At 32.1% G+C, this 144,179-nt stretch overlaps 8 protein-coding genes across 13 annotated transcripts; 4 read left to right on the plus strand and 4 right to left on the minus strand.

Moving 5' to 3' along the window:
* Nucleotides 1–3,638: 3,638 nt before the first annotated feature.
* LOC134712250 (atypical kinase COQ8B, mitochondrial-like) lies at nucleotides 3,639–31,620 on the minus strand. Of its 2 annotated transcripts, none has more exons than XM_063573614.1 (14): nucleotides 31,453–31,620; nucleotides 28,694–28,886; nucleotides 27,653–28,228; nucleotides 26,894–26,960; nucleotides 26,473–26,547; nucleotides 25,762–25,893; nucleotides 25,295–25,380; nucleotides 24,175–24,315; nucleotides 23,618–23,699; nucleotides 22,728–22,821; nucleotides 22,018–22,159; nucleotides 6,107–6,214; nucleotides 4,640–4,792; nucleotides 3,639–4,177 (listed from the first exon to the last, which is right to left on the minus strand). In XM_063573614.1, exons 2-14 carry the CDS (start codon nucleotides 28,883–28,885, stop codon nucleotides 3,887–3,889), a joined length of 2,139 nt encoding a protein of 712 aa, XP_063429684.1. In that variant the 5' UTR covers nucleotide 28,886; nucleotides 31,453–31,620; the 3' UTR covers nucleotides 3,639–3,886. The 2 variants fall into 2 exon arrangements, with proteins under 2 accessions (XP_063429684.1, XP_063429683.1); XM_063573613.1 differs by having other exon boundaries at nucleotides 31,396–31,620.
* Nucleotides 9,226–10,906, minus strand: LOC134709670 (octopamine receptor Oamb-like). Its single transcript, XM_063569818.1, has one exon. The coding sequence runs from the start codon at nucleotides 10,668–10,670 to the stop codon at nucleotides 9,366–9,368; it is 1,305 nt and encodes a 434-aa protein (XP_063425888.1). The 5' UTR covers nucleotides 10,671–10,906; the 3' UTR covers nucleotides 9,226–9,365.
* Nucleotides 31,621–40,995: 9,375 nt separating the features above from the next.
* Nucleotides 40,996–56,909, plus strand: LOC134710992 (uncharacterized). The gene is made up of 16 exons (XM_063571415.1): nucleotides 40,996–41,157; nucleotides 41,502–41,536; nucleotides 41,900–42,034; nucleotides 42,408–42,588; nucleotides 43,397–43,487; nucleotides 44,016–44,121; nucleotides 46,743–46,877; nucleotides 47,274–47,454; nucleotides 48,333–48,420; nucleotides 48,808–48,913; nucleotides 52,401–52,458; nucleotides 52,841–52,875; nucleotides 53,599–53,733; nucleotides 55,022–55,202; nucleotides 55,891–55,978; nucleotides 56,789–56,909. The coding sequence occupies exons 1-16, from the start codon at nucleotides 41,091–41,093 to the stop codon at nucleotides 56,892–56,894; spliced, it is 1,728 nt and encodes a 575-aa protein (XP_063427485.1). The 5' UTR covers nucleotides 40,996–41,090; the 3' UTR covers nucleotides 56,895–56,909.
* LOC134712251 (mammalian ependymin-related protein 1-like) lies at nucleotides 45,685–49,080 on the plus strand. Its single transcript, XM_063573615.1, has 6 exons — nucleotides 45,685–45,848; nucleotides 46,025–46,059; nucleotides 46,743–46,877; nucleotides 47,274–47,454; nucleotides 48,333–48,420; nucleotides 48,808–49,080. Exons 1-6 carry the CDS (start codon nucleotides 45,785–45,787, stop codon nucleotides 48,917–48,919), a joined length of 615 nt encoding a protein of 204 aa, XP_063429685.1. The 5' UTR covers nucleotides 45,685–45,784; the 3' UTR covers nucleotides 48,920–49,080.
* Nucleotides 56,910–58,089: 1,180 nt separating the features above from the next.
* On the minus strand, nucleotides 58,090–89,110 carry LOC134712252 (WD repeat-containing protein 81-like). Of its 3 annotated transcripts, XR_010106272.1 has the most exons (27): nucleotides 88,937–89,110; nucleotides 86,561–86,739; nucleotides 85,837–85,993; nucleotides 84,023–85,330; nucleotides 83,466–83,648; nucleotides 82,446–82,486; nucleotides 81,646–81,802; nucleotides 80,713–80,894; nucleotides 79,101–80,136; nucleotides 77,935–78,289; nucleotides 77,047–77,183; nucleotides 76,149–76,268; nucleotides 75,538–75,808; nucleotides 74,594–74,761; nucleotides 71,227–71,338; nucleotides 69,433–69,527; nucleotides 68,633–68,801; nucleotides 67,833–67,903; nucleotides 67,265–67,445; nucleotides 66,704–66,806; nucleotides 66,004–66,134; nucleotides 65,519–65,580; nucleotides 64,905–65,044; nucleotides 63,764–63,863; nucleotides 63,280–63,380; nucleotides 59,478–62,804; nucleotides 58,090–59,338 (listed from the first exon to the last, which is right to left on the minus strand). XR_010106272.1 is itself a non-coding variant. In XM_063573618.1 (26 exons), exons 1-26 carry the CDS (start codon nucleotides 89,021–89,023, stop codon nucleotides 62,676–62,678), a joined length of 5,760 nt encoding a protein of 1,919 aa, XP_063429688.1. In that variant the 5' UTR covers nucleotides 89,024–89,110; the 3' UTR covers nucleotides 58,090–62,675. The 3 variants fall into 3 exon arrangements, 2 of the variants coding, with proteins under 2 accessions (XP_063429688.1, XP_063429687.1); XM_063573618.1 differs by having other exon boundaries at nucleotides 58,090–62,804; nucleotides 75,538–75,793; XM_063573617.1 differs by having other exon boundaries at nucleotides 58,090–62,804.
* A 2,740-nt stretch (nucleotides 89,111–91,850) lies between these two features.
* LOC134712253 (dynein light chain roadblock-type 2-like) lies at nucleotides 91,851–98,088 on the plus strand. Its single transcript, XM_063573619.1, has 4 exons — nucleotides 91,851–92,054; nucleotides 95,005–95,083; nucleotides 95,975–96,142; nucleotides 97,850–98,088. The coding sequence occupies exons 1-4, from the start codon at nucleotides 92,052–92,054 to the stop codon at nucleotides 97,888–97,890; spliced, it is 291 nt and encodes a 96-aa protein (XP_063429689.1). The 5' UTR covers nucleotides 91,851–92,051; the 3' UTR covers nucleotides 97,891–98,088.
* Nucleotides 98,089–110,913: 12,825 nt separating this feature from the next.
* Nucleotides 110,914–116,967, plus strand: LOC134712254 (uncharacterized). 3 transcript variants are annotated; one of them, XM_063573621.1, is made up of 3 exons: nucleotides 110,914–111,179; nucleotides 114,468–114,614; nucleotides 116,033–116,967. In XM_063573621.1, the coding sequence occupies exons 2-3, from the start codon at nucleotides 114,531–114,533 to the stop codon at nucleotides 116,873–116,875; spliced, it is 927 nt and encodes a 308-aa protein (XP_063429691.1). In that variant the 5' UTR covers nucleotides 110,914–111,179; nucleotides 114,468–114,530; the 3' UTR covers nucleotides 116,876–116,967. The 3 variants fall into 3 exon arrangements, with proteins under 3 accessions (XP_063429691.1, XP_063429690.1, XP_063429692.1); XM_063573620.1 differs by having other exon boundaries at nucleotides 110,915–111,190; XM_063573622.1 differs by lacking the exon at nucleotides 110,914–111,179 and adding an exon at nucleotides 112,810–112,997.
* Nucleotides 116,968–131,991: 15,024 nt separating this feature from the next.
* On the minus strand, nucleotides 131,992–142,017 carry LOC134709671 (somatostatin receptor type 2-like). The gene is made up of 2 exons (XM_063569819.1): nucleotides 141,917–142,017; nucleotides 131,992–133,520 (listed from the first exon to the last, which is right to left on the minus strand). Exon 2 carries the CDS (start codon nucleotides 133,515–133,517, stop codon nucleotides 132,399–132,401), a length of 1,119 nt encoding a protein of 372 aa, XP_063425889.1. The 5' UTR covers nucleotides 133,518–133,520; nucleotides 141,917–142,017; the 3' UTR covers nucleotides 131,992–132,398.
* Between the last annotated feature and the right edge of the window lie 2,162 nt (nucleotides 142,018–144,179).

The following is a 144,179-nucleotide window of genomic DNA, read 5'->3' on the forward strand; positions in this document are numbered from 1 at the left end:
TAATGATGTGTACCACATAGTTATTCACCAATACCACCATCTTGCCTTAATCTAACAACAGCAAACTCAAGAGGACACGACTCAAAGATTTCTCGTTCAATTTGCAAGAAAGCCGCTATACCAGCACTAGTTCTTCCCAGACACATTCAGATTATGGAACAGCCTGTCATCAACTGTTGTAGCCTGCAACTCAATTGACACAATCAAGTGCGAGTTGCAAATGACATAGTTGTGTTAAGCTCTGTGTGTGATTGTAACTGTACATACTATTTTTAACTGCACTGTAAATATTGGTTTGACTGCATCAAGCATCAGGTCTCAATTGATAGAGTTCCTGTTGCTGGGTCTTTAGTTTTCTATGTTATTTAAACTGTTGTCAGTTCGTTTTCGACTTGTCAGTTTTGTTATCCTTTTGTATTGTTCACCTCTCTTTTGGTCATAAGAAGGTATAGTGTGCTTTTATTTCTAGTTGGCTTTGGTACCTTACAAGCATTCCATACACCCAATATGGTTGATATATTTTTTATAGTTTCTGATAACCTAGCAAAACAACAAAAACGTAACATTGACCAATGAACCATGAAAATGTGAATGTCAAATGAACCTACCAGAAATATATATGCACACCATGCAATGTTTCGGATAACATGGCTAAAACACAATGAAATAACCTTAACCTATGAACCATGTTAATGAGGTCAAGGTCATGAACGCTGCCCAACAGACATAAACACTTAAATTTAAAAGTACCCAACCTACTGGAATAGAACCATGGTGTCCTGTCTAGTACTATCTACAACTGTTCTTCCAGAGACTACAATGTTTTTATACAGCCAAGTATAACTTGTTTATATGCTATGTGAAAGGATGTATAAATGTAAGCTTTGACCTTTATCTATTTCCCATCTACTACCCTGCTATCTATTTCTCATTGATAATTCAAGAAGATTAATAAAATACTTGAAATTGAAATAAATATATTAATGAAATTACACAGGGAAGAAACACTATCAAATGACAAACATGAATGAAATAATGTCCAATAGATTCCAGATGAACCCTAGAGTTACAGCTCTGAAACTATTAGAATATTGTGTACTTAATAATTGATCAGATGTCATACATGGTGATAATGGAATCATAAATGTATATTTTAAATTTTACTTTTTTAAAAGAAACTTTAAGAAAATCTTAGCAGTCTTCCTTACAACAACAATGCGTCCAAAGTAGACGGATGCCCCACTCGCATAATCATTTTCCATGTTCAATGGACCGTGAGATTGGATAAAAAATCTTATTTGGCTGTAAAATTAGAAAGATCATATCATATGGAAGTTTCAAGTGGATTGGACTTCAGCTTCATCAAAAACTACCTTGACCAAAAACTTTAACCTGAAACTCGCGATTCCATTTTCTTAGTTCAGTGGACCATGAAGTTTGGGGTAAAAAATCTAGTTTGGTTTTAAAATTAGAAAGATCATATCATAAGGAATATTTGTACCAAGTTTCAAGTTGATTGGACTTCAGCTTCATTAAAAACTACCTTGACCAGAAACTTTAACCTGAAAATTGCACTATCATTTTTCAATGGACCATGAAATTGGGGTCGAAGTCTAATTTGGCTTTCAAAGTTAGAAAGCTTATATCATAAGGAACATGTGTACTAAGTTTCATGTTGATTGGACTTCAGATTCATCAAAAACTATTTTGACCAAAAACTTTAACCTGAAAATCACAATTTCATTTTCTTTATTCAGTGGACTGTGAAATTAGGGTCAAAAGTCTAGTTTGGCTTTACAATTAGAAAGATCATATCATAAGGAACATGTGTACCAAGTTTCTTCAAGTTGATTGGACTTCAGCTTCATCAAAAACTACATTGACCAAAAATTTTAACCTGAAGCAGGACGAAAGGAAGAACAGACAGACAAACGGATGGAAGAACGAACAGAGGGACGGATCACAGACCAGAAAACATAATAGCCCTCTACTATCATAGGTGGGGCATAAAAATAAGGATCTGTGGTATGCTTACCAATGTGACAATTATCCACCAAAGATCAAATGAATTGCATGTAAGCTTAGGCAACTGTACTTCAACAATGAGTCTATTAAAAATTAAGACATAATGCATTATCCTCTTCCCAGGTTAAACATTTTTGACCAAAAGGATTTGTCAACTTACTAACGAAAATGTCTGCCCAACTTATGTAAATTAAAAATAATATGCAATTTATAAATGCTCTTAAGTATTAAGTATTATTCAGTTAAATCTGTTTAACAGAGATACCCAATAACTCTATTTGACTTGTTCTTATCCAACATGTATTTGACCTCTAATGGTTTACTTTTATATATGTTACTTGGATTGAGAGGTGTCTCATTTGCACTCATACCACATCTTCTTATATCAATAATTTAAACCTCATGTGATCTGAAGAATCTTACAGAAAATCATATTTTCATGTTCTCAATGTTCGCATGTTCATTAACATTTTAATCAAGTGTTAAACATAGTACAACAAATTGCAATTGAGACATTTTAAAAGAACAAAACGTAAAACAAAACATCTTTTAAATTTATTTATACAACAATAGAATTATTTGCAAAGTAACACTCTTAATTCTGTCATAAATGGACCAACAGAACTAAAAGTCAATCTATCACTTACTATATACAAGTCTACATCAAAACTCATTCATATATCAGGAGCAAGTGGAGGCAGGGTGAAATGGTCAAAAAGGGAAATAACTCTGTCAATAGAAAGGGAAGCCAGAACAAATTTGATATCAAACTTTCCATTTTTAGTTCATGATAATAGAAATCATACCAAAAATCTAGATAAGAATACTGTAAATTCAGAAATGATTGCGAGGTTTTTATTATTGCGAAAAATGCGACAGAGTTGTAAACGCATTAATTTAAACTCGCATTTTGAAATATTTTATATGAATGAAACAGGATTTTTCTCAAAATCCAAAAAAATAAAATCGCATTCAAGTTTAAAATTACAAAATCGCAATAATAAATGCACACAATAATTTCTGAATTTACAGTATTTAAAATCCACAGGCTATGATGTGTAAAATCATGATCTAGCTGCAGAAAAAGACCAGCTTAATATCTGCAACTTTCATTAATTTATTTTAAAACTTTAATATAATTTAAAAAGGAGATTGTAGAAGGCATCATGGCTAAATCATAAGCTTTTTAACTGAATCATTTTAACGATTTATGATTTATATTGCACATAATGCAATTTTTTCTATCTCACACTACTTAAGTGATGAGGGTTTTGCTCAGGCAAGTAGAGGAGTAGAAAAATATATTATCAATTGTCAAAAATGTTTATAATTTACATGCCAACTCAAGGCTTATTAATGAGATTGCAGCAGAAAAATTCCTTGATTGAAGAACCACACATGCACACCCTGAACTCCAACATAGTAACACTGTGCCAAAACATAAATCCCTACAGTTTCTAACTGTTGTTCATCAAACAAATAGTGACAACAGCAACTAACACTGGACTTTTGATCTAGGTATGATGTGGGTATATCTCATTGGGGTCTAAGTGTGACACGGGATTGTCAACTTTTTGTAAGCGTGACAAATGAAAATCAAATTATTGTGCTTTCTTTAAAATAAATATAAAGTTTAACTTATAATTGACATACAAAATAAAGACTCACTGTCAATATATAATAACTACATAATTTCCATTGCTTAATGCAGCTTATTAAATAACATGCAAGTATACTTCTTTACGAATTCTAAGTCTTTATAGAAACATAAGACAAGAAGTTATACTATCCCTCTTTTATCCTGGATGGGGCATAACAATCTTACTCATTATATAAATTAATGTTCTAAATTTGATAATCATCATAATTCTGTTTCAATTGTCCCAAATTGATAGTTGTCCCATATTTGATCAAATAATGTTGCACAGTCAACCTGACTTTCTAATTTGGCACATAACAGAAAAGATCCAGCCATTTTTCTGTGTAAGGAATAAGTTTCCTCTGGTGGTGGTGTGAGTCTATGTTTAGCCATGACGGGTATCTGGTCTTGAATCTGACTAGCTGTAGACTGTTTACCAAAGTCAAATGGTTCTTTGCTTGCAAATGCTCTGCCTAAAATCATCACTGATTCTATATGGGCTTTCTCCATAATCTGAAATTATTAAGGTGAGAAAAAGTTTTAACAAAACCCATGTTAACTGGACTATAATAGAGGGAGGGTAGGAGGGGTCCTGATCCCGAAATCCCGGGCTTAAAAACATGAAATCCCAAGGTCCCTAAATTCGAAAAAAAGAATTCCCGGATCCTGGAAGGGTCAATCCCGAAATCCCGAGCTTAAAAATACCCAATCCCGGAGTCCCGATAAAGGTCCTATCCCCCCTCATAATACAGCTGCTGTCATTTAGTCTCTGGTTGAGTGTTGTCACATTGGCAATCATACCACATCATCTTATTTTAATAATACTATGATATTTGTTCCAATGGCATAAATTCTTTAGCAATTTTTAAATAGACTTGATCCCTACAAAATTTTAATTGAAGATAACAAATGACAGATTATATTCAACCAATGCTCCTTATTGTAGGCATTAAAACTATAAAGATTTTTCATTACCTTAGTTTCATATCCTGTAAGGAAGCCTGTGGCCTGAGACCATTTCAGTATTCCATCCCTGTCTTGATCTCTGGCTGATTTTATAATCCTGATGTAATCATCAACAAACTTTTTATGGAATTCTCTAGTGGCACCAAAATCTAACAGAATCACCTATAAAGTAGAAACTTTGTATACTTGCTAGCTTTTATCAATTTTACAATGAAAGGCTGAAAATTATTTAGAGGCTGTAAGAGGCAGAGGAGGTAACTGCATCCTCAATCTTATTCATATTGGCCAAAAAAAATCATAAAATAAAAGAAGAATTTGCCTATGGGACATAGATTCTCCTGCTTGAAAGTATGCATGAGTCAATGAACTAATTTGTACCTATTGACGTTCTGTTTTCTTTGACATTTCCTTCAGTATGTTGTCTTTAGAGATTGTTTTGATGTTTGACGTCACTCAAGTTGAACTGTGTTTGGTAGTTCATTGTGTAAAAAGCATTGGGTATACACGTAAGTTTTATAACATTTGTTAGAGGCATAGTAAAGTTACAGTGTTGAAACACTTAATTCACCATTTTTTTCTTTATTGGCTCTTTCTTTCTTTTCAAAAACTGTATTTTACTTTTTTTTTATTTTTACTTAAAAATGTGAATCCAAATCTTTTTTTTATAGATTCTATATAACAGTGCAATTTACCTTTTCCTTCCAAATGCTGCTTTTACTCTTTCTCTCTAAACACTGTGTATTTTACTCTTTCATACTTTAAAAGACTGTATTTTACTCCTTCTTACTTAAGACTGTGTATTTTACTACTTCTCTCTAAACACTGTGTATTTTACTCTTTCTTTCTTAAAACTGTGTATTTTACTTCTTCTTTCTAAACACTGTGTATTTTACTCTTTCTTTCTTAAAACTGTGTATTTTACTCTTTCTCTCTAAACACTGTATTCAACTCTTTCTTTGTAAACTCTGTGTTTTAATCTTTCTTTTTAAACACTTTTTTACATATTCTTTATATTACTTTTTTTTCTCTTGAACACTTGTTTATTTTACTCTTTTTCTCTAAACACTGTGTATTTTACTCTTTCTTTCTTAAAACTGTGTATTTTACTCCTTCTTTCTAAACACTATGTATTTTACTCTTTCTTTCTAAACACTGTGTATTTTACTCTTTCTCTTTAAACACTGAGTTTTTTACTCTTTTTTTCTAAACACTGAGTATTTTACTTTTTCTCTCTAAACACTGTATTTTACTTCTACATTCTAACAAATGTGCAGTTTACCCTTTCTCTCTAAACACTGAGTATTTTACTCTTTCTTTCTAAACACTGAGTATTTTACTCTTTCTTTCTAAACACTGAGTATTTTACTCTTTCTTTCTAAATGCTATTTTTGTCTTTCTTTCTGAACACTATATTTTACTCCTACTTCTAACCAATGTGTATTTTATCTTTCTTTCTGAACACTATATTTGACCTACCTTATCTGTTTTAGGATCGTAGAAGAAATTTGACCAGTTAGGATCTGTCTGCATAAATCTCCATTCAAATAATTCTGTTAAAGTTAGATATAGTAAATTTTGACCAATCTGAAATGAGAAGGACTTAAAATTAATGATATGAAGCAAAAAAACTGATCTGACTACTGACTACCTTTTTAAAATTAACAATTTCATATCTTTGACTGAAGGATTCAGTTTGATTTGTAGTTAAGGCAGTATTTTATTTTTGACTTTCAAGTGTGTATTTGAAGAAATATATGTTTTCTCTTCATTTCAATCTAAGCAACAATTAAAAGCAGTAACTTCAAAAGTTCTGCAATTTCCAAGAAAACAATAATGATAATGACTCATCATTTTTTAAGGGAAAATGGTGATTTTATTACCAAAAATCTAATCATACTTTAGAAAAGAAGGTCCTTTCAGATTGTCTTCTTTGAGTACTTTTCTCAAAATTAAAATGATTTATTTGTCCTGTATACATTGTTTGTTATGTATCTTCAATCTAAGTGACTGAATAAACTTGTAGTTAAACTACTGTATCAGTCAACACCGAGGTTTAGAGTTTGACTCCCAAACATGGCAGGTACTCTTGACTAGAAGAGTTGGGATCCCACTAACATGTTTAACCCTTTTTTTGTACATAAATAAGGCTGTTAGTTTTCTCTTTTGAATTGTTTTTCATTTGTGATTTCAGGATTTATAGATTACTTTGCAGTATGGGCTTGCTCATTGTTGAACGCCATACAGTGACCTGTAGGTGTAATTTTTGTGTCATATGGTCTCTTGTGGAAAGTTGTCTCATTGGCAATCATACCAAATCTTCTTTTTTTATACAATCTTAATTGATTACAGGTAGGATAGTCAGTTTTCCTATGGCTTCTCTCTGGCTTCCTCCACCAATAAAAACTGACCACCATGAAATCACACAATAGTATTGTAAGTGGCATTAAACACCAATCAATAAATCAAGTAACCTGCTTGTTATTATATAGCAAAGATGCATATTATACAGTAAATACTTCCTTAGGTATGACTGTAGGGTGTCAACAATGGAGGTATAATACAGGTGCAAGTTAAGTAAATGGACACAGTAATGTGTGCAATACAAGAGCAACAGTAACCACTTATATATATCTTTGAATAGGTACAATTCATTCTTCAAATAAACATGCTCCCACAGTTTATTCCTAAGGAATTCAATTAAAAATGCACTCAATACATTTAAAATTTAGGGTAACATCAAAATGTTTCTAAAATGCACATCATTCACTAACTGTAAGAGCTAAATTGTATTTTAATTTCATAATTTCATTCGGTGTCTAGAGAAACTTGAGGTTCCTAGGTTTGAATTCAAAAACATGATAGTGATGATCATTGCCGTCTTCTTTAAATAATGTTTGTTTGTTTGTAAAAAAATATATTCTTAAATACACACTTCAAGGACTATGCTCAACTGAAATAAAGACCTACAATTTATTCTCTTACTTCAATGCCAGTATAATATTATATATTTCATAAAAATCAGGTTCCTTAGCAGTCATTTTAATCACTCTATTAATGACCAATACAATGAAATTAATATCTCAATTTTCTTGTTTATCAATTTTGCTATATATACTGTTTTTTTTGTATCCATTTTATTTTCAAGAAAACATCCAAAAACCTTAATCTTGAAAATGAAAAACATGATATCTATAAGATTGGTTCTTTGTGTTTTATTCATTGTTAGTTGTTTTTTTGTGCTGTGTGCCTGGCAGATGAGCAAAGCCCTTTTCTAATGATTTTTTTATAGAGATTAGTTTATTGTTATATTGTGTTACACCAAATATATCAAACCAAGCCTGTGCCAAGTCAGGAGTCTGTAATAAAGTGATGTCTTTGGTTGCTTTCCATTATATTTGTTTTTTGTTAATTGTTCTGTCATTAATCAGCTCTTTTTTTTTGAGTCCATATGACAGTCTGTCAGATATCATAGCTTTCAAGAATCCAAATTTAAATATCTGTGGACTGGTGAATGATAATCAACGAGAAACACAGCTCGACAAAACTCTTAACCATTACATGACAGCTTGAAAAAGAGGTCAAACCAAGGAAGGTACATAATCATGATGAGCAAGGTCTAACCCTAAATTAATTCCATGGAAATTTTGGTTGACCTAGGAGGTAAAGAGAACAAGTCATTTGCAACAATTTACGTATAAGTAATATTAATGATTCTTCATTTTGGCAAGAGATTTTCCATAAAATTCAGGGAACAAACTTTTTTGGAAAGTGCAATAAAGTATGGTACAAGTAGTTGACGTGTCTGTCAAATGTTTATGATGTTGGGTTAGTACTATACATCCAGGGGAGATATCACATACTTAGAGTATAAGTTTATGTGATACAAATATGAACCCTGCTTTTTACTAGACCAACAAGCTACTTGTCAAAGGAACAGTCACACTATTCTAACCCTGAGCCATCCGGTCTTTGCTCTTACTACTACTTACTTAACTGCAGCTTGCTAAGAAGTAGCTTTTACTTATTTTCAAAACAAACCAGCCAATCTGAACTAAAGACCTCACGCTTTGAAGGTTAGGACAGGAGACAGGAATTACATAAAATACTATACAGTACAAATGGACATAAACCTTCTATCAGCTCCTTTAAGAAGGACTTTAAAAACAGACGTTCAAAACAAAACAACAAACAAATGGTTTAAATAGTCTGCCTTGTAATCGACACAAAATGATATGGAATTTTTAAATGCACCTCTCATTCAAATTGTCAAAAGTGATTTTTTTTAAATTATTTTTTCTTGTATATTTTTTGTTAGATCCAATCAAACCTGTGATCAATGCATTTTTTCAGCATACTTGACTTTATCAAATAGCTTGCAGCAGAAAGTATAAAAATCTTTTCCAAACATTATAACCTATGGGAGATAACTCCAAATATTTAGCTAGAAGTTCATCTGGTAAAAAAGGTTTAAAAAAATGTTTTGATTAATGAAGTTTTGAAATTAAAATAAGCAAATGATCTCCAATTAAATTCAGTAAAATCTAACCAATTCAAACAGTTTTATTTTTATTCTAAAAGCCATAAATATAATTGGATAGGAAAGTAAATTAGTTGTTAATATCATATCTAAGAAAAATATGTTTAGAAGCACAATACAAATACCCGATATATCTAACAAAATATAAAAGTTTAGAAGAAATATTATATACACATGTTGTTTTAAATTTATAGGAAACTAAAGTCTGGTAGTCATTGAACTGTTCATAGAACTAGCCGTGTCACTTTTACTGAATGAGAATGTTCCGTCACTGAAAACACTATGTGGAGTATCAGCATCGCTAGCGACACTTTGTGGTGTCTCACAATCAGATACATCTCCGTAAGATGATGTGATGCTATCACTTAAGTTAGATTGGAGAGGCTTAAGCACCTTTTCAATTGTAAACAATGAACTTTTTCTGTTTTGAGATTTGGTGAAGTTGTATGTCCCTTTTATTCCATAATTTTGTTTCACGGAAGTCATTTGCCTAATACTAGATGTTTTTCTACAACAAACTATCATAAGAAAGGCAGTTCGGAAATCTTCTCTAAGCCAACAATATATGAAGGGATTTACAGCAGAATTACTCATAGCAAGAGTCAAAAAAATATTTTTGATCATCTCTGATGAGTCCTTATTGTTAGAAATGTACTTTATAATGCAGCCAATCATAAAGGGGATCCAGAATAGGTAGAACAGTATAGAAATCAGTCCCATCATCTTAGCTGATTTTGTATCCCTCTTAAACTGCCTTCGTCCAAACACCTTATTGGAGGAGGTGGACCTTCTCTCTAATTGACGTTTACTATAGCTAACTGTTTCTTGATAGATTTTGAAATACAAGTAGGTTGTAATTATAATAGCTAGCATAATAACAACTGGTGTGGTAAGAATTGTATATGGCACCGGTAATACCGTGAAAAAGTTACAGATGTGAGTTACGTTATTATTTAATTCATTGTAATGATTCCATCCAATCAATGGTAAGAAAGCCACAATCACATGATACATCCATATACCAACTATTAAAAACATAGCTCTTCTTTTGGTCATTGTTACACGATAAATTAACGGTCTTGTAATAGCAATGAATCGGTCAAATGCAATGGCAACAAGGCTTATCAAGGATGCACTTAACGTTCCCAGTGCAAAGCTATACTTTATTAGACAGAGATATTTTATTCTACTTAAAGCATCACCATGGAAATAAAAGCACACATACAATGGTAAAGTCACCACACCTAGCAGAAGATCAGCCATAGCCAGACTTCCTATCAATAAATTGGTTGTGGTTCTAAATTTCGGAAATCTGTACAAAGTTATAATAACAAGAGAGTTTCCAATAAATATAAAAGGAATCATGATTGCAACAACACATCCAAATATATCATCCGTTGAAATCGAGTAAACAGTGTCATCAAAACTTAAATTCCTTCTTTCAGGAAAACAATCCTGAGTATTCCAAAATGGATCTTCCTCCTTGCTTAGTAGATCCTCCATCTCAGTTCTTGCTCTTTCAATAAAATATGCTGGAGACTATAAACATTCTATATAATATCAACAGCCAGTAAATGAACTTTTAACAAATGCAAAACAATTAATCTTCCTCTTTCTACTTAATATATTATGATGTGGTATTTGTTTTTAACTGATAAATTAACAGAATGAAAGATTAACTTTCAAAATGAATCAACACTTATACTATAGATCTCGACTGACATTTAGAGTAAGGGAATTTCCCTTAAATACAGTGAGTTCATTTAAGCTAAATTGTATTCATTTACATTTATAAGCAAAAAAAAATTTAACTAATTAAATTTAGTTAAATTCCATTATAAGATTTTTTTACTTTAAAAGTTCTTATTATTTAAAAACATAATTTCTTGACTTTTTTATGTGTATTCCATTTTAGATATTAAAATCTTACATTAAATTTATTTTGTGTATTAAAAAGTTCAAAAATTTATTCTTAAAAATTTGATCTACAGTATCTTACAGTTTTGAAAGTTTGAAGACTTATGTAGGACATATAATACTGAAGATCTTGTCAAATTTCTAACATGTCTAATAACACATGTGTTTTATCTCTCTGAAACTCACTGACTTTTTGTTTCCATTTAAAAACAAGACAATTATGTACTTTTAAAATTACATAACTAGATCAGTCATTGGATATCAAGATAGAAACATACTTTGAAAACAGTTTAACCTATCATCACAAGTAAGATTTGTTAAAGCAGTCACTGCATAGTAACATAGTATATTTAACACCTGTACAAAGTGCACCTTTTATAAATCAAATATGTACTTTTATATGGAACATAACTTAGAGTATTAGAATTCCATTTCAAACAACTAAAAGGAAAACCAAAACACAGATGATTTTTTTATTATGAAAATCTGTCTCTAGCAAAAAACAGGTAAAATGGTCTTATGTAGTCTCTAAGAGCAGTAATACAATAATAAGTGAATCCACACGAAACACTCGCAGTGACACAGTGACACTTAGTCTGTAAGACATCATCATAACAATCAGCACAATATATGTTAACATCTCAGGTGCTGAAGATCCTGTACTCACCTGCAAATTTTATATCGACCTCATTAGAGCACTAGAAGTGTAAAGTAGAGGCTGTTAGGTCTAAAGTGTACCTCTCTTCATAGACATAGGTATCTATGCCTGAATATCAACAAAAGATTTGGTATGATTGCCAAAGAGACAACTTCCACAAGAGAACAAATGGCAATGAAATTATAAACTATAGGTCACTGTACAATCTACAATCAACAATGAACAAAGCTCATACCGTATAGTCAGCTATAAAAGGCTAAGAAATGAAAATGTAAAATGATTCAAAGGAGAAAACTAACAGCCTGATTCATAGACCCACTGACTGCCTAAAAGGGGGCTCCACTTCAGTCATGTTTGGAGGCAGTGTTGTAAGGTAAATATTATTGCACCAAAGTCTGAGAACAACCATAATAAATCACATCAGTCAAAGGTAAGCATTTACAGCATGTGTACAAAGTCAAGTCTACAGAAATATTGTGGTAAGACAAGCCATTTATTAACATAAATTTAGGAAAATTTTCAGGTGAAGACATACTTTTATACATTGACTAGGAATTAAAGAGGATTTTTATCTACATTAATGATACACCTATACAAATAAGTATGATCAGCAATAATCATTAAAAGATAAATATTAAATTATCAAATAATTTTATCTAAACACTTTATAGATTTAATTTTGATAAAGACGTGATCTCAAGTAATCAAGTCATAATAAATTTATATAAATATGGCAACATCTTTACCACAAGAACAATGTCCATCCTTATGCCAGTTGTGTAATAGAGATCCAAAAATAAAATGGAAATGTGTGGACTGTGACCTACTGATGTGCATACAATGTAAAAACAATATACATAATAAAATCAAAACAGAGCGACAGCATAGAATCATTGACATTAAGGAAGTAAGCAATGTAGAACTGCAAGCACCTGCTACTGAGGTTCATATAACTAGTGACAAGAAATATTCAACTAGAATGGATTACATCAGGTGTTTAGCTGTATCCCTGGATGGTTCTCTGTGGATTGGTGATGGAAAGGTTGTATTTCACCCATTCACTTATGTCACTCATGCTACAGCACTGCAGAAAGTCATTGTTGAAGATGATAAACTCAAGGTAATATCTAGTTTTAATGTAGCAGTGCTAGATGTTGCAGTAACTCCGACAAATGATCTCCTTCTAGCTACAGGGGAATCCAGACTGAAACAGATCAGTTCAGGCTCAAGTAAAATTATAGACTCTACATACTGTGCAGATTTTGCCAAGTTAGAGAGAGTGCATGTTGATGCAGGTGGTCGAGTAGTAGTTGCCGGAGAAGCTCCCTTTCCATACAAAGTTGTAGTTATCATTATGAATATGGACGGCAGTGTTGCAAATGTGTTTGACAATGATAAAAACAATAAACCTATAATCGACAGCTATCCACAGTCGATTACAAGTACAACCAATGGCAACATTTTTGTAGTGGATGGTAGTAAAAGAGTCATGGTGTTTGGAAAGACTAATATCAATTTCTATAAAGGACAACATGGCATTAACTCACAGGAATATTCATTTGACCCCCAGTCTGTGGTGACTACCATGTCAGACAATGTTGTAGTAGCCGACTTTGTCAATAGTGTATTACACATTATAAACAATACTGGATATCTCTTGACCACCTGTGATACAAAGGATATAGGGATATTACATCCCATTTCTTTAGCTATTTGCTTGGCTGGAAAAAGTAGTGAGCTGTTTATAGGATGTTGGACATCAAAAGACACCTCTGACAAAGCAAACTTGTGCAAGATAAATATATCAGGGAATTATTTGTGATTAAATTATGTGATGACACTTTTCCTTGCTGTGTGATTTTAAGCAAAATTCAAATGGTTCTAATAAAAATTGGTGTCCATTTTTTTGTGTATCACAAACAAAAAAATGGTCCCTGAAGGACATAATGAAAACTTATTATAAAAAACAACCTATGTGCCTTGACAACACACCCATACCATTACACAACAACAAAATATGCAGTCATATAAAAAATGATTTGAGCTTGGCTATAAGCTCTGAAAAATAATCAAAGTTGATTAGTTGTCTGTTCTAAGTAAAGACCATACTTAGTAAATAATTAGAGATTCTAAGGAGTTATAAGCTGCTTCCTGTACATTTTTTTGGTTTTTCATTTAACTTTGATTGCTTGGGGACCTGTATGGTTAACCATTGATTTTAGACAAGAACAGGTAATAACAGGTTATAACAGGTGTATAACACTGACATGAAAGTCTTCCTTAGTGATGATGGGATGGATATATAAACTATCTATACCCTACACTGAAAAGGTGCCACACAAATTTAGGATGTAACAGGTCATAGTCTTGAAAGTGCAAACAATGGCCTTTTCCTTCAGACAAGATGAATTTTGTATTGACCTGTACTGTGACCTGTACACTTTGTGTTATTTTTATTTCAGTACAAATGTATAACTATTACCATGATTACAAGACTATCAAACCCATAACTTGTTCATTATCTTTTGTTTTTTATTTTTTTTCTGTTAAGAACCGTTAGTGTATGTACTTTGTGTAACACTTTTGTAAGTTCGTATCTTCTTTTTTAATATATATGATCAGCTAAAGGCTGGTCGACTTTGAGTCAGAATAATGTATCAAGGTAGGGTGCCACATCTTCCTTAGGCCTAAAATAAAATATTGTTTGTTTCTCCAATCCCAACCAACCCTGCAAAATTGGTGCTACTCATAAAATTTTATTGTCAAAACTAAGTCAAATATTATTTTATTCATTTTGGATTTTCAATCTTGCAGGATCGTGCAATAATGTTCAAGCTTTTTGGAAAAAATAAAATCATTTCCCTACCTTCCTACACACACCTGGCTTGGCAGGGTTGGGATTGGGGAAACAAACAATATTTTAATTTGGGCCTTATAACAATGTAAACTAGCATGTTAAAATTCTGATCAGCGTGTTAGTGTAGTAAAAAGCAGTGTTCATAACTTCATATTCATCAGATTTACTTATTCTTGTCCTAAATATGCATTTAATTTGCATATAAAATTCAAGCAGTTAGTGAAAGTTAACATCATTTGTTTTTAAAGCAACAATCAAGTAATCTCAATCTCAACCTGGTGAAATTAATAATTAAGAGGTGCACAAATAAATGTAGCATAAAATACTTCTTCTTTTCATATATTCCTATGCACATTGTAGATCCTTCTGTCTTGATTTTTTAAGTATTTTCAAACCCAACATGTTTTGAAATGATATACCCTAATAATATACTAATAAGATGGGGGCGGTGGTAATTTCATAAGATAACCTTTTCATTTCACACAACAAACTAGTAAATAGACATTTGAACCTGATTTTGGTCATCTATACTATTAAACGAGAATACCTCATTTTTGGTGTCGCTTCTCTTCTTTCCACAATAAAATAATCAACACGCCTGTGTGTCCTATAGGTACAGTGCATAGTCGCATTTGTCATCCATTCATATGATTATTCAGATTGAGTTATTTTGGGAGAAAAACGAGAAAAAAGGCATCCGGATATTGTCCCGTCATTGGACGAAATTTTAAGTCTGATTAAACTTCCGGTTTGTGTTTTCCTGTATACTGTATTTTAAAAATTCTATCTGCTATCATTTTCAAGTTTACTATCCACGGCGGTCACATAGTTTATTAAATAGAGAGGGTCTGTATACTTTATCAATGACCACCATGGATCGATTAGTAAACTTAAAATTGAAAGTAAATACACTATATTTATATACTGTATATATATACTGTATTTTAAAAATTCTATCTGCTATCATTTTCAAGTTTACTATCCAAGGCGGTCACATAGTTTATTAAATAGAAAGGGTCTGTATAATATATCAATGACCACCATGGATCGATTAGTAAACTTAAAATTGAAAGTAAATACACTATATTTATATAGTAAGTAATGAATGATAATAATATACAGATAAGCGCTAAAATTATTCATGTGAACTTTTGATACCTTTTCTGAAATTCTCCAGTTATTAAATCTTTTATCTTTTACAAAATTCATACAAGATTACAAAAAAAGAAGATGTGGTATGATGGCCATGTTGAGACAACTCTCCACAAGAGACAAAAATAACACAGAAATTAACAACTATAGTTCACAGTACGACCTTCAACAACGAGAAAAGTCCATACCGCATAATCAGCTTTAAAAGGCCTGAACTGACAAGGTAACACAATTCAAACCAGAAAACTAGCGGCCTTATTGATGTACAAAAAATGAACAAAAAACAAATATGTAACACATAAACAAACGACAACCACTGAATTACAGGCTCCTTAATTAAATGTTCATAACATACTCAATGTATTATGTTCATATTGAAATTGATCGAAAACCAAAAATTGGGAATTTTGGAAATAAAGGAGGAGGGATATAAAAAAACATTTTCCTGTCCCCAATAACCTATGACTTACGATACTTTTGCTGAAATTCCCCACTAAATGTATTATGTTCATATTGAAATTGATAGAAAACCAAAATTGGGAATTTTGGAAATAAAGGAGGAGGAATAAAAAAAATCACATTTTCCTGTCCCCAATAACCTTTGACTTATGATACTTTTGCTGAAATTCTCCAGTCATTCAATATTTTACATAATTCTTCCAACAACACTTTACATACTTTCAACTACGCTCTGAATGCCCGCGATAAATCGCGGGTGTGTTCTAGTGGGAATAAATCTCTCAAAGTGTAATGTGCTCCAAATATCTATCATTGACATAGTAACTTTATACATAATGGAAAATAAAAAATTGATAAAAAATCTTTGTAAAAATATTCTTATCTATTATGCCAAATTTATGATTCTTACAAACAGATTTTTAACACAAACATTATACATTGAGAGAAGGGAGATAACTCTAATTAGAATCATTCAAATACTTCATGAGAGTGTTCACAGTTGTTTTAAAGGCTTAGATTCTCATGAAAGTTTCTTAAACTATATGATAGATACAAGTGATATTAGGACTGGAACAACAGAAATACATTGGTAATCTCTATGTTAGAAAATAGTGGGCTGACATGATCACAACACTTTAACATGTAAACTATGCAAAATACTCTCAAAGTCAATGGACACAACAGAGTGGAGGAGTCAATAGGATCTCATTGGAAATGAGTTATACCAATCATTATACAACTGTATTTAAAAAATATTGACTCATGCATAATCAGAATAATTTAATTACTAACTTTAACAGTTAACTTAGCAGAAGTTTCCATATCAAAGAACTCTGACTGAGGGATTCTACCTTCCTAATATCATTGACCTAAACTGAAGCTTTAACAAACGTTGATGACAGCAATGCCACTAGGAAGAACACTTTTAATCGAAATAAAAGAAGAATATGTCCATGGGACACATATGTTCCAGCTTGTTAATATGTGAGAGTCAATGCTAAAGTAACTCAAACCAATTCTTGATGTGTTAATGTATTCATACTGTTAATGTTTTTGGACACTTGTCAGTTCTAACCAATCAAATCAATTCAAATTCACTAATTAACACAAAGAAGTCATTCATTTCCATCATAAAACAAGCACTTTGAATCTTCTAAATTAAATTTCATGATATTTCAATTCATAAAGTTTGGTCTTGTAGGTGTCAGGACTTCCTTGTTCACAGGTACCTCCTATATATAAATGACCTGACAGAGACATAGCTAGAGAATATGGATTGTTGATTCCTATGTCCAAGAGATTGTGGAAGGTAATGAACTGTCCATTACTATCTAAAATATGTAATGTTTGGGTTTTAATATCTGTAACAATGGTACCACCTGATAAAATTGTTGATATATCTCCAGGAATAAATGGTCTGTCAACATTGTTGATTTGAGGATGACCAGAGTATATATGTATGACATCTCCTCCACGTGCTAGAACTACTATTCTACCTCTTTCATCAGTATGACATAACATAGTGTCTAAAACACATATATTACCATCTTTAGTACAAGTTATGTTTGCAGGGTGTGTAAATAATGGTATATTGTTATTATCATGTTCATATTCCATTAGGCAACTCCCTTTTTGATCCATGACTATCACAACACATCTTACTGTGGCACCCATGTCTTCTTCTGAAGATCTACCTCCTACTATGACTCTCTGATCTTGAGTTACATGTATGGAACATGACTTTAAAGGATGAACACTGTATACTGAATCTGTCATCTCTCCTGTCTTTATATCAAATAATTTCAGCCTTGTGTCACCAGTTGATATAAGTATGTCACCCGAAGGACTGACTGCCATGCCAAATATCTTGATGGTGAAGTTAGCTATCACTTTGGCACTGGTTTCCTCTAACTTCACATGTTGCAGTACTTCTGATTGATTGCTCGGTATCAACAGTGTTTTGTCAGATAACTCAGTTAGGAAATGAATACTTCTAATATCTGTAGTATAGGTTTTAACTACTTTGGTTGTTTCTGAATCTGAATCTGAAGTTTCTGAATCAGAATTTGATGTTTCTGAATCAGAATTTGATGTTTCTGAATCTGAATCTGTTTTTTCTGAATCTGAAGCTGCTGTATTTAGTTGATCAAACTCACTGACTATAAGATGCTCTTTAATAAATTCAGATATTGATCCAAAATTTTCTTTAAGTGGTTCAATATCACAATTCAATGATGAAATTAATTCATCAAATTTCTCAAAGAACTGACTGAAATCTTTTGAACTCGTTATCATGTCAACAATATCTATGAACTCCTTAATCTTTCCTTTTTCTCTATCAAGGTTTGTCAATTCTGTATCAATTGTCTGATTCACTGATTTAATTTTCTCGTCCAATTTAAAAAGTATGTCCTCTCTTGCTTTTTCATGGACATCTTCTATTGCTTTACTATACATCTCATCCTCCAATTGTTTAATATTATTCAGTTTCCGTTCGTCCTTACAGAGTTGATCTATTTTTTTCACTGCACTTGTTTTTCCTTCCCATATTTGTTTTTTCTTACAAAGAAAATCTTCTTCACTTACAAACTTATGTCCATTATGTACTGTCATTAAACATTTTACACAGACAACTGTATTACAAGAACTACAGTACGAACAGCAGACCTCATCAACATGTTTCTTACAATGCACATCACTAAAGTTCAAACTTTCTCCTGAATCTAGCTCCCCTATATCACAAATACTAATAATTTTGTGGACTTTAGCAATTCTAAGATGTATGTTGTCTTTACAACTGGTGCACATTAAAAGCGGACAATTTGTACATTTCCACTGAATTGTATTTTTACCCTGACAGAGCTGACATCCAATGGGAACCTGGCCTCTCTGGACCGAACTTGCAGTCCCCATTTTAAAAGAAGATCTTTAAAACTGTTATTATAACTAAGTCCACTATCAGATGTTTAAACAGTTTTATATTAAAGTTAGTAAGATTGGTAAATACCAAGCTGTCAATGGAATTTACAAAATCATTGTACCGGTAGCTGTTTTAAAACTTATCTCATTTATTTGATAAATTCAATATCAAAGTACATACAATGTGTATCATACCAAATGAAATCAATATAAGATCAATAATTCGGTAATTTTTTGTTGTTCAGTAATATACTGAACAAATAAATGGGGAATTTGTCCATGGGACACAGATGATGCCCCCACTTGCATATCATATAAGGTTATAAAGGCACATAATTGAAGAACGGTAAAAGTGAAGCTATCCAAATTTGTACTACATCTGAGTTTTGTGGAAATAATAATTGTGTATATGTCTCATAAGAATTGGTTGAGGCTATTTTATCACAGCTCTTCAAGAAATCTCAAGTATTGGCACTTTCTTAGTTCTCACTACTACTGTACTATTTTCCACTATCATACATCTGTTTTCTCAATCACTATACCATTTGTTTTTTTCAGAAGTTTATTACAAAATTTTAAATACTTTAAAATACATATCCATTTTTAAAGATTGAATATCTGTTAAGATGTATGCATGTTGTTATGTCTGCATTGAATAACAGAAGATGCCCGCTAGTATATAAAGCTACAAAAAGACATAGCTTAAGAACTGTAAAAGTGACACTTCCAAAAATTGAATTAAAACTCCAGTTAAAGAACGAAAACGTAAAGTCTATCATTTTTTTTCATTTGTAAAGGGGCATTACACTAGAAGAGTAATAAAAGTGCTTGTAAGCACTGAACTGTAAAGATTGCTTTAATTTATCAGTAGGAACTGCATTACAAGTATAAAGCATTGGTTGTAGTTGATTCAACCATCATTCTGGACAAAGAAAGATAACTCCAATTTTCAGAGAATACTTTTAAAAATTTTTACAAAAAAATGGAATTTAGCAATTTTTCCGTTTGTAAAGGGCATAACTTTAGAATAATAAAAGTGACACCACCAAAATTCAAACTTGCTCTGTGTTTTGTGGATATAAGCATTGTTTATAAGTTTCGTAATATTTGATTGAGGCAAACTACATTTAGAGAACAGAAACCAATTTGGGAGGTAAGGACGTACATACAAAGGTTAGAATTAATGTGTCCTCCGCTACGGCTTGGGCATAAAAAGCAAATGCATCTATCATGGGATTTAAGGAAAAGTTGGTTTAATGAGCTTTATGGGAATCTATAATCTAACGATACTTTTTTTTCACAAAATATTATATGGAATATGTATGTGGATAAAAATGTAATTATGTTCATGATTAACATAGACATTTTTTTTTTTTTTTTAATGACCAACAATAAATATATTTTTTTTATTTGCGTTTTAAAGTTTACATACTCAGCATATATCAAAGGCTCAGCATATATCAGGTAAATCTAGACATGTTGTAAACAATCAATGTGCTTGTTGAATTTTACCTAAAATTTTATTATGACAAGTAAGATAAAAAAAATCACAAGCATAAGGTATTAAAATTATATCACCGTCCTCATTGGCTAGGAATATAGATATTGCTCTACGACTGATGGGGCCTGGAGAGAACACTGGGCAAAATGAGTCAATGCAAGTTCTAAAGTACAAAAGTTATGTTCAAGATATCAATCAATGAAAGATTGACCTGCCTTTGGTAAATGTATATGTATGTGAAACTTTTAATGTAGAAAAGTTATAAGCTGGACATGAAGGATATACTTCAACATGTTTGATAGGGGTAAAACTTCAGTCAGGGTGACCTTACTTTTGTATATGGCATAACCCTAGCCCAAAATAAGTCTGCTAATCATGTTCAGAGGTACTTCAGTAGAATCAATATCTAAAAAATGTTTAAAATCGATTATAATTAATTTCAACAAGCAACATACACTGAGTTTATATTAAGAAGCCAAGGTTTTATGCAAACTATGACATAGCCCATTTACTGTTCCTTGGTCATAAGAAGGTTTTAGAATATAAAATCAGTCGTTACTTATAATCAAATTTCCAGCTTAAAAAACTCACATTTTCTACCTTGCACATATGGAGTTATCTCCCTTTGAGCACAACTTTGCCAAGAATAAGCTACTGTGGATTCTTTATTATTTGTTGGACACAAATTTAGTGGATTTCTTGTGTACAAATGAACTACCAATTGAACTTATCAACAAATTGCAAATCTGCTATCAGGTTGTATGTCAACTTTTGCAAAACCACAAAATCAAATATCCACTTAAAAGACAGTTTTTTTCAATTCACGAAAATTAGTACCCATGAAAAATATTCAGTATCACAATTGCGTGTCTGGCAAATATGGGTCAATAATAAATCGAAAAGAAGAACCAAATTTAAATTCTCCATGGGATGCAGCTTGATAAGACAGCAAAGATGGAACCATGAACAGTTGGGGCAATTATGGTCACTACATTCTAGCTTGATATATCTCAGAATTTGGATTTTGTAAAGATATTTGACATAGCATAGGTTTCTGACACAGATTGAATGTTGTCTAAGAACTCAAGTTATTGTCTGGAAACCAAATATCTTCTGAAAAGAATGATAAAGTAATGAATTTTGTGCCAATCAATATCAAAATTTTTGTGCTCATATACCGTAAAGCGTAAATTGAACATGTTGAGGTAAAAGTGAACATGTGTTTGTTAAAGTGTGACTTGAAGTGAAACCTCATAACATAAAGGCACAACATGAAGATTATATTGAAATCAGATTGGAGACAGCTAGTATGAGCTCTATATAATCCTATATGCCCTATTAGTCACTCTATTACTTATACTATACAATGATATGAACAACAACTCACTTTATTTCTGGTTTCTTGGTCCAAGTCTACACACTGATCCAATGGTAAACCTTCTACATACTCTGTTGTTAATATCTCTTTGGTGCTTAATTCATTTATCACTTCAGGTACATAGAAATTATCATTGTCGGCTAAAAAGTTCCTGAAAAATAAAATACTTAACAATGTACTAAGTATAATATGAAGTTTATTTCCCAAAAGCAAAAACGACAAGATTTTCCAAATCAAACATAAAACAAATTTTAATCATTGGGGATCCATTTCAAATTCAACAATTCAACAAATTTATATATAGACATTGCAATATTCAAGTTCATTCAAGTTCTCAAACACTTTAAATAAATGGGTTTTCAATAAAACATTATATTAGAGTAAAGTAAGTAAATTCAATTCACCAACATACATATAACTTGAAAAAAATCTTTAATCATCTTAAAAGTGAAATAAACGAACAATTTGGCACGCCCATTAGTATTCAGTAAATAGAAATTTTATCAGCCATGGATGTGAAATGAATCACATGGTGACATAACCTCACATGAAGCTTGGTACACAAATTTAAGGAATCTCTGATTTATAGTTCCTCATATAAATCAAACACTGTTCCCTCTACTATTGAATTAAGGATATACACAATTTCAATGAAACAATTAAAAGCTTTGATTTTTTATTTGCATGTCTATTAAAGAATACATTTTAGTTACACCTACTTGAATTTTCTTCCACATTCAGCTTCCCTCACATAGTCAACTTCCCATGCTAATTCTATTTTGGCTACCTCCATCACATTTTCTACATACAGGCCTAAAAGTCAAAATGTTAATATGAATTTTTGAAACATATTGCCTTTTCTATGCAAGAAAGTCATTAATTTTTTTGGTATAAAAAATTCATAGAGAAATAATGTTAGCTTTGTTATCTAACAAATGCAAATCAAAATACCAATCATGTTTCAAACTTTTTAATCTTTAGTGTCACTTACTAGAAGTCCTAGGAATGTCTGACATGTAAGCTTAATATTGCCTTATTTTCTATAAATAGCATCTTAGAAATTATCAAATGACCTCATGATATAAGACAACACAGAGGTTAATCAAACTCAATGCATATTTTTTTTATAAACAGACAAGTTATTGTAAAACTACCCTATTATTTTGGAGAATACATGATTCAAACCATTATCTTAAAAAAAAAAAAAAAAAAATCCCACGCCCTATATTTGTATTTTGAATAAAACTCAAGTGTGTTGATCAAGGTTATTTTCATAGAAGGGCAATTTTTCAGCTAATTCATTTAAAAAAAAATTAAATGTAAAATCCACATTAAATGACCTATATTTCATACTCCAGAGTTAGGAATGACATCAATAGTTCAATGTACGATAAAAAATTTAATTCACATAGTTTTTTCACTGACCCCCCCCCCCCCCCTCTTAACTTAATTTTGAAAAAATTGATTTACCAATAGGGATATATGTAAAAATCGATTTTAGATATACAAAACTTGCAGAATTTTACCCCCCCCCCCCCCCCCCAAACTATTTGAATTAAGTTTTTTTATCCTACATTGATCTTTTGATCGTCCCTTAATATAAACCTACCTTTAGGTAGAATATTGTAGATGTTAATTACTGACATCAGGTTATTTATATCACTGTTAATACTTTGAGCTACTCCTGGATACTGTTAAAGAGATAAAAAGATCATTTAAGATGTTTGCGTTTAGTCACAATGTCATCATACAAGACTTTAATAATATTGCTGTTAAGAAGGCAAAGTAACTGTTCCAATAGCTTTTAAGACCAGTGTCGGATCCAGAGATGGGTTCCGGGGGATGGAACCACCCTTTTTTTTGGCTGATCAATGCATTTGAATGGGGACATATAGTTCGAACCCCCCCCCCTTTTTTCAGCTGATTAATGCATTTGAATGGGGACATATAGTTGGAACCCCCTCTTGATCCTGGGTTGGGACCCCCCCCCCCTTTTCAAAATGGCTGGATCCACCCCTGAAGACAATAATTATAACAACTGTAATTAATTTTCTAATGAAATAAAATCTATATACATGTGGAGAGAGTACATCTTGAAAGTATTAAAAGTAAATAATTAAGTAAGACTTTAGATTTATAGGTGTGAAATGTACCTTCATTACTTACCTGTATTTTAATTGCCACCTCTCTACCATCATGAAGTACACCTTTATGGACCTGTCCTATAGATGCCGCAGCAAATGGCTTCTCATCAAACGATTCAAGTTTATCCTGCCAGTCATTTCCAAGTTCTCTCCTCAAAACTTTCTGAATAACAAGATTTTTTATTAGAATATAAAAAAAAGTTTATATCAGAACTCTTTACCTAGACCTCCAACTTTGGGATTGACATATTGATGGTATAGACTTGTGATTACAGCCATTGACTTTGAAAACATTGTTAACGTTCCCTCCTAACAATTTTGTTAGCATGACTAATGAGAAAATAAAATACAGCTTCACAGAAATCCTACAATGTCTGTTTCACATTCAATATTAACCTTAAATGTTTTTCTTTGATACAGGTTTATAGGTATAGTGGAATAATAGTTTCATATATACATTTATATTGTTTCTCAGAGATATCCAGATTGCGCAATTGAACCGGGAAAATGAAAAAGCTGAGAGGAAAAATATTTATTATACTTTGAAAGGTTTTTTTACTTTTCTCCTGGTACATGATATTTTTTGCAGGATACCATGCGTATAATTTCTATTGCAGTGACTTCATAATTTATAATTTATAAAAGATACTCATTGTGGCAAAATCGCCTTTGTTGCAAGAACACAATGTATGACCTGACTGGACTGTAATAGAAACACAAAATAAGATGTATTTTATACTACTTTTTCACATGTACGTTTTATTTCAAGGATAATGGCATAGGACAAAAACATATAAGATAATAATTATTTTATTCTAAATGATATTGTCACATCTTTATCTGTCAAAGAAAGGAAAACATTTGTTCAATTTTTAATACACTGATTTTGAAGCACACCTGTGCAACCAAGATCGATTAAATGGTCATAGGTAAATTATCTGGGTAATCTGTTATGTTGTCACGCGTCGTTAATTTTTAGTACATCAAATGGGCAATAAACCAATTAACATCCATGCAGTGTTGGAATCTTTGGAGGATTTTAGGAGTGAAATCCGCGGTACTCAGTGTGATTCCGAGAAACACAGAAATCGGAAAAAAACGATTGCAAATAGATATTTTTGAAGGGTACTGTATGTACTAACCATCATCTGCCATGTTGGCATGAAGTCTGCACTTTGTCGGACTCTGTCAAATATCTTTGTTATCTCTGGATTGATTAAAGAATTGTCTGCAAAGAATACAAATTACGTTTAATAACAGGCTTCTTAAAAATGTTTATTTCGATTCTGTATTTTAAATTCGAAGGTTTTTGAGAATTGAAGTGTAGTCTTGTAACCAAAATTTACTTAAAAAGATTTTTTCTTCTTTTAAAATTACACAGCAATCTAAAATACAGCTTTATTCTATGAATATATTGAAACTGCTACAACAGGTCAGGTTTGAAATATTTCATCTTATACAGATAGCATACATCATTCATTGATTGTAATTTTTCCATAAATAATATGGATTTATGCTTTTTCATCCATTATCAAAATATACCAATATTAGACTGCATTTTGTTATGGTACAAAATCTTTTGCATTAAATCGCTTTAGGGAAAATATACCCTGAATGCTGAGCATCTGCCCCAGTTTGAGTGCTGCTCCCCTCACACGACACAATGTGTTCACAATTCTTTCAGCATTAGCTTCAGTAAGAAATGGATTGGACTTGTCTAATATTGCTCCAGCTGTCATACCTGTTATGAAAAAGAGAAAATTAGAAACCAGAAACAAAAACACCTAAGCTTGTCATCTACTATACCCAATTCATTAAGAAACCACAATGTTCACTTTCTTCTTAATGAGTTTTAGACTTTGTCTCCAAGAATTTGTCTTCAAAATGAAATATATCAAGTCAGGAAAAACCAAACTGGATCTATAGATATTGAAACACAATTTAAGCTGCATGTATTTTACAAGACACCTTTAATAATCATCTGGAAACAATATTTTTTTTACAATTCTTAAGATCTGCTTCTGTCTTCTTTTTTTTTTAAATATGTTCACATGTATCTAATGTTTTAATATGATGAGACATTGTACATATACATGCAGATATCAAGCAAGTGACAACATAGGGTTTTGATTACATTAGATTGATTGATTGATTATTTGGGTTTTTTTTGTATTCAATAACCAATCTTTCCTTTATTTCTATCAAATTTCTATATAGTTCTCTACTGTTGTTTTTTTTTAACTCAAATTTTCATTTAACTTTCAAGAAAAAATAATCCACCCTGTTGTGTCAGTACATGTGAATAACTGTATACCATTACCTGCATCTTTTGAAATTCCTAATGTTCTTCTTGTCTGTTCAGCTAAAGCTCCCATGCCTAGACCTGCTGTTAAAGCTAAAATTAAACACAGTTTAAAATCAATATAATCAATACAATACAAAAACATATGATTAACATAAAACTAAATTATTTTACTAAATATTGATTATTATGACTTAAATCAGTGCCCAATTTTGACTTCCTTTGTGGCCTCAAATTACAGTTTAAAGCTTTTGCTACTTACATTTAGCTGCCATTTACTGAAATGTTACTGAGTTAATTCCCTTGTTGTACATTTGTAATATTGTAAATGCCTTTTATCTCATGAATGCGATATAGGAAAGCATCCTTATCCTATTGACTAATTCTTTTTCCTGAAGGTTTTATATGTAATTTCATCCATGATCTATAAAGTTATTACCTCCATAGTTCATAAGTCTTCCAATTCTAGATGCTGGAACTCTTCTTTCTTTGGCTCTTTCACTTAGCTAAAAGAAAAAAGTCAGAAAATGTTTTAAGTACACAAATTTAAATAAAATCATAAAAAGGCTAAAACAAAATCATTCAAATGACAAGACCTCATCAAAGGTTACATGTATACTAAAGTAAAACTGATTAGTTCCTTCTATAGAGGCCAAGATATAAGTTTGACAAACATTTTCCTTGTAAAATCTCTAACATTCTGCAAACAAGGGTTCAGAATTTTTTTCACCTAATTCCGGTCATTTTGAGATACCTTAAAGGTTGGTGGCTTTTTTCAAAAAAAGATTGTCAAAATCACATTCCTGAGTATGCTCATACTCATAGCCTCAACAAACTTGCTGTTGCTAGAATCGCATTTACTTAATGAAATTTCCAAGGGTCCGGTTTCAATGCTGATGTAATGAATGTTTACCCATTACAATCGAAATAATCAAGCTTCAGACCAAAAATTAGATTATTCTCTTACATAGAAGCCAAGAAAACTTTGACTAAATTTTTTTAGGAAAGGTCTTACACACTGACAAACAAATGGGGCCGAGTGGTTACTAAATAATCTCTCCTATTTGCCTGTAAATAAAACTGGTTTAAAGTATTCTGTAGTCTGTGCATTTCATAAAAATTGTCCTAATTGCATTTTCCAAGGACATTTTATATCTAATTTTATGGACTTAATTGTATAATATTTGTATGTATGTACCTTTGGTGTAGCAAGATTAACAGTTCTTTTTTGACTAGATGCTAATGGTTTTGGTGGAACAGATTTAATTTTCTCTGTTGTTGCAGAAGTTATCTCAGGTTCTTTTAACCCTTCAACTTTTGCAGACTCAACTGTATTCAGATCTATTGCAGCTGCACTCACATTGGCAAATGAGTTAACTGTTACCCCATCCAATAAGCTTCCCTTGATATTGATTTCTTTTTCAGATGACTTTGGTGGATTAAATTGTGTACCTAGATCAGGTGAAGTTTCAATTGTTGCAGAGTTTATATTATGTAAATTAGCTGTGTTCAATTCTTCACTATTAACTCTATTGATGTGAACTTCCTTGACAGCAGATGTGTGCAATTTTTGGTCTTTTGTTTCATTCTTCATTCCAATTGATTGTTCGGAAAATAGCATTTCTCCTGGAACATCTGAAAGGTCAAAGTCATCAAATAGTTCTTCACTTTTTGAATTCATAAATCTTGATCCTGTTGATGTTTGAGATCTCGCCATTTCTAGAACTGTTTTTGCTTGTGTTGCCATTAGAACTATTTTATCCTGGACACTTTGCTAATGAAAAAGAAAAAAGAAAAATCATGGAATAAATTTATTTGAAAAAGAAATAGTTGTAATTTTACTATTAATATAAAACAACTTCTCTTGGCACATTACATTAAACATGCAAATAATGATGTTACAACCCCTTAAAATATGCATTAAGTGTGAAGTAATTGAAGTTTTGTTTCATCTTTTCAAAAAATCATGACAATATCAGTCTCCGACTTTTGTGTCTAGACAATGCTAGAGATTCAATATTGAAAATATTATAAAACTTTTTACATGCAAATACAAGTGTACATGTAAGTATATTATTGTATATTTTATATTTGAATAAATAAAATGAAATGTCATTTACAGACATAAGTCAAAGTGATTCATTGTGATTTATTTTATGTTATTGTTGCAGGCACTGACTTCCATGACTTCCATCTGACACAAACAAATGATTTATAAATATCTCAAATCTGTACAAACCTGTATTTCTGGCTGTTTAGATACAGCATCACTGAAAACTTCTTCACTTTTGACTTTAAGGTCTTTAACAATAGGCCTTAAAGTACTATTCTTCCATGCCTGTTGTACTTCACCACCCTGGGTCTCTATTAGAGCTTTTGTTATGCTCTCTAGACCTTTGATGAATCCTACGAGGTCTGATCTCCTTGCCATCCTTATAATATAGAAAAGTGTTGTAAGAAAAACTATACATTTTAAAATGCTTCAAATTAAATATATATACATTTGTACATATACATATTTACACTTACAGGACGTCTGAATTGCAGACACTGTGAGTCATATTAAGTGTCAAGGGAACCAACTTAGCAATAAATACATTCAAAGTGAAACACAATAGCTTATGACCTCTACAATGTACTAAATGTCTTACAATGTATTTATTTAGCTGTTAGATTGATGTTTAATTGTCCTTCAGCACTAGTTGATTGTTTCTCAAAATAAGTGATTTTTTACTGGATTTTAAATTTTATTACATTTTGGTGATACATGTTTGTAGTTTCCCGTCTGCATAGTTTGGTTCATAATCACTTTCTATTTTTTGTTAAAAATAGAATTTGTTTTTAGTCCTATCAGAAAAATTAAACTTAATGTCTTTAAATATATACATGTTCAATATAGGTAAACAACTTATCGTAGACAGATAAATCTACTAAGAAATACTATGTCAATCTGCTGTAGTATAGTGAACATACAATGTACATGTATTTACAAATCAAAAAATTATAATTCATGTACAATGTATGTTTATCTGCAAGTACAGTCAAAGGACAAAAGTGAGTTCCCACTCAAAGATAGTCCAATCATTTCAACTAAAATCGACATTTTTCAAAAAATATTATATATAATTACAAAGTGACATTACATGTACAAATGATATATGAGCTATTTTAATGAAATAGATGCCATAAGCATGATAAGATGTAGAAATGTCCGAAGTTTAGTTGTTTATTTGGCCATTATTTTCATGAGGTAAATTGTTTATTTTCATTATCGGATTAGTTAAACACAAATGTAAATTCTTACAATTTCTATACCGTTAGAATACATTCATGTAGTAACTTTTCAAAAAAATAAATTCTATGTGTTCACCTCATCAAAAAATTAAATTTGCTTGAATAATATCATAACCAAATAAACAATAAAACTTTAAACATTTCTTCATCTTATGGTATTTATTTCATATGAATCAGTCATGTACATGTAGTTACTTTGTAATATTTTTTGGAAAAATATTGATTTTAGTTAAAGTCATAAGAAACCTCAAATCAAAAATAATTATGCATATGTTTTTTTATAACTAAATGGATAGTTTTCATTATACAACTTATGTACATATACTTTTTTCTGAGGAACATTCTTTAATTTGTCCACATTTAGAAGAAGTTTACTTATTTTTAATTGCTTGCTTCCAGGAAGCAATTCACCGACATATTTTCCGTATGCATAGTGACCTGAGCGTAACTCTTCTCGTAAAAATACGGTGATCGCAATACGCATGGATCTGTCATTAAAATAAACAATTATCTGATTGTACATGTTAAACATGTGCTCAATTTGCATGCTTTTTGTTATTTGTTTACTATAAGGTGACAATCGGTAAACTTCGGCTTTAAAATACGGCACTCAATGAGCAGCCATATTTATTAAATCATAACAGACAGAGAGATAAAAAATTGACAATTATATGACATATTTGTGTAATTTGCAATTGGTTTGAAATCTGATTGAAATTATATATAAACCTATTTAAAACTATCATTTGCAAATAGTCTACATTTGTACATGTGCATGTATATTAGCATGATATATTCGGTTTTGTGATGGTAGTTAACTTTTTATACCGAAATATGAGATAGGGCCTTAGACAGTTCCTTGAGGCACTCCGCTTGTGACCGAGACAGTTTTTCAGGGTATGCGCTTGCTAAAAAAAAAAGTTTGATTGATTGGCATTCAGCACCACTTTCAACACTACTGTTCTATTTCAAGGCTTTCAGTTTCTTTTGGTGGAGGAAGTCCAAGTGCTGTGAGAAAACCATCAAGCTACGGTAAAAACTTTCAATCCTAGTCAATTAGTGTAGTGTAACCATCCCGTGCCGTATTCAAAATCACAACCTCAGGATAGACAACTTTTGAGTTCGATGCATTTCCGTCTAAAACTCTGGTTTTAGTGAACATCATTCATGCGTTTAGGTGCATCTTCACTTTCGTTCCAATGTTGAAGGAGAGGTTGAAAAACTATAGATCTATATTGTGCCAATTATACAGCAAATAGAATTCTCATAATTGACAATCAGCACTGCTGTCATTAGGGAATTATGATTAAGTACCTACAAAACACCTATTTTTTCTAGTTTATCCAACACAATGACACTTTAAGAACATTAATAGTGCAAGGATATAAGGGACCCCCTCTATCTGGTAAATGAGGCTACAAAAGCGCGCATAATTGAAGAGTTTTTTCCAGTGACGGATGAACTCGAAAGTGGTCTATTGACAGATTTGGGATTCAGTAGTTGGACTACCTAGTATTAAACCACTCGAACTCAGAGGCCCTCAGGCTCAGCTTGTCTTATATTTTCAGACAAACTCAATTGAGAATGTTTCTGTCAAAATCAAACTTTTTGTATTTGTACCTGACAATTATCCTTGTATCAACTTACATGTATCGTTATCTATTCAATTTCTTTGATTAGCAAAACAATGTTTTACAGTTTTACCCTTCTAGTATCTCAAGTCCTATCCGAGCGACCAAGCAAATCTTTAAAACATTATGTTTAATTGCAAACAACTTTTGTTGAATGTGCGTTTTACATAACTGAAGTTTCCACAAGGACAAGCATGTGTGGTTCGTGATTTCGTAAGATCAAAACTTCCGGTCAAATGTCAAGGTTCCTAGTTCATTATATTGCATAGAGCTAGCTAGACATGTAATCTGGAGAATCCAGGCGATGGAGATTGTACATTTAAACCAACATCGGAAAGTGTAAATGATTCCGAACAATGTAATCGGATAAATGATCATTACTCTGTTCAAGGATATAATAACTCTGTTGAAACTGGGAACATTATATCAATATGTATGTTCCTGGTTGAAAAGAACAGAGACAGTAAACTTTAAATAGTTCCAAAACAATACATTTTAGCAGGAACATATATATTGTTCCCAGATTCAACTTAGATAAGTCAGTATTAAAAGAGTGAACTCTGAAAGTGAAGTCAGGTCGAGCCTGTAATCAGTAGTTGTCGTTTTTCTATGTGTTACATATGTGTTTTCGTTCATTTTTCTTTATATATAAATAAGGCCGTTATTTTTCTCGTTTGAATTGTTTCACATTGTCATTTCAGCCGGGGCCTTTTATAGCCTGACTATGCGGTATGGGCTTTGACCATCGATACAGACCGTACGGTGACTTTTAGTTGTTAATTTCTGTATCATTTTGATCTCTTGTAGAGAGTAGAGGTTCATTGGCACTGAATCATACCACATCTTCTTTTTTTTTATTTATTAAGTTTATATTATATAACTTATCAAGAATTCACGATAAACATGGACAGGGACAGTCTATACTAACTGTAATAGTATGGACTGTCCCTGATTTGTATATCCTTGAACACCGTTTTCAAAGTCTCATACTGTGTTTTACATTGAATTAGATTTGCAAATTAATCTAGAATCATGGAATGTGGACCGACTAACTTGATTGATTTTTCACTATGAAAATGAAGAGGACTCAGTTTTTAATAAAACTACTAAGCCAGCTAAATCGGCCACTAATTTGATTATAATTGTCTATTCTGAATTATGTAAATGATTTTCGAAATCAAAATTTTGTAAAAGATTTAACGCATTTTCAAACAAATGTTATCAGCCAGGTTTTGTAGGTTAGACACACTATGTTGGATCGATTTTTCAAAACTGAACCGTCATTAATTTCCCTAAATTTCGACACATGTTTACGCTTATTTCTATTTAGGATTTTTATAATTTATCAATCGATGTGCATTATCTTGAAATTGTTGTTGTTCTACATTACCATAACTTGATCACGGAATAAAGCATATCAAAACTAGTGGCCAGGAAGACTAAAGTAAGCGGTATATTGTTTTGTATTATTATATTTAACATAAATTTAAATTCATTATTCAGTTGATAGTGAGTTAGCTCGTTGTGAGCCATAATCATTTTTTTAACGACTTTCTTAAATTTGGAACATATGTGAAATTGGTTTTATTTCTATTTCTGCAGCTTCGATATCTTGTTCAGAGCAAGCCTTAGCCTACTCTGTCGTTAAATTCACCACAAATAAGTATTGGTTTCCTGTCTCTATATAATATAAATGTAATGAAGAAGATGTTGTATGATTGCCAATGAGACAACTCGCCGCAAGAGACAAAATGACACAGAAATAAAACAATGAGCAAACAATACCACATATTCAGCTATAAAAGGACTCGAAATGACAAATATAAAACATTACGCACAACCAACAATATTGCAATTCAATAAGTTTATTATACACGATTCATGTGCTATGTACAATTCTAAGTATTATGCACATTTGTAATAAACAAGGATTAATGTTTATAAAAAAGATCATGTTTCAAAATGTGTCCTTGCCGGATTTTTCCACTTAGATCATGTACGTGTGTTGGCGGTGCGCATGCAACATGGCAAGGAAACATGCACACACTATTCCATTGGATCTCATTAACATAACATTTTTTTGTCAAATTTGAAGCTTGAAAACGTGTTTGTTTGAAAATAATCATCTGAAAAGTTAGAAATTGCCTGATATTTTGTCAATGGGGAACACATATTCACCGTTTTTATAGATCTATTTAAACCCAAATAACTGCAGCTTTAAACAATATTTTACAAATTAATTTCATTATAGATGGCAAAAGCAGACATTTTAAAGGTGTACATAACTGAAATTTAGGGCAATCAGTCAAATATTTACCTAGAAATACTTCTTTGAAATCGTGTTATTTATTCAGAAAAATTGGCCGAAAATCGTTATCCGTTTTTCGGTCATTTGCGCTAAGTGCCGCGATTTTGTCGCAGTTTAAAATAAAATCATATTTGTTATTAAATCTTAGTAACCGGCATATTTCTTCTATTTCAGCCATCAGGCGAAATTGTGTCCCTGGCGAATATGCGCACCCCACTTTATACCTAACAACAAAATCATTTCATTATGCGGGGTTCACACATTGCCGATTATTGCTCCCGTTTGAGATCAGACAGCGATACGAAACGAAAAGTGAAAAGTCGGATTACTATCCTCAATTATCTGGAATGTCGTATCATTGTCTGATCACAGTCGTTTAATTTCGTAACAGATTCCTACGGGTCGGGAAGGGTCCGAATAGTTCGGCGAGGCACCCCGACAGTTAGGTGCGTCACGTAAAGCTGGGGTCACACATTCACGATTTTTACTACCGTCCTCGACAGGACCATTCCCAAATAAAAAAATTTAAAAGTCTGATCAAGATCCTGTGAATCGTGGATGGAAATTCAAACTTAAATTAAAATTTGCAAAAAAAATAATTTAATCACGACAACAATCAGATAGTGTTCAGGAAGCGTCGATATTCAACCGTTTCTAGGCGAACTAGTCCCGATAATCCCGTTCTGAATCAGCATCTAATCCGATTTGTATTTTTCGCCAGGTAAAATTCGACCGAGTCTGTCACGACTGCGTCCCGACTCTACCGAATGTAATCCGACAAAGATCAGACAGTGACCAGACAGTGAACCGACGCTGACGGAAGTTATCCGTTCGAAAACTGTCGGCATATTCGGGATGATCAGGTACTGTCGGAACGTAATCCTATCATGATCCGCTATATCGCATTGCAAACGGCTTTGTCTGGTCTCAGTCGTATTGTATTCTGTAATTGTCGGGACTCGGACGTGGGTATCATTCACGAATTTCGTCTTAATAACGGGACTGTTTCGGAACGGTTTCGGCAAAAAGTGGTTCGCAATCGACAAGATCTGGATGCAATCTGGACTCAATCGGCAGAAAAACAGCTATGAAAGATTACCCCAGATCATTGCCGTTCCACAGGATACCGTCCAGAATACACAAGACATTGTTCGGAATTCGATCCGATACAGCAGAATCTGTCACGACATAGCCACGATAGTAATCCGACTAGACAAAATCGGCTGAGTTGTCCCGAATGTTACGGGACGCACATAACTGTCGGGGTGCTTTGCCGAACTATTCGGAACCTTCCCGACCCGTAGGAATCTGTTACGAACTAAAACGACTGCGTTCAGACAAAGATAGGACATTCCAGATAATTGAGGATACTAATCCGACTTTTTCACTTTTCGTGTCGTAATGTGGTCTGATCTCAAACGGGAGCAATAATCGGCAATGTGTGAACCCCGCATTACATTCCGGGAAACTCAGCCGATTTAGTCTAGTCGGATCACAATCGTGCCTTTGTCGTGACAGATTCTGCTGTATCGGATCAAAATCCTTACAATGTTCTGTGTATTCTGGACGGTGTCCTGTGGAACGGGAATGATCTGGAGAAATTTGCTGTTTTTCTGCAGATTGAGTCCATATTGCATCCAGATCTTTTGAGGATTGCGAACCGTTTTTGCCGAACCGTTTATTTGTTTTACAAATTTTAATTGAAGTTTGAATTTTCATCCACGATTCACAGGATCTAGATCAGACTTTTGAAATTTTTTAATCGGGAATGGTCCAGTCAAGGACGGCAGTAAAAATAGTGAATGTGTGACCCCAGCTTTACCTGCGTATCATATTATTGCAAACGGAGGATTTTTGTTCAAGCTTATTTTCGTTTTTTCTGAAATTGTTTCACATTTCAAAGCGATATAATACTGTTACTTTAATTGTGCATCCCTTATTTTATTCACTTTGTTTTTACATTGCATCCGCATAGATCAAATTTATTCGTTCAGTGTATGTTCACTTGTGTTAATATATATATATGTCTCTTGATTGAATTAAGCCATTTCAATTGATATTTTATAGTGTGTCTTTTTATGTTGTGAGGTTGCTCTATTCTTTCAGATAAGGGTGAAGGTTCAAGTTGTATCCATTCAAACGTTTGAACCCGCTGCGATTGTTTGCACCTGTTCTAAGTAAGGAATCTGCTGTTAAGTAGTTGTCGTTTGTTGTTGTGGTTCGTAAGTGTTTCTAGTTTCTTGTTTTTATATAGGTAAGACCGTTGGTTTTCCCATTTGAATGGTTTTACACTAGTAATTGTCGGGCCCTGGAGCACATACCACAGCTTCTTATATCTTCGAATTCATAATTTCTAAATAATTAAGTGTTGTAATACCACTGTCCCAAGTTCTGTTGGGGTTGAGTGCACACATACATGGTTTTATAGAGGCCTCGTCTGAATTGTATCTTTTTTTTTTTGGTGTCGGGGCCTTTGTGGCTGACTATTAGAACGTCACGCACGATGTTCCTACAACCCCTATGATTTAAAACAGAATCTTTGAAATTTCCTCCGCAAAACAAAATAAAATGTTAATTAACGCTAACCACTATAAAAACTAATTCAGTATACATGTATGTTTTCCTTTATGTTCTTATAGCTCTTGGTCATATGCTTAGTAATATCTAGTATATTTGAGGAGTAAAACAACAAAGCTATATGAAAAAACGGATGTCCAACGTTACATTTTTGAACAACTGTTTTATCTCTTATGTATAGTGATCCTATTTCTTATTCTCTGATCTTCCCAAAACTTGACAGAAGCAACGAAGTGTGTCAGTTCTTTCTTAAATTGAAGCCGTTCTTTTGTCGAATTTTGTTTGACTCGGTGGCTCCATATTAAGCTGGGATAAGAAAAGTGTCCAATGACGTTTTTCGTTGACTTAACGGCTAAAAGGTAGTTTTATAAGTAGACATAGCTAAAAATGTCTAACAAATGTGAGATAATTATAACATCTGCCGAAAGAACAAACATTTGCCTCATTGTTCGTGAGTTTAAAAATAGTAGATTCTATAAAACCATCTCTACACAGTCGTTTTTCAAGCGGTAGCCATTTTGTCCAAGTTGATATTTCATTTGTCCAAGCAATTAATGCGGGTTTGTTACCTGATATTTCAATAAGTATTTTATAATTTACCAAAGCAAAATTTAGATACACAAAAAGAACATAAAGTCTAGATTCTTTTTTTATTAACTGCATGTTTGGATTTTTACAGGAATAAAATGCTACGAAACATAACAAAACGGTAGCCATTTTGTCCCAACGTCGAGAAACCTCGAAAAAACAAACAAACGCTTTTTTTTTTCGACGTTACATGTGCAAAATTTGTTCCATTGTACATGTGTATTCCCGATACTTAAAACGAATCGTTTGGTGAAATTTAAAAAATAATTGCTGGTTGTCGAAAAAACCCACGGTGCATGTTGTGCATGAAACGGAGGTAACTGAAAGACTTATCGGAAACAGCGACAAAACAGTTTCATTGAATTGATGCAACCCCGTATTATACGGACGATTCAGGAGAATATTAGTACATTTTGAAAGAAAGCAACTTCAAATGACTGGGAAAATATTTTCAAGATCGGGTTATGATAATTTATTTAATGGTTGTATTGCGACACGTTATGTGTCAAGCAATTTTTTAATACAGATCTATTCAAATTAATCAAGGGTAAATATGTTTTTATTTACGTGCAGAGTGTCGGATATATAAATATATATTTGTATAAGGGTAGAAACAAGATATGAAAAATGTACATGACATATGATATTCACCATGCAATCTTAGCAGTCTGCGAGTGAAGTTTTGTTATAATTCATTTATTGAAAACCGTTTACCTCTGTGCCATTTTCCCTTCCTTCAAGTTCATTACTTACGACAATACAACATTTTAAGGTTAATTATGGGTAAAAATTATTTAATCGATTTCCACAACTTGATATAAATAAATTCATGGTAAATAGACATCACAAGTTTAATAGAGACATATTTAGAATCAACCAACTACACGAAAAAAGCAAATGAAACTTGCAAATTGAATAAACGTACGTCAAAAGTCTCAGAAAACTCTCTTTGACATCGTGGTGGTGTAACGTCGTGTTGTAGGAACATCGTGCACAACGTTTAGGTATGAGTTTTTCTCATTGTCGAGGTTCGTTCGGTGACCTATTTTTGGCTATATCTTTGTCATTTGAACTCTGGTGGATAGCTGTCTCATTCATAATCATACCATTCCTCTGTTCATTTATTAATACAGTGGTACATAGTTATCGATTCTACATGGTTATTATAGCCAAGTTTAAATTTAATTTGATTGATAAAATTAAAATTATCTATATGAGACTACTATAACGTAATAGTAGTCTCAGTTTCTATTAAGATGTAAAAAATTTGAACGATATTATATGGAACGCCCTGACTGCCTTATGTTAATGATCAAAATTATATTCAGTGCTCACACCATTATATGCAGTGCTCACACCATTATATGCAGTGCTCACAACATTATATAAAGTGCTCACAACATTATAATAGGCGCTCACAACATTATATTAAGTGCTCAGAACATTATATTAAGTGCTCACAACATTATATGCAGTGCTCACAACATTATATGCAGTGCTCACAACATTATATTAAGTGCTCGCAACATTATATTAAGTGCTCACAACATTATACTAAGTGCTCACAACATTATATTAAGGTCTCACAACATTATATAAAGTGCTCACAACATTATATGCAGTGCTCACAACATTATATACAGTGCTCACAACATTATACTAAGTGCTCACAACATTATATTAAGGTCTCACAACATTATATAAAGTGTTCACACCATTATATGCAGTGCTCACAACATTATATTAAGTGCTCACAACATTATATTAAAAGTGCTCACAACATTATACGCAGTGGTCCAAACATTATATGCAGTGGTCACAACATTATATGAAGTGGTCACAACATTATATGAAGTGGTCACAACATTATATGAAGTGGTCACAACATTATATGAAGTGGTCACAACATTATATGAAGTGCTCACAACATTATACGTTTTTTGTTGTATTATGAGATTGATGTATGATGAGATAAACGAATGATGAGATCATTCGGTAAACTTCGTATTTTAGCGGAAATTACCGAATCCATAATTGGTAAATTACGTTAAATTAATTCCCAGCAAACAAATTTAAACAGTTATTGTTATATGTTATCATTAAGGCAGTATACAATATTTAAAATTGATTAAAATAAGTAAGTTAAGAAGTATATGATCAATTTAACACAAATTTATTCCACACCATGCAGGGCATTTAAAACTTATTTTGAGGATCAGTTTCACCATATTCACAACTTAATATGTATATATATATTTAAGTGTTTATTAAATTGCTTGAATGCAGTTGGATACGACCGCAGAGGTCCAACCCTAAACCGTTCGGACAAAAATGGACACACTATTCACGCTTGATTCAGGTCTGAATTTGGAATGTAATTAAATATTTGACACATAATAAATTTCTGACAAAAAATGTTTATTTCGACCCCCTTTTTGGCCCCTTATTCCTAAACAGTTAAGACCATAACCCCCCAAATCAATCCCAACCTTTCTTTAGTTGTTATGTTCCAGACCGTATGAGTATTTGGACCGTGCGCGTACGGTCTGGACCGTATGCGTACTTTTCAAAATACTCATACGGTCGGACCGTACGCGTACGGTCTGATCAATATGTAACAGATCAAAATAACTTTACTCTCAAATTAATATGGAAAAGTTCAATTGTAATTGAAATAAAAACTTTATTTTTTAATACATGTATTTAAAAAATTCACGCTTATTAAATCTGTTAATATCTAGTTTTTAGCATGTTGATCAGTAATACATTAATTGAATGATGATCATTGAATTTGACGATACCGGAAGTAAGCATTAATGTCGGAGGACAATTGTTTAGAATATTAGAAACTTTACAAAAACTTCAGATTGATGGTGACATAACACAGTTGCTCTTTAAATCGAGACAAACTAGGTATTTCTAACAAAAAAAATCGATATGCAAGAAATATCTCTTCCCTATATAGAGTACAAGTGGCCCCGAAGACGACTTACTAGAAAACTAAAACAGTATCAAAGAGTTCATCTAGCAAATTTTAATGTAACAATGGTAGTGTAAAAATGGAAACAAGTCTAAACAAGAATAATCTTTATTCAGAAAATCGTCATGGCCACCGATACACCTCTTTTACTTTTCTTTATTTGTTCCCCATCATATTACATTTTTTTTTTTTTTTTTTTTTATATTACAGTGCATGGAGATCACTTCTAACCTCTCATTAGTTCTGTCAGCATAATCTGTCATAGAACTGTTCTAACCTGTCCTAGAACAGTTCTAGGATATAAAACAGTTCTACCCTAGAACTGTTCTAAGTAGAACTGAAAGAATTAGTTCTAGGTAGAACTGACCAAATCAGTTCTATAGGTAGAACTGTCCAAGTCAATTCAAGCCGTAGAACTGTCAGTCGGACTGACCAAATCAGTTATAACCGAAGAACTGTCAGCAGAATTGACTAAAACTGTTCTAGCCGTAGAACTGACCAAACCCGTCATGATCGTAAAACAGTACTAAATGACGTCACCTTTAATATATATTATATTCTTTGAACTTATTTAGATTTAAGACAAAGAGTTAAAAAACAGTTATATGGATCGAACTGACCAAATCAATTCTTATCGTATAGAACCGACTAAATCAATCCTAATCGTAGAACTGTTCTAGCCGTAGATCTGTTCTAGTCGTATAACTGACCAAAGGTTTAGCCAGTTCTAGGTAGAACTGTCTAAAACTGTTCTAGGGTGGAACTGTCAGGATCAGTTCTAGGTAGACCAGTCTAAATCAGTTCTAGGTAGAACGGTCTAAATCAGTTCTAGGTAGAACGGTCTAAATCAGTTCAAGGTAGAACTGACCGAATCAGTTCTAGGTTAGAACTATTCTAGCTAGAGCTAACTGAAAGGTGTCAGGATGACCGTTCAACATACTGTCATAAAACAGTTCTCATGACAGATTCTGGCAGATTTGAGGAGAGGTATGAACATGATGAAGTAATCTCTACTGTAACGATTAACGTTTATCCATAATTTCTACCAAAATTGGGTCAATCAACTTTACATTGCATAAGAGGAACAAACACATGGGAGGACACGCAAGGATATCTTGAAGGCCATTATAAATCGTAAGATCACAAAATACCTTAAAACGATAACGTTGTTAGAATGATGTCCTCAGAAGGCTAACAAAGTTTATTTAAAGTGATCGACAACTGACCCTCGCAGTCCGCTAGTCACATTCGAATCGAAATGAAGTACCTTATTGCTCTGTGTCTTTTTGTTGTTTCGGCTTACGCCCAGGCTCCAAAACCATGTGGTAAGTACTATAATATATACTATTACGTATAGTTACTAAATATATACGTACTCATTTTGATGATGAACTTCAAGTGAACAAAGTATGTACAGGGTCCAAATGAACCCATATCTTCAATAACAAATTCTAATAGAAAATCAATATGAACATTATTGACGTTCTCAACAAACAACTGTAATACTACATACTTCTTTGCTTTTAAATTTTCAGTTTCACCATTGATGAATAATTTTAAGCTATGCAATTAAAGAAAAGGGTGCGTCGGACGCACCATATGAGTAACATCTTTTTCATTCATTAACGATTTTGCATTTGTTATAATATAGATATCATTCCCTTTTCAGATTCTCCAGCACAGTGGGAGGCCAGAGAAATTAGGGTAAGTAAGCTTTTCCTGTTTTTAATTGTGTTTTTAATGAAGTTTTATATAATGCATTATTTTTTTTGATTTTGTTTTTATTTCAGAATCATACTTAAAGGAATTCTCAACTTTCATTGTAACTAATTCCAGAATAAAATTTTTGGCAATATCAAATTTTGATATTGGAAAAATGAATGAAGTTACAATATTCAAAATTGAATGCTCAGGATTTATATATACATAATCTAAAATTCAGATTCCATTAATTCTGCGGCTGCTTTAACCCGCCCTGAAGCAGAAGAATGTTAGATACTATTTTTCTGTTAAATATTGCCTAATTATATATAACAATTGTATTTAAGTTTTTTTTATCATTTGCAGCAAGATTACTCAAAGAAGTTTGCAGAGTACCGTAAACTTAGTTATGATGAGACCAACAAAAGGATTCGTGAGGTTGAAGAAATCATTATTGGAACTGACAAAGAATATTACGATAGACTTTATTTATTTAACGAGGTAAAAACGACTAAAAATAAGAATTCAGTTTACTATATTTTCTGTTGAGCTAGATTCATAAATTTTGATAGTCAATTTTTTTTTTTAAATTCAGCGTTTATTGAATAACTATTCTTTGAAATAAACAGACGAAATACAACGCATAAAAGTGAGTGAATACGTGTCTGACTTTTCGATAATTCATTTAAGTTAACGTTCAAATGTGACACTTTTTTTACAAACGAAATTACGACCTTTTTCATTGCAAACATTGTTTGACGAAATATCAAAAGAGAATATTAATTAAGGATATTGTAACTATCTATACTATACTCTGTATATCTACGTCATTTCGTAAGAATTAAGTCAAAATATGTCTATGTCATTTTTGTAGAACAAGAATTATTCAGTAGACTTGAAAACCAGAAAGTGTGTAGTATCTGCTCTGACTAGGCCATTCCGTTACAGAGGTGTCTACCCTCAGGCTAAATTTGACGGTATCTTTAACATTGGAGCTGTCGGTGTTTCTGGAGAAGTTGTTGCCGTACAAGCATGGTCTGCCAATATAACTGGAGGTATATTAATACGGTGTATATATAATTAACTCAACAACGCGACTTATACAAACCGAATATCTATTCCTGGACAAAGAAGGTGGGAAAATGTCCTGCAAGAAAGCAATCAAATCAAATATTAAAACATAAGTTGCACACATATATTCAAGATGCAGTCATTACAGGTCTCTTAAACCATACTATATAATACGTGTCGTATTACTTACCTTTCTTTAGCTTGATTGATCGATTGCTAGTTGCTTAACGCGTCCATTCGGAAATATTTCATACATTTTCATACGTTACCTTTCTTCAGATTTATTATTTAACGCCCATCGTCAAATATTTCATGCATATGCATTGCTTAACCGTTTCTTTAGATACCAATAAGTTTTAACAATGAAATTAAATATTTTGAACTAATATAATGAATTTAGATTAAATATGACCTATAGTTTAAGGAGTGAGAGAAAAATATGGGATATAGGTCATGAGATAAATATCTTACGAAATACTTCATGTATCGAATAGACCGATCAGTTATCATTGTTATTACCTTACCCAAATTTCATCTACATTACTGATGGAAACACTTAAAGCCTTTGCATTATATCAGCTGAAGGAAGTGACAGTAAAAGACCGTGTCAAACATTAATAACTACTATGTTATAATCTATTTACAACTATAACGTAACAAATAACACGATGGACATGAATAACATTAATTCTAACAAGTTAAAAAAAAAAAAAAAAATTGCAGGAATACTTACTTTGTGTCATTCACAAACTTCTTTAATTATGTGATACTAATTGCTGGCTTTTTTTTAAGGATTCTTTTACACTGGTTTAGTAACATATCCTAGCTGTTATCCCGTACAGAACATCTACGTCAGTAAAGACTATGGATTTGAACATTCCGAGTAAGTTATCTGACAAGATGCAAATATTTCTCTCTATCATTGATAATTCAAAATTTTGAAATTTCAAAAATATATCCACATTTCGGTCAAACTTGGAAAGATTTGAACAACCGGAAGGGAGAAGTCAAGAGAGGTCTACATTTCTTTACTACAGCGAAAATAAGAGTGAAAACTGTCGCAACCGTTTCAAGGCAAACTGGAGGTAGACCATGCAGCTATGTTGACGACGTATACATTTCCTGCCTTCATCACATGTTATTTGTTATGTTATTGAAAAATACTGTTATTTCAGAATTGAATGTTAAAAAAATTAATAGGGGACATCCACCGAAATAAATAACAGCTTTCTGAGTACCAATACCTATTAGTTTTAAGGTTTTAACACAAGTATACGAAAATATTTCTTGTCTCAACTCAAGGTAACTTTGAAATAATTGGGAATAATAGACCAAACAACACATATATAAAGTGTACTATAAAAATTTTATATATAAGTCCGATATTATATGAACACTATTTTTTTTACAGTTATTTCGATTTGAACATTGGTATTGTGGACTTGAACGTGTTTGTACCACCACGTGAATGTGTGCAAGCAGAAAAAGAGTGGGAAATGAAGAACATCTCACCAATTGTTTAACTCATGAACTTTATTATCACAATAAAAAAATAAAAAACACCATTCGTATATTTATCTTATATTTGAAAGATTTTTGAATGTCATAATTTATGAAAGTAAACTTAAAAGGGACAACCAAGAACCATAATAGAAAAGGAAAAATCGATAACTATGATACAAAAAATATTTACAAAAAAATAACACTCAATAAAACACTACAAAGAAATGGAAGATTGAGCAACACGAACCCACAAAAAAAAATGAAAAAGAATTGAGCAACAAAACTCCATTAAAACCAAGGGATAAACTTAGGTACTTCTGGAAGAGAGGCATCTTCAGCTCCAGTAAACATGTCAGGTTAAAGTAAACACATCTGAGAAAAACAGGATTGTACCATAACGTTTGTCGACCTTGACTAGACAGCAAGAGTGGACACATTGTTACACTCTTACCGGAAACATTCGAGTTTTATCCTTAAATTAATCTATAGGAAATATGTATATACATATAGCATTATGTAGCTTTCTCTGGTGTTTCAAAAAAATATATGTGGTTCTCATTGTCGGAGGTAGGCCGAATGTTGGCTTGCAGTTGATACCATCTACGACATAAGGTCTGGTGGATAGTCGTCTCATTGGCAAGAATACGCCATCTCCTTATTTTCTGCACTGTAAGATAAAAAACGGGAATATTCTAATATGTTAAACTATTTTCTATAAGTTTGTTGCTTTCCTTCTAACTATTTTGATATAGTATAACACTTTAATATTCCAAAACTCGATGTGATGCCATCAAAAATATTGTTTGTCTCGTATAATGGTACATTGGACTGGTCATAATAGTACTGAAGTGCAGATCGAACGTTTATAGCATAGAAACGTATAAACACATTGGAAGGATCAATTTATAAAATATGTGGTGGGAGTGCCAATGAGACAACTCTCCATCCAAATAACAATGTTTAAGGGGAAAAGTTGACCAAATCAGTTTTGTATGGAGTCCTATTAACTATTTAACTGTATAGCAACCTGAAATCAAAATTATGATTAATTTCGTTACAAACATGTTCTGGTACGCTTTGAAGAACAAAAACAAATGTTTACAAGAAACAAAACCGAGACTTCCAACTTCGCCTTATACGAATACGGAGTAAAAGTAAATGAGACAGTGAAAAAAAAAAAAAAGTATTTTTCAGTTTAAGTTTCTGGGTGGAAATTTAAGGCATAAAAGCGTAGTTTTTCTTGTCAATCATGGAGACAAAAAGTGAACTATCTTTTTTAATAGACAACACGAGTTCTGATGTAGTATACACTGATGCAACCGAAGCAAACCAGAATACAATTGACACTGACATGTCCACGAAAGAAGATTACAAATACGAACAAGGTTTTTATTTTTGACGTAACCTTGTAAGATAACCAATTTTAACCTTATTTAAATTAAATGATGAGAAGCACATTTTTGCAGGTTACTATCACAAGTATTATGTCTTTAAACAAACTCCAGCGAGATAAAAATTTCGTCTAGTGGACTGTTATCGACAATTCTCTGGAGGATGCCAAAGGAAGATAACGTTGTTATTGTCAGATGGTCAGAAAATGGAACATGAAGATAAACAGAATAAAAGTACCCGGTTACCAATTAATTGTGTCAGTTGGTTGGTCTCATCTGAATCGATATGAAGTACCTCATTGCTCTGTGTTTGGTAGTTTCGGCGTTTGCTCAGGCTCCAAAACCTTGCGGTAAGTCATATTAGTAAAACAAAATTTTGGTAAACTTTAATACATGCATATGTTACTTTTTAAATCCTTTATATTATATACAGTGGTAACCTTACTATGAATTGTTTTAGTTGTGCTACCGTTACATATTTTAATGCCGGACAAATGGATGATTGAATGATGAATTTCTATTTCAGATTCTCCACCACAATGGGAAGCCAGGGAAATTAGAGTAAGCTTTTCAAATTAAGAACAGTTTAATTACAGTATGAAAGAAAAGAGAAAAGAAATAAACTGAATAATCCTTTAAAATTTTTATTTAGAAATCTCAATAAAATCTATAGTATACTAAATAGAACTTTTAAAGATGTGGCTTCAACACTTGTTAATAGTTTGTGATTTGGTCACATGAGCAAGATATTTCTCTGTGTTACCAGTTTACTTTAATTCAAATTATTTTTTTCCCTGCTATTTTTTTTTATCATATTAACATCCAGAGTTATAAGTTTATGTGGTTACATTGATTTTCAACAAACTATCAATGAAAAGTCATATACAATGATAAGTTATTGTTCCAGTAGAGAAAAATATGAAAGTATAATAATAATTTAAATAGATGTGGCAAAGATGAACATAGATGGGTTTGGCTGTTACTTTTTGGTCCTATAAGGTCATTTATCTCATCAACTGTATCATTGGGTTTCAAATATTCGCCTTTTGTCGATCCTGAAAAAGGTTAATCCAGAAAAGTGCTTCGTACGCATGAAATGTAAAAAGTGTGGTTTACATTTTTTCTTATCAATATGTCGTCAAAACAAGCCAAGAACGTGCATCATAGATCTTATATTTCTTAAATTAATGAGAAAATATGAGAGAGAAATTGTTCAATATAATGAACCTTTTATCTGTTTACAGCAAGATTACTCACGAAAATTTGAGGAATTTCGTAAATTGAGTTATGATGAGACCAACAGGAGGGTACGTGAAGTGGAGGAAATACTCTTGGGATCAGATAAAGAATATATTGACAGACTCTATTTGTACAATGAGGTAAGACATACTCTGCCATGCTACTATTATATTGACTAATATTGAATTAACGTTGAGTGATTTAGTGACATACTTATTTACAAAATAACCCAAAAGTAGGGAATAAAAAGATGCAAGATGTAAACTGAAATACTAATGATATTAATTGGAAAACCTAAACGAGTTGTATTCTACAGTCTAATGAATAAGCTGAAATTTTTATAAATAGTTGAATCAGGGTAGCATTAGAATCTTAACTAGAGAAACATGCAACATACATGCACAGTAAATTTTAAAATTTTCAAAACATTAATGTGAAGAAAAAAATTAATTGCATAGAATGCATGTATAATAAACTAAGCGGTTTTATCCATTATTTTAGGTTGTCTATTTATGCAATGAACGTTATTTCAACAGGCCAAGAACTACTCACTCAATCTGAAAACCAAAGTATGCACAGTAACAGCTTTAACCAGACCATTCCGTCATCGTGGTGTATTCCCAGATGCTAAGTTTGATGGTATTTTCAATATTGGTGCTGTCGGAGTCTCAGGAGAAGTAGTAGCAGTTCAAGCTTTCTCAGCAAACGGAACTGATGGTTAGTTACATATGCATCTGATCAAACGCACCATGATTCTAATAAATGTCGTTTACTAATAGTCGTTTAAAAAAGTTTTAAAAGTTTACTGTCTGACGATGAATTTATTTTTATTATCTAAATGTTCAATGCAAAATGATGTGTGAATGAAGGTAGACGGGGATATACGCGAACCACACAGCACACAAACGACTAAAAAACCTTAACAAATATATCAAGTTTTCAAAATGGTATTTGACAATTTAATTCACAGACCGTACTATATTTCCATTGATTTAGGTTGTCTGTTGAAGATATACGGATTCTTTTTAGGTGTCAGACCACCAATTAAAAATCCCTATCTGTTCAACCAAATTTTGCAATTTTCACAGCTTTCTAAATATTTTACCTTAAGTTTAACTTCAAGGAAACCAGGTAAATCCTGAATTGTACATGTATCACCCACCTTCCTACATGCCAATTTTCAACCAATGTTTAGTCTTGTAAGAAATTTATGATTTTGAAAAGACAGGTACTATCAAAATAACTCCCGGTTTTCTGGAAATCTTAAATTAGTGTACTATGTAGCGCTTTAATTCTGATTTTTTTAATGCAAACTCATAGACAAGTGAATTTTGGCTTAAAATGGTCTAAATATATTTCCCTTTCACCAAAAGTTTCATTTCTGCAAATTTGTAGGTTTAATAGTTTAAGTATTTAATGTCATCAAAAGCACTATTTTGTGTCAAAGTAGGACTACTTTTGCTGGATTACAGAAAAGACTGCAATTGAAATAATTGCTTGAATAAGATGGCTATTCTTTAAGTCTGCCTAATATGGACATTGCAACGATACGTCATTCATTTTGGAATAAAATACGATGATTTATTTATTTATAGGTTTTTATACTGGTTTAGTAACATACCCAAGCTGTTACCCCGTACAGAATTTATTTTTCAGTAAGGCGAGCGGATTTGAACACTCAGAGTAAGTATTTAAAAAAATCTGTTTTGTAATGTGCAAATAAGAATTGTTTATTTCTCTATGAAATAGACATACATCTTTTTATATTTCTGCCTATACAAGTAAACGATTATGTTATTTATCATTCAACAATGCAACGAACTTTTTTTCAATAAAACAATTACTTACATATATACCTTTTAATATCAATATTATTTTGATGAATTGTACCATATCATTCAAGTACAATCACTATTACAAAACATATCGTGGAAAAATAAAAATAAGCAAAATAAATAAAATAAAAACGAAACGAAACAAAACAAAAATAAAATCGATTTCATGATAACATTCTTCTTACTGTAGCAGTTTGATATTGTTGGTCTTAAATTATACATTGATATATTACAGCTACTTCGATTTGAACATTGGAATCGTTGACCTGAATGTTTTCATCCCACCTCAAGAATGTATCAAGGCAGAAGAGGAGATGAACAAGAAGAAGATCATGCCCGTCGTATGATACTGAAGCGCATTTCAAGGTCAGCTTCAAATGAAAGCGACATGCAAATCCTGCATTTTAAAAAGTTAACTGTTCCCCTTTGGAGTTATATATGCTATCATTTTGAATTGGAATGATTTGTTATTAAGCAGCTCGATTGGAAATAAATCTTTTATTTACAGTATTGTTTTGATTTTGCTGATAATGAGAAATAAACTGACCCCTCCCCCCAAAAAATACCAACAAAACACAACAAAAAACAAAAAAACAAAATCATCCAACCCATACCGTAATGTTAATTTTGATCAAATATGAAATAGTAATACAATAATTTTGGATCTTTGGGTCAATACGACAAGAAGAATGCAACCAAGAACTCAAAACCCCTAAATGCCGTATAAATTTAAAAGGTCTGAGTATAGTCTTCGAGACTTGTGCAAGCTCTTGCTAGCTTCGAGTCTAAATTGGCCGTCAAGATACTTCAGATATTTACCAGATACTGCACAATATTTTATACCAACACTAAATGAAATAAGAGGACATGGTATGCTTGCCAATGAAACAACTCTCCACTAGAAACCAAATCATATTGAAGATTACAACTATAGGTCACAATTCGACCTACTATAACGAGCGAAACCCATACCGCATACCGAGTAGTCAGCTATAAAAGGAACGAAATGAAAAATGTGAAAATATTCAAATTAAAAAACTAACGATCTGATTGTTGTCCTTTTCAGACGTATTCATATAGGTACCAAATGGTTTTCAACAAAAACCCACACTGTATTGTAAGTGATAAAAGGCCCGGTATAAAAAAAATGTGAAACAATGCAAACGAGAAAACTACCTGAGTGTTGCTAAAGTAATAAAACAAAAACAAATATTACAAAAGAAAAAAAAAACAACAACAACCACCGTGTACAGGCTCCTGACTTGGCACATGTAAAAAAAGAATGTGTTGGGGTTAAATCTAGGACAGCAGTGTAACAGCAAAAATAAGGACACACTTTAAAATCAATTGCAATTGGCTTAACTTAAATGATCGGTACGAGGCACAAAACAATAGACACAAAGCACCGAAATCAGAGTACTGAACAGTTACTGACAGACAGACAGACAGAATATTTTATTATAGTGTCACATACCAATACTGAACAATATCATACACAACAATATAAGTATAAAAATACAAATAAGTTACTGCAAGATAATTCAAAGCCAATTAAAACTAATAATAGTAGACCGATGAATGTTCTTCAAGACTAAAGTATCAATAAGTAGACATTCAGGGGATTTAGTGTAAAGACGTAATAAACAATATCAGAAACACATGACCGTGTGTAATACCAACATATACAGTATCGACAGGATGTAGGATAATAAGTTATCATAAATGTACATATACAGGACTATACATGTAGATATGTTTTTTTTTTAAACAAAATCAATGTTAGTATCAATAAAACAACATGATTAAAATAATAACCTATAAGAATACGTTTATTTAAAGGATCAATAAGTTAACATGGGTAGACTGGAATCTAAGTTTACAGAAATGACTGACTCAGCAGATCGACACGTAAATGACATACTAGTACAGTAGAAAAAATCAAGTACCGATCTATATGTGTACACGCTATTTTTCAAAGATAGTCTAAAGCTTATTACGATTAAAAATACACCATGTTTTAGGGCTAAACTGAGTACGCGTAAAAAGACGTAATAAGAGTCTGTAAAAGGCAATGCCTTGTACAATTTCAAAATATAAGTATCGACCGGAAATATGACTCTTAATTATTACAGGATCGTAACTAAATTTACGTGCTTTTTAAACAACACCACTGTTTAAATAATGGTTTTGAAGCAGCATATCGTCCACACATAGATTAGTTGCGTTCTCTTGTATTTTAAATTACAAGTTACAAATACGAGCATAGGGAATAAGTTGGATAAAAGGGAATGAGTTGGCTAAACATACACATGACATAGTAAGAAGGAATATCATCGTCAAAGAAATTGGAAACTTAACAATAAGGAACAAATATTATAATTGTTGAATGCTTACCTCTTCAAAGACAGTAAAAACTGTTAATTTTTGTTCCATATTTTCATGCCATAACAGGTTGCGCATTGCTCTGATTGTTCAATAATTTTCGCTTCTTGACTGTAAAAAATTGCGCAACCAATAAACATATTTCCATTGTTTTATCTGGTAGTTAATAGATCTAGGAAGATGTGGTGTGAGTGCCATGAGACAACTCTCCATCCAAATAACAATTTAATAAGTAAACCATTATAGGTTAAAGTATGGCTTTCAACACGGAGCCTTGGCTCACACCGAAGAACAAGCTATAAAGGGCCCCAAAATTACTAGTGTAAAACCATTCGAACGGGAAAACCAACGGTCTAATCTATATAAACAAAACGAGAAACGAGAAACACGTATATATTACATAAACAAACGACAAGCATTCAGTTAAGCATATTATATAAATTAAATGATATGGTTTGATTGCCAAAGAGACAGTGCTGAACAAGAGACCAATTGACACAGACATCAACCAATAGAGGCAACCATGCACCCTTCAGCAAAGAACAAAGCCCATATCCCATAGTCAGCTATAAAGGAACACAATTTAATTTAAAATATAGATCTCTGATTTCTTTATACTACATATGAGTATAGCGAAATCAGAGATCTATATTTTAATCAAATTGTAAAAGAACACAAAAATGACAAATGTAAAACAATCCAAAAGAGAATCCTAACAGCCTAATTTATGAACAAAACACAAATATGTAACACAGCAATAAACGACAACCACTGAGTTACATGCAGGCTCCTGGCTTGGACAGACACATACAGAATCGGAAGGGAGAATTAAATCAGATATATCCTGGTGTGTGGTTTGGAGTCATCAAAACAGTTTGTATTGGTTTCAGTCGTTCAGTATTTTCCTACAGAAAATTTATGCTTCTCAGAGAAAAATGTGATAATGAATGTTTATCTTCAGTTATTGCTGTGGTCGATCGGAAACGTATATACGCAACATGTATGTTTATAGCATATTTAAAATGAATAAAAAAATGAAGTGGTTTTTTTTAAGAATGACCTCTCAAAGTGGGAATAATATGACAGGACGACACTTTATTTGTATAGTTTACACATAAAACAACAGATATCTGAATAACTGCTATTTATACTGTTACAATACTAGTGGGAAAATGAGTGCAGATTAAAATATTTTCCAGAATAGTAAATAATTTACGACTGTCATAGAAAATTAGGAGTGACCTTGAAAAAGTACTATTCATTACACCCCTGACATTGACTTTATTTTTAAACAGGGTGAAGTGACACTTCATTCTATATCAGTCAAATCAACCGAGAATTCCTCTTCTTGATAGCGTTGGTATTATCCAGTTCTCGTTCGGGGATAAAAGACCAGTTCACCGATATTTTGTCATATTGTTTTTTCCTACCTGAATCAACATGAAGGTCCTCATTTTTGTATGTTTGGTAGTTTCGGCGTATGCCCAGGCTCCAAAGCCATGCAGTAAGTACAAATTTATTAAAGTTATTAACATGTCTCTAGTCAGTATTTAATCCCGGTTTACACAAAAGCAGCAACTATTAAAATATCAATAAAAAACGCATCTTTAAAGCGTATGGAATATATGCTATGTTTAAAAAATAAAGCGAAATAATTTAACGATATTTAAGATATTTGCCGAGAGAGGTTAAAGAAAATAAATTATATTATTTTCTAATTATATTTCACTTTTATGAGAAAGGTAAAAGATGCGTGAAAAAAATATTCTTATTCATTTTAAAAGAGGCAGCCTCTTTTCCATTAAGGCACTCTAGGCTATCAAGCGGTAATAATTTAGTCAACTGTTTTCCAGTCTCTCTTAATTTGGTTCTTATTTTTTCCTTAGACTCACCACCACAATGGGAGTCAAGAGAGCTGCGGGTAAGATATGCTTCTATTATAACGAAAATCACGGTACTATGTAAGCACTGATCGTCTAACCTGTTTCTTTTTACATATTTTACAACCATATTTATTTCAATTTATTTAAATAATGATTTAGATGTATAATAATTTTAAAGTCAACGAGTTTTGGTTTTCATTGAACTGTGTTTTGTGGTAATAAACATTGTGTTTAAGGTTTATAATATTAGGTTGAGGCAAATAAAAAGAGAACGGAGACCAATATTATTTTGGGGAAGTACAAGGAAACCCTGAATTACTTATCGCCTACCGGCGAGCGCATAATAAAGAGGGATCAGTCCGCGATTCCCTCAAAAACATATTGACTTACTCAAACCGGAGACTGCTGCAATAAAACAAAAACTTTCCTGGATTCTTAAACCATTTTTTTTATGAATTCACAACAATTATCGAACCAGATATTTAGGGCGTAGTTTTGGACTTTTAATGTACTGTGTCGCGGGAGTAAAATATTCTTCAACTATAACAACCAATCTTTTCTTGGTAAAAATAAAAATAACAGAATAGTTCGATATTCATACTATCAATCTGCAGGCGTACTTTATTTGGCTTTTAGCTTTTTTGTTTCGAGAGTCACTGACGAGTTTTGTGTAGGCGTAACGCGAGTCTTATGTACAAAATTAAAATTAGTTTTTTTAGGATAACTTAACTGAAGTACATTTATAAATTTATTTTTGACAGACTGATTACGAGCAGAAATACCAGGAGTATCGTAGAATAAGTTACGATGAAACCAATAAACGTGAACGACAGATAGCCGAGGTAGACATTGGTGGAGACAAAGGTTATTATGATCGTCTGATCCTATACAATGAGGTAACTGATCGTAACTATTATCATCTGTGATCTGAAATGAGGTAACTATTATCATGTTTATCTGTACAATGAGGTAACTATTATCATGTTTGTCTGTACAATGAGGTAACTATTATCATGTTTGTCTGTACAATGAGGTAACTATTATCATGTTTGTCTGTACAATGAGGTAACTATTATCTAGTTTGTCTGTACAATGAGGTAACTATTATCATGTTTGTCTGTACAATGAGGTAACTATTATCTAGTTTGTCTGTACATTGAGGTAACTATTATCATGTTTGTCTGTACAATGAGGTAACTATTATCATGTCTGTCTGTACAATGAGGTAACTATTATCATGTTTGTCTGTACAATGGGGTAACTTTTATCTTGTCTGTCTGTACAATGAGGTAACTATTATCATGTTTTCTGTACAATGAGGTAACTATTATCATGTTTGTCTGTACAATGAGATAACTATTATCATGTCTGTCTGTACAATGAGGTAACTATTACCATGTTTTTCTGTACGATGCAGTAACTATTATCATGTCTGTCTGTACAATGAGGTGACTAGTCTATGATCGTCTGTACCTGTACTATCAGGCAACTATGACCGTATGCTTGTACATTCAAGTAAATATTATCGTTTGTACCCGTTTACAATCAGGTAACTATTATCGTCTGTACTTATGCAATCAGGTAAGTTTCTATTTTCGTCTGTACTTATACAATGAGATAACTGTTATAGTCTGTACTAGTACAATCAGGTAGCTTGGTTTCATACCGGCATATGCCCGTACATAAGGTAACTTGATTTCATACCGGCATGTGCCTGTACTTTACCTTCATGGCAGGCGACTTGAATTAACGTACTATATATGACCGTCTGAACCTGTACACTTCATGAGTTGTGTTGCTTAGAATAAAAGCTTACTATGACCGTATGTATCTGTACAATGGGGTTACTCGGGATAAAGCTTGCTGTGATCGGTTTTATTTGAACAATGACATAATTTGAACCATTATCAGGCAACTCTTTAAAACTATCGCTTTTAACTTGAATATATCTGCACTGTTGAAAAATCCGCGGATACAACGTCCGATTACAGTTGAATGTTCATATTCTATAGTAAATGAGTTTTTCTTGATACAAAACTGTCCAGAGACCAAAGCTTCAGACCAGACCAAACAAAACCAGAAGTCAGATTTACAGTTTATATCCTCAGTCGAAATTGAACGTGTCACTTCATCATTTTTTTTTTATTGTAGAGTATTTTATGTTTTTTTATCTCGAAATTTTAGAACAAAAACTACACATTAAATCTGAAAACCCGGATTTGTACAGTGTCAGCTATCAACAGGCCATTCCATTATCGTGGTGTACATCCTAATGCTAAATTTGATGGACTTTTCGAACTAGGAGCAGTAGGAGTTCCAGGGGAATTTGTTGCAGTCCAAGCATTCTCAGCAAATGAAACGAACGGTAAATGATTCGATAACAGTCAGAACATATGATGGTTATTACGAACATTGAATAATCCGTCAAAGTAATTCCCTGTTGCGTTTTTTTCTCATGATGGATATCTGTCATCTACTAAGATTTCGGATCTGAAGAGTTTATTTATGTATATGAGTACGTTTTAGGTGTTTATAGTTAACAAATCAGGTTATTTGTTCAAGTACAAATTGGATAAGACAGTCACACAAGTCAAACTGACTTATGAAGTTTTCTCCATTTAACATTTATAGCAAAATATATGTATTAATAAGTAGTTCATCGAAGTAGAATTTACTTAATCAATATTTTTTTTCTGGTCCTAAATATTCATGAAATAACATGACAGGGTCTAACGTAGGTACTAGGTAACTTTGTAACAGTAAAGCTTCTCCCACCTACTGGTCTATCATATAAAAATTCAATACTAAACAGTAATTTGTAATATTTTAAACTGTAAACGTGATAATTTAAAAAAAAAGTACCTAATAACTTACGATGATTTTACAAAAGTTAACAATTTTAGGAATATACAGAAATACTAAAACTGCTATTGATTTTATAAATCTTGGAATATTCATGGATATTACAAAATCCATGTTTACAAACTCATTGTAACACAACATAGATGCGGTCTAGTTGTCAAGGTTTATAATTTTTAAAACTATATTTACAGAATATTACACCGGCTTGGTAACATATCCCAGCTGTTATCCAGTGCAGAACCTTCATTTCAGTAAGACATATGGATTTGAACATTCTGAGTAAGTTTCTGTAGAATCATATTTTATTGTTTTGTAATGTTTTTGTTTATAATATATGCACCACGAAGAAAGTCTTTTTGCAGTCCTACATAAGACAGCTGTATTTCTTGAAGTCAATTTACTTTATTTCTTGACAATCAAAGCCATAAGTAGAAGGTAAACAAACTGTTAACAAAGAATACACATAAAAGAGGGACGAAAGATACCAAAAGGACAGTCAAACTCATAAATCTAAAACAAACTGATAATGCCATGGCTAAAAATGAAAAAGACAAACAGAAAACAATAATACACATAAAACTTAAGACTGAACAGAACAACCCCATCTTGGGTGAAGGCATGTGCTCTAGAAAGGTAACCAGTTCCTTCTCTATTATTACCTTTAATATTGAATTGTCAAGTTAATAGATCAAATACAACAATTATATGCAGGCCCTGCCAATTTTTTGTTGACATATTATATACACTACCTCTGCTTGTTCACAGCCTCATTAATTATAAATAAATAATTGGGGGAAAATATGATTTAAATGATTATAGGTGTAAGCAAATACATTTTAAGTAATGCCATGGTCTAATATTATGACAAATTAATTGCCATGGTATAATTTAAAGACTTTTCCAATACTATTTCCTAATTTTACAAATGACATTCTCCAACTAACTAGTTTTCCAATGCCATGCATTGTCTAATCTCACGTTAATTCAAGTAATAGGTAATATTTGCAAAATTTATGAAAACTTTCCTTTCATACATACATTTAAGTAAGTTAAATCATTTTAGTTTATAATTCTATTTTCCCATTTCAGCTACTTTGATTTGCATATTGGTATTACAGACCTGAATGTGTTTGTTCCTCCAACAGAATGTTCCAAGGCTGAACTGTCACAACAGAAAATAGCACCAGTTGTATAGTCTATTGGAGGACAACATGGTTTAATAATCTGTACCATTTTCAGTTCATAAATAAAATCATTATCATCATGTAATAAATTATCTGTTTTCATCTTCACAATAAATTAAAATATTTGTCCTTAGTTGAAACCATTGTGTATCTTTATAAGGCAAGACATTGTGGAATTTATTCCCTATTCATTAATATTTATTTCAATTTTCAATATTACAAGTTGGATTTATAAATAGTGTGGATTCATTTGTTGTCATGGATACAATTTTAGTGGATTAAGAAAAACTTACATGTCAGTAGATGTTTGATTTTATTGTTTTGCTGAAGTCTACATACAAGCCTATTGGAAATTTGTTAATGGTAAATTTCATGGTTCACCTGTACCCATGAAATCCATGAAAATTGGAATCCATCAAATAAGCAACATTCATGCCATGTTTAATTACATTCCATTCAGCGCTCCTCTAGAAAAAGCATTTGTATCTTTTTCCTATTGGGTCTTATGTTAAACTAAGTCCCCTGCTGGTGGCCATATTGAATGATGGTTCAGCTACAAAGAAACAACACTTATAAGACACCTCATTAGGAACATTCATGCCTGGTTTGGTTTCATTCAGTTGTTCTAAAAGAAGACATTTGTATTTATTGTTCCATAGGTACAATGTTTAATGAAGTCCCCCTCTGGTGGCCATCTTGGATGACAGATCATTTTCAAAGTATCAACACTTTATCAGCACTATAAGGAACATTCATGCTATGTTTGGTTTCATTCCATTAAAATGGCACTGTTAAATAAGACTTTGGTGTGTATTGTCCATAGTGTCCTATGTTAAACTAAGTCCCCTGAAGGTTGCCATCTTGGATGATGGATAAGGTACAAAGTAACAACACTTGGTCAGCACATCACAATATGATGAACATTTATGTCATGTTTGGTTTCATTCTATTCAGTGGTTCAAAATGTAAAAAGTTAAAAGATGACGACAGATGACGACGGACGTCAAGTGATGAGAAAAGCTAACTTGAGGCACTGGGGTCAGGTGAACTCAAAAGTTAACTATTAGGGAAGCCAAGTGATGAGAAAAGTTCACTTTGCCCTTTGGTCCAGTTGAGCTTAAAATAGATCCTATTCATTAATTTAAAAAAAAATTTATACATTTATTCGCAGTGAAACTATGCATTTAAAAAAAAAAATCAAGATGAGAGCTGAACATTTGATGTTTATTCATAAAATTTCTTCATTATAAACCAATAACATTAAGTAAACAAAAGTACAAAAACAGAACACTGTATTGCTGATTCAGCAATATTTAACTTAATGAAAACTACTATTGACATAAACAAGTGTAAAGTTGAACCAGATGCTCCACAGGGCGCAGCTATATACGACCGCAGAGGTTGAACCCTGAACGGTTGGGACAAGTATGGACACAACATTCAAGCTGGATACAGCTCTAAATTTGGATTGTGATTAAATAGTTGACACAGCATAGGTTTCTGACACAGAATGAATGTGGTCTAATGAACTTAAAATTTTTGTTTTGCCTTTGAGCAATTCACTATGCTGTTGAATATTAATCCTCTCAAAAAAATGCTTGAAGGAATTTCTTTTTATTTATGAAATTCAAATGAGAAAAATTGATATAATAATTTTAGATCCTGATTTGGACCAACTTGAAAACTGGGCCCATAATAAAAAAATCTAAGTACATGTTTGGATTCAGCATATCAAAGAACCCCAAGAATTCAATTTTTGTTAAAATCAAACTAAGTTTAATTTTGGACCCGTTGGACTTTAATGTAGACCAATTTGAAAACAGGACCAAAATTAAGAATCTACATACACAGTTAAATTTGGCATATCAAAGAACCCCATTTATTCAATTTTTGATGAAATCAAACAAAGTTTGATTTTGGACCCTATTTTGGACCAACTTGAAAACTGGGCCAATAATAAAAAATCTAAGTACATTTTTAGATTTAACATATCAAAGAACCCCAAGGATTCAATTTTTGTCAAAATCAAACTAAGTTTAATTTTGGACCCTTTGGACCTTAATGTAGACCAATTTGAAAACGAGACCAAAAATTAAGAATCTCCAAACACAGTTAGATTCGGCATATCAAAGAACCCCAATTATTCAATTTTTTATGAAATCAAACAAAGTTTAATTTTCGGTACTTTTGGGCCCCTTATTCCTAAACTGTTTGGACCAAAGCTCCCAAAATCAATACCAACCTTCCTTTTATGGTCATAAACCTTGTGCTTAAATTTCATAGATTTCTATTAACTTATACTAAAGTCATGGTGCGAAAACCAAAAAAAAAGCTTATTTGGACCCCTTTTTGGCCCCTAATTCCTAAACTGTTGGGATCAAAACTCCCAAAATCAATACCAATCTTCCTTTTGAGGTCATACACCTTCTGATTAAATTTCAAAGATTTCCATTCACTACATTTGAAAATGCCTGTACCAAGTCAGGAATATGACAGTTCTTGTCCTTTCGTTTTTGATGCGTTTTGATTTTGCCATGTGATTATGGACTTTCCAAATTGATTTTCCTCTGAGTTCAGTATTTTTGTGATTTTACTTTATACTAAAGTTATGGTGCAAAAAAGTTGATTCAACTACTATTCTGTACAAAGAAAGATAACTCCAATTGATATCTATTTACTTAAAAACTTAGAAAAATGCTTATTTGGACCTCTTTTTGGCCCCTAATTCCTAAACTGTTAAAACCAAAACTCCCAAAATCAATCCCAACCTTCCTTTTGATGTTATAAACCTTGTGTCAAAATTTCATAGATTTCTATTTACTAAACTAAAGTTACTGTGCGAAAAAAATTAAATATGCTTATTTGGGCCCTTTTTGGCCCCTAATTCCTAAAATGTTGGGATAAAAACTCCTAAATCAATCCCAACCTTCCTTTTGTGGTCATAAACCTTGTGTTAAAATTTAATAGATTTCTATTCACTTTGACTAAAGTTAGAGTGCGAAAACTAAAAGTATACGGACGACGACGCAGACCACGACGCCAACGTGATAGCAATATAGGACGAAAATTTTTCAAATTTTGCGGTCGTTTAAAAATGAAAGTGAATGGAATGAAGTTTGTAGAAAATTATATAAAATAATTACCAATGTAATACACTTAAACTTGCGAATGGAATGAAGTTTGTAGAAAATTATATAAAATAATTACCAATGTAATACACTTAAACTTGCGAATGGAAAGTTACACTTGCATCTTTCACAAAATAAATATGTAGGGTAAGAAAATTGTCATGATCTATAATTCATTTTAACAACTAAAATATAAATATATACTGAATGATCTTAAAAAACAACTTGAAAATAATAACAGCATTCAAATGTTTGATCTGTCTTTGGGTTATAACTCCAATAAATATCTTTCTATTCTTTTAAAATTTTTCATAAATATCCTATGACAATATGGCACCAGTTCCTAAAATTGAATGCAATTTTCAATATAAGTTTTATTCCAAGGGGCATAACTACTGTAAAATTGTTGAAAGTGCTGATAAAAGAATCAAAGAATTTGCTGATATAATCCTGTGGTATAAGGTTTTAAAAAGTCTAACAATAAATATTGTTTGAGTTGGCTTACAATCTAATTTCCAATATTATTTACTTTTCAATAGGACATAATGTCTGAATTTCCAATATCTTTTTAAGGGCATAAGATACAGTTACAGGGGAGGTAATGCATTGCTAACATAAAATGTTAAATTTCACTTCATCAAACTGTGACATATCGAGAAAAAATTTAAAGTTTAATTATGTATGAAGATTATTTGTATAAAATTTCATGACATGAAATAGTCAATGATGCAATTTTTTTTAAATTTGATAAATATACAGCAAAAAATTATGTTTGTTCTACATTCATGAACATTTGATAAATTTTAGTTATTTCTAAACAAAATATTTCCTAAATTTATGGGATACTTATATAAAAAAGAACTTAACAAAAAACCAGTCCGTGTTTATCTTTTAGAACCAAAAAAGTTTCTGTCTGCAGAAAAAATACATCCACAAGTCAAAATTTTTAGCAAATATCTGAAATTTCGACCTCATTTTACTCAAAAAGAAGCACATGAAGGTATATTTTTTATTACATATTTGATAGCAGGTAAAAAATAGCCTTTATATGTTGTAGGGAAAACATTCTCACCTTCAGAAATAAACTTGGATAGGCCCTTAACCATTTCCTCCATTGAACTTTTTTTTTTGCATACTCGATTCGCATAGGATTTTGCAATAAAATTTTGATAATATGTTTTCAAGTATTAATGGATTGGGAAAAACAAATATTTCATCAAATAAATTTAAGTCGGATATTCTTATGATATTCCTTTACATATTGGAGACAAATTTTATTTAGTCTACTCCAGACACATCGTAGTCAAAGCGTTTCAACTGAGGTACTACACAGGTGTCAAAAGGCGTCATTATGGAGTAAAGGGGGTGGCGTCAAAAGGTGTCACTATGGAGGAAAGGGTTAATGCTTATCAGCCGGAGACTGCATAGGTTTTTCTTTAGTTATTATGTAAGCAAATAATACAATCAGACTATTTTTTAAGTACAATATTTAACACAAGAACATGATTTTGGCAAATAAGTACCTGAATATTTGTAAATTAAAATTTTAAATTAATAAAAAGAACAGGTATTTGTCTATAATACATGAATGCCCCACTCACACTATCGTTTTCTATGTTCAGTGAACGGTGAAAATGGGGTCAAAAATCTAATTTGGCATTTGAATTAGAAAGATCATATCATATGGAACACATGTACAAAGTTTCAAGTTGATTTCATCAAACACTACCTTGACCAAAAACTTTAACCTGAAGTGGGACAGACGAACAGACACACAGACCAGAAAACATAATGCCCCCCTACTATTGTAGTTTGGGCATAAAAATCTTTTCTTCATGTTTGATATTTGATACAAAACCAAATAAGCATACCTAAAACAGCATGCTAGTTTAGCCAAATACGTTGGCTTTGTGAATAAATAGATAAACGTTTTGTGCAGAGGAATTGAATTAAGCATAGCAAAAAGATACTCCATATACAAATATAATTTTCTCTGCAAATCCTCATTATGCATAGTCAACAATAACTAATGGATATTAATCTATTTACAATGATCCATAATACAAATACATTTGTTTAATTGTGTAAAATGTTCACATACATATAAGAGTTTGCTTTTGTTATTCTGATAAGGAAAAATTAACAGAAAGCAATACAGTGAAATCCAGAAAACAAGAGTAAATACCGTTAAAATAATATTGTACTGATATCAAACATTTGTAATTAGACTAATCTACGGGTAACATGGACAAGACAACAAAAATAATTTTGACATATATATACAATCTTCAAAACTAAATTTTCTTATATTGCACTAGTACTGGCTTGATGAAAACAATATTCAAATTAAGAATAAATAGATAAAAATAAAAAATAATTGCATAATAAAAACAAATCGATTAGGTCACTTTACTTTTTACAAATAATACATATGAGCAGATAGACATTTGTGGCAAATAAAAGTAAAATATGTCCTGGGATATATAACAAGCAAGATTTATCTGATTAACTAAGTTGCATCAATAACTGGCATAATAGTTGACTTCTGACAGGTTCAAAAGATGTTCTGACAGAGAAAATCATGAAGTTGTCATAGTTAAAATACATTCTCATATGGCTGAATATCGAATGACTAAATGGTCTTCATGATTTAGTTGTTAAAGGCTAACAAAATAATCTTATTGATCCATTGTCAGCTCCCAGCAATAACATTCTGTTCAATGGTAGGAGAGCCATACTGGTTAATACACCTTTAAATGTATCTGATCTCATCTTCTCTGATGTAAACATAGCCTATAATATAAAGTTCAAAATTTTATTTTTTGATTGGTAAAGGTACAAAAGAGGGATTATTTGTCATTAAAATTTCAATTTTTACAAAATTTAGTTGTAAAACAATGCACTCTGATCATTTTAATGTGTTTGCATATTTTCAGGAAATTTATATTCAAGGAGTTTACAGGAAATGAATCCATTGATACACTGTCTATCAATTTATTACAATTGGAACATATATTTTATATACTTGATTAATTCCTGAGGAATTGTAGTTTTTAGTCATTAAAATGACATCAATTTTAACTTTTAGCATGTCACAGTTCAAATATTTTTAGTATTTCAGACTGCTGAGGACAGAGGCTGATCAATGTCATCACTTTTAGTATGGATTTCCAGTCCTAGAAAAATATCTAAATCATGTTTGCACACTTATATTTGTATTCTGTCTATCAGCTATATGATATAGTGTATTGTCATCATAATAATATACCTGTTCATCAGCAGTGGAATGTACCCCTATCTTGTTACCAGTAGTGGCAGTCAAAACCTGATTTTTGTACAGAGATATACAATGCACTGGTTCTGTGTGACCTGAAAAATTAAATAAATATGATATAGTATTCTCAAGCATCTATGATCATAAATCTGTTCAAATGATCCTATCATGAGCTAAGATTACATATAACAACTTTAGAATTAGAATGTTGTGGTTCCAAAGAATGTTAAAAATCATAGCTTTGCTAATCCTATTGCAAAATATCCTGTCACTTTCTATCAACTCTGCTCAGTCACAACCAGTTTGAAAAAGCTTAAAATCATCTTGTAATGAAAATCATATATGTATATATATAGCAACCATGCAATACCCTTAGGAAGTCAAGATTGATAGTTAAAAAACACTTCTTCATCAACAAATTTTACATTTGATTTAGAACCGACATCATAAATGAATTTCAATATTTGATATAATTTACCTTTAAGTATAAAAACATCTTTGATGTCATCAGCATTCCAAACTTTGACTGTCTGGTCGTAGGAACATGATATAAACTTATTATTACTGTAAGCTTTCATCTAAAAAGTACAAAGGTATCTTAAAATAATGTAATGGACTTGACACAATTACTAGGATTAATATCACATATTGATGTAGGGAAAGTGAAGACAAATTTATTCAGACTACTGTGGATTCATTTATTTTCGTGGGTACCAATTTTTGTGGTTTGAGGAAAACTTGCATATTCGTGGATATTTAAATTCGTGGTTTTTGAAAAGTCTGCATACATTCCTTAAGAAAATTTGTAATTCGTTGAACATTTAAATTCGTGGTTCTTCGGTATCCACGAAATCCATGAAAATTGGTATCCATATATTAATGAATCCACAGTATCTAAAATCATATTATCATAATGTACAAATGTTTTGGACACTTTTCTCCAGAACAACGTTTTTCCATTAAAGTCTGGTATGCATATATCATAATGGGATTTGTTGAAGGCTGTACAGTGTCCTAATGGTTGTTAGTTTCTGTGTCAGTTGGTCTCTTGTGAAGAGTTGCCTAATTGTCAATCCTGCCACCCACATCTACGTTTTTATATTGTAAGGTTTACACTGTTAAAATCATGCTTTGAAAAATTATTGGGTCTCAGGTGATTATTTGTTTGAAAAGCCTTTTTGTTTCTAATGTGTTAAATAAGAGTTTGTATATTTTCAGACATCTCCTTGAAGAACAGTACTACTTCTGTGTCCTTCCTCCGTAACTTTGCAGCCATAGAATGATAAATTTTCCAAATTATATAATTTTATAAGTAAGCATATTTTTGTTTTACAGATATTTTTTTCTTGGTGTGTAGGCATTAACATTTAATGAATACCATTCTAAAGTATTGGTTGGTTAACTAGAACTAAAAAGAAAATGGTGAATGTGTCCATAGGACACAAATGATGCCCAGCTTGCATATGACTCTATAAAGGAGCATAACAGTAAAAGTAACACCACCCAAATTTGAACTTGATCTGTGATTTGTGGAAATTATCATTGTATATAAGTTTGGCACCAACAGATAAACTAAAAGAATTAGATAACCACTATACCCCATTTTATTTGAGAATTACCTGAATAATCTCCCCTTCATGAGCCTTCCAGGTTCCTAACATAATACCAGTTGTTAGATTTAGCAGTGACATGATCCCTGAAGAAAATCCTATTGCTACCCATTGACTGTCTGGACTTACAGCCATACATCGAATTAAACCTGAAATAAAACAAACCATTTATAGCTGCATAATAATTAGTTACTGTTAATTCAGAAATCATTGTGATGTTTGATTATTGCTAGAAATTTAATTTGGTGATTACTACAATAAGACTTGCATTTTGATATATGATACATATGTGATATTTATCTATGCATATTTATCCTGAAATAGCAATAATAATCTTGTCATTTTCCATTATTCCTCAAAAATTACAATAATAAATGCACACAATAATTTCTTAATTTTCAGAAATTGCTTTCCAAATTAATCTGTTCACACAGTCTTCATCATAAAAAATGAACTGATCATAGATACAAGAACACGATGTCAACTTGTCACTAGACTGTCAAATAGTACAGGACTATTTTTTCAGAAAAGGCAATTTCAAAAACAGTTTCTGACTAAAATAATGTTCATGTGATGTTAGGATATAATATAATGTATGTACAATTAAAGTGCACTTTATATACCTGCTGATGCAGTAGAACATCTGTATTCATGTGCATAGCCAACTGTCCTGAGATCTAAAAACCTGAAAAATAGAACATAATGTCTTTCAAATTCAGAAGCATGCATCTCTCATAGTGAGTATTTGAAAACTGAAAAGATTAAAATCTGTTCAAGCCTACGATTTTTTTTCATCAATAAGAAATGTTATCTTAACCACTTGCATTCCTTATATTTCACAGCAAACTTCACACAATAGTCAAATAGATATTAAAGTTACAGCTACCAACACTGCATAGAATGGTGTGTTAGACCTCTGAAATTATTATAAAAATTCATGTAATTCACCTTTTCAACAACTAAACTCTGATCTATTGCTAAAAGTAATGTAAACACCTCTTCCTTAAAAAATCAAATACATTTACTGTAAAATAATAAGATATTCCACCGGCCCTAAAACAAATACAATTACAGAGCCTTAGCAAAGAGAACCAGAACTGTATCTTACCTGAGTTGAGAATCAGTATTAGCAGTTAACACCATAGTTGAAGGAGCTGGGAGTGAAGCCATAGCAGTTACAGGACTATATCTGTTAGAATCTAGATTTCTTACGATATCCTGTGTGAATGGGTCCCAAATCTAAATGAAATTTGAAATTCAAAAAATGTTTTTAAAACTTCATACAAAAAAATCATTGTGTTGCTAGATATAATCTTTCAGTACTTGTATCTACAAATTGTGTTTTTTTTTATGTTGTGTTGATAATTCATCTGTATATATATATATATCTTACAGTTTTTATTATTTTATTTTGTTCTTCACCAAGTAATAAGGGTTTAATCTCACAGTTATGCACATATAACCTGTACTCTGGATCAATTATAATTATAATAAGAGGGTTGAAACCTAACACAGTTTTACAGTAACAAGTACTTAGGAAATGAATTTTTAAAATACTGTGGATTCATTTATTTTTGTGGGTACCAAATTTCGTGGATTGAATAAACCTTGCATTTTCGTGGATATTTGATTTCATGGTTTTCCAAAAGTGTGCATGTCATCATACAGGAAATTTGCAATTTGTTAAACATTCAAATTCATGGATTTCATGTACCAACGAAATCCACGAAAATTGGTATCCAATGAATAACAATGAAACCACAGTATATAATATATACTGCATTTTATTCTCTGAGTTCTGTACTTACATGGACTGAACTGTCACAAGATGCGACCAGTCTGACTGATTCAAGAAAAACAATAGAATATATAGACTTCTTGTGCTCTCTGTAAGTCCAGTGGCATCTGATTCTGAAAAAAATAATTTAAGGGCAAAAGATTTATTATTGAACAATGTTTTCCAAATGATGTTTAACATTTACAGCAAATTACAATAAACATATCAGAAAATATATAGCAAACAAACAATCAACAATGAAATAAGGTTGCTCCATATATATGATTATATACAATTAAAACATATGTGTTATGGTTATTCTAACTTTGAATTCTTAAATTTGTAGTTTGCTTTGATTCGGGGATAATACCCATGTTAATCAACAGAATTTCACAGACGTAAATCAGATACTTTGAATTATAAGGAGTGTAAAGTAAAAAAGATATGGCATTCTATAAGACTGCATATCTTTGTGAAAAATATGTTTTTTTTAAAAATCAAATATTAAAATTTTCTCTTAAATTATCATATCTATTTATTTGAATATTTTATGATATGCTTGTCACTGATTTTATATGTTTGTAACACTTACTTTGCTACACCATCACCACAGCTTTTGACTGACCACAATTTAACAGTTCTGTCTTTACTCGAACTAATAAATGAATTTTCGTTGTCAAGGGTTGTCAATGTTTTTATGCTGCCATTGTGACCTTCAAAGGTTTGAAGTTTTATCTGTTTAAAGTTGAAAAGGGTATCTCTTTCACTTAAACCTAAAAAGAAAGATTTTTTTGTATATCTTTCATAGGAAACCAGAGTGAGTCAAGGTATGTGAGCTATTAGCTTTATTTATTTTACAGACTGTTGAATGACAGGATTTAATTTTTGAAGCCAATAAGATTCATGATTGAGTTAATTTTAGAAAGTGCTTTAATCATCAAATCAAGTATGTTTCACTCTGATTTCTATACTGTGTGATATAATAAATTCAAAATTTAATTAAATTACAAAAAAATATTTAGTCCATTTTCATAATAAAAAGACAGGAGACTAAAATACTCTTTTGACAATGCATTTGGTTGTTGAAAAATGTAACATAAAAATGTATATGCTTATCTTATTCAAACTAGTTAGGAAAAAAATGCTCAGAATCTGAGTACCTAATTCATGTTCCCAGTAGGCAAGCCAGTTTCCCCTTAAATGTCTTCTCTTGTGTTTCTCCATGTCTGCACTACAAATTAATAAAATATACTTAGTTAAATGTGATGTTTGGATATAATATTTATTTAGAACTGTAAGATTGCCTATTATATCGATAGGCTTCAAGTAAGACTGATGATTTCAATTCTTTTCTCCATTTCAGTAACTATTTTCATTGAATTACAAAATTCATTTAATGCATATTCAAAAAATAAATAAAATTACAGAGTATTGTGAATATCCTTCTTAAAACATTGATAGTTGTTTTTGTGCTTTGTTCATTTTAATTTTAATTACTTCAGATTTATATAGTTTGTTGAGGGTTACACCACTGTCCTAGATAAGGTGGAGGATTGACCATTCAATATCATGTTTTAATTTACCACATTCTTTATTTACCTGTCACAAATCAGGCGACTGTTTGTTAAATTTCCTTTTTTAGGGAATTGTCTTGTTATAAATTAAGCTGTTTGTTTTTCTCACTTGAATTGTTTTACATTTTTAGATTAAGGCCTTTATCCACCTGACTATACCATACTGATTTTTCTCATTGATGAAGGCTGTACTGTTGCCTATAATTACTAATATTCACTTTATCTTAACTCTGGCGGATAGACGTTTTATTGGCAATCATACCACATCTCCATATCTTTATGAAGAAATCTTTTTAACTAAACTGGAATATTGTAAATAAACTTCTCAATTTAAATATTCCTATGGGTATTATATAAAATATACAATCTATTTAACAGGTCAATACCTTTTTGTAAGCTCAGGATCCAGTGACAATATTTTGGAATTCCTATGTATTGGTCCAATAGACATCAACTCAAAGTTCAAAGCGGGTTGATTTTTTTCCTGTTGTAAGTTAATCTTATTTCCTAACAATTCTACATTGGTATCATCTGTTTTGGTACTTGTATCAGTTTCTGCAAAAATAAAATTATTTCAAAAGTTTTAAATGAAATGAAAAGTCTACGAGTTAATGTATCAAATTAATAAAAAGCTTTTTCAATGAGTAGCTAGAACAAGCATTTATGGTGGGGCTAATAATAATATGTGTTAAATCATTGGTCTTCTACATTGATTTTTTCAATAATTATTTATTAGGCATTGCCCTTTAAAAAACAATTATTACAACTTTCATAGCTATAAACAATTTAAAGCTGTCAATCTTTTGGGTTCTGATTTCATTTGCCGAAAAGGAAAGCTGTCTGTAGCCTGTAATTCAGTGGTTATCGTTTTTTGATGTGTTCAACTTGCATATTTGTTTTTTCGTTCATTTTTTGTACATAAATGAGGCTGTTAGATTTCTCATTTGAATTGTTTTAAATTTGTCATTTTGGGGCCTTTTATACCTGACTATGGGGTATGGGCTTTACTCATTGTTGAAGGCCTTACAGTGACCTATAGTTGTTAATTTTTGTGTCATTTGGTCTCTTGTGGAGAGTTGTCTCATTGGCAATCATACCACACCTTCTTTTTTTATATATACTATGACTAGCTACAGATTTTTCCTAGGTCAAAATACAATATATGGTAAAGCCATTAAATACATACCTTCTACACCATTAGTTTCACCCAATGTATTATCATACTGAGAACATAACTGTCTGATCAAGTCTTCATTTGGTAAACATTTCTCCATATGTATACTGAAGGTAAAAAAAGACAATTAAAAATGTTTATTAGTATAAGTGTAAAAAGTTAACAGGTAAATATAACCACAACTTGTCTATATATTAAAGTCAATTTCTCATTCAAGTATCATTTAATTTACTATAAAATTAAAATAATGTCACATCTTTTCAATAAATTTTCATACATTATTGCTCATTGATAGTGATAATAAAGCCTCGGTCACACCTTACAGGATAGCACAAACGGACGCCTAACAGATGAAAATAAAAGTTGTCCTTTAACAAAATTGTTATCCGTTGAGAGTCTGTTGATGTACAGATGGAACAAGAGGCTGTCACAATGACAGCAAACCGGATTTATTAACATTTATTTGTGTCCTGGACTCCTGGCAATATCACAAGAACCATTACTGATGATTGGAAAAAGTCAAAATCGTCATTATTGAACTTGACCTCCATTTTGTCATCAGTAACAACATATTAAAATTTGGGAAGCTTTGGTTGAATGGTTCATGAGAAAATGCACAGACACGACTGGAAACACCATTTTTCAATCTTTCAAGAACCATAACTCCTGAACGGTAAAAGTCAAAATCGCCATTATTAAACTTGACCTTCATTTAGTTGTCAGTAACAACATATTAAAATTTAAAAAGCTTTGGTTGAACGGTTCGGTTCATGAGTTAATGCACGGACAAAATTTGATTGCCGCAACCGCCCCCTCGAACGCCCGGCCGGTTAATAAAAAAGGGCGTGTAACGGATGCATAATGGACACACACTGGATATGCAACTTACCAGAAACGGACACGTACCGGACAGAACGGATGTTGGACGTACATCCAACGGACGAGAAACCCTTAAAACAAACACCTAACGGAAGCATACCGAATAAAACGATTGAACAAGATATAGGGAAAAATTAAAGGCGACAATAATAATACATGTAAATCGCATAAATATTCAAAATGATTCTGTGTAACTGGTTTTGGTTTGTTCTTCAAGTTTCTGCCAAAGGGCAGTGTCTGGCCTGAAAAAAAACTGCCTGATTGTGAAGACGTGCCTATACTCTAAGATTGATTATGAATAATAAGAATTCATGAACATTAAGTAATCTGACATACGTTTGTCCATTTCAGATCCATTAATCATCCATTATACGTCCGGTAGAAGTCTGTTTCTCATCTGTTTTATCCATTAAAAGTCCAGAAGAAGTCCGTTGGTGAATTTATCTTCCAGACCTCCAACAGATGTATAACGGACACGTAACAAATACAAAACGGAAAGGAAACAGACGAGTAACGTACAAAACGGACGCCTAATGGACGTTCAACAGACGTTTTATCCGTTGGACGTCGGTTCAAAGTTTTGAACAGGCTCAAAATTTTCCACCAGACAGAATGGACGTTGGAGGATAAAACATACGCTAAATGGACATGTAACGGATATGGACAGATGTCTAACAGATATGAATGGACGTCTAACGGATATGAATGGACGTCTAACAGACATGAACGGATTGAAAAAAAGTTATCCATTAGGCGTCCATTCGAGCTCTCTGGTAAGGTGTGACCAAGGCTTAAAATAGACTAAGACCTACTGATCAGCTAGCAATGATAGCTAAAACTTACTTGTATACATTGGTTTATCCGAAAAATATAAGTTTGCCAGGTGCCATATAAACAAATGAATATTCTTTAAAATTGTATAAATACCTTCCAAATATTCTACAAAATGGTATGTATGATGCCATTGCTAATTCAGAATTGAAGACACCTTCCATTTCTTTTTTGACATCTTTTCCTTGTGCTGCTTCTGAAGATTCATCTTTGAGGAAAAAAAGCCGGTATTAGTAAATTGGCTGAAATCTAAATATAAACTGTATAAAATGTTCAAAGTGACTACATTTCAAATTCAAAATTCAGCTGTATAAACCATGTCAATAGACTATTTTCATATTACCAACTTTTGACTCCTTTTTATATCATTTTTTGACAGGTTACCTACAACATCCTGGTACTTGGTCAATTATAAGCATCGTAAAGAAGTAACATCAAACATTCAATTGGTGTGATTTAAGGGGAAATTTCCCGACAAGTTTGTCGTGTAAAGAAAATATGAAGCAGTATATTTTCCGCAAGAATTGTACAGATTAAAAGTTTGATGTTACTTTTTTACGTTGCTCTTAATTGACTGAGTACAAGAATGTCATCAGTAACGTTTCCAAAAATAAAAATTTGTAAGGGTTCCGCGAAACCCAGTGTCTCGCCTACTTTTGATGTAAATCGCAGGCTCAACAAAAATGAGGAAAACTAGAGGCTCTTTAGTGTCGCTCACCTTGGTCTATGTGCATATTAAACAAAGGACACAAATGGATTCATGACAAAATTGTATTTTGGTGATGGTGATGTGTTTGAAGTTCTTACTTTACTGAACGTTCTTGCTTCTTACAATTATATCTATAATGTACCTTGCCCATTAGTAACAGAGAAAAATATTTGGTAAAAATTTACATAAATTTACCGAATTAATGAAAATTGTTAAAAATTGACTATAAAGGGCAATAACTCCTTAAGGGGTCAATTGACCATTTAGGTCATGTTGACTTATTTGTAGATCTTACTTTGCTGAACATTATTGCTGTTTACAGTTTATCTCTATCTATAATAGTATTCAAGATAATAACCAAAAACGGCAAAATTTCTTTAAAAATTACCAATTGGAGGGCAGCAAGCCAACAACCGATTGTCCAATTCATCTGAAAATTTCAGGGCAGATAGATATTGACCTGATAAACATTTTTATCCCATGTCAAATTTCCTCATAATGCTTTGGTTTTTGAGTTATAAGCCAAAAACTGCATTTTACCCCTATGTTCTCTTTTTAGCCGTGGCGGCCATCTTGGTTGGTTGACCGGGTCACGCCACACATTTTTTAAACTAGATACCCCAAAGATGATTGTGGCCAAGTTTGGATCAATTTGGCTCAGTAGTTTCAGAGTAGAAGATTTTTGTAAAAGATTACTTAGATTTATGAAAAATGGTTAAAAATTGACTATAAAGGGCAATAACTCCTAAAGGGGTCAACTGACCATTTCGGTCATGTTGACTTATTAGTAAATCTAACTTTGCTGAACATTATTACTGTTTACAGTTTATCTCTATCTATAATAATATTCAAGATAATAACCAAAAACAGCAAAATTTCCTCAAAATTACCAATTCAGGGGCAGCAACCCAACAACAGGTTAACTGATTCATCTGAAAATTTCAGGGCAGATAGATCTTGACCTGATAAACATTTTTACTCCATGTCAGATTTCCTCTAAATGCTTTGGTTTTTGAGTTATAAGCCAAAAACTGCATTTTACCCCTATGTTCTATTTTTAGCCGTGGCGGCCATCTTGGTTGGATGACCGGGTCACGCCACACATTTTTTAAACTAGATACGCCAATGATGATTGTGGCCAAGTTTGGTTTGATTTGGCCCAGTAGTTTCAGAGGAGAAGATTTTTGTAAAAGCTAACGCCGGACGACGACGGACGACGGACGCCAAGTGATGAGAAAAGCTCACTTGGCCCTTTGGGCCAGGTGAGCTAAAAATCAATAAAAATATTCCTCTTGATACAATCTTTTGATTGTAAGAAGCTTCTGTCCAAGTTTGGTAAAAATCCAGCATAGTTTATTAATCTAATAAATGCTATAAAAACTTTAACTGCAGACTTTACACGTATGTAATGATAACTGGAAGAAAATCCAAGTCCATTTAAAAGAAAAATATGGAAAAAACAGATTTTTTTTTACAAAATTTACTTCTGGATACTATCTTATGATCATAAATAAGCTTCTGTCCAATTTTGCTACAAACTCAGGATAGTCTAAGCATCCTGGTCTAAGAAAGTTATTAAAGTTTTATTAACTTTAACCACAGAGTGAATGTAATGTTTCCCTGCAGAAAAACTAAGTCCATTTAAAAGTAAAATATGGAAAAAATGGATTTAATTTATTACAAAATTTACTTCTGGATACTATCTTATGAACATAAACAAGCTTCTGTCCAAGTTTGGTACAAACCTAGGATAGTTTAAGAAAGTTATTAAAATTTTAAAAACTTTAACCACAGAGCGAATGTAATGTTTCCCCGCAGAAAAACTAAGTCCGATTACAAGTAAAATATGGAAAAAATGGAATTTTATTTTTAAAAAAATTGCTTCTGGATACTATTTAATGATCATAAACAAGCTTCTGTCCAAGTTTGGTAGAAATCCAGTATAGTTTAAAAAAGTTATTAAAATTTCAAAAACTTTAACCACAAAGTGGATATTTCTGGACGCCGCCGACGGAATGTAGTCTCGCTTAGTCCTCCTTTTTCGACTACAGTCTAAGGCTCGACAATAAAAATTGGAGTCAAAAGTTAGTAATATGAAAATAGTCTATTGATCTTGCTGTTTCTTTTGTATTCATATTTTATTTTATGTCTATATCATCAAAAAGATGATAGCATTTATAAAAACTTTTCCCTTATTATATTTTGCATTAGTTTAAACATATTTATTTATAGTGGATTGGGAAACAAGTTTTGCCACTTTGCGGGTGCGAGTGCTGCCTTGTAGCGGCATTAGCCTACTGTTTTTCGAAATCTACAAGGGTGTCTTTAACATGCAAGAGATATGGCTCTCTCTTAACACGGGTCAGCCATTTATCGTCCCCTTCCGACGGACTATCATCGTTTCCTCAAGACCATACTCGCAAATGGTGTCGAGGGAGAGCCGAAAATTGAGTTCCTGAAATTTTCATCCCAAATGGGAATCGAACCAGGAACCTTTGTGCTAGTAGTCCGATGCACTAACCACTACACCACGGCTCTCAATATTTTGCATTAAAGCATCTTTCAAGGGGCTAGATTTTTCTTTTTAATGACCCATACAGTGCATGATAATCTGTCAAATTTATTAAAATATTATAACTTTTATCAAAATTAGCGGAGAAACAGTTTAAAATTTGTCAAACCAGGCATTAATTTTTTTTGGCAGATTGATAGACAAACATGATGAAATACACTACATAGATCTGTAAAACCAACCTTTGTCATCTGAGCTAGTAGAGAGACTATGAGGCTGTCTTCTTTTAAGAGGACTGATCTGAGGAGACAATGATTTAGTAAAGCTCATCATACTGACAGGGGTACCTATAGTATACTCTTGGGTGGAATCATCTATTTTTATGTGACAAAAATAGTCATCCATTGATGCTGAAAAACACATATATGAATCATAAATACAAGCGTACCATGGTTTCGTACCATTGTTTCTTACTTCTGAAATAGAATGTTATTCCTCACTCAAATATAGGTGTGCCTTAAAGATGTTGTAAATCTGATTGAATATTGTCTAATTCCATATATAAAACCAATATTTTGATGAAATGTTTTGTTATAACAGTTTCATAGGCATGTTTCTAACTTAACTCATCATGAAAACCATATGTGGAATAATCCTTAGTTACATTAACATAATTAACAATTTTACTGACAATAAAAATAAATATTTACATCTTTAAATTCTTAAACTTAAAAGAATAATCTCCTTATTGCATATACAATTAATTTCTGTAGATTTATACATAATACATTCCATATTCAATCAATACCAAATGCAGGTAATAAAATCTTATTCAACTTTTTCATTACAAATATTATCATTCTGCTACATTTAAATTTGTGTGATAATAACTAGGCAACTGGGAGCCTGTTATACAGTGGTTGTCGTTCCTTAGTGAGTTTCTTGGTTCTTTTTTGTTTGTTTACTTGACTGGTTATTTTCTTGTTTGAATTGTTTTACACTTGTCATTTTGGGCCCTTTATAGCATGCTGTTTGATGTGAGACCAGGTTCTGTGTTGAAGGCCATACTTTGACCTATAAATTGTTAACTTTTTAAACATGTGACTTGGATGCAGAGTTGAATAATTGGCACTCATAACACATCTCCTTATTTATAAATACAATATATATATATATATATATATACCATTTGATTTGACATGTTTCAAAGTCTGTGGAGAGTTACAAGCATCTCCTTGTGTGTCATTGACTGGATTAAAACAGACAAAGAAGTTCTGTAACAATTTAGTCATATGTTGTCTTGTCATCTCAAAGCCAATTCGGATTCCCAGGATGTAGACAACATCGATGAACTTATGGCAAATGACAGTCCTCATGGTACTACCACTAGGGAAGTTGTGGGATGGGGATGACACCACTCTAATCACTTGTTGTAGAATCTCCTTCACAATGGTTTCCTATTTTAAGAAAATGATTGGATTAATGAATCACAATTAAGTACCTATATGCTAAACTTCAGTTGTAGGGGAAAAAAATCGGGACTATCACTCTCTGTGCTATGCATAATTGATACAGTATTGCATTTTTTACAAACAAATTGGTTTATTTCAGTTTTGTCATATTGAAAATAGCCAAATTAAAGTATTAAATAAATTTTCTTCTCAGTTTTCCATAATTAAAAAAAATTGAAGAAATCATATTCACAAGCTGGAAGTTCTAAAAGTTATATTTCTAACTTGGTATACTTGTCATAGTAAAACAAGGGAGCTAACCATCTTCAATAACAAATAAATGTACCTTTAAAATATCCATCAACCTAGTGTCTGATAATAGTGGTATACTATGTCGAAGTAAAACAAGGGAGCTAACCAATCCAGCTTCTGCTTTATTTGTTAATCTTTTCTTGGCTACATAAACCTATGAAATGTAAAAAATCAAAACCAGATATATAAAACTAACGCTAAACGTAAGCGCACATAACTATTTTTTTAGCCTCTTTTATAGTATACCATGAATTTCTTAATAAAAAAAATCCCATTTAAGAAAAGAGCTTAAGATTATTAACAGTATCATTAGATAAAACCAAATAAAATGCTTCACTGAGTGCAGCCTTGTACAACAACACAGATTGTACCCTAAACAGTTGGATCAAGTTTGGACACAACATTCAAACTTGATAAAGGTTTCTGACACAAAATAAATAAATAATTTCTTTTTGAACTTTAAAAAAAAAAAAATGAAAATTCAAAAATTTTGAGAAATAAATATGAATCCCCTACCGTACCCCCCTTTTTTATATAAATAAGACCATTAGATTTCTCGTTTGAATTGTTTTACATTGTCTTATCAGGGCTATTTATATGCGGTATGGGCTTTGCTCATTGTTGAAGGTCGTACGGTGGCAATCATACCACATCTTCTTTTTTATATTGTGTTGGTACCAAAACCCTTAAAATAAATCCCAATCTATCTTTTGTGGTATTAAAACTTCTTATCAAATTCCATACAGATTCATTTACTTTAACTGAAGTTTTTGTTTGGAACCCAAAATTATCTTTGGATGACGACAACGCAGACGACAACATAATATCATATATATTACAATTTCATTTTAATATCAGCCATACTATTATATATTTAAATAAAATTGTTCTATAGACCTTATACTTATAATCATTTATCCCAAAATACTTACTATATCCACAATAGATGGGATATATTGTAGAAGTATTACTTGTTCACCATACAACTTGGCAATAAACATCAAAGAGCCAATCACTTTCTCTGCATGTCTGTCTCCAAGTATATATCTGGAAGTCTTCAGTTTATCTTCTACAATATAAAGAAGTATGTCTGATCTTCTGTTACAGTCTTATAGGTTGCATTTCTGTAAATATTGACAATGCAATTTCCCATAGAAGCTCCTTTTACAGCTAAAAATGTACCACTCTTACCAATCTTATCCTAGAATTGAAAGTTCATATGCACCAAAGGTCAAAATATAGGGCTGTGCGGCATATTTTCAACGTTTATATGCCCTGAACTTCTCAGAGTTTACACTCAGTTTCTTAACTACCCCTGCCTCGAATGAAAGGTTACCACAGATTACAATGTTAACAATATGCACATGTTTATTTACTGGTAACATTCCCAAGTAATGTCTCTGTGAGATGGAATACAGAGAGCATAACTGGGAACCAGTATGTAAAAAAACATTTTGTGAAACAGCTGTATTTACAAAGTGCAACCTATAAATCTCTTCATTAAAGAGGGAAAGATATCAAGTGATATTAGTATGAATTTTCTAAGAAACATGAATTAACATCTGTGCTTTTATTTGTAAAATAAAACAAAATCTAATTTTCAGACATTTAAAGAAATTTGTATGTTAATTTTATCAGATTAATTATTGTTTAAGTTTAAAAGTCAAATATAAGCTAAATAAATTGACTTTAAAAAATAAAGCAGAGCATCTAATCTGTGTTATGTGATGTTGCTATACAAGTAAGCCATATAGCAGGGATTAATTGAATTGAATTTCATGTAGCCCAACTCAAACATAAATCATGGTACAAGTATATACCTTTATCTTCAATAGACATCAATTGCTCTTCTCCAAGGTAACATAACACCATCATTCTTAGTAGATTTCTGGATAAATACTTTGCAGTTAAAAAGGGACCAATTCTATGAGAAAGCCATTTAATGGTTTCCATAGAAACATCTCTAATATTGACAACTTCTGAAGCAGTCCTATCTGACATTGTTTTTGCAAATTCATCAGTTTCACTCCTAATCATATGTGTTCCTGGTCCATTATTATTCATATTTGTTGGAATGGGCTTCTTTTTGGGGTAGGGTTCATCAAGACAAGATCTGCCCTTATCTTCTTGATCAGGACCAGATGAGACTTCTTCTTCTTCAACTTCCTCTGAAACCTACAATAAATATGTATATTTCAACAATAATTCATTATAAAGAATATACCGTACTAAAATTTACAGAATAACTGGTGACAAATCTAAAAGTATTTTGTCTATCAGCTCATAGACATGATGTTTTCATGATATATTCCTTAATTAAAGATGGAATTTAGAATTAAAATATAAGGAATGACTAATATATTTCTGTCTATTGGAAATAAACTCAAAAATGACTTTTTTTTTCAAAAGTAATAGGCTACACAGGTTATACAGTGTTTACAACATTTTTGTGTTATTTCTTCCAAGAAATTGTGCATTATTCAAATTAGCTATTTCTTTCATTATTACAAAGTAGCATTTATTTTTTTCAAAAATTGGGTTTTGCAAACAACTTCTTTCTACAAATAAATATCCCAGTACTGATTTTCAAGTGTAAAAGTATAAAAACAATTTATTCTATCATTTATTTTCTCTTTTTCTAATATTGAATTATTTTTTAATTTCCTATCATAAGTATCAGTGGTGTATATGTTTAACCATGCTTGAGGTCAGACAGCAATAATAATTCTAGCATGAGGATCATAAATGTATAGTTTATTCAAAGTTTATGAGTAGCATATAGTTAATTGTATATTTTTTTGGAATTTATTATTGTCTTTATATTTTGCAACAGTGTCAGTCATGTAGCAATACAAATGATGAATTTGTGAAGGACTTATAACTGCATCATTTACATAGTTTTTGAAAACAACTGGTTTTACAAATGATTTTCTAAATTGTTATTGATTTTTCTTCTTTTAATTTATGGCAGCATCTAATTTTGTACCTGAAATTGCAGAATATTTTCCTCTTCCTCTTCTTCATAATCATTAGCTGCTGACAAGCTGTTTACTGATTCCTTGTCCTCATAATCTTTTTTGTCCATTGCTCCATCATAACTCTGTAACGAAACCCTTTCTGCATCATTCAAACTATCACCAGAATTTGATTGGTTATCTAAATCTCTAGACCCATCATCACCTATTTCATCTTCAATATCATCTACATCGTCAGGGGTTCGCATATTTGAATTGCAATTTTCAGACAGACTGGTTCCTGACTGTCCTGGACTGGTCCCCAATTTTCCATTTTCTTCCTTTAGGACAGGTAAGTGCAATGAACTTTTTTCTAGAAAAGATTCCATATCTGATTGCTCTGTGTATAAATCTTCAAAAACATAATCCTTGTACCCAGCCACTGCCTCTACTAATGTTGTAGAGAAATTACTAAGGAATGAATCCAATCCTAATCTTAAAATCAATTGTACAATGAAACTTTTGTGGTATATTTTCATGTATTTAGGGGTTGGATTATCTACATGGTATAATTTAACCAGGTATGGTAAAAACTGTCTCTTCATTTGATTTGAGTCAATTTCAAGCCCAAGCAGATTAAAGAGTGACCAAGCAGCCTGAACACTGGTGTCTTCATTAGCAAATAGCTCTTCTATATGTGGGAGTAACAGTTCAATGCCTTCTTCGTTAAGTGTTCCACCAATCTTCTCTAAGTATTTTTGCATAACAGTGACCTTTTCTCTTGCAGTCACCTTAAGCAATTTCTGCTTTTCAATTAAATTTGACTGACTTTCAATTCCTATTTTTTCAAGTTTTCTGTCTATATCTTTTAGTTTGCAGATGGTCTCAAACATTAAGGGGAAGTAATCAGGAAACGGTAGTATACCAACGCTGGGACATAACAGTTGTGAAGGAGTAGGTGGGGACATCCCTGCACTAGTTATTACTGGGTAAGTAAAATCTGTGTTATCTGGTTTTGATCTGTAATGTTCCATGTTCAACAAAATTTCAACTGCTCTCTGAATTGACCTAAAAATAAATTTAAGAGAACAAGATGTGTCAAAGCAACAGGAATTGCCCCATCCCCAAAAGTTGAAAAATCTTCAATTTCAATATAAACATATGTGGACACAAACATGAGTGTAGTCACACATATCAAAATCAGCTCAAAATCTGGAGGGGAATAGAGAAAAAATCCGTATAACTGTGATTTTCAATAATTTATCATAGTCCAAGTCCGTAATTTCAGCGAAAATTAGCGCAGCAGAACGAAATTTACACTTGACCCATAACTCATCATTGAAAACTCACATACCAAAAATCAGCCTAAGATCTGAAGGCATTCAGAAAAAAAGTCTGTATACATGTAGCTGTGATTTTCAACAATTTCTCAAAGTCCAAAGCCCGTAATCACTGCAAAAATTAGTGGAGCAGAACGAAACTTGAACTTGATCTGTAACTTATCATTATGAACTCACATACAAAAAATCAGCCCAATATCTGAAAGCGTTTAGAAAAAAAGTCAGTATAACTGTAATTTTCAACAATTTCTCAAAGTTTTTCTTAACATCTTTTACATATTATTTGTCTTAAGTTTACACTCACTTTGGAACCAAAGCAGTATTTTCTGTACAGTATTTACATATCAGCTTCCATCTTTTGTGTAGAGGTGCGTTTGATTCCTCCATGTAGAGGACTGGTTGGAGAAACAGTTCACACATCAGACATCCAAACACATACATATCTCTCATCACATGAGCTGCATTATCTGGTAGTTTGTTTTCTTCCTATTCAAAAAATAGATTCATATATGTATCTTAACCTTAAAAGTACTAAAATCAGTTAAAAAATTGTACAAAAAGATAATATTTGTAATACTGCAAGGATCAACAAGATAGTTTCAGAATTTTCTTGTATAACTTTCATAGGTGCATTTGTTCTGCAAGTATATATTTTCAAGTTCCCTATTTTAATCAAAACTTTTTGTACAGAGGAAATTTTCACTCATGTTTTTCAAACATTTGAAATTTAATAAGAAAAATCTTTATAACTTGAAACCCATATTTTACAGTATTCATAGCTAGATCTAATGAATCAGCATATCAAATTCTCAATAACTTCAATAAGTAATTCTAATATGACACTCTTCTTTCGATTGGTAAACAACACCGTGATAAAATTCTCGATATATCTATACTTAGTCCAGACTAAGAGATATACATAATAATGGCTGTTAATACATACCTCCCATGTAAACCCACATGAATCATAACCTATGTGCAAATGCTATGTCGATTTCATTGTGTAAAATATTACAATTAAAAATACATGTACACTTCAGAACTATTATTCTTATTCTGTGGCATAATAAAAAGGTTTCATGCCGTGATATTCGTTAATTTATATCCCTTGTTAAAGCTCAGGATGAATTTTGGATATCACAGCCCATGCCATGTGTAAATTTCCAAATCTATGGCTTCCATGAATTATTTCTTAATTAGATTATGGTTTATTTGAAAGCCTGTTTATGTCATGTACCTCCTGTTGTAGTTTTGGTGGTATCTGCCCCATGTTGTGACTTGTTAAGTTATAAAGGACCTCTAGCTGATTCAGACTTGCCAAAGGATCATAATATCTGGGTAATATAACAGTGGCTGTTTCTGGTCTCTGTGCTGTTTGTGAAAATGATCCTATTCTGAAATATAAAAATATAAAAAAATACTTCTTTTTGAATACTGCATAAACTGCATAAGATCAAAACTACCTAACATAACATGAGTAACACACTTAATTACACATTTCACATATTATTTCAAATCGAAGTAAAACATATCAAACTTGACTTCGGGGGTGCAGGAATTTCTTGCTGCATTGAAGACCTGTTGGTGACCTTCTGCTGTTGTCTGCTCTATGGTCGGGTTGTTGTCTCTTTGACACATTCCCCATTTCCATTCTCAATTTTATTGCATATATAGTTTAATGAATTTTTAAATCAAAGAGAATAAATTTTGTTTTCTAGAAAATAAAGCCTGAATAACTGAGAGATTTAACCAAGTACAAAATATTTTGGGTGAAATTGGTTTCTTTTCCTGACCAGTATAAATTGAAAGTGCATAATACAGAGCAAGTTGCTGAAATGCTTAAACTAAAGTGTATGCCTCTACAAGAACCTGAATGGTGTGAGCTATTCACTTCATTAATAAAGACATTCATGAATTGGCCATACTACAAAACAGCAATTAAAGTTCTTTCCTTTGAAGATGTCAGATATTTCCTAGTATTCTATGTGATATTTGTCTGATGTTAATGCATACACTATAGGTTACTGTACAATTTACCTTCTGTCTCCAGGGAGGGCAGCTTCTTCTAAACCATGTATCTATAAAAATCAACATGCATGTATGTGTAAAGTGAACAAGTCATGTGTTATTAGCATAGTGTGTAATTAATTTCTCAGTATTTTTTTTTATGATATAGCAATTTCTACATATTGTACCTTAGGCCAAAGGCTTTTGTCATATTGGTTGGGAGTTTCTATGAAAGGTAACAACAAAGAATTGTAAAATATCTTATAGTGTTTCAAAGTTTTTGAAATATCATTATAGATAAGCAAAGGATGAGTTTTGTGTGCTATGTTAAAATAATTCTCTTCATGAATAATATGTTTATCATTACCATTTTCTATGAATGTACAAAGTTAGGCTTTCTGTATTTGGTAAAACAATGTACAAAGTTAGGCTTTCTGTATTTGGTAATACAATGTACAAAGTTAGGCTTTCTGTATTTGGTAATACAATGTACAAAGTTAGGCTTTCTGTATTTGGTAATACAATGTACAAAGTTAGGCTTTCTGTATTTGGTTATACATTTGATTGTGTCATATTCCCTTTCAAGCATTTGGATTTACAACTTTAGTGATGTATAAGTAATAAGATATTCTTATCTCACAGACACATCATATCTTGCTCCATTAGAACATATGATTTCCTATGTGTTTTTCTTGTGGGTGGTACAATGTATATTCATATGGATTTTAAAAATATATGCGGAGCATTGGTGAATTTCTGATACCTCTTATTTACAAGAAAGAAATTTCAACTATAAAGAATAACACAAAAGAAAGAAATTTCAACTAAAAATAACACAAAAGAAAGAAAATTCAACTAAAAATAACACAAAAGAAAAAAATTTCAACTAAAAAAACCACAAATGTTAAATATGTGCATTACAAATGTATTCATTTTACTTATGTATGAGTCCTTTGTTTAAAAAAACTTAAGTCGCTTGTTCCAACTGTCTTCTTTGATGGAACTATTCCTAGTTTGATTGAACTATTCAAATGTAATAATCTGACTTACCTGTGACCACAAAACATTTTTAGCAATCTTTGGAGGTTCAGGTTTATTAGCTAGTTGTTTGGGTATTCTGTAAGGGTGTGGTTCTGTAAACAGTTGTACTACCCCATGATTTGTAATGTTTTTATGGTCATCTACAAGCTGGAGGTTGATATTCTTCTCCTTCACAGCCACAATACCTGATAACTGTATAACATTATACAAAGACTTTTATTAATTTCTGTGAAACAATGATCATAACTTGCCTACAAATCTCTAAAAACTTAATAATGCATTTTGAACTTTTATTGAAAGGGAAATTCCTAAATCAATCAATATTGTAACACTTTTAAAGTTGTCATCTTAAAAATGCAAGATTTTAAAAATAATGAAGCAAGAAATTTATTTTACATATTTTTTTAAATAAGTTTTTAAAATACATTTTGTTCTATGTGTAATTTAAAAATAAGATCATCATTAAGAAATGTTAATTATCAACTTTTCCAATTGATGAAGAGAACTATTTGTATGTTTAAAAAAATATTCCAGTATATATAAAAGTGATTTATTTGTCAAAGTACCTTGAATCCAAAGGTGAGATCTATCCATTGATGTAGGTTCTCAGAAACTTTATCACTCTCCAAAACCTCCATATGCTTGACTATAAATTCTTCTGGGGTTGTACACCAAACCGGCAATTCTAAATCTGGCAAATCTTCATGAATTGATGAAAATATTAATGGATCTGTGTAAAATTCTGGAATGCATTCATCTGGAGACCAATTATACATGCGCATCATACTCAGAGGATACTCATTAGGAACCCATTTAGGGCGGACATGTGAACACAAAATGGATTTAGGAGTCCTTCTAGCTTTGTACACATAGTATGTAATGTCTGACAAAATGTCTGATACGTGATGGGGAATGTGAATATTATCTTTGAAAAACGTGTGTGATTCAAATGTTAAATCCAGTTGGTTGTCACCTTTAGTAAGTCTGTATTTACTCTTTGTTAAATCCCTCATATCAAACTCTTCTTCAGTTGATGAAAATTCCATAACCCATGGAAGTATTGGATGATTATTTGGATCAGACATTCTTCTGCCTGCTAAATGATTCAAAACCATCAAATATTTAAAGTTTGTAATTCTTTTATGTACCCAATCTTCTACTAAAGTTGGCAAGTTATGTACCGAGTATTTTCTTGTATAATTAGACTGTAAAAACATTCTAGCATCTTCTACTAAACTGTCTGATTCACTGATTAGCCTTGAACACATAGGATGCTCCCTAACTATTGAAACACCTGAATGATCTTGATCAGAATAAATCCTTTTGCTATTTGATGCTTCATTACATATGTCTGTTCTCTGAATATTTAAAATCTTTTTACTGTCTATTTCAGATTTTACATTTTGATTTCGTGTTGTTCTTGAAGGTAAATTATCCTTGCCAACTATTTCTGGCCCATTTTGTTTTGATTGTAAAATCTCCAAAATATTTTCAAATTGCAAACCTGAAGTATAAATCCATAGTTTCTCATCACAGAGTACATCATGTAAGCTAACATTACCAAGAATTAATCCCTTTTTGTGCAACTGATTAAGCAAATGTAGTAACTGATAAAGAACAAACAGTGGTTTGGTCATAGAAGATTTGAAAACAGCAGGACTGAAGGCTATAACATTCTGAATATTATGAAGCACAAATGGCTGTATCACATAAAAGGCATCGTCTGTCTCATATATCTTGATTACATGTAAAATGTTCTGTAATGAACAAGGACTAGATGATATATGGGTAACTGAACTTTGCCTGCTGGTTTTCAAGTCTGCCATCTGCTCTGGATAAAGTCTTTCCAAATAATGTTGAAGGACATCACATTTCTGAAAAAAAGCAATATCTTTAGGTGTACAAATGTAAGACCAATATTTTTGACTGATCATTAAAAAAGTAATAGAATTTATCAATTGTAATTTTCACCATTAAGTAGTCATCTGTAATTTCAACATTTTTCAAAAGCAAGAATTTTTAACACCTTTTAAAGCCTGAAAAATGCATAATTGCAAATAGTAAATAAGAATGTACATGTTCTTCAGAATATCTTTATAAAATTTAATCTCTAGCAAAATGATATAGTCTATAGTTAGATGTTACCAAGCATCAGCTTCAATACTTAATACACAGATTTAAATTTAGTGTCATGGACATAATGCAAAGACTTTCACTTAAACCAGTGCTAAATTGCAGTGTAATGTGAGCTTTTGCTTACTGTTGGTTGCCGCATTATGACTTAACCATGAAAAGGAGCATTAAAAGTGTTGTTTAGTTATTCAGATAAGTATACCACATCCCTTCTTTTCCCGTAATATTCATATATCAAAAATTCTACCTTTTGTAATAGTTTATCAGATACTGCCTGCTTGGGTTGTACATCATAGTATTTCTTGGCCCAAAGATTGAGGTAATTATCCCTGTTGATTTCACTTAGATGACCATGTAAAGAACTGCTGGTTTCAGGACTATGTATGAGGGGTCCATCTGGTAATCTAAAATAGAACATGCAAGACCATTGATAGCCTCTTGAAATGTTCAAACTTGGTTTACAGAAATGGTTTACCTATATATGTATATATAGCTACGGGATTTTATAGTTAATTTCATTGTTTCAGTCTGCTGTCATTTAATTCTTTTTTGAAAATTAAGAAAAATAATGAGTCATATTGGAGCCTTATCAAACACAAATCTTTGATCTGATTTTACATGCTCTATGAAGGTATTTGTTAATAATGTTATATAGGTGTGTTATAGGTAACACATGTATGATGAATTTCAAGGCCCATGTTCAAAAGAAAGAATACAGTTTCCCAAGTGTTTTTGTTTATTGTAGCAGTTTTCATGGTAAAAAATTTGTGTTATTTGAACTGTCAGTTTTTAAAAGTAGTATAGAGCTTATTTCCTTTGACTGACTAACCAGGAGATAAAAAATCTTTTCAAAGATCAAATATAGTGACTGTAACTCTCTAGCCAACTGTTTGTACATTAAACAGGATTATTGTGAATTGGCATCTCTAAGTTACATGAAAGAAAATCTTGCCAGTATAAGGCCTACTTACCCGGATATCAAATCATCTGACTTTTGACAAATTTTTATAGATATTCTTTTCCAAGGATGTGGAATCGTGGTCTTGGACAAGGCAAGATACTGGTCACAGTCTGATAAACATAGCTCATTGTTCCATCTATATGCAGACAATGTTCTCTCAACAACACTGTGTAACCATGAATCTGGTACCTATTTAAAACAGAGGTATGACACAGATTAGAACATTAAATTCCTTCATAATTAGATGTTCCCCTGTAATATACAATGTACCTTGAAACAAAAGCCACTTATAAGTTATAACGTTAAAAAATGGACTTTAGTAAAATCTGAATTTTTATTTATTATCTAAAGGTGTGTTGAAAGTACTAGAAACTAGCTAGACCTTGTTTCCTTTATAAATACTATAAATTTGATCTTTATCCTTAGTGTTTCAATGTTCACACTAGTTTATAACTTGAGCAAGGGGAGACAACTCAAATTTACATAGGCCTAAATTAAAATATTGTTTGATTCCCCAATCCCGACCCTGCCAAACAGGTGTGGGTAGGTAGGTAGGGAAATAATTTTATTTTTCCAAAAAGCTTGAACATTATCAGACGATCTGGTAAGCCTGAAAATCCAAAATGAATAAAACAATATTTGACTTAGTTTTGACAATAAAATTTTATGAGTAGCACTGTTTTTGCAGGGTCGGTCGGGATTGGGGAAACAAACAATATTTTATTTTAGGCCTTATTAACTTTGATGTATTCTGATAAAATAATACGTACTACATGTAATGTGACGGTACCCAAATTGCACCTATTTTGACAGTTTTTTCACTATTTTACGGCCGTATCCTTCTTCAATATATAGGTACAATGTATACCAATTCAATTTTTAATCCATATGGAATAATAGAAAAATTGGTCTAACCTTACCTCCGAACCATCAATAATTCTGAAATGAGGAGTTCCCAAACTGCATCTATGCTTAAATTCGCATCGTCAAAAGTCGAATAACAGAGCTTTTTTTCATTTCTTCAACAATTGGATATAAGTCCATGCTTTACTCTTCATTTTTTTATTAAATAGGTACTTGTAACATATTGTATTTGATCATTTTAAAAAGATGACGTTTTGATGACGTCGCATGGCGACGTTTCAGTACATTTTGTTTTTTCAGTAAATACTTCATCTTTTGATAAATACTGTGAACGTTTTGTGCATATCTAAATATTTTCACCTATGTTGAAAGATGTGCATAGTATCAAATCATAAAATACAAATTGTGTAGTCTTTAGGCAATCTTGTAGGATGGCCGCTGCTAATTTTGCTAAATAGTTGCAATTTGGGTACTCAGTGCAATTTGGGTACCGTTACGTTATAAGTATTGCACTTTAACATACTTTAAGATATGTATATATGTGACAATGTTGGAGGGTGGGAATGACCTTAATTGTCAGCCATCTTTTTTTTTCTTCGCCACTGTCAGGGTCAAATGAACGAGCCTCAATATTTATTGTCATTCGTCAAACCTCCATTTGATTCTGTCAATAGTGTCAATTAGAGTAAAATAATTAAAGTTAAAATTTAACTGTCATTCTTCATTTAGGATACCCCATTCCTACCCTTCTGTAGGGTTTTACTTATAGATATACACTTAATTGCTATTCCCGGCTGACCCGAGAATCTGTCCTGCTTGAACTATTGACATCATACATCAATCCCTTTTCCATTGTGGTGACAGATTTTTTGTTTTGTGATGTCAAAGTTTTACAGGAACCTGTGTGATGTCCAGTAATGGCAGACAAATAGGGATGATAAGGAGTATATATAATTTCGACAAAAAATCCGAACTGTACATACATAATCGTAACATCAGTGGCAGATCCAGAACTTTTCCTAAAGGGGGGCCCGCTGACTGACCTAAGAGGGGGCCCGCTCCAGTCATGCTTCAATGATTCCCTATATAATCAATCAAATTTTTCCCATCAAAGGGGGGGGGCCCGGGCCCCCCAGGCCCCCCCCTGGATCCGCCTATGAACATGTACATACAGTATAGGTCTATCCAGAAAACACAGTGACAATGCATTCAAACTCATGAAACACAAAGATAAGTTTTTTAATTTAATGAAAACGGTTATAAATGTATAATGTAGAGAATAGATTAGAAAATTTTATTTTAAAGTCAGGTCACATAAACATTTACAAACATGATAAGCTCAGTACAGCTTTATGCCGACATATATCTTAAGGGACTCAGGAAATAGAATAACTGTACATTGTATCTTATTTCCGGATCTCGTGTGTCACTGTTTACTGTATAATGCGGAAATCTTAAATTATCCAAATATCATATTTTCATGATTATGAAACTAAGACCAAACAGTTCAAATGAAACTAACCAAACAAACAGTTCTGGTCTTTGACAGCCATTTTATGTGATTCCCTGGTATATTTAAAACCTCTGAAATTCCGTAAGCACTATCCATCTTCTGTTAAGTAACAGAAGATTGCATATGTTGTCTTTTTACATCTTTGATTGTTGACATTCGGACAAATGGTGGGTGGGAAATCAATAAGAGATTTCCTGTTAAGGGAGGTAACCCATGTTTTCGTTCGATAAAGAGTGTTTTATTTTTTATATCATTTATGTTACATTTCTTTTAATGAAAACTGAGAACATTTAAGTAACTACGTAAAATTTAGTTTTATCAATGTATCCCTATATTTACATAGGTGATAGACAATGGACTTTTAATCTTTGTAAAATTCTGTACTGCTTGATTTGCTAAAACTTGCTCATCCCTACATGCCCTAGTCACTGCTATAGTGAAACTTGACAATCTATCGGCCCTGAAATTATCAGACGAATCGAACAGCCCATTTGTGGGTGGCTGCCACCATACTGGTAGTTTAAAACTTTTAACATTATCTTGAATATTATTATAGATCATTATAGATAGATATAAACTGCAAGCAGCAATAATTTTCAGCCGGCTGCAAAGTAAGATCTACTAAAAAAAGTTAATATGACCAAAATTGTCAATTGACTCCTTAAGAAGTTTATAATTACCCTTCTTCTCCTCTGAAATACAGGTGAGCGATTCAGGCTCTTGAGAGTCTCTTGTTTTAATTATATTAGACAGTTGGTTTTACTCACAGGCACTTGTCTCAGAAAAAATTTTTCATATATACCTTATTATAACTGGTATATAGGAAATTTTTTTTTCTGAGACAAGTGCCTGTGGTTTTGAAGCTCCCAACACTCGGTGCGCAGTGTCTTCGAGGTGGTTCCACTCGATCACTTGAATATTGCGGTGTTTTGCTAGATGGTATTTTAAAACACTTTTATTGTTCTTTTCTTGATTTACCACAATTTTATCTAATTGTTGTCAAATCATGGCAGCAATTGTTCTTTTTGGACGTGCTATTTTTAAATTTTCTTCTGGTTCTGTAGCAGTGATTCATTGATCATTAAATGCAATCCATAAATTGTACATTAATGTTACAGGACTATGATTTTTTTTTAAAAGTCGTAATAAATTCCGTACACATGAATTCAGAATTATACCTTGTTATTAAGAATTTTTTTTAACTTCCTATCCTTTTTTCCCAGAATTACACAAACAAATAATTGTTTATTGCTTGAGGATTTATTTTTAAAGAATTTACACCAGACTGACTAAAGCTAGCCATACGATCCAACGCTTGTGGATAGCTTGGCTGACTTGGCCAGACTGGATATGCGTATAAATAATTCGAAACGATGAGATTGCACAATGTTGTTAATTGATGTTGTAATTGTAAGACAAGAAAACAATTGAACTGTGTAGCAGTATAAATGTCTGAGGTTACATATGAACACATTATCTATACATCATTCAGATTATATTTCAATTGATATTTGTTTGTGGGTCTTTCAATGGTATATACCGCAATGTTGCACTTCTACTTCAGGTTAGGGTGATGGTTCGTGACTGTACAACCCGCTGCATTTGTTTGCACCTGCATAAAGTCAAGAACCTTATGTCAGTGGATGACGTATTCTTGTCTCTCATTTTCGATAATGTTCTTTGTCTATATGCCTTTTTATCATGTTAATTTGATACATATATGATGTGGATATGTACTTATACATCCCGTCATTGTGTTAATGTACTTTGTAAATTTGTGTATTCTTGTCTTTAATTTTTGCTAGTACGTTAAATTTGGTCTATATGCCAATTTGTACTTCTTTCAATGTTACATATGTGTTTGTGTTTATAGTAATAACAAAATGTTGACTTTTGTAACACTGTTTTTTACGTTTTTGCCTGTTGTGTCTGTTTATTTTGTTGATATATCGTTGTCAATATGGTGGATTTTGATGTGACTGTCATACAAGTGAGAGGTTTAGCTAGCTTTAAAACCAGGTTTTACATAAGCAAATACATGTACCAAGTCAGCAATATAACAGTTATAACCCATTCGTTTGATGTGTTTGAGCTTTTGATTTTGCCATTTGATAAGAGACTTTCCTTTTAGAATATTCCTTGGGGTTCTGTGAATTTTTAGGATTTTACTTTTTATTGCTGTGAATCATAAGTGTTTATCGTTTCTCATTTTTTTTATATAGATAAAACCGTTGGTTTTCCTGTTTGAATGGTTTGACACTAGTCATTTTTCGGGTCCTTTATCAGGATCAGGATTATATCTTGCTGTTAGGTAAGATCCAAGGTTCTGTGTTTTTTCTGTACTTTTTTTTGATTAATAATTTTCAACTTTTTGTGACTTAGATGGAGATTTGTCTCATTGGCACTCACACCACATCTTCTTAATTAAATATACCACAATAAGATCGACTTGAACGAGATGCTGCTCATTTTATTTTATTTGTTAATTAGAAAGATGTATGTGTTTAAAATAATAATAAGAAAAAATATTCTTACCAAAGCCAAAATGGTATCAGGAGTAACAAAATTATGATTTGTCTTTCAACTGAGACTGTACTATAGTCCCACTATGGGTAATATTGTTTAGTCTAAGATTTCATGTATCGTTTTGCATCATCGGGTGAATAGAAAAAGCATCCCCTACATCACATCTCTTTTCTCCTTTACTGACTTGAAATCCACCACTATTCATCTTATTTAGTTCTAATCTGGATGACTTGAAGTAAGATTAGTAAACATTAGCATAAACATATTATTATTTTTAAGTTCATCGAAAGAAGAGGTTCGATGTACATAAATATATAGAAGAGATATTTAAATATATTTCATCAGAAGTCAGACCTTTAAACTACTTAAATTTCTCCGTCATATTTGTGTTATGTGTAAATTGTTGGAGCGTATATTTACAAACACTTTTAAAAATCAATAAACCTACAATTTTACTACAAAAATTGACATTTTAATTACTTTAAAATGATGATTTAAATCGGAAATCAACAACTACGCATGACGATAAACATATTTTTGTATATAGCAACAGAGGAAGTCAACTAGAAACCCAATTTTCTACAATAATTCAACAAGAATGGTAAGCCTTTGATATATCTTACATTTTCACACGTTCACCATTATCATCATAATAAACAAAGAAAATTGTGATACAAATGTATACAGTTCAATGTTAATACTGTCGACAAAACGCTTTGTCAAGGGACATCAAGTCATCGTTATTTGATACATATATAAATATTTATACACTTTGCCTTTGACTCATATGAATATATAATATAATAACAACTTGGGCACTACTCTTGTTACATATACAACTTATCAAGTCATAATAAGTGGCCTGTCTATTCAGGGTTATCTTTTTGGTATACATACTGCCATTAACAATAATGAGCAATGCATGGCCAAGTTTTGGAAAAGTTTTTGCAATACTGTAAAACAAACAATTGTATTCCTGAGAGTATAACTTATAAGATAAGGCCAAATTTCCAAAGACAAATATAAAGCATACATAAAGTAAACATATAAGATTCGTAAAAACGCAAACCGTGATTGTCAGAAGATGAATTCTGTATGTTACCTGCATGTTTAACATAAATAACTAGAGGCTCTAAAGAGCCTGTGTCGCTCACCTTGGTCTATGTGCATATTAAACAAAGGACACAAATGGATTCATGACAAAATTGTATTTTGGTGATGGTGATGTGTTTGAAGTTCTTACTTTACTGAACGATTTTGCTTCTTACAATTATATCTATAATGAACTTTGCCCATTAGTAACAGAAGACTATATTTGGTAAAAATTTACATAAATTTACCAAATTAATGAAAATTGTTAAAAATTGACTATAAAGGGCAATAACTCCTTAAGGGGTCAATTGACCATTTAGGTCATGTTGACTTATTTGTAGATCTTACTTTGCTGAACATTATTGCTGTTTACAGTTTATCGCTATCTATAATAGTATTCAAGATAACCAAAAACGGCAAAACTTCTTTAAAAATTACCAATTGGAGGGCAGCAACCCAACAACCAGTTGTCCAATTCATCTGAAAAATTCAGGGCAGATAGATATTGACTTGATTAACAATTTAACTTCTTGTCAGATTTGCTCTAGATGCTTTGGTTTCATAGTTATAAGCCAAAAACTGCATTTTACCCCTATGTTCTATTTTTAGCCGTGGCGGCCATCTTGGTTGAATGGCCAGGTCATCGGACACATTTTTCAAACTAGATACCCCAAAGATGATTGTGGCCTAGTAGTTTCAGTGGAGATTTTGTAAAAGATTACTTAGATTTATGAAAAATGGTTAAAGATTGACTATAAAGGGCAATAACTCCTAAAGGGGTCAACTGACCATTTTGGTCATGTTGACTTATTTGTAGATCTTACTTTGCTGAACATTATTGCTGTTTACAATTTATCTCTATCTATAATAATATTCAAGATAATAACCAAAAACAGCAAAATTTCCTCAAAATTACCAATTCAGGGGCAGCAACCCAACAACCGATTGACCGATTCATCTGAAAATTTCAGGGCAGATAGATCTTGACCTGATAAACATTTTTATCCCATGTCAGATTTCCTCAAAATGCTTTGGTTTTTGAGTTATAAGCCAAAAACTGCATTTTACCCCTATGTTCTATTTTTAGCGGTGGCGGCCATCTTGGTTGGTTGACCAGGTCACGCCACACATTTTTTAAACTAGATACCCCAAAGATGATTGTGGCCAAGTTTGAATTAATTTGGCCCAGTAGTTTCAGAGGAGAAGATTTTTGTAAAAGATTACTTTAATTTACGAAAAATGGTTAAAAATTGACTATAAAGGGCAATAACTCCTAAACGGGTCAACTGACCATTTTGGTCATGTTGACTTATTTGTAGATCTTACTTTGCTGAACATTATTGCTGTTTACAGTTTATCTCTATCTATAATAATATTCAAGATAATAACCAAAAACAGCAAAATTTCCTCAAAATTACCAATTCAGGGGCAGCAACCCAACAACCGATTGACTGATTCATCTGAAAATTTCAGGGCAGATAGATCTTGACCTGATAAACATTTTTACCCCATGTCAGATTTGCTCTAAATGCTTTGGTTTCTGAGTTATAAGCCAAAAACTGCATTTTACCCCTATGTTCTATTTTTAGCCGTGGCGGCCATCTTGGTTGGTTGACCGGGTCACGCCACACATTTTTTAAACTAGATACCCCAATGATGATTGTGGCCAAGTTTGGTTTGATTTGGCCCAGTAGTTTCAGAGGAGAAGATTTTTGTAAAAGTTAACGACGACGGACGACGACGGACGACGACGGACGACGGACGACGACGACGACGACGGACGCCGGACGCAAAGTGATGGGAATAGCTCACTTGGCCCTTCGGGCCAGGTGAGCTAAAAATGTTATTTAATTTTTTGTTCATATGATATTGTTTGAAGCAGTTATCATTTTTTGCCTGTGACTATGCCAATTTTTTCTATGCCAAATTGGCAATGGTTTATACAACAATGGTTATGTTGTCATCATAGCTACATTGCTCGTCTTTTATATAGACTAGATATTTCCGTTGGACTCTATATGGAAACAACGATTGATCATTTTAGTAACAATGCAGAAACTAAACAGTTGTCACGATAGACTTTGTGTTGGTACACTAACCAGCTGACACCAGTCTATTGATGAGTCTTTTGTAGACGAAACGCGCGTCTGTCGTATATACTAAATTAAGTCCTGGTATCAATGATGAGTTTATTTGATTATATCAGTGACCTTGAATCATTTAATCATTAATAGTCATTTTTTGAAGGAAAAACAAACGATACTGTACATGATCGGTATGCAAATGCAAGATTATATTTACCCCAGTATCCAATACATGTATGTAACATTATTTTTGTGTATATGTGACAGGATCGTTGTGATGCTGTCATATCAAGATGCACCACACACTTATTTTGATATTGTACACAATTAAAAATGTATGAACACTTTGGCAATAACAGATATACTTTTTCACAGTCTCACGAAGTAGAAGAAACCCTGAAGAGAATACAGACACACCCTGGAGTGGTCGGAACTATTGTTGTTAATAATGAAGGTATGCACAAGAAAGGACAATAATACTTTAAGAATTATTTTCATAACAGGGTAGACAGGACCATTTCTTGGCGTTCTCAGGTTATCTATTGATTGGGTCAGATTAGGTCAACGTTCTTCTATAACACTTACTAGCTAGCTTTAAAACCAGAGTTAATCCACCATTTTTTACTTAAAAAAATGCCTGTACCAAGTCAGGAATATAACAGTTGTTATTGATTTGTTTGATGTGTTTGAGCTCTTGATTTTGCCATTTGAGTAGTGACTTTCCTTTTTGAATTTTCCTCATATTTTTGTGTTTTTACTTTTTAATCTTCTGTTCCATTTAAAACCCATCTGGAAGACCTCTGACAGACTGAGTGAACTTAAAATCACTGTTATCGATAACCGATGACAAACAAGTTAAAGGTGGATAATTCAGTATTATTACCAACATAAGTATTGCCGTTGTCCACGCTGTTATGCAAATGATTCTTATTAAATAGTAATTTAAATTGTGTATATCTGTGAAGATACTGGTACATAATTATGTTAAGTGAGACAACGACTGTAAGTTGTGTCGGAATATAAAACATATCCTTACGAAGGTTATTTGCCGGGTGTGGTTTTGCTCAATGTTGCGCCCACATGTGCGATATGATTTGTTATTGCATTTTCTTAAGACTAGTCGCTTTTGTTGATAGTTGTTTCATTGGCAATCATACCACAGCTCATTAATTTTACATATTTCTAATATTTGGTTTAAAATTGTATTCATCACTGATGTTTGCAATTACAGAAACAAAGGCTATAATTAGTTTTAGAGTCAGGAGATGTTTATTGGAAGGGAATATAACATTGTTAAGTCTTAAATTCAGCATATCCTTTATTATCATGTATAATTTTTTTTAAGGTATTCCAATTAGAACAACATTGGATAACCCAACGACAGTCCAGTATGCCGGATTAATACAGTCTTTAACAGCAAAAGCTAGAAGTGCAATTCGGGATATTGACCCACAAAATGACTTAACATTCTTAAGAATCAGGTCTAAAAAGCATGAAATAATGGTAGCCCCAGGTATGTTAATAATAATGATAATTTAGTTATTTAGTTTTAAGTTTTGCTCTTATGAAATTTTTACAAATTTTGTATCTATATTTGAAAATAAGTGGCATGAATTATACTTATTCAAGAATAATTTGATTTTGGATGTAACGCGTCTTTTGCTTGACCGACAGTGTTTTGTGTATCAGCTCATATACATAATTCTGTCATGTGACCGTGACGTCACCAACGTTTTTTTTATGATTTATTCCGGCTTTAAATGAAATTTAGAATTAATTTATAAGGAATGGCTGTAATATTTTATCTGTCTATTCGAAATAACAAAAAAAAGGCCCCGTCATGAAAAATGTGAAACCGTGAATCCAATTGAGAAAATTATTTGGTCTTATTTATAACAAAACAATTTACGAAAAACAAACATGAAAGACACTACATTTACTTCTCTTGTTTATTAAACAAAAATCTTAAGCTTGTTCAAGTTCAGGATTATTCCAATAATTCATGTCTAGTATATTTATTAAGCACTTAGTTTGTTTCGAGAGACTCCCTTTGCTTTTTATGAACGCATGTCTTTTTTGTGCAGATAATGTTATGTGACATTACAGGATTGAAAAAACAGAGAATCCAGGTTAATAAAATATCAAAGTAAGATAGTTGTCGAGAGTGCAGTGCTGTGTATATGCTGTGTTTAAATGCTTTAACTTTCGCTAAAATTGTTTTTAAATGTACAGGGGCTAATATTTAAGTTTACAAGGAGATAACAAGCTTTCAACACACATAAATCATAACCTGTTGGTCTCTCAAGTAATATTGGCACTTACATTTGATTACAAAAAAAGTTGGCATCTCATAAGTTAGCATAGTCTAATTGTTTCTCACTGTGCATAATGAGACCCAGTAACTGTTTTTACAAAAAAATCTTACCATTAAATGTGATTACTAAAATTAAAATTACTAAAATGTGAATGACTTTTTAGTATTTTTGCTTTTTTAATTTTTTATGAAAAGAGACGCAGGATTTTTATTGATCAAAAACAATTTAAGTTTCAGTGCTATTGTGTGGTGCGTTTGATAAACAGTTTGAGCTATATATGAATTACATAAACATGCTAGTTATAAAAAAAAATGATATACCATTGGGTTTAGTGTTATTTTTTTTAGCTTGTTGCTTTGTATGACAAGAAACAATAAAATTTACGCAATACAATATGAAAAATATGTCGACATTTTAACTTGGAAAACAAGTCAACAGACAAAAGGCTTTATTACAAATATTATTGAATATTTAGGCGCTTAAAACAATTGGAAACGTATTTTTTGAATCACTTTTTGACTACGAAGCATATTTGAATTATTATTATGTAATGTTTGATATGAAAATGTTTGGAAAAGTAAATATTAGTGACATCTTTACAAGTCACTTATTTATCAGAACGAACGTTACATTTTTTTTGTTTTATGCATTTGTGTGGTTAACTTTAACAAACGTGTTAACATATAATACTTACACACACGAGTTAGCATTTATGTTTTTCTTATACAAATTCAATAATTGCTATAAAATAAGGTTTTTCGTATGATGCAAGAATTAAAAACAAGTGTTATAGTATTTCTTGTTTAGAAAGTATACTAGTAATCAATTGTTGAGACGGAAAAACAAACCAATGAACACATTTAGATGCTAGTAACATGTACATTTTTATCAATTTTTCTTTACAGAAAAGGAGTACTTACTGATTTGTATCCAGTCTCCGAATTAAGGACTTGATCCTCAGTGGATAATACCACTAAGATGTCAAAGTTACATGCCATGTACATATAAACAGTGCAATAGTAATTAGTTATATCTAATACTAAGATATACAGGACGTAGCCGAGCTTTACTACATTCGGACTTGCTATAATATATTGTTACAGAAGTTAGAATATTTTACTACAATAAAATTACTAATAAATGACATATAGCTTTTTTGTTGAACACAATGTCGAAAAGAAGCGTGCACCTTGCAAAAACCGGTTGAGTAGTAATAATGATAAACAATCATTTTGTAATGCCTTCTGATTTCGTACACTGATGTATTTTGATGACTTGCATGAGTTTTGTTTTAGTTTAAACAATATTTATTCAGATAAATCACCACTATGATTCTATACAATTGAAACAAATAATAATGATTCAAAAACAAGCAAATTTACTTTTACGAAACTGTCTCCTTTTACCCAAATATGATTCCTATTGATCAATTCATGAACATAAATACTGGCATGCTCTGTAATAAAGTTATTTTGTTGTAATGCCTGCATATTTGTTTCCTTGGTGTATATTGGGGACTTACAAGAAAAGTCTCACTATTATGCCTGCAAATTTGGTACTTAAGGATATATTGAGGACCAAGAGGGTTTTGTTGTAATGCCCAAATATTTAGTACTTTGGTGTATATTGGTGACCAACAATACTGTGGTTTAGTATTACAGCCTGCAGATTTGAAACATTTGTGTATATTTATGACTTACAGTAGGGGTTAATATTTGGTAGATTTGTGTATGTTAAAGACTTACAGTTGTCGTTTCGTGTTACATATTTTTTTTCGTTCATTTTTTTGCACATAAATAAGGCCGGTAGTTTTCTCGTGTGAAAATTTGCGATATTTGGGCCATTTATAGCTGACTATGTGGTATGGGCTTTGTTGAAGGACGTACGGTGGGTTTTGTTGAAATGCCTGTAGATTTGGTACATTGGTGAATTTTGATGACTAACAGTAGGGGTTTCGGTATAATGACCCCAGTACCTCGAACAAAGGTCTAAAGTAGAGAACCATTTATTTTTAGACAGTTGCTCCAATGAGTCGTCGATGCGGGGTAATGGATATGCGTCTTGTACTGTTAGATCGTCAACCTTGCGATAATCAACGCAAATGCGCGAAGTACCATCCTTTTTCTTTACACGTATTATCACAGACGACCATGGACCGTCGGCTGGCTCAATTACTCCGCGTTCCAGCATGTCCTCGATATGTCTTTCGACTGCCTCTCGCATAAAAATAGGTGTGCGACTAGACGGTTGTTTTACTGGTGCTTTATTTCCTGTATTTCTGGTGTGGCGCACCAACTAGTTCTACACAACTCCCTGTCGAATGCAGCAAACAGATCTTTGTAATCATTAAGAAGATTTTCAACTTCACGGTTTTGCTCCTGGCTAAGATTTCCACTGCAATTACTCAGAAATTGTTGCAACTCAATTCGAAGGTCCTGATCGTTATGTATATCAGTTATACTTTTGTTATCGCCTATCACGTCCATGACAGGGCTATATGCAGGTTCCTGCAAATAAAGTTTACCGGGAAATTATATTTCCTACAATTGTCCCAGCTCTAATTATTCTCACCACATTTGCAACGTTCATGAAGTGCAGTGGTACGGTTTATGATGCTTTCACTAAAGTTCTTGCCATTAAGGCGCTGTCCTTTGCTATGAATTTGTCACAGGGTTTAATGATTTATAATCCTACTTCAATCTTTGTTGACGGATATTTGTTAATGTGAAACCATATCAAAGCTTCTGTACCTGGCTGTATGCAAGTATCTTCAACTACTGAGACTCTATAACAACCAATCTGTCTAGTGAAGTTCAGAAGTATCACCTTGTTAAGGCAAACCGTATATTTTTCTTGAAAATTAATCTATTTTTCTTGAGAAAATCTCAACCAATTATATCATCTAAAGCAATATCCGCTACTACTGCCTCTGATAAGTGCACGTTTTGATCAATCAGATGTGAATTTCTTCTTTTCCCTTAACGTTTAGTTCGGTTCTATTTGCTGACATACTAGTTTGAACTATTATATATGCCCCTGCTTTTTTCGTTATTTTGGACATTCAATTTGATTTGTTTTCTCCGATGTCTTCCTGTTTGAGAATGTACTGGTCTTACTGAATTATTGTATTTACATATAGCGTATTCATAGAAATGTAAGGTACTGGTTACCACGACATTATTAGGCTTGGGCTAGCTATGATTTCCGAGAATGTATAATTATTTAGTGTAAACTTCTAGTTATAAAAACAGAATTATATTCATGTGATACTCCAATAACTTTTATTTAAAATCAGAGTATTATGAAAACATATAATTTATCCTGGTTTTAGATATATGTATAAACTAGGAACAAATGTGTGCATTATTTCATTTATAAAGTTGTAGGATGTAGTATTTTTTTTTATAGATGATTGTTAACCTGGTTCATTTGGCACAAAACAAATCTTTTTATTTGATTTAATTTCTTTGGAACACTCGCTATTAACCAGGTATACAATAATTGTAAAAATAAAATAAGGATACTAAAGATAAAGAAATAAACTTGAATTAGAATGCGAATATCAGTTTGCCTGTTTTTTTCTGAAATAGCATACACATTTTCAGCATGAATAATTCTTCCACCAAGGCACGAGGTAATAGTTCATTGCAGCATTGTGTTAATAAATAAACTCATCATAGATACCAGGACTAAATGTAGTATATACGCTAGACTCGTGTTTCGTCTACAAAAGACTCATCAGTGACGCTCGAATCCAAAAAAAATAAATAAAATAGCCCAATAAAGTACGAAGTTGAAGAGCACTGAAGACAAACAATCCTAAAAGTTTTGCCAAATACAGCTAAGGTAATTTTTGCCTGAGGTAGAAAAGCCTAAGTATTTCAAAACAATTTACAAAAACAGTGTAATTTAATGTAATTGTAAATTAATGTAATTGTTTTTTCTAGAAATCAGATTAACTGTTCATTTATAATATGTAGCTAAATTTAAAAAAATAAAAATCTTTTGAAATGACAGATGCTATAATTCTAAAACCAGCATATTAACATTCTTTTGGTTTCTATGTACTTTTGGTGAAACAATTCATTCTGGTAACAACACATAATTGCAGAGCAGGATGCAACCATCTGGCACACCGTGAAAAGTCGTAAGGCTGTAAGTCACTGGCGTAGATGGAAAAACCTCGCAAACTTGACCTGCTGCAAATCAGGTCTTGCTTATGGTATACTTTTAATTATAAATTACTGTTCATATGCCATTTGATAAGATGCATATTATATATTCTATGTTTATATTATGTTTTAAAAACAGTTTTGCATATTGAATTTACTAAGGCCTTAACACAACTAGGAGATATCAAATTGAAACATTTATATCAATCACTTTTCACTTATTTTTTACATTCATCGTTGAAACATAAGAAGAATTGAGTAATACGTATATTTAATGATTATTTCAAAAACTAAAATTTTACTCTTTTTAAATTTACTAAGGCTACCCCTTTGTACCACATTCATATTTCATATGTTTGAATTTTAGTACTTTGTAATTTGATGATTTGCATATCATAGTCACTTTTATGTTTCATTTTCCAAAAAACTTCTAATCTTTTTCAACAAAATGGAAGATATTCAATTAATTTTTTTTCAACGTTAGTCATTCTTTCTTTCGCTTTACATTCATCTCTGAAAAAGAAGTAAATAATAGTGTGCGATACCAAAACCTTACGTGTGTTTAAAACACGATAAGTTATACTCTTATATACACTTCTTCATGAATGCTACTTTCAAATGTTGATTAAATATTAATTTTTAATTCATGGCTTTAAATTTCAGTACTTTTTTTTGTTATGTTCATTTCATAAAATACGCTTCATCATGCATCCTACTTTCAAATAATATTTATTATATATTAGTTTTAAATTCATAGTTTCAATTTCAGTACTATTTTTGAGGAAGAATTTTCATTTCATAGTTTTCAAGTGTTGCTAGAAATAGAGATCATGTATAATAACATTCTGACTCGTCCATATTTTTCTGTATCTACAATATTATTCAAAAAGTTTTAATTGTGTACATATCTGTCTGTTTTATATGTTTTTTACTTGTTTTTCTTATTTTACTTACTTGTTCCATGAACTCATTAAATAAAGAATATGTACATATATGCATTAAAGTGTGTACTGTTTTCTTTTCTCCAGACTGAAATAACATTCCTTTTCCCATTTTACTAAATGAATGATGTGATTATATATTGTGGTGAAATTATGATCCAATGCATTACTGGCTTGTTCATTGGTCTTCAATAATTGACAATTATTTAGTGTCTCTCACTGGTTGTCGTTGACAGTACCAACCAGATGTAATTTATAAAAGTGAAATGTTCAAACAAAGACGTATAGATTTCATGCAGATTTTTGGGAAAGAATAAAAAATATATCTTCAAAATTACTAAAACGTTCAAGTTCAAAACCGCTCGGTAAGCCTCCGTCTAAACAATTTCGACTGTATGACAGTCGCATACAATTATATTATATTGACAACAATTTGCAAACAAAACAAACAAACATAATAGGTACAAATGTCAAATGTAGGGGTACAGCAGTCAAGGTTGTGTTATAATCTTAATCACTATTCAAACAACCAAAACCGCTCGGCAAGCCTCTGTCTAAACAAATTCGACTGGGAAATATTAATTATCGTTGTATCACGGTAGTGGTAGTATCAATTTTATTCATTAATTTCATAATGATGATTATGATATAATTGATACACATTCATACATCACAACACTATAAACCAATACAGGCAAAATAAACTTACTATTCTCTCTTTCCCCTTCTTTTTAAAAACCAGGGCGCAGCTTTATACGACCGCAGAATTGAAACCCTGAATAGTTTGGGCAAGAATGGACACACCATTCAAGCTTTATGCAGCTCTGAATTTGGATTGCAATCAAATTTTTGACATAATATAAGTTTCTGACACAAAACAAATGTCAAGATCTGACAAATCTATGGTGCCATATTGTTCAATGAAAGATTTCTTCTTTTACCTTTTCAAAAATTTTGGAATTTGATCAAAAGTTGTGAGAAAACAAAAATATAAAAACCATTTAATTTATAACAAATAGACATTGATATTCGATCGTTGTGTTTCTGTGTTCTTTTTTTTATATATTTTTCCCTATGATTTAACACTATTGTACTGACTCCATTGTTTAAACAAATTGCTTTCACCAACGGTACTATCTACAAAATGTACGTAAAGAAATCACAGAAATATAATGACATCTAAGGCAAAAAGAAGACTGTAGATATAGGTATCGACAGGGTAATTAACTTAAAAACAAAATATGATATCAAAAAGTAAAATAACAAAAATATCGTACTCCGAGGAAAATTCAAAACGAGAAGCCCTTAATTAAATGGCATGTCAAAAGCTCAAACACATCAAACGAATGGATAACACATGTCATATTCCTGACTTGGTACATGAATGTCCTTCAGGCATAGATTATCCTGGCTGTTTTTTGCAAAACTTTTAGGAATTTTGGTTCTCAATGCTCTTTAACTTCGTACTTTATTTGGCTTATGTAACTTTTTTGATTCGAGCGTCGCATATGAGTTTTTGTAGACGAAACGCGCGTCTAGCGTATATACAAATTAAGTCCTGGTATCTATGATGAGTTTATTATGTAATTATGGATTAAATTGGTTTATAGCTAGTTTAACATCTCACTTGTATGACAGTCGTCTACAATTCCGTTATATTGACAACGATCTGCGAACAAAACAAACAAACATAATAGGTACAAATGTCAAAAGTAAGGGTACAGCAGTCAAGATTGTGTTATAATTTTAATCACTAAAATCAACAAGTATGTAACAAAGCAACACACAATTAAAGGAATACTATAACATATTTGAAATCCAAAGTTTATAGCTGCGTACGAAACATGTGAAGAACGAAATGATCGAAAGGTCAATAGAGTACCCATGATGAAAAAATATTTACACACAAAATAGAAAGCATTGAGCAGCACTGCAGATAAGTAAAAACGAGGGTAAGTCGGTATAAAAAATCAAAAGATACTACTTGGTGGATTTTACCGACATTGACTGCCTGTTTCCCTTGCATGGTGGCCGGTACAAAGATAATTAAGATACCATAGACTTATGGTATATAACGAAACAGTTTGTTTTGTCTTCACATGACTAATCAGACACTGAAATAGAGATAGTGAGATTGTCAAATCAATAACAAAGAGCATTGAAAATAAAAAAAAATGTCTTTAAATTTTTGTGAAATCTGAAAAAGGCAATCTATGCCAAGGGAAAGAAAACTTTTACTTTTTCGGCATTTACGATTATTTGAACAGCGCATATACCAAAAAAAACCACAAACAATAAAGAACGAATTATTGTAATTAGATGTCAGAAAATTAGATCTGATTACTGGACTTTTTATAACCCATGGAGTGAATCGTCCAACATCAGTGGCATCAACCCAGTGGTGCGTGAAACCCATTAAAGATATCAAAATTATAATTGAGAACACAAGACACGCGAAAACCTGTACAATACACGTCTATGAAACTCAAACCACAACAGTCGAATGGTCATATAAGAGGAATTGAAAACTTAAAAATGAAAAAAGTACCTTATTTTCGAAGAAATTTTGTAAATGTAACTGTATTTTACAAAAAGATTGCAAGGCAAACAGTGACGGTATTGATAGAGATGTCTATGTTCAAGGTTTTGATTTGTTGACATCATCCTGTATCGATGTTCTATAATGTACAGATGTAGCGTTATCGACATCATCCTGTATCGATGTTCTATAATGTACAGATGTAGCGTTATCGACATCAACACACCGGTTCACGGTGTTGTATGGTGTTGCATTAAGGTAGCAGTCATAACAGAACGTCTGATAATTCACTGTGATTATTATAATAAGTAAATTAAATTAACCAAAAGATACTGGCAACTCCGTGCAAAAAACAAAATAAGACGACGAAAAAAACAAACATAAATCACATCATAGAAAACAAGTCTGAATACTAAGTATCACGTACACAATCAAAACTGTGGTTGATTTCAAGTGTCAAAACATTTCTTTAGGTTTAGTGGGCTTAGGGATTTAAATTGCATATAGTCCTGCTTTACAACAACATTTACAACATTTGTCGCTGCTGTTGTGGGTGCAATGAAGTCAGTAAGTGGATTTATAAATTTCATTATATAATTAAAAATCTAGGATGTTGTTAAAGTTCAACTGTTCGAATGTGCACAAACTGAAACTGTCTTTAAAGTTCAATTAATTGTTTGAATGTCCAACAAATCATCACACGGACATGTAATCGTATAGTGGTATAATTGTTCAGTCCTGGTAGAGTAATTTTGGATATTAAGGGCATAAGTTCCAGCCTAACCACGAGGGGGAGACTTCATGAACAAGTCAAAAGCTGGATCTTATATAGTTCAAATGGTGACCAATCAGCTTTCAACAATATCCCATAACTTTCGGTATTTCATAGAGTTGTCAAAGTATTACATAATACATGTACAAGGTTGGGCAGATTAACGTCGACAGAATACATGTGCGATAAATGTCTGCAAGGTATATGCAATTGCATCAATTATGTTAGATTGGAATACACCTTGTTAAATATTGTTCTCTCTCCATTTATGTAACATGTGGAGGTAGATAGCCAGCAAAACGTTTTGCTCCAATATTTTCACATTTATTGTGTAAATATCTTGAGATTACCCTCCCATTATCTTTCACATTTCCTTATCCGTTCGCATTTTATAGAAATTGTTATGGAGCCATTTACATAGTTTGTTTTATTAACACATTAATTCCTATGAAATTATCAAACACATATTTTGTTATGCATCTTTTTTGTCAAAATATTTGTGTTGTTTGTATACTTTACAATGAAATTGTTTGCGAAATAATACCAGTGTTTGTGAGTTTTATTTTACATTTTAGAATACAGTTTATTAATATTACCGTGTCGTTGATCTTCAATAAACAGATGTCGTTACCTGATCGTTCAGCAAGGAATTCCGACGAAACCATGCTAGATCAGGCTTGCACTAAAATAAAAGATTGATGATTTGTTCTGTGTTTTTTGTTTTAGGTGTAAATAAACTCAGCATAGATACCAGGACTAAATTTAGTATATACGCCAGACGCGCGTTTCGTCTACAAAGGACTCATCAGTGACGCTCGAATCCAAAAAAAACCGCCAAATAAAGTACGAAGTGAAAGAGCATTGAAAACCAAAATTCCTAAAACGTTTGTCAAATACAGCTAAGGTAGTCTATGCCTGAGGTAAAAAAGCTTCAGTATTTCAAAAAAATCAATATTTTGTAAACAGTAAATTTATAAATATAAGCATATCAATGAAAATTCATGTCAGCACAAAACTGAGGCGACGAACATCAATTTATGTGCGCTGTTCATTTTTTATGGATTTGTAGAGATGACTTGTTATGGATTTGTACATCATATTTCTTCTATCATATTCAATTGTTTTGAAATCCTATGTTTACTTTGTCGTTACTATTATGGCCAAAAGCTATCTGAAAGTATTACATATATTTTTTTGGTCGGATAACGGAGCGACGATACAGATCTTATGCTATAAAAGAAAGAAAAAAACAAAAATAATTAAGATAAGCTCCAAGCTTGTTGACGTCAAGTATCCAGTGTTGACAACATATTGAGGAAGAAATGAATGTTAATATATAATAAAACTCGGGTTTTCAGAGGTATCATTTGCGCCAAATTCTGTTTTCCAAATGTATCAATTGCGCCAATATTCGGAACTCATTTGCGCCAATTTACCTGTACACACATTTATCATACTAGTAACTATTAATGATTAATATAAATTTTTCTTACTTTTAGCTTAAAAAGTATCATATGTTCGGAGGTATTTAACCATGAAGACGAGCATCTGGAGAGAAATGACTAAAAATGCATTAGACAGTCAATGTACAGAAAGAGTTTAAAACTTATTGCTTTGCTGAATATTTAATAAAGATATGCCAATAAAGAAAAACTTGCAATGAGTTGTTGCATGATAATGTCTAAATTTGTTTAAAATTATGAAAGCTTTTGCTGATTATGTTTTAGCCACATATGTTGATGACACAGTGCCTTAATTGTTACCACGATGCGTATGGACTTAAAAGTAAAGTTACAAGCTACTACATACATTAAATTGGAGAGTTCCCATGCAGTAGCAGTGAGAAGAAGACATATTTCAGGAAAGGAAACATTTGCCGTGTAAACTGCTAGTTTGAAGTCCAAAAAAAGGAGTAGGGAAGTAATTTTTCTTCTAATTGGCGCAATCGTATATTGATTTTTTGGCGCAAATGATATCATGTAATTTTAAAATATGTGGCGCAAACGTAGCATTGGCGCAAAAGGACGCATTTTTTTGGCGCAAACGGATCTCTCCCACTTGGATATCAATTATATGTTCATTTATATGAATTTTCGGTTAAAAAACTTTGAATTTTTTGAAAAAACTAAGAATATTCTTATCCCAGGAATAGATTACCTTCGCCGTATTTGGCACAGCCTTTCGGTATTTTGGGTCCTAAATGCTATTTGAACTTGTTTGGCCTTATAACTTATTTTAAGCGTCGCTGATGAGTCTTATATAGAAGAAACACGCGTCTGGCGTATTGAATTATAAACCTGGTACCTTTGATAAATATTGGTACATGCATTTTTGACACACAGTTTTGCTTTCGAAAATTGCCAATAAGACAATACTCAACAAAATAAGATAGAATGCTGAATTATTTTCACAAACAATTACTTTGTTACACCACTTATCTCAGTGATAGTTTTGAATGTACGGTGGAAAGGTTTGCCAAGTCTTCTACCAATGTGAAAACCATTTTTTGTTCCAAACTTGACTGAAAAGTGCAAAAACGAGTTAAGCTCCTCGTTAATAGATAGAACAGTTTATAGACGATCAAAAACTGACAATAAGGTGTAAACATTAAAATCCTTGTATAACATGTTCAATATGATTTTTACCTAAAGTAAGAGAACTTTCATGTGTAATTGAAAAGAAGGAACCCATAAATCTTGGTCCTTAACTAGAATCGTATAATTTAGAACATTGTTCACAGATATAATTTCCTGCAATACATGACACAATTAGGGCAGTTATACTGTGTCTGGTATAATCATATACGTTAACGATTCAGTGACCCAGAGAATTATCAAGAATGTATTAAGATTATTTTCGCTCGGAAGTTTTCATGGAAAACAATATTTTGTCATCTTTAAGGAATCGCATTGTTATTCTTGTCATTTTTAATTGCCAAACATTTTTATCCGTTTTACAAGAGAACGTTTGTTAGACAAAAAAAATCAACCTCTTTTTTTGGAGGAAATATAGTAAAATATTTGTATAATATTATTGAAACATAGTTTATGATAACATCGGCATTTTAACGAACAAAACATGTGTAAAATAAATAAATTTATATAATCACAATTTTGATAACAAAATGAAGTGTTTTTTGTACAAAAAATGCATTTTACAACTTTTACTGTAGTCGAACATTACAATGTCAGACATATTAAAATTAATCTTCCGATGACTGTCCACATCATGAGTGATCGTTATACGCCAAAGAATTAGTACTTTGTGCACAGCCTCCATTCAAACGGATAACCGCACCATAACGTCTTCTGATTCCTGTCATAAATCTTCTTATTTGTTTCTAAGGTAGCAGCAACCATTTCTGATGAAAGGCATTGTTTATTTCATGATGTGTTTGAACTGTGGTGTCCTTTCGCGCACTTTACGCCCAATAGTGTCCCATATATGCTCGATATGGTTCAAATCCGGGCTACGATCGGGCCAAGGAAGATGAACCGAATTCTAAAGGAACAATGGAACTTCCTCCACGATGCTAATTTTCAACTTTGGCGAGTTCTGTACAACATTGGATACGGAAAACTGTGTGTCTGCTCGTAAACAAAGGTATCCGAAATGGTATCATCGCACGATAACCAGTAGCGATGAGTCGATTTCGAACAGTTCTTGTTAAAAGGCTTCTGTATACCCACCAATCTCTTTTTATGATTGTATTGTATGCAATGGGTTTCCTTCTGACCAACCTTCATTATGCCTAATTTTCCCTAGTAAATGGTATAGGGGTCTTCTTTATCTCGGAAGGTCTTTAACAACGTTTATTGCCTGATTTTTATTCTCAAACCGACTTATAGCGGAATGGTGATGACCAACAATGCAGTTGTTTCAGCGACATCTCTGCTTCGCTCATGCTGATAATATGCCATCTTGCTGCAGTTAAGAGTTGTCGAGGACCCATTACCAGGTGTCAATAACATAACTTCAAAAACTTGGTTATTTCAAGTGTTGAAAACAACGAGGATTAAAACACCTGTTTTGCTGTTTACGGGTACAGTAGCTGCATGTGCAGATAAAAACTTATCGAGTCGATATTTATTGATTAAACTCAGGTGATACTTAAATAATGTTTATAACTAATTCTATTTTACCAAATTATATCACAAAAAAATAAAAAGTGTTTTTTTTTATTTGAATTTTAATTTGGTGTTGCAATACTTTTTTCCAGGTGTATAGTTTAAAAAAGACTTGCTTTTTCTATAATGATGTCATTGATAGACTTAGCTGCTAACATAGAATCTATATTAAACCAAGAGTTCCAAGTGGTGAAGTTGAAATTACCCCTTTGAACATTTACAGACACCATCATTATTGGTTGACGGCGGTGGAATATCTGTTCCGAATATGTTCCAATTGTCCTTATAACTAATTTTGTATATTCACGAACAAGACGACGGATGTCATGTTTAAAGCAGGATCTGTTATCCCTTCCGGAACACATGCGATCACGCCCGATTGTTTTGGTGGAGTTTGTGGCGGTCAGTCTTGAATTTTATGTTGTTGTTTTGTTAACTGTTATTTGTTCTGGGTCGTTTTTCGTGTTTAGTCTTGGCATTATCTGTTTGTTTTGTTACTTACGAGTTTGAAGATACCTTTTTATCTTTCACCTCTGTGTCTAAAATCGATATAATTTAGAGCTTGAGATGCAGTTAAGACGTTTGTCCATTAGCCTCACCACATGTATTTTTTTCACCTCCACAATCCTTGCTCTAAACATGTTTTTTTTTTAAAGTGTAATACGGAACCACAAAGAAACTACAATCCACCATTTTCTACTTTCGAAAATGCCAATACCAAGTCAGGAATATGACAGTTGTTGTCCATTCGTATGATGAGATTCATCATTTGATTAGGGCATTTGTTACGGACTTTCCGTTTTGAATTTTCCTCGGAGTTCAGTTTTTATTGTGATTTTACTTTTTTCTTTGATTCATTTGAATAACGATTACAATTTGATTATTATTTAAGTATATTTATATTTCTTGGTTTATTGAGAAATTATTCTCGTTTACATAAATTTTATACCAAATGTCCATGATTGGCAATATTACTGTAATGTATTGGAAAATATTTATTTTCGTTTCATGAAGTGTAAAACGGTAAATTGATATCACTTATCAAAAACACGACCCTTTTGTAAAACTCCATACAAATACCTAATATGGGAACATTTATACAAGATTTTCACGTCGTTTAAAACATTTTAGTGGTTTGTTTTGATAAAAAATCAATTGAATTTATACAAATGAATGATAATAATATTATCAAACTGCAATATTAATCAAAAACATGCTCGTTTGCTTTCCTGTTTAAGTGATATTTCAATGCCTTTTGTATGACAAACTTTCACGGTTTATACACTTCAATGTTTCCTTAAGTCATGGTGGAAAATATGATGTCGTATCAATTCATTAAAACTTTACCCCTTTTAAAAGCGATTGTGTATTTAAATTGAAATACCGTCTCAACAACATTGAAATACACATTGAAATAGTCTATAGAAGATATTGAAACAGACAGGATTTTTGTAGAAATTCTATACCATATATTTATTTCGTTTTAATCTCTATGTTTACGCAAGTATGACGTGAAATATTATAGATAGTTTAAACACAATCAAATAGAACAATACACTTTACTTAATATGGTTTTTAATGTTAATGAATTGAGATAGAAAGTATAAATTTCTTTTCGAAAGCAGGCAACCTTTTCTTTTTTATGGACAGGGAGAATGCCGTACGAGCATAGCGAGATATACAGGTATGATTAAGGTAAGACTTCATCATTTATATGGAAACTTGTGTAAAATAGATATATTGTCGTGACTAAAAAAATAAATTATTTTTTTGAAATAATATATTTTTTTTAATTGGTGAAAACTTTGACTAGAAAAAAATGAAAAAGGTTAAAAGTATATGTCTAACTTTCTGTTTTTTATATATATATATATATTTCTATATCAATCAAATAATTCAAAATCTAGACCTACTTTCTGTTATATGTGTGGCTCAATACGTTTTGAAACGTATCATTATAATTTTTCTTTACTTGCAAATATTAGTATCATGTCATATTTTGAGAAATAAAAAAATAAAAAATCAGAATTTTTCAAACTGACTACTTTCTTTTTAAACGCATTTGTCGTTAGAAAAAAATTAACACATGCTGCAATCCAATAGGATGGTTATGCAAACGATATAATATACTAATACACCTTATATATATTAGATTTTTTCACAGGCTATAATAGTTGTGTAAAAGATTATAAGTTAAACGTTTTTTTATGAAGTCATCGCTTATCAATTCAGATACTTGCCTGTTGTACTAAAAATTATTGTTCTGGAAAAAAAGCTGACTTCATCATGCTAAAAATATGAAAACTCCTAAATCAATGATTATGAGAACAGCTTAATTCATTTATCAAAAGTAAATTGTTTAACCTAAGATACAGAATTAGAAAGAAGAGCCGGTAGAACCTAACCGACAAAACAGTGTTTGAATTTAGCTAGATTGAAATAATAAAAACAAAATAAGACGTAAGCTTTAAAAAAAATACATTCAGTAGGAAAAGTTTCTTTCATGTGAATGGGAATATAAAGAAAGTGGAAAAAGGAGGTAGCATTCATAAATAAAATACAATTCAATACAACTGCAGCTTCTCATACTGAAGTTTTAATTATTAACCTACTAAATATCGTGATATAACATGGGCCTTACGACAAATACTTCATGTAATAAAAAGTCAAATCACAAAAAAACTGCACTCCGAGGAAAATTCAAAAAGAAAAATCCCTGATCAAATGGCAAAATAAAAGCTCATACACATCAAACGAATGGACAACAACTGTCATATTCATGACTTGGCGAACTTTTCGCAGATGAAAGCTAGATATGAAATATTGGAATGTATACAGGTTTCCGGAAGTTTAGAATAACTAGAAACAAGGCCCTTATGTAAATCACTTACAAAAATCAATATCCTTTATTTTAAATTCAAATATTTATATTACTGCAAGGAAATTTCAATATTTAAGGCTTATAGAATTTCTCTTAACGTCTTTTTCGTTATTGATTAGGACAATTAAAAAGATTAAATCATGTGAATAATTATGACATTAACCTATAACATTCATAAGAAACAATAAGCGAAATCATGACCATTCCGATATCTGGTATTCAAAATTGGTCTTCAGGCCATTTGAAGTTCACTATCAGTCTATCAGAATGGCATTATATTGCAAAAGTGTCTTTGTCTATGAACTATTCTAATCCAAACTGCATGTACGCGTATTTGATTTAAAACAATAAATATTTTCACTTTAGTATGATCGATAGTTTAAAATCACTTATTCACTGAATGTGATTTATTATTAATGATTTACTCTGGTTTTTCAATAATCGTCGTCGCCAACTACACGTTTTCAAATGTCAATGTATGGAAAAGGATGCTGGAATATTAAATCAGTTCATGAATTACTCCACTAAGTTTTTGAACCTGTTCTGGATTCATAATTTATGTGCCCAGAAAAACAAAACACATGTGTATTTTTGTTTAAATGTTTCAACGATTCTGTTAAGGTGAGTTCCGGTACTGCCAATATTTGTTTCATTTAAAGTAAGAAGTTTTGTTTATGTTAAGCATTGTAATAGAATTACTTTTCGTTTCAAAAATGGGTTCACTTGTTATTTCAATTTAAAATAGGAATTGGGAAATATTGAAATTAAATAGTATATATTCCGATTAAATTTTAGGAATTTGACGAAGCTACCGTGTGAGAAGTATACTTCTATAGCTGACTATGTGGTATGGATTTTGCTCAGTGTTGAAGGCCGTACGGTGACCTATAGTTGTTAATGTTTGTGCCATTTTGGTCTTTTGTGGATAGTTGTCTCATTGACAATCATACCACATCTTCTTTTTTATATTCAATGGTTTGTAGGTTAAAATAGAAAATACGTGTTCAAATTAATCTTGGATTCTAAATTCAGATGTGTATAAAATTTTAACTGATCATGTGTAGCACAGGTTCAGCTAGCTATAATATAAGTTTACTCCACCATTATCTTCGGAAAATAACCATATTAAGTCAAGAATATGGTCATTGATTCCCCTTATTCCGTTGTTCGAAAGCGTTTAATTTGTAATTTTTTATGGACTTCTTTTTGAATTTGCATTAACGTGTTGTATGTGTATTATATGTCTCACAGAACAAATAAGTATACAACAAGCAAATAAATGAATCAAATTGACACTTAGAGGGAAAATCTGACTGTTGTGTAATAAAAAGGAGACAAGAAATAAAAGTATTTTAAAGTAGTTTGAAACGTATTGTTGTATGCAGTGATTTGTGAAAGTGATTTGCTAAATGTATATTGATTCTTTGCTAAACGTTTTATTAATAGAATAATGCACCTATATAAAATGGATTAAATAATGTCTGCGTATCCGTTATGATTCACAATAACATGTAAAACAAAACATATACAGGAGGCTAGCGGCTATTAAAAAGGTTTTCTGTAAAATTCGAAATTTAAAAATAAGGAGATATCGTTATCATTGAAACATCTTTCCACGTGACACTAGATGAAGAGGACGAAAACAACTTTATACCGTACGGCTTACAAAATTGAGCAAAACCATACCGCTAAAAAAGTTGAAAACAAAAAAAAACGGTATTACACAATATGAATCAATTCTAAAAGGAAAACCAACAGCCTGAATTTTGTGGTGACAGTGCCGAATAAATGACAACGATTAACAGGTTTCGGATGATGGACAGGCACATAAATAATGTTGATCTGTTAACCATGTTTGTGAACAATTAACACGACATTAGACCACAATGTAAAAATTCAGAAAGAGTTTAAGTCATCAGACCAATACTTTTTAAGAACTAAAAGAGTTATTAAAAGTAAGTCCAGAGATAGATCACTATTGCTTCTCTTAGTGAGTGTTTTTGTTTGTTTAAAACAAGTTAAATTGAAGTCTTATAATATGAACGTTAAGCTATTAGCACTTCCGTGTTTGCATACGTATTGTTTTTATAGATTGACGAATAGTGTAAAGAAAGACGATAATGTAAATACAATACACATTTGATAACTTTAAAAATGTCGAACGAAACGACGACAGAGACATCAACAGCTCCTCCGAAAGAAGAGTCTGGTAAAAGTACTAATGAAAATCTTGCAGAGGTAATTCTATAATTAAGCAATTTGGTCTATTTATATCATTTGACCTTCACCTACACGTAAACATACATTCGAGTGGACATGTTTCTATTGTCTTTGTAATCTAAATCAATAATAAAGTCAAAAAAAGATATAATACGAAACGCGCGTCTGGCGTATATACTAAATTTAGTCCTGATATCTATGATGAGTTTATTCCCTGATCTATGTAGGATGTGATACTGAAAACACCTGTGTCACCTTTATATGAAATATTAAAGTTTTGTTTCCATATGTTTGGTTAACATTAGAGATTGTTAAAGATCCCAATTTATATATAAAAAAAAATGCTCATGAGGTCACAAAATTAAATGTTTAAATATATTTTCATATTTTACGTCATGATAAACTCATCATAGAAACCAGAATAAAATTTTGTATTTACGCCAGACGCGCTTTTCGTCTACAAAAGACCCATCAGTGACTATCGAATCCAAAATGGTTAAAAAGGCCAAATAAAGTACAGAGTTGAAGAGCATTGATGATCCAGCTTTTAAAAGTTTTGCCAAATATAGCTAAGGTAGTATATTCCTGAGGTAGAAAGGTCTTAGTATTTCAAAAAAGCAAAAGTGTTGTAAACAGTGAATTTCATAAGTATGACCATATCAATGATAGTTAATGTCAGCACAGAAGTGGTGACTACTGGGCTGGTGATACTCTCGAAGTATCGAAAATCCACCGGCAGTAGCATCGACCCTGTGGTTGTAAATAAACTCATCATAGATAACAGGATAACATTTTGTATTTACGTCAAACGCTAGTTTCGTCTACAAAAGACTAAGCAATGACTCTCGAATAAAAAAAAAGTTAAAAAGGCCAAATCAAGTACGATGTTAAAGAGCATTGAGGAACAAAATTCCTACAATTTTTGCCAAATACAGCTAAGGGAGTCTATCCCTGAGGTATTAAAAAGCCTTATTATTTAAAAAAAAAGAAGATTTGTAAACAGTTAATTTTATGAATATGACCATATCAATGATAATTAATGTCATGTGGACTACTAGGCTGGTGATACTCTCGGGGAATCGAAACTCCACCAGCAGTAGCATCGACCCTGTGGTTGTAAATAAACTCATCATAGATAACAGGGTAACATTTTGTATTTAAGCCAAACGCTCGTTTCGTCTACAAAAGACTAAGCAATGACTCTCGAAATAAAAAAAAGACTTAAAAAGGCCAAATAAAGTACGAAGTTAAAGAGGATTGAGGCACAAAATTCCTACAGATTTTGTCAAACACAGCTAAGGTAATATATTCCTGAGGTGGAAAAGCCCTAGTATTAAAAAACGATTTGTAAACAGTTAATTTATAAATATGACTATATCAATGATAATTCATGTCTTTTAGTACATTCCTTTTTTTCATTTCTATTTCCGTTGTAGTTATTGTCAGATATATCTGTTGAAAGAGAAGAAAGTGTATTTAGTTTAAAACGATTACTTGACGTTGGAAATAATAAAAATGTTCTTCGTCAGAACTACGTCGACGAAACTGTACTCAAATTTACCATGCGTCGAATAGAAGGCGATAAAGACATGGTTGCTGCCGATTTATGTCGTGACCAGAATGTATTCAAAAAGAAATTAAAAGTTTACCGAGATAAACAGAGAAAACTAACTGCAAAACGGCTTGCAAATGAGAGAATGATATATGATACAAAACATAACAATGTTAACGAATCAACGGACTCTTTAGAAGATCTTCTAAGAAAACAATTGACAGTGCGGAGACCCGTTATAAAAAAGCAAAGACCTGCAACATGTATACCTACAATGCTGCAACTAAAAACCAAAACAGACCATCTTAAAGGCACAGAGAGCGTAGAGTTTGATAAGAAATTTTTCATCAACAGAAAAAGATATCGCGTTGATTTGAGGCCAAAGATTTCTCATACCTATCGTGAAAAACCTGAAATGCTTGAAAAAGTAGTAAACGGAAACAGAGGGTATCTTACTGATCCTAAAGAAGCCGTTAGATATTTTGAAGATGACGAAATCGATGAGAGGAAAGGTATTTATGCCTTGTTGACAGACATTCGGAAAAAAGTTGAACAAAGAAAATTAAAAGTTGGTCAGGAGAAAATGAATTTGTATTTAGATAAATATTTTCCAAGGAAAATTAAAAGTGTCATTTTGAGTGACGGACAAGAGACTGACCTGGAAAAGATCCAGGATCAAGCACAGAAAATAACAGTTACACTTCGATCACAAACAACGTTGGCATAAGCAACATATCTTTATTTTTTGTTATTTTTTTCGCCATATATGTTTACAAACCAATAGTTAAAAAATTATGAATTTCACGGACAAACTTTTATACAGTACTATTTGAAAGTAATAATAAAAAAAAGTAATAATAATAAATAAATTAACTTACCTGTAACGAAATAAATGAACAAATTCCTGAATTATTAATCAACGATTCTTACCACGTGTAACTGTTTATTTACCAAAACTGTTCAAGCGTGTAAGGTATGTGACCTCAAAAAAAAGTTCACTCGAATAACAATGTTGAGTTGCAAGTAACAAATACGAAAATCTAATTCAAAATTAAAAGTTACACGAAATTTTTCTTATTCTGTTCATTCAAAAGAATTAAAATATTTAGTATGTAGTATTTTTTTATACTTATTTTTCTTTGCGCTATGTAAAATCGTACAACAATGTGTTGTTTTTAGGCTGTTTTTTTTTACCTTTCCTTTTCATTACAATTGGGGGAAAAAATCAGATGTATCATGCATTCATTTGCTTTCTCTATTTTATCAAAGTTTACTCATCAAATATTTTTTCATCCACAGCCTGTACATTTATTCCCACAATCTAAACTATTGTACATATGTTTTGTTATGTTCTTGACTGGAGTGACGAAATATTATTTAGATGTAGTTATTGTATTGTTAGACCTGTCGAATTCGTGTATAACTATGTTTGTTTTTGACAATGGGTAATGATATTCAAGCTTATCGCTCGTCGATAGGTCAATTCTACTGTAAACTTAATTCAGTATTATGTAGGAAAATGATGTATTTAAGAAAAAGACACCATTATTTATTTGAACTGTTCTTGCTTATTATGAAATGCAAATGTTTGACGTCGGTATGCTATTCTATATATCTTGATTTGTTTCTATTGAAACCAATGTTAACATTTGTGATATTATTATTGATAATGCTAAGTTATGATGTAGAAGTTAATCCTGGTCCTTTAGGTGTTTTTTTTTTCAATTTTTCACCTTAATATTAGAAGTATGCGTAATAAAGTAGACTATGTTGAAAACATTAGTAATGAAGCTGATGTGATTTGTTTAACCGAAACGCATCTTGACGAAAATATAAAAAATGAAGATATTCTTATTGAGGGTTATAATAGAGATCCTTATAGAAAAGACCGCAATAGCTCAGGCGGAGGAATTATAATCTATATTAGTAAATTTATTCAAGCCAAACCGAGACCCGATTTGGATTTTGATACTGAAACATTATGGCTTGAAATTACCTTCCCTTCTAACAAATTACTCCTTTGTCGACAACCTTCAAACAACAATACTTTTTGGGATAAATTTCATGAATCTATCGAAAATGCAATGAGCTATACTCCAAATGTTGTTATAACGGGTGATGAAAATGTAGATTTTCTTACTGACCATTCACAGAAATTTTTTGATATTATGAGACTAAATGGCCTTAAAAATGTTATAAACGAACCAACCAGATTTTGTGCCACACGCCAGTCCTTGTTAGATCCTATTTTGGTATCAGATTCATGTGATGTCTACGATTCCCATGTAATACAAATAGATCGTACGTATAGTGATCATGACGGAACTATTATATTCTTGAATAATCTCACTAGGTCACAGAATAATACTACTTATAAAAGAATGATTTGGGACTATCGAAATGCCGACTTCGACAAATGTAACGAGCTCATTGCTACTTTTGATTGGTAATCAATAATTAATGCTGAAAATAGTATGGATCAAAATTGTAAAAATTTTACAAATAAATTTCTTGAATATATTAATGACTGTATCCCACAAAAAGAAGTAACAATACGACCAAATGATAAAATATGGTTTAATTCTGACCTACGAAGAGAAATACGTAAACGTGATAGACTACACAAACAAGCTCGTAGGTCCAATAGTATTCCAGATCTGAATAAGTATAAAAAGCAAAGATATTATGTGAATAATTTAAAACGATACACAAAAGATCAATTTTACTTAAACGCAAATAGTTTGTTGGACGAGTTTGCATCTGGTAATTCTAAATCGTATTGGTCATTAATGAAAAAATTAACTAAGACATCGGGTAATTCTACTCATATCACTCAACTTAAAAATGAAAATGACGAATTAGTCACTGAAAATTACGATAAAGCATGTCTTTTGAATAAGTATTTTTGTTCCATATCTACTATAAATGAAAATAAGGATAAATCTCCAGAATTTCTGACTAGGTCAAATTCTAAAATAGATATTTTCTTTATAAACTCAAATCAAATCATTGATATTTTGCAGACTTTAAAATTGGGAAAAGCATCAGGTAATGACTCAATTAGTCACCAAATGCTAAAAAAGACAAGTTATACTGTCAGTGTACCCTTATCATTGTTATTTAATTTGTCATTTGAAAAGGCAGAGTTTCCTAGTCAATGGAAAACAGCTATTGTCATGCCGTTATTCAAAACCGGAGACAAATCACTGGTTTCCAATTATAGAAAAATCTAATTATTATCAGCAGTGGGTAAAGTTTTTGAAAGAATTGTGTTTAAAAATGTATTTAATCACTTAATAGCAAACAATTTATTATACAAATTTCAATCAGGTTTTATTCCAGGTCATTCTACCGTTCACCAGCTAATAGAAATTTACTAAAGGATATGCATGTCACTTGATGATCGCTGTATAACATCTCTTATATTATGTGATATCTCGAAAGCTTTTGATAGGGTATGGCATAGTGGCCTCTTTATAAAACTAAAAGCGTATGGTATTGATGGAAATCTGTATAAATGGTTTGAAAGTTATATTTCAAATAGAAAACAAAGCGTTTTTGTTTCAAATGCCTATTCGCCTTTTGATAATACTAATGCAGGAGTTCCGCAAGGCTCTTTATTAGGTCCCCTACTATTTCTTACTTATGTTAATAACATAGCTGATAATTTGACAATTCTAACTCGATTGTTTGCTGATGATACATCTCTTTCTTATTCCAGCAATAACCCTTACACTATAGAGGATGTCTCAAACAGCGATTTAGAACAAATTTCAGTATGGTCTAAAGATTGGCTTATTAACTTTAACCCCAATAAGACAAAGGCTATGATATTCTCCTGCCATACTTCCCCAGATGATATTGAAATAGAATTTCAAAACCAATTAGTAGAATTTGTTTCCTGTCATAAACACTTAGGGATTACTTTTGATTCCAATGGTAAATTCCATACACATATAGAAAATATTTTAAAGTGTGCAAGCACAAGATTAAATGTTCTTAAAAAATTGAAATATGTTTTGAATAGAAATTATCTTGCTCGTATATATTTAACTTTTATAAGACCCGTTATGGAATATGCATGTGAGTTATGGGATGGTTTTACTCAACAAGAAGCCGACAATTTAGAACATGTTCAGTTAGAAGCAGGGCGGTTAGTAACTGGGTTGCCCGTGTTTGCTAGTCGGGAAGCTATATATTTTGAAACTGGCTGGCAATTGCTTGTGGACAGAAGAAAATCCAGAAAGCTCAATATGTTCTATTCTTTACATAATGGGACTGCCCCTGATTATCTCTGTGATTTAATGCCCCCGCTTGTTGGCCAAGTATCTAACTAAGATTTGCGAAACAGTAATAATTATGTAGTACCCGGTTATAGACTAGACATAACTAGAAAATCCTTTTTCCCATCCACTACTATTGAATGGAATAGCCTTCCCCCCGACATACGTACGTCCAAAAACATAAATATTTTTAAACGAAAGATGAAGTCCAAATTGATACAGCCACCTTCCTATTTTAGTTGTGGGGATAGAAAACTTAATATCATTCATACACGTTTGAGAAATATGTGCAGTTCTTTAAATTCAGATTTACATCGTGTTTATATTAAACCAAGTCCCGCATGCAGCTGTGGCCACCCTGTTGAGGATAGTATACACTATTAGAGTGCGCTCTTCACAACGAAGCAGGTGAAATACTGTTTTCAAAATAAGAAAGTTATGCTATATCCATTGAGCTTCTATTAGCTGGTGACGGTGACCTTTCTTTTCAGCAAAACAAAGACATTTTTGAGTCCGTACAATCTTATATCAGAATAACACAAAGATTTAAAACAATCAATTAACATTCTAAATTTCTACTTTACAACCTTTCACTCCAGTCTAGTTGTTTCATTATTATTCCTTATTATATTGTATTTTTTTTTTTTTTTATTTCTAATTTTTTTTTGAAGTATGTATTACATGCATTTTTTCTTTTTCGCCATTATCTAATGTACTTTGTGTTTATATTTATATTGGGAGAGGACGTCTCTAATGTTGTTATGGCACCCTCAACGGAGTTGGGGTGACGTATTGTTATTCTACGTTTCTTTTTGTTTTTCTTTTTATTTTTCTTCCACACTTTTTTGTCCACGGATCTCGGAATTGAATGAACCCAAGTTGATGGAACTATACCATAATGCTAACCACCATGTGAAGATTTGCTTTTTGGGGTTGGCACTTTCAAGATGTCGGCCGTTACCATGGAAACAGAACAAATGTGAAAAAATCCAGTTTTTGGTTTTTGTGAACTGCTTGGATATGCTTTAACTTAGAATCATTATATTTTAATACAATGTAGGTGCCCACTATATACAGGTGTTGGATGATTTTGGCACTCATTGGAACTACTATGTTGCCATGGCAACTAAACCAAAAATTTCAAAATTCTCAAACTGCTCCAAACTTCAGGAAACTTCACAGTAACGATGAGCAACATTAAAAGATGAGGCAATTGGCGTTGGAATTTCCAAACTCTCTGTTGTTACCATGGAAACAATGCAAAAAGGTCAAAAGTTTCAAAAAAAATAAAAATGCTGCAAACTTCACAGGAATGGTCACTGGCATAAGCAGAGTTGAATTTTGCAGTTGGAATTTTCAAAATGGCTGCTGTAACCATGGAAACAGCAAAAATGTAAAAAATTTCAAAATGCTCCAAACTTAATGAAACTTGACAAAAATGATAATTTGAATGTGTAAATGCACTCTTTGACTTTGGAATCTTCTAGATTACTGCCACTCACCTGGCAATAGGGGAAGGGTGCCATCCGCTATTGCTTGCAATGACAAATCTAGTTATAACTTGTGTCCAATCCATTTTGCTACTTTTGCAAATAAAATATGTTTAAACTAAACTGAAAGTAGCAGGGAAATATTACTTTATGTTTAGAATTTATATGATAAAAGTGATAAGCAGCTTTTCTAAAATTGCAGAGCATTTAATTTATATTCTTTACATATATTTCTAAGATGACTATTAATTTTTCAAATATTTATACATGTATACTGGTTTAAATGGCTATTATTTGATTGGTACATAGATTGGTACAAGATACTGATGCTTAGGTTGTCATGAACAGAAATTGAATAGTTTAATGCGAATACTACGTAATAAATTAGACTGTATGATTTAGAATTTATCAATTAGAAAAAAATATTTGATGTTATTTAAACTATACAAATATTTAAAAACCCGAAATGAATATGAATAAAAATTTTAAATGAAAAATCAAGTCGCAATAAGAATTTAGATTCACTGCATGTATACACATTTTCCAGTTCAATAACTGAAGTAAATCAGCTTTGAGAGAAGTTATTTTTTGCTTTTGCTTTTACAGAATTAGCGCGCAATAAAGCTTAGCAATTCTAATTTATCTTTTTATTCTATACCAATTAACTAGAGATATGTTTTTAGTTTAGTGCTACTTAGAATACAGACTGACTGCAGCTGAATACATTGTTTCTGCAGATCTATGTCTTGAACAAAATGTATACAAGAGAAAATTATATTACTAACCGAGGCAAACAGAAACATATGATTGCAAAACGTTTCGAAAATGAAGGACATGTGTTGTCTCTGACGGAGCTCGAAGTTTCGGTTGTATAACTTTTGGAAAATTGTGCTGTAATCATGCTTTGTTTAAAAGTCATAAATCGATTTAAAAAAGAACACAAAATAGAATCATTCAGTTGGAGTATTTTTGATATCACATAAAAAAAAAACATTTAAGATTACGTGAACACTATTTAAACTGTTGTTTGCACGGATCTTTGGTTAGATATAAATCGTATCATGAAAATCAAGACACGAAATTGTGTATAATTTTAAACCCTGGACTGCTGTAATTCGTTTTTGCTGAGGTCAGGTTCGTTTCGTATCATCAATACCAGTAAGGTGATGTGTTTGTTGCATAAAAAAGTGTGTATGATTACAAATCTTTATTTATCTGAGTTTCATATCGAAGAGCATAACTTTTTGTCACTTGGTATACATATTCTGCTTAAAACCCATGAATAATGGAATCTGGTTATATCTTGGTGATCTTTGAAAGGGAAAGTAAAAGTGTACATCCATATTGTATAAAAATAAAATGAGAATGAAATACAATTTTGAATTATTTGTATGTACCTGTATAGCATACAGTTTTGTTAATATTTGTTTCAAACGCTGCATTTTATTCATCGGTTAATGGTGTCTTCTCCAAACGTTCTTTAATAAATTGCTGTTGATTTGTTTTGTTTTGTTTCTGTGTCGGTTCAGGAATTTATTGCACAGCGGTCAGATCATAGCCGTAAAAACAATTGCAATAAATAATTATTTCAGAAATACAAACTATGGTTCCCTATGGTCATGTTATCACAGGAGACCTCAACATAGTCGATGACCGTGAAGTCATAACTTTTCTAAAGAAAGGACCGAAATACCGTCCTCCATCTACAATAGATTGGAAACAGTGTCGTCAGGTCATTAAAGACGCTCTGTCTGCCTATTGTAAAAATTGGTGCAAACGTGAAAAATCCGATAAAAAATCTTTAGACAGTTATTTGAATAAAATTATGAATACTGTTGATATTCGAATGTCTCATTTAGAAAACAATTCTGAAATTAATAATAGGAACCATGATATACCCATTTCTAGAATAAAAAACAAACTCAAGGTACTCGCAGAGCGGTTTGTGTTCGTACCGGCAGACAAGGCAGCAAATAATGTAGTGGTGGTGTGACGCATATACTACACGAAAGTTCTTCAAAACGAAATTATCAATTCCTCTACATTCAGGTCAGTGCGCACCACAGAGAGTCAAATCGTTAACAAGCATACCACTGCAACTGCCCAGCTTAAAGCATCTTCCGAACATTTGAAAGTCCCTACCATGTACTGGTTACCGAAATTACACAAAAAACCATTTAAATTCCGTTTCATCTCCGCTTCGAGTAAGTGTTCTACTACTAATCTATCAGTGCTTCTAACCACCTCCCTTACTACTATCAAAGAACTGGTTATTAACTTTTGTAATAAAGCTTATGAAAATAATGGTATTAATTATTTTTGGAGTGTTAAAAATTCTTTAGAGGTTTTAGATAAAATACATGCTTTCAATGGTCCTTACAATTCTGTTGACAGTTATGATTTTTCTACTCTGTACACTACACTTCCACACAATCTTATAAAGAAAAAGTTTTTGTATTTGATAAAATGGTCTTTCGAAAAATCTCATTGTAATTTTCTTTGCTGTAACTCGTTTAAGGCCTTTTTCTGTAACGAAAAAGGAAAGTATGCTAGATACACTTACTGGAAATGTGAGGATATGATTGAAGCTTTAAACTTTCTGCTTGATAACATTTATGTACGTTTCGGCGATAAAGTGTATCGTCAGGTAGTAGGTATTCCTATGGGCACCAACTGTGCCCCTTTAATAGCAGATTTATTTCTATATTGCTATGAATCTCAGTTTATGACCAAACTCAGTAAAGACCCATCATTGTTACATTTGGTTGATACATTCAAAAATACCTACCGTTATCTGGATGATATTTTTTCGTTGAATAATCCAGAGTTCTCTAAATATACTTCAGAAATTTACCCAAACGAACTTACTTTAACTAAATCTAACATAAACAGCAGCAGTTGTCCTTTTCTAGATTTAGACATTTCAATTTCAAACGGGAAACTTCACACTAAAATTTACGACAAAAGAGACGATTTTTCATTTCCTATTGTTAATTTTCCTTTTTTAGACGGCGATGTGCCTTTGGCTCCATCATACGGTGTTTATATATCACAACTCGTTCGGTTTGCCCGTGTGTGTTCTGATGTCATAGATTTTAACGAACGTAATCAATGCATCACTGGTAAATTGTTGTGTCAGGGATTTCGATACCATAAATTAATTAAAACTTTTACTAAATTCTTTCATAGATACAAAGATTTGATTAGTAAATTTGGCTATACCTGTAGAAAGCTTATTAAAAATGGTATTTCTCATCCTAAATTTTATGGTAATATTGTACTTAAAGCGAGGAAATCACTATGTGATCCTTGTAAACTCATCGAACCTTTAAACAAACTTATAAGTAAGGGTTATCGTACCAATATTGTAATTAGATCTCTGAATATAAGTCACATTGGCACTAATATTGATTTTGTCATTAGCAAATTAAAACATAACTAAATTTCATTATCTTTTGAGGCGAGATGTATAGGGGACACAGCCACGTTAACTTTTATTTCTATAGAAGTCGCTCTTCACTATACTACTACCTGTCGATACATTTATTTTTGGCATTGCACAAGTCGTGTCTTCTTTGACTATTAATGACGTTAACATACTAAATCCCTGGATGTGTTTTAGTCGATTTTAGTCTCTGATGCATGATTTTTTACTATTAATTGGTTTTGGCTTTTAACTAGCTGTCAGTAACTGCGAGTACTCTCAAATCGTATTTTCTTGTTACTTCGACCTGTTGATACTGTTTATCATGCTTTTTTGTCATTTTTTATTTATATGGATCTTGGCTGTATACCAGCTTTGATTATTTGTAATATCTTCAATTTTTCACTTATTCTTACAACATTTGTATAAACTTCAAGATTATAAAAAAACGGTTTTTTTCTAAAGTGAACATTGATTGGTTAAATATTTCTCAGTGTGTTTGAATTTGTTTGTTAGCCTTTTGGTCGTGAATGTTTGTCTCTAATATTTAATTAACTGTGCATTTGTATTCAGATATCGCAGATCAAATTTATTCGTTCATTGTGTAATCATACGTTTTTTGATTGAGTTAAGTCTGCCAATTGATATTTTATCGTATGTTTTTATATGTTGTGATGTTATGCTATTGTTTCAGAAAAAGGGAGAAGGTTTGGGCCCATTAAAACGTTTAATCCCGCTGCAAATGTTTGCACCTGTCCTAAGTCAGGAATCTGATGTACAGTAGTTGTCGTTTGTTTTTGTAATATATACGTGTTTCTCGTTTCTCGTTTTGTTTATATAGATTAGACCGTTGGTTTTCCCGTTTGAATGGTTTTACACTAGTAATTTTGGGGCCCTTTATAGCTTGTTGTTCGGTGTGAGCCAAGGCTCCGTGTTGAAGGCCGTACTTTAACCTATAATGGTTTAATTTTTAAATTGTTATTTGGATGGAGAGTTGTCTCATTGGCACTCACACCACATCTTCCTATATCTAATTATAAACCAGATGCGCGTTTGCAATACAAAATGCACATCAATGACGCTCGAATAAAATAAGGAAAGTAGACGATGAAGTTGTCTGATCTATATAAACACAATAAGTTCTGTGTTATTCGGGGCTGAAAAGAGGAAAGGCAACAGTAGTGTCAAATATGTTACATGTCTGCTTATCAGTAAACTGTATTTTCAAATGATTGTTTCAACTAATGTATTCGTATATAGCATTAATTAATATTCAACAAAGTACATAGTTTTCCAATTTAATACTCAATTGCAAAAATCTACGAAACGATGTTTTTTTACAAACAAAAAAGTCAGAAGCTAAAGAATAAAAGTGTATTTACATGAAGAAAAGAAAAAACACAACATAGCACAAATACATAAGTAAATATAAACAAATAGATATCTTCAGACCAGGGGCCTAGTTTTCGAAAGTAACCTATTTTTAAAGATATTTCATAAGATACAATTTGTACCATAGGCCAAATTCTATGACTATCTTATGATTTTCATATGATGTATAAATAAAGGAAACAGTGGCATGTCGCTGTTCAATAGTCGATTCGATTAAGCAAAAACAAATCCCAGTAACAAACTAAAACCGAGGTAACAACATCAACTTTATAAAAGATTAAAACAACGGAACAAGAGGAACACCGATGTCATATACTGTAATTCAAGATGTCACGGTAGTATTTACATTCCTGAAATTAGGTTGCTTTTGTGTACCCTACAGAATTCAATGTATATGAACAGTGTGATTTGACAAAATAAATACAGTATCTACTGAACATACTTTCCAAAACTGAGGGATGAATCAGGTGTACAAAAATATGAAGTGGTTTAACATAAAAATGAAAATGAATTTTTGAGAATTTTTTTAATTTTTGTTTCCACTAAATGATGAAAAAAAAGACATCAAAGCACTTATGGCCGTAGGTTTCCACAAAAAGCAAATGAAAAATATAAACGGTCATCATACATATTAAAATTACTTTATGAATATGATAATTAACGTACGTCATTCAACTGAGTATGTAGAATTTTGGTCAGTGTTAGAAATTGGTAAACATCGGTGTCACATAAATTGTCCCAGTCAATGGATGAATCTAATCTGTCAATCAATAGCCACAGCCACACTGTTTTGAATTTCATTTTATACTATTGGTATCGGTATCGGAATCGACCCGGAACTTGCTAATTGTTGGCAATATTAATTATGTGGACAACAAAAGGTTCTGGAGTGGTGTAATTTTGAATCAACACCAATGTCCTATATACGCTTTATATAAAGTTGAATTCTTTGATTTGCCGTTTTTACCTGATGACGGCTGACAAATTGCACCTCGTTATTTTAGTATTATAGATTATTAGCAATATTTATTATGTGGACAACAAAAGGGTCTGGAGTGGTGTAATTTTTAATCAACACCAATGTCCTATATTAGCTATATATAAAGTAGTTGATTTCTTTGATTTGCAGTTTTTACCTGATGACGGCTGACAAATTGGACCTCGTTATTTTAGTATAATATATATATATTATATGCCTTATATATCATGTACTGTAGTACGTCGCTAGATTAAAACTGACGAGGAAAGGTAACACATGGCCACCGAAAGCTTTATTATTGTAGAGCCCAGGTGGTCGTGTGGTCTAGTGGGCGGCTGCAGTGCAGGCGATTTGGTGTCGCAATATCACAGTAGCATGGGTTCGAATCCCGGCGAAGGAAAAAAAAAAAATTGCGAAAGCAAATTTACAGATCTAACATTGTTGGGTTGATGTTTAGACGAGTTGTATATATATATATATATACGAGTCTAAATTGAAAACTACGTTCAAACCTATGATTGCGTTGGATAAAAACCGCAATTTTTATACCTGTGCATGTTAAACAAATTTCGTCGTAGAAGGGTCTAAAAAGGTAACACACGGCCACTTAAAGCTTTATTTTTGTAGAGCCCAGGTGGTCGTGTGGTCTAGCTGGACGGCTACAGCGCAGGCGATTTGGTGTCACGATATCAAAGTAGCATGGGTTCGAATCCCGGCGAGGGAAGAACAAAACATTTGCGAATGCAAATTTACAGATCTAACATTGTTGGGTTGATGTTTAGACGAGTTATATATATATATATATATATAACAAGTCAAAAAGGGTACAACATCACCATAAAATAACTATAAAATATACAAATATTAGATATTTCGGATAACAGATATCCTTCTTCAATAATAGCACGATGTCAAATGAATACAGAATCATATTACATGATCCATCGCCTTGTAAGATTGATCGTTGACTATTTATTCAGTCATTTTATATATATATATATATATACACGAGTCTAAATTGAAAACTACATTCAAACCTATGATTGCGATGGATAAAAACCGCATTTTTTATACGTGTGCATGTAAAACAAAATTCGTTGTAGAAGGGTATAAAAACAGCACAAACAACATTTTCCAAAAGACCAAAAAAGTGAAAAAGTATATTTAAACAAAATGCATTTGACTAACAGGTCGAACACCTGATGTTCTTTAACCCTGCTGACTTCCATTGACGATTGCCAAATAAAATTAACCACAAGATGTAACAAAATGGATCTTAATATAAATTTAATACTAAACAGAAATAAAAATTAACTTGTGGCCACGATGTTATGCCACAAACATACGGATTTCGACAATAAATGTCTCTTCAGTGATGTTAGGGATCGAAACTGTATTTGGAAGGCCATATAAAAATTACCCTCATTTTTAGATAAACCCTTGAATTTTAAGAGTCAATATAGGATGAACGGATCATATAAACCGGAGGGAAAATATGCTACAAGCCCAAACGAAAAAATATAAACGAGTCTAAATTGAAAATATGGGATATAGGTGTTGATTAAATAAAATATATATATATATATATGTTCCAGACCGTATGAGTATTTGGACCGTACGCGTACGGTCGGACCGTACGCGTACGGTCTGACTGATTTTAAGAAGTAGATCAAGTTCCTAAGATACGAATGTATACTACAGGTCAACATAACTGAAATCTCGAATAAATATAAAATCTTAAATAGTAATTGGAATAAAAACATAATATTTTAATTATTCAAAAAAGTCGCGTTAATTTAATCCGTTAATCCCATGTAATATATTTCATGTCAGAAATACATGTACACGAAATTGAATATTGCTCACTGAATTGAAGTTATTAGATTATTTAGAAGTAAACAAAATGTGGGAAGAAAAGTTTTTAGAATATTTAGGAACTTTACTGAAAAAACCGTCAAACCAGCTGTTTACTTGTGAGAAAACTGAGAGAATTAGAAGTGTTTTGATAAATGGGAAAGGGGATTCAGCGAGATTCCGACAATATGTTAAGGAGAAGCAATTCGCATTGATCAATTGTCCTGAATTTGGAATGGAAAACGAACTCTGCATTCCCGCAAATGAGGTGAGGTTTAAGAATAATCTTTATTTAGTTTGAATTACATATAATCTTACCAACTTCTTGTGTTTTCTCCTATTATCCTAATATCAACTTTCGTTCAGTGGTGAAATGGTTACTTGGCGTGTTGAATATGAATCCGACATATCAAACATCCATTATCACCAATAACCATCATAAACATCATCATTATCACTATTATCCGCCTCTACATCATTATCATAATCATCAGTCACCATCCAATTTGACACCGATATCTATCGTTTCAACTTGTGTTAATCAAAAGGGGGAACAAACTACTATTCTATTTTTTTTATTTTTTTTTTTAAACTTTATCTCTTTTGATATGAGTATTATTATACTTTTTTTTTTTTATCTAATTTAAGTTTTTCATTTGTTTCCCTTTTTAAATTGATTTTTTTTCTGTAGGAATCTAGAAACAAAGAAACATTGCTCCATTGACGCCCATCACATCAAAATATTTTATGCACAGGGGGCAGTTAGGCTTAGTTGACAAACGTGCTGACCCAGACGGACAATACTGTTGGATCGGTCACTACATTGACCATTATACAAAATTTAATTTCTTCTGGCCTCAGATGAATAAGTCTGCAGATGAAGTAGCACACAATTTATCAGTGCATGTGTTTTCTGTTGTTGGTCTTCCGTCTATCCTACAGCATGACAACGGGAGAGAATTTTGCAACGCAGTAATTAGAGAAACTTTAAAACTTTGGCCCGGCGATGAAGATGTTAAGATAATAACAGGAAGACCTAGGCATCCAAGAACACAGGGTTTAGTGGAACAGGTTCATGACTCACTTCACAAACTGTTGGCATCAAAACGAGCAGACAAACCTGGCTCAGGATGGCTTGAGTTTTTGTATGAGATACAGTATTCACTTAACACACAGTGTCATTCTAGTATTAAAATGACTCCTTTTGAAGCTGTATTTGGTCAAAAAGCTAATGCTGGTATTTGTGTAGGTTCGCAAGAGACTGATGAGTTCATTGACGAAGAGAATATTGAGTACATGATTGAAGCAGAAGGAGACGTAATGACTGACGGACAGACGGAAAACGATACTGACTCACAGAAAGAAAACGAGACTGACTCACAGGCAGAAAACGAGACTGACTCACAGACTGAAGCTGAGACCGACTCACAGACAGATGCTGAGACCGACTCACAGCCGGATGCTGAAACCGATTTACAGATAGAAACTATTCAACCTGCCCGAAAACGACGACGAACTGAAACGTCAGAAATATCTACAGAGAAATACGATGGTACAGACTACAGACCGACACAGGACGAAATCATGGCAGTTGATGATTTTATGATTCTGAATGACATTATAACCGACCCTCCTGAGGACAACAACTGTTCCATAGCAATGGACGATGAACAAATGACTTCTCACGACAGAATACGAAAGATACTTGACAAAAATTATAAGAAATCTGTCGAAAATACAATGAGAAAATATAATAAAAAAGTGTCAAAAACTAATGCAAAAATTGAAAAAGGTAGTTTTGTCACTGTGCGAATACCAGTTGTTGATAGGGCATCGGGAGATCTTCCCAGATTATTATGTAGGGTTGATGATATCATCGGAAAAGATGCGAGTTTATACAAGCTATCATGCGAATTTGGTATATTGAACTCGTGTTATGATATGGGTGATATTGAACTTTTGACAAGGAAAATAGAAACTGAACATTGGAGTACAAACGGAATTTCCTTGCATGCGGCCGCAAAACAAGCAAGTTTTTCTCTTGCAAGTAAAAGATGCAAATGTAAAGGAACATGCCTGACAAAGACATGCAAATGTAAGAAATCAGACGTTCCTTGTGGCAGCAAGTGTCACCCGGGCCGAGAGTGCCAAAACATGATGTTGATAGACAATTAATTTCAGAACTATTCAATTCAATTAAATGTTCACTAGTTCACTTTATTTATCTAATTGTAGTAAATTATTAAATGTTAATTCAATAAAAGTTTGATGATAAATGTTTGTCTAAATTATACCCATACGGTCCAAATACCGGTATGGTCCAGCTCGTACTAGACCGTATGAGTATACTCATACGGTCCGACCGTACGCGTATGGTCGGACCGTACGAGTATACACATACGGTCCGGACCGTGCGCGTACGGTCCAAATACTCATACGGTCTGGAACATATATATATATAAAAGGATAAAATAAGATATATTTATCATGCACAATCAAGAGAAGAAAAGGAGTCCGACTTTTACGTCGAATGCCATTCAGATTTCAATTGACGAAGTGGTGAGGAATAACTAATGCCTATTTGGCAGCCTCATCTTCGCTAGCCAAGGGTTGCGATCGTGGATCTTAACCCTTGCTTAGCGAAGATGGGCAGCCTAGGCAATACAAAAAAAAATGTGTTTCTTTTATGGCAATCATAAGATTATCATAAAACATGTCGCCAGTGGTCTTAAGTTTACAACAAAGTTATTAAATATTGTAACTTGTGTGACACTTTCAAAAATATATCTTACGACCATAATATGTCATATAATCATTTTAGTCATGTCTTAGTCAGAAGATATTTTCGAAAACCAGGCCCCAGTTTTAGATCTAGATTTAGAACCAGTAGAACTGCCGTCTGGTTGACGATTGGTGATTTTTTTTGTGCATAGAAGTAAAGTTAAACACCGACGGAATTGCCTTGATGTACAAGCGTAAAGAAAAAAGTTAATGGAATAGTTGATCAATTCAAGAAAATGGCTTATATCCCTGAAAGTTGAAAACCAAGTCATTTTAACCGCAAACAGGTTGACTCCATGGTAATTGACAATAATGCGCACGACACCTATTGGTGTGACGAAAATTATGTACGCAAACATTACAGATAATAACATGGCTGTTGGTCTGGCTAATGCGTTCTTCGCATTAAACTGTGACAGCTTTGCTTTGTCGTGTTCATGCTTGATCAGACTAATTATAATGGTTGGTGTGGCGATAAGAAGAATCACTAAGGGTCCAATGAAATAAAGCGTGACACCAGTGTTGAGCATTTGTCTATACAACATGACAGCGCTAGAATCGTTCCTGTCATATACATCCGGGTTACAGATATTATTTTGGTCTATTTTAGTACAATACGAGTAACCAGCTGTGAATCCAATGATTAGAAGCATCATCAGTCCGACTCCGATTAATGTATTTCGTTTTGAAAACCAGATCTTCACCTTGAGGGGAAATCTAACAGCTGCTAATCGCTCTAGTGCCATATAAACTACAAACCACGATGACATCATCTTTCCAGCTCTATGAACACAAAAATAAAATTTGCAGCCAATGGTCGAAAGCGCACGCAGGTCAACGCCAAAATATCTAATTACGAACATATTTTTGAACGGCTGAGTCAAGAGCACACTCGTGTCTGCAATAGCCAATCCAATTAAGAAGTATTTCGAAGCAAAATGGGAAAAGGTCTTCGTGTTCATCAAAATAATTGTTATTGTATTGCCAAGAACACCAGTTATCAAGCATATCGGTATGGAAACCATATTAACGTAGTCAAGAATGCTGTTGGATGTTGTTGAGATATTCGAAAATATGGTTGTGTCTTCGAATGTTAAGTTTGGTGTGTACGAAAAATTGGTGATAACACCTTCTGATCTTGACACATTCTCAACTAATGAATCCATGATCTGTAAACAAAAGTTAAAATCAAATCAAAAAGCATGTTCAAGTATGAAAGACACATGATTTAAAAAAAAAAGAATAGGAAGAAGGATAATATCAACTTTTTACCCTTTATAAAAATAAATTCTTTGCCAAATAAGTATGATTAGTAGGATAAACAAGTTAAATAACAAAGGAACGGGTATATGTGCCGATAACTATGTTGTCGGCTTGTTGATACTGTTCATTATTATACTTCCTGTAACTAAGTTGTCGGCTTGTTGATACTGTTCATTATTATACTTCCTGTAACTAAGTTGTCGGCTTGTTGATACTGTTCATTATTATACTTCCTGTAACTAAGTTGTCGGCTTGTTGATACTGTCCATTATTATACTTCCTGTAACTAAGTTGTCGGCTTGTTGATACTGTCCATTATTATACTTCCTGTAACTAAGTTGTCGGCTTGTTGATACTGTTCATTATTATACTTCCTGTAACTAAGTTGTCGGCTTGTTGATACTGTTCATTATTATACTTCCTGTAACTAAGTTGTCGGCTTGTTGATACTGTTCATTATTATACTTCCTGTAAGAATGTCTTTCTATAGTAAAATTGCTTTATTCTTGCTTAGTTTTTATAATAAATAGATAGCGTCAACTGCACTATGCGAAAATAGATATAGGAAGATGTGGTGTGAGTGCCAATGAGACAACTCTCCATCCAAATAACAATTTAAAAATTAAACCATTATAGGTTAAAGTACGGCCTTCAACATGGAGCCTTGGCTCACACCGAACAACAAGCTATAAAGGGCCCCAAAATTACTAGTGTAAAACCATTCAAACGGGAAAACCAACGGTCTAATCTATATAAACAAAACGAGAAACGAGTAACACGTATATATTACATAAACAAACGACAACTACTGTACATCAGATTCCTGACTTATTTTGCTGTTGCAACATACTATTGATTTTCACTTCAATCATTTAAAATTTCACGTGCTAGGGCGGAGCTTAGTTGCTATGACAGACAAGTCGGTTTAATTTATTAGCCCGACCATTTAATTTTCTGACATTTTAAGATACTTTAAAACACTGTACTTTCTCATTTTTATTCTTTGTTTACTTCTGCTTACTGCCATTGAAGCCAAAATTGTTTGAATAATTTATAAGTCATATGTTTCAGATAAATAGTTATGATCACATCACTGTTTTTGTAAGTTATTGAGTACTATGGAAATGTTAATGAGAATGAAGTGGAAGGAGTATGTACTAAACCTTGTTTAGACAAAATCCAATACAACACCGGTCAATTAAAGCTATGGCAAGATGCCTTGTTGGTATATTTTTTTTTTATCTTGAAGTCAACATGAGTTCATGCCTTTAACAATGAACAATATATAGGTACCTCATAGCAAGTTTAAGAAACCTCTATTACCAGCGAAAGCAGAAATCTTCTTGTTTAATTAAATAATGATTTATATTCAGATAGTGTTAAAATTAAGAAATAATTCCTGGAAGCCATATATTTACACATGGCCTGGGCCGTGATATTCGAATACTATTCTGAGCGTAAGCGAATATCACGACCCAGGCCATATTTAAATTTCCAACAATCTATGGGTTCCATGAATTATTTCGATTCTAAAAGGACAAACACGGTCATTAAAATACCAAAGCGAGGGTTGGTTTGGTGTGTGTGTGGCTGATCTTTTTTACTCCCTGTTAGATAAAGCTAAAAAAAATAATAAACCCGTAGCTTGCATGAGTTATTTCGTGTATAACCACTACAAAAATGTTTAAAAAGGGTCTGCAAATAGGTTCCAAATACATGTAGACTTACGTGGGAAGTATAAAGTAACAGCCATTATTATGTATATATCGGAGTCTGCGCTAAGTATAGATATATCGAGAATTTTATTACAGTGTTGTTTACAAAGCGAAATAATCACGTCTTTTAGAATCAATCATTTCACCTCATTGTACATAATTTTGAAAATGTTTATTTGTAACTCTTTCAAACAGTAGGTAGACAAAATCAACTTTCTTAAAAAACAGCACACACACATATATATATGCAGAGTTACATAAAGGGCTGTTTTTCATATTGTTAGGCATTTATTTGTACATAGAAATAAACAAAAAGCACTATTTGAAATAGTAAACAATCAAAATAATAATGATATGTATGTTGTGTTTAACATTGACTATGAAAAATAGTAGCCAGAGTTTGAGACAATAGTGCACCCCACTCCCCCCCCCCTTTCGGCTCGTGCACTATTGTCTCTCACCCTGGCTTCTATTTCTGCATAGTCAATGTTAAACAAAACATTATAATATAAATATCAGCTGCGAGGCATTGTGAGAAGCTTCTATCGAGTAAGCACAGCTATCGAATTAATCGAAAATGATTTATATTGTGAAGAGAAGCGTATACCTAACAATATTAATTAATGGGATGAAAGTATGTATACGATTTATCTTTCTGTATTCGGCTGTTGTTTTTTTTATGACATATTTTTTTTACTTTGTTTTACAAACCAACTGGAATAGGTCTTTATATGAAGATGTCAATTGTTATAAAATATACCAGGGGCCTGGTTTTCGAAAGTATCATAAGATATGTCATAAGATATATCTTAGGACATATTTTATGATCATCTTATGACTATCATATGATATGTCATGGGATGTAAATCAAAGCTGTTTTAAGATAGTCATAGGTGTAATACCACCATTGATTTCCTCCTATTAGTCTTTGTTAAATTTGCACTTTTCAAAAAATTGTGCAGAATTTATCTTTGTTTCAAATAAAGAAATACTTGGCATGAGTAAAGTTTTATCCTGTACAGTTCTATAGAAAAAGTTTCACATAACATTGCATTGCATATAAGAAAATAACCATCATTGGAAGTTAACCAATCAAATTTCTCCCCTTATTGAATATTCTATCTGTGTACAAGGTTTAGTCACCATGTAACCTCAAGATTACAAAATTTTCTATAGAAATCACAAATAAAAAATAATGGTGTTTTGAAATACCCAAGACATATGTTTATGACACAGAAATAATTTTACTGCAATAAAATGTAGGATTAATTACCTACAACGGTCAAATTGAAGGGAATATTTTTTTAGACCTACTTTCGTATGCAACCGGATGTGACGTACCATGATTTGGTGGTATTACACCTCATAGCTATGATGATGCTCTTATGACTGTCATAAGTGAACATTATTTTCTATCATTTTAAAAAATGATTAAAAAGAGATAAATATACAACGTAAAATGGAAAGTATGAACATATTAATTATTACCATTCTTAATATTTACATTTTTTTAAATTTATTTTCATGAAAATGAACATGAAATTTTATACCAAAAGGAATTGAAATATGAATTGATAATTTGTTTAAATTTTATTTGTAAATATTATATAATCCATCTAGAACTTCGTTTTCGTGTATTATCAAACATGCATGGTTATTTAACTATGAATACTTTCAAGGTTCATCGAGTACCCGCTTAACGAAATGCCCGTGCACATACGTTAATATAGTACTGTTAAATATTCTAGGAACGAAAAATGGTGTATATCTATCATACAAAACCATGAGTTAGAAAAAAAAATGTATGTCGCAGGAGATTCAAAATTTATTTCAAGTAGTTAAGAAAAATAAAATCTTTACTATTTAGCTCACTGAGCAACACAACAAATATTTTTATTGCAATTAACACGAAATTATAGATGAAAAGTAATTAAAACTTTAGTAGACAATCATAAGACCATCATAAGTCATGTCGCGAGGGATCTTAAGTTTACGACATAAGTTATGACAAATCGTAACTCAGGACACTTTCAAAAACATATCCTACGACTATGACATGTCCTAAGACCATCATTAGACATGTCTTAGTCATAAGATACTTTCGATAACCAGGCCCCTGATTATAATTTGATACACCAGACGCGCGTTTCGTCTACATAATACCGGCGTCACAAATCAGCTTAAAACTCCGACGTACGCGGGGCTTGTTAAAAATCAGGTACGCTGCCAATACACTAGTAATTTTGAATGCATTCAACCTGTCCATCATATTTTTTACGTGTGCACAGAGAGCTTTAAGCGTGTATTAGGCGTACGAGAAGCGCACCTAAGCGTTTATCATGCGTTCAAGAAACGTATAGTTGCGTCTGCCTGGCAGTTGTCTTATATAGATGAAATGCACGCTACGAAGGAAAAATGTTTCTTGAACGTATTTGAGACGCATCCCGATCGTATCTTGGACGTTCTATTATGGGGTGTTTGTTACAAACATACCCGCATACGTTTTAGTTAAAGTCGAACGATCTCGAAGCGTATACAACGTGTCCTGAACGTGTCTCAATCCTTAATGTAGCGCGTTGTACGTTTGGTGCGCGCCGCTCTATACCCCAATGTGTGACGCCGGCATTATGCACTCATAAGTGCCGCTCATATCAAAATAATTTGAAAGCCAAACAAGTATAAATTTGAAGATTATTGAGGACCCAAAAACTTATTAAAGTTGCGCCAAATACGGCTAAGGCAACATATGCCTGCGAAAAAAAGAATCCTTAGTATTTTGAATAATTCTTTTGCAAACAGTAAATGCATAAAAAATACCAAATAATTGATATCCATGTCAACACAGTAGTGCTGACTACTTGGATGGTATACCCTTTGGGACGAAACACGTTCAAACCCACCATAGTTGTGCACATGTCCTAAGCTAGGAACCTCTTGCACTTGTTAGCTTTGTGTTTTTTTATTTTGGTTCATTTGTTTACTTTTTAATATAGAGTGGGGAATGTTTAGATGCACAACTATACATTGTTGCAAGGGTCAGCGTAAAGCATTTGTCTTGATGATGGATTTTATTCGCTGCGTTGAAGACAAATTTGAAGCCTAGGGCTGTTTTCTGCTCTTGGTCGAACTGTTGTCTCTTCGATGCATTCCCCGTTTCCAATATATATTCTATTGACATACCAAAAGTGAAATGCAATTTTATGAAAATTTTAGCAAAATAATAATTTGATACATGAAATCCGGTTGATGGTTAATTTTATAACAATTTCCAGTATTTTCCAAAGCAATCGGTAAGATTAACGGTACCAATTTGTCTGCACCATATACACATTCCGATAATAAATGTCATTTCGTTGATGCTTGGGTTCAAAATACTTGAAAATCTGAAACTTGTTTAAAAATTAATAGCGTATAAATCAAAAAGTACTAAATTTTAATCAGCCGTATGTATTTTTGATCACGAAAATTGTTTGGAATATTTAAAAATTTACTGTTGAAAACTTGCTCACTGAAGGACTTGGGACCAATATGAATAGAAATATAGCAATTTATAGAACCTTGTTTAAGTTTAGAATTTGTCGAAATATACTAAAAACGGATGCAAGCAGATATTAATGCAGTTTCGACAGTTTTTTTATTGAACAAAATTTGACTGTCGCGTTTTTGGACCGTGTAAGTGACATTGTCAAAGTCAAATAACACCAAGAGTCTGTGTACTGTAATGTCTTCCTGTTTCAAAAATAATACTGATTTTGACAAAGTACATCGTAACCGCTGAGGATACGTTGTGTGAACAATGATGACCATAGACTGAAGCCATTTTGCACAAATACTTACACTTTGATCATGTTTTTTTATCCATTCCTAATCAATCTATTGAGGTAAGTATACCATATCGATGATCAAAATACGAAAAAATAAAAAAAAATAAAACATTTGTAATGTTTGTAAGCGTCAGAAAAGTATCAAAATTAAAAAATCATGAGTTTTTAAATAGATTATATAGTTTATATTGTTGCTTTTTCTAACAAATATCCAAAAAAATAATTTAAAAATTTATTTACGTAAAATTTGAGAAATGTTTTTTTATAAATAATATCATTAACGAGGGACCGACTACTGATCTGATGATACCCTCTGGTACTGATACTCCAAAAACAGAGATAAAGACCCAGTGCTGTCAAAATTAAAAGCACCACATTATAAATCTCATGGCGAAGGGATATTTTGGATTTACCCCTTCAAGAAAACACTCAATGCCGACTACTTGAAAGCAAATGGTGTATAAAAACTGAAACATTTGTAAAGCTGTGTGTCCAAAAAGACCTTAAAATAGCCACTTCCATCTGTCTGATGAAGTTGAAACACCAGTTTCTTTAAAATTTCAAAATGTATTAATGGAAAAATTTAGAAAGTTTGCTATTTATTATGCCTGAACCGACGCACTACTACTGAACTGATGCTCCCTCGGGGACTTATTATCTTTTTTAAAATCAATCTTGTTTCAATAAAGAATCAAGACGGGATGAAGAGTCAGTGGCGTAGCTAGGCTTTTTTTATGTGTACGCCACAACCTCGGCAAGGAGTTTGAGAGCCCAATCGGACCCGTGGTTATTACACCTTATAGTAGTGGGTTCTAGGGGAATGCCCATTTCTGTCATTAAAAACTAACCAATAGCAAGTTAGACCTTATAGTCTACTTTTTTTTTTTTATTTAAAAGGAACAGTGGGGTAAAGCCCCTTTTTGTGCAAATGTCGTTAATGGATATGAAATGACTAATTTGCAAAGATGTTTAGGTGCATTAAGAACATTTGTAAAGGGTTCTGTGGAACCGTGGTTCACACTAGATTATTGCTTCCCGTGAAAACTGGTTTTTTTTATGAGTCATTTACAGGATTTTATATAATCAAAATTTTCTTTAGATGTTTTTTTTTATTAAGAATATTAACTTCTACCAAGTCTCATGACAATATTAAAGATTTTGAAAACTATCATGTAAAAAATCATAATCACAGAGCGTCTGTTAACTGCTGAGAGATAAGTCCGTTTTTCAATGGAAAAATGAAAAAATATAGTTCAAAATTTTGCTTCAGAAACTAATCACAAACAAGAATGTGTCCCCAGTACACTATCATAATTTATGTTCAGTGGACCGTGAAAATTTGGGAAAATTTCTAATTTGGCATTAAAATTAGAAAGATCATATCATAGGGAACATGTGTAATAAGTTTCCGACAAGTTGATTGGACTTAAACTTCATAAAAATCAACCTCGACCAAAAACTTTAACCTGAAGCGGGATAGACAGACGAATAAACGAACAGACGAACGAACAAATAAACAGACGGACGGACGCACAGACCAGAAAGCATAAGGCCCATAAATGGGACATAAAAAGCTTCTGCCAAAGTTTCATAAAATTAAATGAAGGGTTGAAAAAGTAATTAAAGTGTAGCAAACTTCAACCACAAACTGTATATCTACTTGTAAAAAATATCAATTTATCAGTATGGTCTGGATACTCTTTTGAGAATAAAAAGTTTCTGTACAACTTTCGTAAAATTTCATGAACATTTGACAAATTATTTATATTAAAAAAATGTTTTAGATCTACCACATATTTAACGAAAGGAAAATAAGAAGAATTCCCAGAAGATTCAGACTTTGACTGACAGAAAATGAACAAATATATAACACGGAACTATCTGATCGTCTGATTCGAAATAAAATGTTATCACTTTTATTCGCAATTACAAGCTATTGAAGAAAGATCTATAAGAATGTTGTGCTTTAAACCAGATCCTTTTTAATTTATTGAAATTAAAATATTTTTTTACCATAATTCAAGAGTGCGCCCGGGCGTTTTGACGTCAACGTAGCTACGCGCCTGAGAGTTCATATGGTTTCCATGAAATGCCGATTACTTGTTAAAAAAAAAAATCAAGACAATATAAAAAAGAAGATGTGGTATGATTGCCAATGAGACAACTATCCACAAAAGACCAAAATGACACAAACATTAACAACTATAGGTCTTCAACAATGAGCATAGCCCATACCGCATAGTCAGCTATAAAAGGCCCCGATAAGACAATATAACCATATTAAATCAATTTGTACTTGAAAGGTGGTAAATAGTTTAATTCCAAATATTTTTTGGTTTTGGTGGAGAATGAGCTTCCTGTCCATGTTATAATGACTTAAAGAATACTAAAATCTATCAAAATTGTGGGATTAGAAACCTCAAAGGACACATATGGATCTGTGCAACTATGAATTCAATTCAAAAATTTAGACTAATATAACAATAACAACATTTACTGTAATAAAGAGACAAATAAGACGAAATCTACCTAAATAGTAACCTACCGACAATTTTATTTGAAAAACTAAAACTGAAAATTAAAAATACAAGGGTGAAAAACTTGACCAAATGTTTAGGTTGTGTATATTATCATGTTACTGTCTTATTTTCGCATTTTTTATTAAAAAAATAATAATAATAATAATAAGACAGACTCGCCGATTAGTTTCTAAAGAATTGTAGTAATTAAGTTATTTCCTGTTAAAATATAATTTATATATACCTTGAGACAACGGATTCTTTCCCGATGATACTTCTTGTATAGACCAATATCACGCTTTGACTTCACTGCTTTCAAAAAAGAACTTTCATTTACATAGTTATACAGCTAGCGCTAAATGAGTCTTAACATATACTAATACGTATTAATATATACTTGCTGTTAATTTAATTAGGCAGTATCTAATCAGAAATCCAGCAGAAACCAGATGTCACTTTCTAACATGAACATTTGTTGTTAACAAAGACAAAAACTGACAGAAAATCTATAGGAGTGGACAGTTATCACTTTCATTATGTTTAAATACTGACATGATATAACATTGATGTCTAGATGCCAGATGTAGGTTTGCAAAGATGAAAAAGAATTGCTAACAAAAAGCTGACCGTTGAAATTTTTTTTTTAAGAAAACTCCGGTGGTGATTTGTTAATCCTTACAAGGAATTTATGATTTTATACAATGAGGTTTAATAGTCAATGACGATCGCTATCCTAAATAAATTATACAAGATTAAAACGACCGTCATCAGCAGTAAACCTTAAAATCTTTTAGAGTACATACAATTTAAAACTCTTTCATCTTGCAATAGTATTAAAACATTTGACTTTTCTACACTTTACACACGTTTTCCACATTCAATCTAAAAGACAAATGAAAAGAGTTGGTATTGCATTGTTTCATAAAAAAGAATGGCGATAGTAGATACAAGTATCTTGTCTTAGAGAGGAATACATCCTTTTTTTGTAAAGAATCACTCTGATTCAAACAAAATATCTCTGAAATTAATATTATCAAGATGCTTGATTTCTTGACTGACGACATTTTTGTTTCATTTGGAGGCCGTGTTTTTCAACAGACTGTCGGCATTCCGATGGGAACCAATTTTAATCCTCTTCTTGTCGACTTATTTCTTTATTATTAGGAGGCTGATTTCATTCAAGAAGAAAGATAAGAAACTAATAATATCTTTTAACTTTACTTTCTGATATAAATTAACTGTTTGCAAAAATATCAATTATTCTTAATACTAAGGATTTTCTTATCCCAGGCAAAGATTAACTCAGCCGTAATTGACTCAACTGTTTTGGAAATTTGGGTCACCAATGCTCTTCAACCTTATACTTGTTTTGGCTTTCTTATTATTTTGATCTAAGCGTCACTGATGAGCCTAATGTAGACAAAACGTCCGTCTGGCGTATTAGATTATAAGCCTAATACCTTTGATAAATATTCCAAATGGTGAAGTTGAAATTATCCCTTCGTCAATTTTACGGACGTCATCACGAATTGGTTGACCGTTATGAAATGACCATTTCACAGATGATATCGGATATGTTTTTAGTGTCGTCACTACAATCACCTTCTCTTTTCACGAATTCGACATACCGAATTAGGCTATTTACCAGGTTTGTTATATACTGATTAGTCTTTTGTAGACGAAACGCGCGTCTGGCGTAAATGATTTTTTTTTATTGATACACTAGCATTAAATATGCCAAAATATGGGAATTTTGTCCATTAAAATACTTTACTAAAACAAGGAAACACAAAATGTACCACACATTTTAAAACCTATTTCTGACTAATAATTTTTTTTAATTGTTCGTTTTATTTTCTATTAAAACTAGAGGCTATAAAGAGCCAGTGTCGCTCACCTTGGTATATGTGAATATTAAACAGAAGAAGCATATAAATTCATGACAAAATTGTGTTTTGGTGATGGTGATATGTTTGTACATCTTACTTTACTGAAAATTATTGCTGCTTACAATTATCTCTATCTATAATGAAATTGGCCCAGTAGTTTCAGCGGAAAATGTTAGTAAAAGTTTACAAATTTTATGAAAATTGTTAAAAATTGACTATAAAGGACAATAACTCCTAAAGGGGTCAACTGACCATTTCGGTCATGTTGACGTATTTGTAAATCTTTCTATGCTGAACGTTATTGCTTTCTACAGTTTAACTCTATCTATTATATAATAATATTCAAGATAATAACCCAAAACAGTAAAATTTCCATAAAATTACAAATTCAGGGGCAGCAACCCAACAACGGCTTGTCCGATATATCTGAAAATTTAAGGACAGATAGATCTTGACCTAGTGAACAATTTTACCCCGTAAGATTTGCTCTAAATGCTTTTGTTTTTGAGTTAAAAGCCAAAAACGGCATTTTACCCCTATGTTCTATTTTTAGCCATGGCGGCCATCTAGATTGGTTGACCGGGTCACCGGACACATTTTTTAAACAAGATACCCCAA

The sequence above is a fragment of the Mytilus trossulus genome, chromosome 3, assembly GCF_036588685.1.
Source record: "Mytilus trossulus isolate FHL-02 chromosome 3, PNRI_Mtr1.1.1.hap1, whole genome shotgun sequence".
NCBI lineage: Eukaryota > Metazoa > Mollusca > Bivalvia > Mytilida > Mytilidae > Mytilus > Mytilus trossulus.

Bases quoted from the DNA above. Each gene is read 5' to 3' on its own strand.
- LOC134709670 (XM_063569818.1), bottom strand. From the start codon at position 10,670: ATGGAGGATCTACTAAGCAAGGAGGAAGATCCATTTTGGAATACTCAG.
- LOC134712250 (XM_063573613.1), bottom strand. The intron at 23,700-24,174 runs GTAAGTAATGAA...TCTCTTTAACAG, and splicing joins AGGTGGCAATTAAAATACAG to TATCCAGGAGTAGCTCAAAG. The intron at 4,793-6,106 runs GTAGGTCAAATA...TCTACTTTATAG, and splicing joins ACGATCCTAAAACAGATAAG to GTGATTCTGTTAGATTTTGG.
- LOC134710992 (XM_063571415.1), top strand. From the start codon at position 41,091: ATGAAGTACCTTATTGCTCTGTGTCTTTTTGTTGTTTCGGCTTACGCC. The intron at 55,203-55,890 runs GTAAATGATTCG...CTATATTTACAG, and splicing joins CTCAGCAAATGAAACGAACG to AATATTACACCGGCTTGGTA. The intron at 55,979-56,788 runs GTAAGTTTCTGT...TTCCCATTTCAG, and splicing joins TATGGATTTGAACATTCTGA to CTACTTTGATTTGCATATTG.
- LOC134712251 (XM_063573615.1), top strand. From the start codon at position 45,785: ATGAAGTACCTCATTGCTCTGTGTTTGGTAGTTTCGGCGTTTGCTCAG. The intron at 46,878-47,273 runs GTAAGACATACT...TTATTTCAACAG, and splicing joins GACTCTATTTGTACAATGAG to GCCAAGAACTACTCACTCAA. The intron at 47,455-48,332 runs GTTAGTTACATA...ATTTATTTATAG, and splicing joins CTCAGCAAACGGAACTGATG to GTTTTTATACTGGTTTAGTA.
- LOC134712252 (XM_063573617.1), bottom strand. From the start codon at position 89,023: ATGGATAGTGCTTACGGAATTTCAGAGGTTTTAAATATACCAGGGAAT. The intron at 81,803-82,445 runs GTAAATTGTACA...TTTATATTTCAG, and splicing joins GCCCTCCCTGGAGACAGAAG to AATAGGATCATTTTCACAAA. The intron at 78,290-79,100 runs GTACAAAATTAG...TATTTATTGTAG, and splicing joins AAAATATTCTGCAATTTCAG to GTTTCAGAGGAAGTTGAAGA.
- LOC134712253 (XM_063573619.1), top strand. The intron at 95,084-95,974 runs GTATGCACAAGA...ATTTTTTTTAAG, and splicing joins TATTGTTGTTAATAATGAAG to GTATTCCAATTAGAACAACA. The intron at 96,143-97,849 runs GTATGTTAATAA...TTTTCTTTACAG, and splicing joins TGAAATAATGGTAGCCCCAG to AAAAGGAGTACTTACTGATT.
- LOC134712254 (XM_063573621.1), top strand. From the start codon at position 114,531: ATGTCGAACGAAACGACGACAGAGACATCAACAGCTCCTCCGAAAGAA. The intron at 114,615-116,032 runs GTAATTCTATAA...TTTCCGTTGTAG, and splicing joins CTAATGAAAATCTTGCAGAG to TTATTGTCAGATATATCTGT.
- LOC134709671 (XM_063569819.1), bottom strand. From the start codon at position 133,517: ATGGATTCATTAGTTGAGAATGTGTCAAGATCAGAAGGTGTTATCACC.